This window comes from Coffea arabica, chromosome 8c (assembly GCF_036785885.1).
Source record: "Coffea arabica cultivar ET-39 chromosome 8c, Coffea Arabica ET-39 HiFi, whole genome shotgun sequence".
NCBI classification, from domain to species: Eukaryota; Viridiplantae; Streptophyta; class Magnoliopsida; order Gentianales; family Rubiaceae; genus Coffea; species Coffea arabica.
The window spans coordinates 6,228,334-6,344,672 of record NC_092325.1 but is presented as its reverse complement, the minus strand read 5'-3'; the positions used below and the strand labels follow the sequence as shown (position 1 = coordinate 6,344,672).

At 37.1% G+C, this 116,339-nt stretch overlaps 8 protein-coding genes and 1 non-coding gene across 20 annotated transcripts; 4 read left to right on the top strand and 5 right to left on the bottom strand.

The window, feature by feature from the left end:
• Positions 1–5,037: 5,037 nt before the first annotated feature.
• Positions 5,038–11,410, top strand: LOC113707383 (probable polyamine transporter At1g31830). 3 transcript variants are annotated; one of them, XM_027229686.2, is made up of 2 exons: positions 5,038–5,418; positions 9,568–11,410. In XM_027229686.2, the coding sequence occupies exons 1-2, from the start codon at positions 5,209–5,211 to the stop codon at positions 11,026–11,028; spliced, it is 1,671 nt and encodes a 556-aa protein (XP_027085487.1). In that variant the 5' UTR covers positions 5,038–5,208; the 3' UTR covers positions 11,029–11,410. The 3 variants fall into 3 exon arrangements, with proteins under 3 accessions (XP_027085487.1, XP_027085489.1, XP_027085488.1); XM_027229688.2 differs by lacking the exon at positions 5,038–5,418 and adding an exon at positions 8,858–9,314; XM_027229687.2 differs by lacking the exon at positions 5,038–5,418 and adding an exon at positions 8,859–9,110.
• Positions 11,411–12,737: 1,327 nt separating this feature from the next.
• On the bottom strand, positions 12,738–15,563 carry LOC113705726 (MATH domain and coiled-coil domain-containing protein At3g58210-like). Its single transcript, XM_027227644.1, has 5 exons — positions 15,512–15,563; positions 14,516–14,573; positions 13,925–14,044; positions 13,650–13,807; positions 12,738–12,886 (listed from the first exon to the last, which is right to left on the bottom strand). The coding sequence occupies exons 1-5, from the start codon at positions 15,561–15,563 to the stop codon at positions 12,738–12,740; spliced, it is 537 nt and encodes a 178-aa protein (XP_027083445.1).
• Positions 15,564–32,831: 17,268 nt separating this feature from the next.
• Positions 32,832–36,381, bottom strand: LOC140013252 (uncharacterized). Its single transcript, XM_072062446.1, has 6 exons — positions 36,220–36,381; positions 34,556–34,700; positions 33,974–34,143; positions 33,590–33,860; positions 33,326–33,483; positions 32,832–33,216 (listed from the first exon to the last, which is right to left on the bottom strand). Exons 1-6 carry the CDS (start codon positions 36,275–36,277, stop codon positions 33,059–33,061), a joined length of 960 nt encoding a protein of 319 aa, XP_071918547.1. The 5' UTR covers positions 36,278–36,381; the 3' UTR covers positions 32,832–33,058.
• Positions 36,382–39,316: 2,935 nt separating this feature from the next.
• Positions 39,317–42,822, bottom strand: LOC113705725 (ubiquitin C-terminal hydrolase 13-like). Its single transcript, XM_072062608.1, has 6 exons — positions 42,738–42,822; positions 40,549–40,693; positions 40,189–40,358; positions 39,880–40,078; positions 39,553–39,710; positions 39,317–39,408 (listed from the first exon to the last, which is right to left on the bottom strand). The coding sequence occupies exons 1-6, from the start codon at positions 42,820–42,822 to the stop codon at positions 39,317–39,319; spliced, it is 849 nt and encodes a 282-aa protein (XP_071918709.1).
• Positions 42,823–47,159: 4,337 nt separating this feature from the next.
• On the bottom strand, positions 47,160–50,946 carry LOC113706611 (uncharacterized). The gene is made up of 6 exons (XM_027228540.2): positions 50,761–50,946; positions 48,858–49,002; positions 48,480–48,649; positions 48,094–48,373; positions 47,767–47,924; positions 47,160–47,635 (listed from the first exon to the last, which is right to left on the bottom strand). The coding sequence occupies exons 1-6, from the start codon at positions 50,843–50,845 to the stop codon at positions 47,472–47,474; spliced, it is 1,002 nt and encodes a 333-aa protein (XP_027084341.1). The 5' UTR covers positions 50,846–50,946; the 3' UTR covers positions 47,160–47,471.
• A 3,555-nt stretch (positions 50,947–54,501) lies between these two features.
• LOC113707546 (U6 spliceosomal RNA) lies at positions 54,502–54,603 on the bottom strand. Its single transcript, XR_003452269.1, has one exon. It is a non-coding gene; the product is annotated as a U6 spliceosomal RNA (small nuclear RNA).
• A 2,198-nt stretch (positions 54,604–56,801) lies between these two features.
• LOC113705220 (thioredoxin-like protein YLS8) lies at positions 56,802–60,228 on the top strand. The gene is made up of 3 exons (XM_027227005.2): positions 56,802–56,960; positions 57,485–57,616; positions 59,710–60,228. Exons 2-3 carry the CDS (start codon positions 57,497–57,499, stop codon positions 60,016–60,018), a joined length of 429 nt encoding a protein of 142 aa, XP_027082806.1. The 5' UTR covers positions 56,802–56,960; positions 57,485–57,496; the 3' UTR covers positions 60,019–60,228.
• A 24,451-nt stretch (positions 60,229–84,679) lies between these two features.
• LOC113705723 (protein ALP1-like) lies at positions 84,680–86,176 on the top strand. The gene is made up of 3 exons (XM_027227641.1): positions 84,680–85,216; positions 85,308–85,539; positions 85,728–86,176. The coding sequence occupies exons 1-3, from the start codon at positions 84,680–84,682 to the stop codon at positions 86,174–86,176; spliced, it is 1,218 nt and encodes a 405-aa protein (XP_027083442.1).
• A 4,772-nt stretch (positions 86,177–90,948) lies between these two features.
• LOC113707261 (uncharacterized) lies at positions 90,949–94,776 on the top strand. 10 transcript variants are annotated; one of them, XM_072062450.1, is made up of 5 exons: positions 90,949–90,991; positions 91,662–91,773; positions 93,408–93,461; positions 94,270–94,323; positions 94,573–94,776. In XM_072062450.1, the coding sequence occupies exons 1-5, from the start codon at positions 90,981–90,983 to the stop codon at positions 94,585–94,587; spliced, it is 246 nt and encodes an 81-aa protein (XP_071918551.1). In that variant the 5' UTR covers positions 90,949–90,980; the 3' UTR covers positions 94,588–94,776. The 10 variants fall into 10 exon arrangements, 4 of the variants coding, with proteins under 4 accessions (XP_071918551.1, XP_027085296.1, XP_071918550.1 ...); XM_027229495.2 differs by lacking the exon at positions 90,949–90,991 and adding an exon at positions 90,998–91,324 and having other exon boundaries at positions 91,682–91,773; XM_072062449.1 differs by lacking the exon at positions 90,949–90,991 and adding an exon at positions 90,998–91,324 and having other exon boundaries at positions 91,668–91,773.
• The last annotated feature ends 21,563 nt before the right edge of the window (positions 94,777–116,339 follow it).

Genomic DNA, 116,339 nt, shown 5'->3' with positions numbered 1-116,339 from the left:
ATACACGTTGTTATAAGCAAACCAAAAAAAAAAAAAAGGACAACTGATTTGTAGAAATTGAAGCTTTGGTTATCACCCCAACAAAAAAAGGGTCATTGGACAGGCTACCTCTTCATAACCAATAATTCAACTGATTTTAAGTTGAGAAGACTTTAGAGTAACATTGAGGCCTCAAAAATCAGAAATCATAGTTTCAAATTCCTCATTTCCATCCTTTTCTTACTTAGAGAGAGCCATTGTTTTAAGCATCCAAAAGGAAACTAGTTGATATGAATGCGAGAAACCTTAAGTTTGATAGCTCTGAGCAAAGGGGAAGGGCCGGAGCAAAGATTTTTGAAGGATGAAGAAAAAATTTAGAGGTCCTTATTTAGGCCTCGTTTGGGGCTGCAGTACTTTTGATAAAAAAATATACTTTTAGGTAATAAAAGTACTTTTAAAGTGTTTGATAAACATCATGCCATAAAATTAGGAGTAGAGTTTTTGGTATTAAAAACACTTTTAGCAAAAATTCAAATTTGGTGCTTTTAAAGTAACTTTTGTGATTTTAAAAAAATATCAAATTTAATCATTTATCCTATATTATGAACCAAATAAAGGGATAAACGCTTTTAAAAATTTTTAAATTATATATTATCTAATATAATAAATATTTATTAAATTATATTTCCAAATAATATATTTAAAAACACTTAAGTTGTTAATAAGTATTTTTATTAAAAACTCAAATATTGACGGCACTGATTGCATCAATTTTTACGAATGGGCTGATATGAATGTGAGCCTACGAGGCCAATCATTGGTTAGGCCTATAGGCCCAAACATGCTAACTGGGCTATAATAATTTCTAATACTGAATCCCTTTCTCATAATAAAGCAACCTAATTCATTAGTCCGGTGTAGAATAGGTTCGTTTGAGGTGTGCATTTTAAAAGTTTGGAGTGGTTTTAAAGGGTTTCTGTAGACAAAAAAGTTGTGTGAAAAAACTTATCTATTAAAAACTTCTAAAGAAGAAGGGTCCCAAGCAGATCCATGGATTGAGGAATAGGAAAATTTACATTTTTTTGGGGTTGAATAATAACCAATCTAAATCTAATTTAGGTGGAGAAGGTGAATATCAATATATCTAAACTTAAGTATATAATACAAAAAATTTTAAAATTGTTGCAAGGAAAAATGTTTAAAATTTTAAAGAACATTTATAGAAAATATTGAATATTCTGTAAGAGTGAAATTGAATTTTCTAAAAATTAGGGGCAATTGCCCCTCCTGATCCCTAGGTCCATCTTGGTAGAAGCTCTTGCTTCTTTGAAGGGAATATCTACCCAGTGAAGTTGGCTCGACAGAACTTGTTCATGTTATTTAGAAGCTTCTTTTTCTGAACTAAGAATAGGCCTCAGAGCAGCTATTTGTCTCTAGTAATATTATTGGATGTTATTTTAGAAGCTCGTATTCGAATTACTCTGTCAAAATTAGGCATCTTTGTAAGAGCTACCATAATCACGTGCAACTAATGATTATTTTGTGTAATGCAAACAAATCTCATAGATTGCACAATATGAAATTACCGTTTGCTAGTGCAGGTTGGTTCAATTATTAAGGACATACAAAAGGTTATGTATTCAAATTTCGCTGCTAATATGAGAATTATGTTGATAAGCAGTTAATTAGTAAGAATATATCACTTTTTTATAAAAGCTTATGTGTTCGAATCTCGGTACTAATATGAATATTATGTTGATAAGCAGTTTGTAAGAATTCATGTAAGTGACTTACGATCTTGACTCTATACCCTGGATGCATAATAACGAGTAGAATCGAATTAACTCAAACTTTTATTTTAAAAAAAAATGAACAAACTTTTATTTCAAAAAAAAATGAAACTATCATTTCAAGCATGATGAACATAAAGTAAGTTGAGTGAGCGTGCAGATAGTGGAGCCTTTATCTTGGCACTCAACCGATTGAATCACCTCTACCCAGGAGCCATAGCAAAGTTTGGTTACCGGAGCACCTATCCGACAAGCCTTAGAGCAAGAACATTGTCAGAATCTTTCTTTCAGCGTAGGTGAACCTCCGTTTGGATTAGCCTATTTTTAAAAAATAAAATTTTCAAATATAATGCTATAATAATACACAAATAAAAATAATTTAAAACTATTTTATTCATACAATATATCAAATATTTTTTAAAAAAATCTATAGTAAAAATTTTTCATATACACTGCTACAGTAAAATATTTCAAAAATATTTCAAAAAACAGCTGATCCAAATGAATTTCTTTCCCTGACGGAGAGAATTTGATTTTGCAATGTTAGCTGGTGCTTTAATGTTACTTATAGCAGTTTGGGACAACTACAAACTTACATTTGATTCAATATGAGCCTAACAAACGTATACTTTTGTTTATATACATACATACATATACATATATATATACACACAATATATACATATATATATATGTGTGTGTGTGTGTCCGCACACGCGCACATACTTTCCGACCATGCACTTTATAACTTTTTCGGCCTGCGCCTTTATCAAGTAGTACGGCAAGAGATCAAAATAAATGCATATTCTCGTTTATCATCTGATTTTCTTATTCTAAACTGCACAAGGAAAACATGTAAAGCCAAAAGTGACATGGACGGAAGAACCTTCTTCCCTCATGGGTTATTAATTTAGCCTAGATAGAATCCCGGCAGTCGCCACTGTAAATTGGGGCTTTGGTTATCACAAAAAAGAAAAAAAAAGAAAAAGGGTCAATGGAGGCCTAGAGTATGTATCTTTTCATAACCAATTATTCAACTGATTTTAAGTTGAGAAAACTTTGCTCTAGTGATTAATATTAAGCCCTAAAAAATTAGAAGTGAACAATTTCAAATTCCGCCTTTCCACCATTTCCCTGCTTAGAGAGAGGCCTTGTTTTAAGCATTCAAAAGGAAACCATAGATCAATTGTTAGAATCAATTGATTTCGAGAAATAATGCTAGCTGGTATGTTTGGATAGTGCAGTGCATTATTTACCAAAATTCATTTGCTTATATCATCAACATATTTGTCAACTATTTTTATCTCATATATATCATATCAAAAACGTGCTACAGTATGTTTTTTCAAAAAATTATCTCAAATAATCTACTATCCAAAAATGTGTTACAGTATTTTTTATAAAATCAGAATTGTGAAAAATTAAATGTTAAGCATTTCCATCCTTATTGAGGGAGCTACGCCATATTAAAAATTCTATGTATGTCCATTATAATTGAAACTTTAAAGTTCAATTTAGGTGAATTTTTTATTTAAAAAAAAAGGGTTCTCCAATTTGGTGTATAAGGACGGCTGATTAACATATGTGCCCGGTGTTATCTTTGTCAACAAAAGAGTATCCAATTCAAAGGAGGATGATGATTGTACAATTCCACTAGAAAAACCTTATAACTCTGATAGAAGAGACCCCTAAAAGATATCATTGTCGGAGGATATCAACATGAGCAGAATGCCAAAGATATGAAAACCACTATGTTATAAACCTTGTGGAGGTTTCTGAAATTATCCCTTAATTATAGAGAGCTGGGAAATACTTTTATCTAACCCAACAGTCAAAGCTTTGACTTATCAGTTATCAGACTCCTATTGGATTGGATGCTTCTGGGGAGGATCTGGGAGAGTGGGACCATGCTACTTGCACGCTTCTATGGGACCTTGTGCTTCAAAGTGTAGACCATGACATGTTATATTGTTATATGCACGTAACAATTTTGACTAAAACAAAAACAAAGAAAGTAGTTTTACTCCATTGTTGGACTATATCCCATGGGGTGATTATCTATATATTTTTCCTGATTCTATTCTACTCATCATTTAACAATACTTGAAGAATCTCAAGTTTCTATTAATTATGCAAAATATATTAAAAAGCCAACATAGTTTAGAAGCCTTTTTTTTTTTTCTCGGTATAAACCACAGTATGTGTATTCGTTTTACAGTTTGTAATTAATTTTATTCGAGTTGGATCAGATCCCTTCTACGGGGAAACTATTCCAACATTGTCCTTTCTTTCCATTCTCATGGATTTCGAATTCGAAATCTCGTGATTGAGGGATGGAAGCCCTTTCCACTTGAACCAACATCCATAGTTTACAAACAAGCTCTATCAATTTCAATCAATAAGAATACCGGATAATCTTGAGAAAACTAGTAAGAAGGAGGGCAAACTGACACATTGCTAAGTTCTCTTAGATGTAAATTGCAATTGCATTGTTCACCTTCTACAAGAAAACGCAATTATATTCACTGATTAATTGGTTACTTGTCATATTGTATGCAGAGGAGCAATTTGTTCAAATTACAATTCATATTACTTCAAGGGATCTTCATAATTTCCTAAAAAAAACACTTTATGCACCTTTGGAAGTTCGACGGGCAAAAATATAAAAGAAAAAAAATTTCAATAACGGAAATAGAACTTTAACCTAACCTGCAAAAAAAAAAAAGAAGAAGCTCTTACATAGTGTTCTTCATATCAGGTGCAATGAATTCCCCTCGAAATAACGGATGGAAAGTGACAGAATTATAAAGAAGTGGACATCTAGATGATGAACGCATTCATAAATTTTTTTTAAAAAATTGGTTTACTTACAAAATGAGATTTTGAAATAATTTGATTAAAAAAAGTGCACTTTATTATCCGTGATAAAATGATTAAAATGAAAATCGCAAAGTACAAGTTTTAAATCCTGGCCAATAACCACCCTATGAAACAGCTAATATTACATTATCTAATTACAAATAAATAAATGTCGTGAAGAATATTGAATAGAAAAAAAAAGGAGGCAAGGTTTGGTAGATCAGTCCATTTTTAGCCGTCAAACACATACAAACCAGTAATAGCAAATAAAATAGACAAGTTACGTTTGCGTATCAAATTGCATTATTTGCATTTTACTATGATGTAAACAAATTCTCAAGCCATTGTTTATATATATATATATATATAAACTGTAATGCCTTGAGTTCCAACAACTAGTACAATAAGCTGGTCAACCAAAAACAACAAAATATCTCTCTCAAACTCTATATCAGATTTCATGTCTACATCCATTTCTCCTCATCTTCCTCCAGCTTTCTTTCTCAGTCTCTTTCTTTAAAGCCCTTTATTTGTGTGCAAATTTCTAGCATTCTTATCCAGTCTTCTTCTGCAAATACAAATGGTCCCAAAAACCAAGAATGATTTATCTCTAGATTCTGCAAGAAGCGATGAAGCATCAATAAAAGTGCCCAAAACCCAAGATTTATCAGATGCTTCTGCACCAGCCGGGGCAGTTGCCAATGGTGGAAGAGCGCAAACTGGCTCTCAGCAAGTTGCAGCAGTTGCTGATATTTCCACAGCACCAAAACCACAAGAAGGGGAGGATCAGGTATTATACTATTATATATTCTTCATCTTCAAAGATTTTAATATTGGCTTTGTTCTTGTTCCATTCCTTTTCCTTTCTCCCCCCCTAAAGAGTTGTGAGTTTGTTCCACAAGAATATGCTTTGGAATGGTTCTACTAGAATACTTACAAGATAAGGGCTGAAATGGTTCAAGATTTTGTTCCCCCATATTGGCTGAGAATTAGTTCCCTAGCAAATTAATTAATGACTCCTAATAGTACATTCATACGTTTTTGTTCTCTCTCTCTCTCTCTCTCTCTCTCTCTTTTTTTAAAAAAAATTTGCATATTGATAAGTATATATTTTTAATAGTTTCATGTGTATACGTGCACGTGTATTTGTCCTTTTGTTTCACGAGAGAGAAGATAGTAGTGTCTGTTTTCTGAATTGATTTTGCTTGAAAAGAAAGAGATAATTTATTTTTGGTAGAAGAAAGTAGGAAAAGAAAATAATGTGGATAGGCAAGATTCTTTTCCAAGCCATGTTTTGCTGTTCTTTTTGACATTGGATCGAGGCATATTTTCTGTAGGACATAAATGGAAATGGGATTTGGATTTTGGAATGCCTAAAAGTTGATCAAGTTTTGAGGGTTTAGACGGCCATATTGATGGCGGAATCATACCTAAATATTATTGTGCCCCTCGCGTGCTGGCTAGTTCCATAATTGGGGTTTTAAAAGTTAAATACCGTGTGAAGTGCAATGATTTGTGGAGATACATACCATTTGGAATTGAGTACTTAGAAATCATATATTATATCATGTAGCATGTGGATGAAGAACCAATTGGTGACCCTAAGGTATTTGAGGTTTTTCTTCTCATGTTTTTTGGGGGCAAAAAAGGTTTTATATTTTATTTTTTTTATTGATATGTATCATATGATAAATAGTTTATTTGTATTGAGAGCAGAATTCTTTTTGTTGTATCATAAACACGTTTTATAATTATTTTTTTTCTCTTCAATTACTTTTTTTTATTTCAATAGATGACATCATAAAAAGCGTTATTCCACTATTTTAAATTTTTTTAAAATAATCTTCAATCCAAGAGAAACAAATTCGGATTTTATGGGAAATTATATGCATTGTAATTGGATTTATGGAGTGGCACTTGAATGAGGAACGTAATTTCCTTTTCCTTTTTTATCCTGAAAGAATGGAGTGGAAGTTTGTCAATGAGGGCCTGATATTTTTTAATATGGTGGGGATTCAATGTTGGACAGATTTCCAACATCATGGAGGCTAAATCATACTGTACTTTCCTATTTTCTACTACTACTATTTAGCTTAGTGATCAATAGGACCATTACTTGAGTACATGTGCTCTAGAAACTTTAGAAAGTAAAGAGAATGAACAACAAAAAAGAGAGAATAGAAGGATCGATCAATCATGATGTCAAAGATTTGTTTTTTTTTTTCAAATTTCTTTTTAACTTTGGTTATTTTTTAGGCCTTGTTTGATAACTCAATTCAGTAGTTATATCTAATGGATTTAGATCTTAATATGTTTAGACGCGTTTGATAACTAAAAATAAAATATCTGAATTAATTAAATGACGCTGAATTTCTTAAGCAAAACTTACTCTCGAAAATAAGAAATAAGTTATTCACTCATCAGTTAATATGGTATGCACTCAAATATATCAAATTTAGTATTTAACAATTCAATAATTTAACAAATTTAGATTTCAAATTTCAATTTTATCAAACACACCCTTAGTCTTTTGCAAACTTTACAGGTGAGCTTTTAGTTGCAAAAAAAAAAATCTCTATTCAATACTTGGTTGTGGGCTCTACATCCCTAATAACACAAAAATTACTACAATTTTCAATTCTGCTCACTCAATTCTTGCCACCCAAATCTCTGCTAGGGGAGATCAGTGAAATTTTTAAAACCTTGAGGGGTGCCAGTACAAGTTTTAGAAACCTTAGGGGAGGTTTGTGAAATTATCCCAAAAATAATACACCATCCAAATACTAGTACGGGAAATGAATGTCGTCTTATGAAGTCATTTTCCTGGACAGAAATTGTGGTGTGGCGGAAAACTGTCATGATGTCATTTGCCTTTGCTGAGAAAACGAAGTATTCTATTGTCACACGCACAAAACATTTCCGCGATTTTGTGTCATGTCAGAATCTTGGTGAACCGCTGGGATGATAAGGCAACAAGACGTTTTAAATTCCCAATACTTCAGAGAAAGAACGAATAACAATAAAATAAATAAAAGTAATTTCTTGTGCTTGCTTGAAGGGTTCAATTTCTTTTTCATCTTTTACAATTGCTTATGCAATGGTGTATGAGAAATAAAAATTTAGCATTAGACAACTGAAAAACCCTTTTTAAGTGTAACTGAATCTTTACTCTTAAAAAAAAGGAAAGAAAAAGAAAAAAATGTGCAGTTGAATCTTTCTTTTTTTTTTTTTTTAATCCTCGGACTTCTTCTCACATCTTTCCTATTCCTAATTATTAGGTTTAGGATTCGAATATTGCTGATAACGGAGAGAAATATAAAAGTTCTCTCTTAGCTATTGGACTAATCCTGATTGTTAAATTTTTTATATGCAGCATATGTATAAACATCTGGCTACAAAATAAAAAGTTGATTTCAATTTTCTGATTGGATTCACTTCTAACTTCTTATGGTTTTCTCATTTCCCAAGTGTTCTTTGATTGATTCTCATCAATACCTAACACAAACAAAATTTAGCACACAAAAAGGGGAAAAAAAAACTCAACCAATTACAATCTAGTTGAACAATTCTTCATTTTTTATTTTAAGAGTTTTTTTTTTCGAGTTCTCAAGCTAAACAAAATTTTCACGTTTTAATAACATAATTAATTGGGATCAATCTTTCCTATACTGTCAGTATATACACTGACGGGGTTGGATGAATGCCACATCATATTAATTTAAATTTAAATATCAAATTTTATATATATGGCGTGCATCTAAACCTGCTAGTGTATACATTGTTAGTGTATAAAAGATTTATCCAATTAATTAACATTTAATACCATTTTTATTTAGTCAACTGATATAGTTGACAGGACCACCCTTGAACCAAATTTCAAATATTCTTTGAGAATCTTCCAAAAAAAAAAAGAGAAAAGGAAAGGTTAGAAAAGGACATATATATATATATAAGTAAATCTTATATACACTAACAGTGTATATATTATTACGGTTTGCTGCATGGCATATATGCAAAATTTAGATTTCAAATTCAAATTTGGCTTATGTGTTATGAATTTAATGATAAAAGTGTATATACTGTCAGTGTATATAAGATTAATTATATATATATTTATATGTGTGTGTATGAAGGATTAGAAAAACTAGACAAATATTTTTGGAATAATAAAATTACAAATTTACCCCTGACCAACAAACTATTCAAATCTTGGGGAATACTTCCCATCTTTTGTGAAAGAGTTTATCAATTTACAGTGACAGATAGCAACAAAATATTCCCTCTTTGATCATCCCGATTCCGATTCCGATTCCAGATGTATAGCTCTCGATTCCTTCTCCTTCCCAACGCGTCTCACCATCTCAGCTCATCTGCAGAAGAGTCCCTTTGTTTTTTCCCTCAAATCTCAGTTCTAAGATGACACAAAGAGCCAAACAAGCCGCTACCGCTTTTTCTTAAGGACTCTGTCGCCTTCGCTTCATGGTCCTCCCTTTGTTCCTTTTTTCTCTCTGTTTTTACGTTGTGTTACTCATTCCTTTCTGGGTTCCTCAGATTTCATTGGATGGTATCCGAATTTTTTTGATTTTGGGGAGGTTGGTTTAACTTGATTTGATGTTGGTTTGTTCCCATTTGAACTGAATCTGGTCTAGTTCGCATGATTTCTTTGTTTTGATCAAGGTTTCTGAGGTTTGTTCCGCTAATCTGATTGAACTATTGTGATAATTTGATGAGAATTGGCGAATTATGCTGGTTTCTGTTCTAATTATGGACTGATTAGCCATAATTTCCTTATTTTTCCTCTCTTCTTGTGATGGTTTATCTCGAGATTTTGTTTTTCATGTTAAATTGGTATAGTTTTTGTCTTTCTACTGTGTCTCTGTAGTTAAATTTGAGCTGAGGCAAGTGTATTCAGTTTTTAATGAGTTTATGATGAATGCAGAAATTGAGGAATACAACTAACAGACAAGCTGCCATTGCAATGGGGGAATATGATGGATCAGAATATGTGGTAATTGATGAGGTTCCTCCTCCTAGAGCTGGTCATAGTAGTAGGAAAGTTTCGGTTTTGCCCCTTGTTTTCCTCATCTTTTATGAAGTATCAGGGGGCCCATTTGGGGTTGAGGATAGTGTCAATGCTGCTGGTCCTCTTTTAGCTCTTCTGGGATTTTTAGTATTTCCATTCATATGGAGTATTCCCGAGGCGTTAATCACAGCTGAGATGGGAACTATGTTTCCTGAAAATAGTGGTTATGTCGTTTGGGTTTCAAGCGCTTTAGGACCGTTCTGGGGTTTCCAGCAAGGTTGGGTGAAATGGTTAAGTGGGGTTATTGATAATGCTCTGTATCCTGTTTTGTTTCTGGATTATTTGAAATCTGGTTTCCCTGCAGTCGGTCATGGTTTCCCTAGGGTCCTTGCTGTATTGGCCTTGACTATTGTCCTAACTTATATGAACTATAGGGGTTTAACAATTGTTGGATGGGTTGCTATTCTGCTTGGCATCTCTTCACTCCTGCCTTTTGCTGTTATGGGACTTATTTCAATTCCTAAGTTAAGACCCGGAAGATGGTTGGTGGCAGATATTCACCATGTAGATTGGAATTTGTATCTGAATACCCTCTTTTGGAATCTGAACTATTGGGACTCTATAAGCACACTTGCAGGAGAGGTAGAGAATCCAAAGAAAACTTTGCCAAAATCTCTTTTCTATGCAGTGATTTTAGTGGTTGTTAGTTATTTCATTCCTCTTCTGGTTGGAACTGGTGCTGTTCCACTGCAGAGGGATGAGTGGACGGATGGTTATTTTTCAGATATTGCGAAGATGCTAGGTGGTGCATGGTTGAGATGGTGGATTCAGGCTGCTGCAGCTATGTCAAATATGGGGATGTTTGTTGCTGAGATGAGCAGCGATTCTTTTCAGCTTCTTGGTATGGCTGAAAGAGGAATGCTTCCTGAGTTCTTTGCCAAGAGATCTCGCTATGGTACACCTCTAATTGGGATCCTTTTTTCAGCTTCAGGTGTGTTTTTGCTTTCATGGATGAGCTTTCAGGAAATAGTAGCTGCTGAGAACTTCTTATATTGCTTTGGAATGATATTGGAATTTATTGCTTTTGTCCGGTTAAGATACAAGTATCCAAATGCATCTCGCCCATATAAGATTCCAGTGGGAAATATTGGATCCATTCTAATATGTACACCACCAACCATACTGATATGTGCTGTCCTGGCATTTTCTTCTCTGAAAGTCATGATTGTAAGTCTCATTGCTGTTGTCATAGGGCTAGTAATGCATCCATGTCTTAAGCATTTTGAAAAGAAAAGATGGATGAAGTTCTCCATAAGTTCTGATCTTCCAGATATTCAAGCTACTGCTCGCGAGAGCACAGAGACCTTTATTGCCTAACAAATATGTGGTATCTTCATATTCAGAAGACCATTTAGCCCAAAGCAAGTTCCTGATGCAAGAAATTTCAAATTTTAAATCCTGGAGAAAGCATTGCTATCTTGGACTGAAGGCCTAAAACGTGGCCAGAAGATCTTTGTGGATGACAAGCATGTGATGAGAGCTTTTGGGTCTTGTTAGATAATTTCCTTACTTTGATGCTTTTATGCCAGGGGAGGTTCTTACCATCAGAATATGTATATTTGCTTCAGTTTTAGTTAAAATTGATGTTTCCTGAAACAGAAAATGTTTTATTATTGGAAAAGAACCTGTAGTTTTTAGTCAGGCTACTCTGGGATGCATTAGCAAGTTCATGAATAATGAATGCTTGTTGATTCTTAAATTCTTGGTCTCCTGATTTTTTATTCATGGTAATTAGATTAAACTTCAAAGCGGAAATCGTTGGACTCGGCATCATCAATCAATAGAGCAATTTGTAGAGGAGATACTTGTGTTTGATTTATGTTTGGATACTGAAGATGTGCCTGGTTTAGTCCTTTTCTGAATCGATTTTACGCCCATGAATCTTGGTAGATGTTCAAGTTGCAACTTACAACCTCAGTCAAGAGAAAAGCCTGCCTTAAATTAATCATCTGGTTGAAAAATCACTCTTGGCTTCTGTGCTTTAGCTTTTAGCTTTTGGAAAATGCTTAATTGTTCTTTTCTGTTCTGCTGAAAGGTTGAGATCAGATTGGCCAAACTCCTATTTATGAGATTACAATGTCACAAACCAGCCCTAGATCTAAGGCACACTTGTGATTTTTGAATACCAGAGGGAGGAAAATCCAATGAGATTAAATAAAATGGCGAAATAGGAAAAGAATAACTTGACAGTAAAGAAGAGAGGGATCAAAGTAAATTAAAATTACAGAAGAAATCTATATGGTTGTCAAAACTGGGGAAGCTAGTGATTCCAGAATATTTTCTTTGAAATGTAATTGTGCATTAAGACAACTGGTTTGGTATTGCTTTCCTTCTGTAGAACAGAAATTGAGTGAGAAGTAAGTCTTGTAGAATTGAATTTGTTTACCTCCCAAATTCTGCTGTGGGATAAAGCCACAGCTTTCAGAATAAATGTATTTCTTAAATAAAAAGATGCTATAAAAAAAGTTGTTTTGCACGTAATACGTTCACATACCTAGGGACTAGACTCCTCTCCATTGCATCGGCGAGAACTTGTTTCCATTACACTTGAATAAAATTAATTTCAAAATTATTTTCGAAGATCAACTCCATTCATAATGTATTTCTGTCCTTGTATTAGTTATACATAAAATTTTGCATGAAATTGGCCAAGTTCTGTCTTCTCCTCCTGAATAATCGTTGCAAAATTTATCACAAATTTGACCCATTTTTCACCATTCAAAAAGTTTTTGTATAAATTAATATCAAATTATCATAAAAAAGTATAATTTTTTCGTACATTGATTTAGAGATTAAAAGAAAAATAATGATATAATAGCATAATTTTATTACATTTTATAATTTAAAATATGAATCAATGAAGAGATCAATGGAGATAAATCTAATGGAGAGGACCCTAACATAAGCCCACGTCAAGGAACAAAAAATTTTAAAGGTACTATGGGAGAACTCCTTTTTCGTCAATATGGGAATGTAATTTTTTGTTCCTTCGATTTTGGTCAGTCCTATTGTTTAAAAACAGCTTTTCAAAGTTTTTTTGCTACTTCAGAAATTTCGGCTTGAACCACCATAGCATCTTTCTCAAGGAAGCCTCTAGAAGAATTGTGAACCTCTTTCAGGGAGAGAATGTTATCAGAACCACAACTGGGGTTGGTAGAAGAAAACCACGAAGTACCTGCAAAACAAAAATGTTGTTCAAACACAATTTTTATCACTAGAGAAAGAATTAACATTATTGTAGGTGGACAAAGGTCAAATTTTCTATGTATGAAAATGAAATCTACTCGTTAATGCTAATTTAGAACATATTATGAATGTATGCTTAGAGTTTAAGCACGTTTGAGACCTTAATAATTAGGAGTTCTGGTTCAAATCCTCCTGCCCTATTCCCCTCCTTCTCAAATTTCACTCTTCTCTTGCTTAATTTTTTTTTTTTCTTGAAAAGAGACTAAACAAGTTTTTTTTTTTTTTTTTTTTATATTAAAGTTTGATTTTTGCATATGGATAATGGTCAAACTATTTATATCTGCATTCATAATTATACAATATATAGCATGATTTGCCTAATGGCGTTATAAAATGTATCATTATTCATTTTAGCCATTTTTAACCTTCATATTTGTAGCAAACACAACCTTGCAAACATAATAATCTCATCTAAGGTTGAAAAAGTCCAGATATGACAAATTCATTTTAAATTCATTGCTTTTCTAAGTAAAACTCTCAATCGTCAGGAAAGAGGAAAGAGAGTTGTTAGAGTCTTTTCTACTGTCAAATTCAGAGTTTGAATCTTGTACCTAGCAGTTGGGAGGTGGAAAAGATATGGGGAGGGTGGGAAGGTAACCAAAAAAAAAAAAAAAGAATAGGACAGCTAAATAAGGGACATTATCCAACCCCTTGCAAAAAACAAAAAATGAAAAAAAGAAAAGGTTGTTTACCTGTATATATTGCATAACCGAGTGGTTTTGGGTTCTTTATCGAAAGCTTGTATTCTGCATAGGTTTTTATGTCATTCTTGGGCTCAGCTAATAGTAGATACAGTGAAAAGCTTTTGCCTTTCTGCTGACCAAATCCTTTGGGATAAAACTCCAGCTTCCTGAAATTGTAAAAGAAATACCAGCTTCTAATTAAAAAGCTACTCAACTGTGATTAACAGGTTTTTAAGTATTATCTGGAAGGAAATACCATTACTAAAATTAAGGTATAGACGTACCAATTGCAATTTCCCACAACAAAAGCATCAGAATGGAGAAATTCTTGTTTAAGCTTGGAAAATTTTACTATGTTGTATGTATAAATGCCAGAATCTCTCTTGAACAGTGCCCCATTCTTTCTTCATTTCATGATATCGCAGTGTTTAAAGACAATGAACAACACAGGTTGTGTCAGGATATGATAAATGCTAATTCTGATATAGACCCAGTTTACGTAAACTGCATTTCAAGAACAAATTTTTGGAAAGAAATTAAGAAGATTACCTTCAAAAACTAATCAGTAATTGTCTCGAATTTGATCGTAAACGAAGAATTTGAATTTCACATGGATCTCCCAGCCAGGACGTAGGGAAGGTATGCTATCAATTAAAGGCCAGCTATAAGGAATTCACGGGACTAGCTATGATACGATTTTTCTTAAGATGGTAAACTACACTGGGGGTTCGAGTCTATTAATTGTGATGTTACATGGGAAATATGTAAATTGGGCCTATGTATTGTTAGGGTGTGGACCAAATTGGTCATTTAAGTTTCCGTACAAACATGTTTAGCCCCATTTTTTTAGATAGAAAAGATCATTTCATTCAAACAAATTTGCACTAATGGCAGGAAATACATCAAACAAACCTGACACAGATACATATAGATCTGAAATCAATAGATATAATAAATTTAAGAAAACAATACAAATAAAGATAACATTGATGCTCCTATATATGTTTCATCCGGATGAATCACTGTAACCCAACACATCAGCGCATGTCTGCTGACAATTAGATCTGATCTGATTAAAATTAATTCAAGTCCAAAGAGAAATTTAGATATGATAATAATGGAGAAATTATAGATCTGAAAAACTAGATTATAGATGTACAAAATCTCAAATTTCACAAAGATAAAAACCTAAAAAACTCTCACAAGGAAAAACCCAAAAGATAATAAAATTCTCACTAGAATAATCTAGGAGAGAAGAAACTCTCACCGGGAGATTTTAGGAGAGAATAATAGAATTTATTCAAATAAGAAAAACTAAAAACTATAAAGAGTACTGCCTCCCATGGGGAAAGACCAGATTTGGTTTCTCTCCCATGGGAGAGATGAAGAAGATTTTAATTGGAAGAGTTCTAGAGAGAAGGGACAGAAAAGAGTTTTAGAGAGATGAAGCAGATCTTGATTAAAAAACATGTTTAGCCCTTAAAATACCAATTTTGACTAATTTTTGGATAATTGATTTTGTTCCATCCAATTTGGTGGAAAATTAGTATCAACGGCTTGCTCTCATCAATTTTTCTTTTTCCAATTCAGATAGAAAATCATATAGTCAATTTCTCTTCGAAATCACAATGAATCAAGCATCTTTCAAGAACATTCAAAGTAATTCAGGTACAATCAAGGTTCAGATCCGAATTTTCACTTTACAAATATAATCGAAATCCAATTGTTGCTTTAGAAGTTATGCTTTCAGGGCTAATTCATCCTAATCATACAATCATAACTCAACGATCAGGAAGAAGGGGAATTCATCCTTGATTATGCTCTTAACCAAGTTAAATAATTGATGTAACAGAAAGCGCAAACGAGTGCACCGGAAGCGTAATCTGCTGCAGGCATATTTTGGTTCGACTTCTCCTCCACCATTGTGATATTGCGTGGCTTTTCCGATAGCTTTCTTGGCAAATTATATCAAAACCTGTTGTTGCAGTTTAAAGAGTTGCCATCAGTCAATCATGATACATAGGCTGATCCCTTATGAATCCTATAGCTCAATTTGGGTTGAATTTGGATTTAAATATCACTATGCAATCCCATGATCTTGTTATAAAAAATACATTGTTTCCGATGAATGATAATAATAATAAACCGTTTCTAGTGAAGTAATAAACAAAAATAAATGTTTTTAGGGCTTTGGTTTTGCAAAAATAATAAAACCCTTTATGTCAGGTTAGCAGATACAAGTAATTGTAGATCTCAAGCTACTAATAATAGTTTTGCAATACCTCTTGAGGGCTTTGGTTTGGCAAAGTTTCCCAAATATGAAGCGGAAAAAGGTTGATGCAAGGAAAAGTGATTATGTACTGGAGCTCCCAGAAGATATTATTCAACATATTCTATCGTTCCAAAGCCCTGAAGAAGCAGCACAGATGAGTCTCTACTCCAAGACATGGTCTAGCGCATGGTGTACTTTTCCTGTCTTGAAACATCACTTTGATGATTGCAGATTACAACATTTGCATGAAGTATGAGAGAACCCTGCATTTGTTAAGGAAATCGGAAAAGAATTCAAAGATTATGTGAAAGAATCCCTGCAAAGATACTGTAACCAGAATGCATATATTCAGCAGCTCCATCTTTCTATTCAGTGCTTGTTTTTGAGGGATGTATCTTCTTTGATTGAGAATTTACTAGATATTATTGAAACAGCCGGTGTAGCAAAAGAGCTTCGGTTTTTAGTGCTTCACACTTATCTCACAGGGAAGACGATTTGCCTGAAGTCTTTACAATTCTTGAAGCTGAAGCACTTACAGAGTTTTGTCTTGCAGGGTGTAAGTTGAGGCAGTCAATTACCTGTAAAAAGAAGATCCAATGTTGTCGCCTGAGGAAATCATCTCTAAAAAAAGTGCATACGGATGAAGCTACCCTACAAAGCATATTATCGAGTTGTCCCTTGATTGAGAACGCAAGTCTCATTAACTGTTCTGGTTTGAATCAAATTAAGATGGTGAATGACATGCTTTATATCCTCAAAGAATTGTTTGTTTCTTCTACATTTTGCGGCACCACGGCTGTTGAAGTAGCAGTACTAAAATCTTGAATCTCTTCACATTAGATCTTTTGCTTGGAAGTCGTCGAATTTGAAGTTGTTTCCATGTCCGCATCTGAAAAAAGTTAAATGTTTTATGCACTAGCAATTGATAAGGATGGATTTTTCAATGATTTCGCGAATAAGTTCCCAAACCTGGAGACCTCGAGTGTTTTAGAATGCTCAGTTTACAGAAAAAAAATCAGCATGTATATCAAATAACTCGATCAAGTCTACGAACTTAGGATATTCGTCTGCAGTAATAGCTAGGAGATGGGCATGAGGTTGAAACTAACGCCTCAAGCATTGCTTAGTTTGCATACGAAGGTGATAAATTACCAAAATTTTAGCTCTTTCGCCACTACTAATTCATCAAGTAGATGCAAGTACAAGACAAGTATACGTTGGCAGTGAAGTAGATTCACATTTGTTGCTAGTACTGCTGATTGGTCGATCCAGCTCAACGAGATGTTAAAGAAAATACTGCTACATAAGTCCCAAGTGTCACTCTCTATCGATTTTTCCTGTACACTTGACACTGAAAATCTTCTAATACATCTCCCGGTTGAGGAGCCTGGAGTTGTGGTGGAGGATTTGACATTGCACACCTCTCCATCACGACCACTGTCATCATATTCAACTCTTATAGATAATCTGTCCCTGATTTGCCGACCAAATTCCATCATTCTTGCTTTGGATAACAATAGTTGTGATAAGGAATTCGCGAAGGTGCTCTGTCAGAGGCTGATTGGTAGAAGAAACTCAGACAACTGTGATCCAGGGGACAGTCAATTGTGGGAGAAAGATTTGAAGGAAGTAAAAGTTGAGGGTAGTAAGGAGAGGGAGGGGCAATTTGCAGCTGTTGACTCGAGAAAATTGGCTGATTCATGCTCTAGATTACATCCTGGCATGCTGCCGATGGAAATTTTGTTCAATTTGAAATGGTAAAGGATGTTAAAATGATGGAAAATTTTAGTTTTGAGATTGATGCATAGGTTGTAGGAGAATCATGAAAAATTAATCATCTAGAAAAATTTCCTCAAGAAAGAGCTAGGTGCTGTAACCATGGTTCAAAGACTCAGTCGAGTCATCTCTGGAACAGGGCTTTCCGATCCGATACCGTGGCGAGATGACTTCGAGATACTGAATCACTGAGAACTCGGCCTAGACGTCTCCGAGACGGATAGAAATGGTCAAGTCACTCGAATCATCCCGAGTCATCTCGAGTCAGCTCGAATTTTTATTATTTCTAATTTTTTAATTATTTTTTTACAAGTTTTAGAATATTAAATATTTCAAGCCGAGACCGCGACCGATATGCCAAGATCGATGTGGCATGGTCTGGGACGTGACTGCAACCGTGACCACCACTTTGAATCATGGCTGTAACTGCTGTTTCATGAATAGTATGCGTTCTTGATTTGTGAATCTAAATTTCTTTTGGATGAATACCATGCGAGTTACAGTTTTCCTTTGGTGAATGAATCTGCAGGCTTGTGATTTTCTCAAGCGCAGTGTCTATTCTGCAATCAGAGAGTTCTAAAATATTCCGCTTTTCTTCCGGATGAATACGGTACTACTATACCATGCTAAGTCACTAAAATAAATTGCTAGTTTCTCTTGGGGAAAAAGCCCAACCCACCCAATGAATAAGTTGAGTTTTTTACTCAACCTATCAAAACCATCACCCAACTAATTCAATCCAACCCTTGAAATTAGTGTGCGCATTGGATGGATTGTTAAATTTTGGATTCTCAACCCACCCAATCAACGACTTGGGTTTTCTCAACTCAATCCACCAAAAGTCATCACCCAACTAAACCAACTCAACCTTTAAAATTAGTAAGCGAGTTGGATGGTTTGTTGGATTTTGAGTTTATATTTGTCAAATTTACTTACAATGAGAGTAATTGTTAAACAAAGCAGGTATAATTCACTTGCGTATACCTGCGCTTGGTTGAATTTCTTCACTTTGACATTCAGAGCACTGGGCAGAAATCACATTGCGTTAGCATCCACAGGGACTATCGCAATGCTTTGTTTTAATTAAATAGTCGGATTCCCCTTGTCCGTACCAGTTTTGAGTCGACTGTTCGACGCCCGGGGAAGGCCTCCGAGGGAGCCGTTCTCAGTCCGTTCCCCCGGCCTGCATGCGGCGACCCGCTCTCGCCGCGGGAGCAGCTCGAGCATTCCACCGACAGCCAACGGGTTCGGGATTGGGACCCCCGTGCCCAACCCTTAGAGCCAATCCTTTTCCCAAGGTTACGGATCCATTTTGCCGACTTCTCTTGCCTACATTGTTCCATCGACCAGAGGCTGTTCACCTTGGAGACCTGATGCGGATATGAGTACGACCAGGCGTGGACGGCACTCGGTCCTCCGGATTTTCAAGGGACACATTGTCCAAGACATAAGGTCCTTTTTTTCCTTTTTCTTAACAACACAAGTTTTTATTATTTCTTGTATTACAAGTTTTATTGTGTAATACAAGATATAATCCCAAATTTCAAATGATCAAGTTTTATGTATGAAAATGCACCTCTTAGTTGTGCCCATGTGGTAGTAACTTAGCAAGAATACTTCAAAAAGTTGAGAAACAAGCATTCCTTTGTTTGGATGGCATTGCAATTTCTCAGAGATTTTCCATTTTTGCCAAAAACAATTTTTACATATGGGTTACTATATATCACCAGTTTATGCGCGTCACCAATCCATCGCTTATGTGTATTTGATTGCATGGAATTCCAACTCAATATATTGGCAAAAGTTACCTAAAATATTGCCATTCTTTATTTTTTTGGTTAATTGCAATTTATTTCCCTAAAGTATATCTTGATTCCCACTTTACCTCAATGTTTTAAAAACCGGACCGTTAATTGAACCGGTAAAATGAAAGGATCGAGGTTCAATCGGTCAGACCGGTTCAACCTCGGTTTAATGAAATTTTTAAAAAATAATTTATATAAATATATATATATATGCATAAAATAAGACATGTAATGGACTAATTTAATACTTTATATGATGAAAAATTTACTATTTTTTAATAACTTGGATTTTTAAAAATAATTTTTTTAAATTATAAGTTAAAACAAATAACTTTCATCTCAATTTCAATTATATCTAAATCCAACCCAAAAATATCACAAAATTTTGAAATTATACAAAATTCACGTCTATGAGAATTTAGACATTGTGAACTTAAATTTTAATTTACGTTTTGGGATTTAGAGATTGCAATTTAAAAAAGAAAGTTTGGAATTCGAAGGAAGTCAAGAGAATCGAAAATAGAAATGGAAACTTGATAAGAAACAAAAAATGAGATAAAAGTGAGTGGTTGTGGCATTAAATAATTTGGGTTAAAGAAAAATAATTCTTTTTTAACTTTTTTCAATTTAATGGACAAAAACAAAATTAAAAGATGGAAGAAAACATCAATAAATTAAAAATAAAGAGGTTTGATTAAAAAGAGTGTGATAAAAGAAAAGAGGAGAGAGAGAGAGAGAGAGAGAGAGAGAGAGAGAGAGAGAGAGAGAGAGAGAGAGAGAGATAGTTGAAGATTAAAAAGAAAGAGCCATGGGAGAATGAAATTTTGTAAGAAAAATGGAAAAAAGAAATATGAATATTTGTTTTATATAAATAAATTATCAAAAAAAACTAATAAGATGTGATGGTGCAACAGTTAATACATTGGTTTTCTGTTACAAAGGTCTTGAATTCGAATTTTGATAGTTGCATTTTGCAAAACTTAAAAAAAAAAAAGGAAAAGTTGAAAACCGGAAAATCGCCGGTTCAATCCGGTTCGGCGTTTTTCACGGTTCAACCGGGTTTTGACCGGTTTTCTGCCAAAGTCAACAATGGCATAGAACCGGACCGGTACTATGGCCGGTTCGCGGTTCAATCGATCGAACCGGCCGATTTGGTCCGATTTTTAAAACATTGCTTTACCTCCTAATCTTTAATTTTTGTCACTTAACCACCTTAAGAGACAAAACGATCCTCTCATATGCTAAGTTTTTATTTTTAAAGTTTGTACTTCCTTTAAGATGTGGTGATAGATATCGTTTTATCTTTTACACCTGATGATCCATGCATCAAATCCAATTCATGGCCAGACAATGTAGCCCTTCGACATTGTTCCACAAGAGCAGAAAGAAGGGACTGTAACAACTGTAATTACTCCAAAGAAAAGTTGCTGGTACTAAAGATAATCAAGTTTGCCTGTACGTTCAACCATTCAGTCACAATAGAATAAAAAAAAAAAATCAATTGTTACTTGAGTCCTAAGGGACTGCTTCTAAGAAAACAGTCCTAAAGGGACAACGTATAATTGAAAATATAATTCATATGACTCTATATGAATCCCCAAAACCCCCAGGTTTTGATAAAATACTAGGCATGGTACACTTAACAAGTGTACCATGGTGCGTGTCATGGTACACTTAACAAGTGCCATGGTGTGTGGACTTGTTAGCCAAACCCATTTAATTATTTACGTATGTATTTATGTTAACCAAGACCAGTCCGGTAGGCATGGTGGAAGCATATTTTAATGATCCATATCCTGCTCACAAAGATAACCCAATCGGAGTAAGTATTCTGTAGATCCATATCCAAAAATGCACAAAATCCCGGCCTAGTTCATTAACAGCCTTCACCGGCTCAATCTTAATAAAGTGCAAATTATCTTACTTCCTGTTTAGGAGAAATTCGTGTAGGAGGCAAAAAATTCGTGTAGGAGGAGGTCATGGTCATTCATTGGAGCTCCCAGAAGACATTATTCAACACATTCTATCGTTTCTAATCACAAACGAAGCAGCCCAGATGAGCCTGCTCTCCAAGTCATGGTATGGTGCATGGTATACTTGTCCTGTCTTGAAACTTGACCTTGATGATAAAGATTGCAGTAAAATATTAGCCCTAAGGAATGACCCTGAAAAGTATCATTTACCTATTGAGCATATCAGACTAGAATTAACGGATCATGCAAATAAATCATTGAGGAGATACCGTTTCCATAATGCATGCATTCAGCAGCTCCATCTTTCTATGTGGTGCTTTTCTTTCCCTGATCCATCTTGTTTCATAGATAAGTTAATAGGTAAAATTGAAACAGCCAGTGTAATAGTTAAAGAGCTTCGTTTTTGTTATACTTCATACGAAGAAGAAGGGAAGGAAGATGCTTTGCCTGAATTCTTTACAATTCTTGAAGCTGAAGCACTTGCAGAGTTTTCTGTTTAAGGGGTGTAAGTTGAAGCAGTCAATTCCCTGTGAAATGAAGATCCGTTGTTATCGTTTCTGGAGATTATCCCTAGAAAAGGTACATATGGATGAAGCTACCCTGCAAAGCATATTATCGAGTTGTCCCTTGATCGAAAACATGCATCTCATTGACTGTTCAGGATTGTATAAAATTAAGGTGGTGAAAAATATGCTTGATAGTCTCAAGGAGTTTGTTGTTTCTACATGTGATGACACCAGAGCTGTCGAAGTCGAAGCACCGAACCTTGAATCTTTTAGCCTCCGTTGTCCCTATCGGTTCAATTTGAAGTTGCTTTCGTGTCTGCATCTGAAAAAGCTAACCTTGACTGGCCTAACAATTCATGAAGACAGTTTTTTCCAGGATCTCGTAAATAAATTTCCAAACCTCAAGGACTTGAGTGTTATATGCTGCCACATTGATAGAAGAATCAATATATCAAGTAACACGATCAAGTTTACGAACTTAGAATTCTTGCCCGAAGCATTAGAAGGAGGGCCGATTAACGCTCCAAGCATGGTTTCATTTAAGCATGATGGTTACAAGATCCCATATTTCAACTCTTTGCCCACTACCACTACTTCATCAAGTAGATGCTAGTACAAGCTACGCTTAGATGACAGTATTAGCTCTGGTACTGCTGATCGGGCTCTCCAGCTCAGGGAGAGGTGGAGGATCTGACTTTGTCCACCTATTGTTCATTAGCACCATCTTCATCACAGTCAAACCATTCAACTCTTATAGATAATTTATTCCTGATTTGCCGACCTGAGTCCATCTTCCTTAATTTGGAATTTTTTGATGCTAAGCAATTTGTGAAGTTGTTTTGTCAGAGGCTGATTGATGGAAGAAACTCAGACGACTGCAATCGAGGGGACAATAAGGTTTGGGAGAATGATCTGAGAGACCTTAAATTTGAGGGTCTTATCAAGGGGCAATTTGTACCTCTTGACTCGAGGAAATTGGTCGGTCCATGTTCGAGATGTACTGACGGGATGGATAAACTGGTGTTCAGATTGAAATGGTAAAGCACATGCAAATGCTGAAAATTCTCAATTCTGAGATTGTCTGTTAAACTTCAGGATAGGACTGGTTAATAAACTTTGTCAAGTAGTTAGTTCAGACCGACATTCCCATAACTGAAATAGACCATATTCATGGCCGGCACTGAAACAAGAGGTGATTAACTGATTTAGTACTTTGATTGCATAAGACACACTCAGCTCTATTCACAATACCCCACGCTGCAATTTATCCAAACTCAGAAGTATCCAACCTTCTTCGACATAGGACCCAAAGGGACATGGGCAAATCTTGTTGCAATACATCATAGGCCAGATATAATGACAGAAGGGTTAGATTTGCTAGGCTGTCAAATCACATCATCCACCTGATCACTAAAAGGAATAAAGCCAGGAGGAGTAGACTGCAATAATTTAAGTACGTAAAGCTTTCCTCCTCCTTCCCTCATGCCATCTCCAGTGAAAATTGGTGATCAATTTACATATGACTGAAGGTTCATGGCTCGGATTTCGCGAACAAAGCAAAAATTTAAAATTTAAGAACCAGAAAACGTCACTAACTCTGACTCAACCAACATATACAGATCCACATGAACAGGAGTTGAATATAACATCTCTGTTACAAAGATATACAAGTAATTGACAATGAATTACAGTCTGTTAAAAATTTCTTACACCGTTCAGGAATGGATGGCCTGCCCCTCTCCCCTTGTCACACATGTTTTTATAACCACCTGATCAGCCATGCATCAAAACTGATTTATGGCCAGACAGTGTAGCCCTTTCATATATTTACACAAGCGAGGTCCCTACATCCATCCCAGCAATACTCGGTTTGTTGTTTCACTTTCTAATGAAGTGCCGTAAAATTTTTTTTTTCCCTTTGTCTTCAAAATGTATTCCGAGTAGACTCGCCAAATTAGAGGTCAAGCCAATTAAATTAGGATATTGTACCAAAAGGAAGGGGATAACAATGGTAATTACCCCTAAGAAAAGTAGGTAATACTAAACATATGTAATGAAGCTCACCTGCTTTACGTTCCATATCTTTGCCATTCTTTTGGTCCATTTCAACTTGATAGGGTGCGATTTTATCATTTATTTTATTATTAATTTCCTCTATTAACTAATCCAATGTGAATTAATTATTAGATTCTATTCACTTTTCGTAATTTGCATTTATTTCAGGGAGTAGAATAAAATGTCACAATCAAGGCCAATTTGACAGTCATCAGGAAAGAGTTCAAATAGCAGGCAATCAAGGGTATTCTTGAAATAAGGAGATGCAAGACCTTTTTGGTAATTTTGACCGAAAACAGCAACTAGAAAAAGGAAAAAGAAAGCAAACCTCAAGAAGACGGCTTCCTCTCCGGAAGGAGAGCCGCCGCACAGGAGACTACTAGATAGAAAGGAGAATTAGGAGTAGAGGATTTTGGCTGTCTCCTTTAGTTTAGTTTTTCCTTTGACTTTTCCGTAGGATTTTTCCTTTGCTTTTGATTCTTACGCATGCCAGACAATACTTAGTAGGCCTGTCAATCGGGTCTAATGAGTCGGGTTTTGATGAGTTCAAGCTCAGCTCATTTAATTTGAGACATTTTCGGGCTTCGGGCTATGAGTTTCGGGTTCGTAAATGTGAAGCTCATACTCAACTCACATAAAATTCGGGTTGTGAGCCTTAATCGGGCTTAGCCCAAGCTCACTTATTACTCCTGAATTTTCTTAATATAATTACTATAACTATTAAGTTGTAAAACTAATTTAACATTTACAAGACTATAATATTAAAACTAAACATGGACAAATAATAGTTCTTAAAAAGTATATAAACCAAAATTTTTTCAACAATATTTATATGTAATCCGTTTAAAATGCATGATAAATAGTAATAAAACATGCAATCATAAGCCAATACATCTTTAAAAGTTGAAACTTTTTTTTATAATCTTGTGATTTAAATCCAAATATGCTTGATGATTTTTGTGTTTGTAGACCAAAAAAAAAAATCAACCAATAATATGCCAATACAAAAAATTACTCAACCAATAAGAAAAATTAGAGATTTAGTTATGCATTACTAATATTGGCTCTCAAGAAAGCTCATGAAAGAGTCTTTAGATGTGTTTTTGTGTTTTGTAATTTATATATATATTTAGTATTTAGCAAAAATATATTTGGATATATAATTATACATAATATCAAAATATAAATATTATATATATAGGTAATTAAAGGGCCGGGCCTATATCGGGTATGAGCCTAATAAGCCCCAAGCTCGGCTCACATTTAATTCGGGCCTAATTTTTAGGCTCAAACTCAGACCGGCTCACTAAATGATCGGGTTCATCGGGCTTTCTGTCGGGCCGAACGAGCCGAGCTCGGGCTGGCCCAGCCCCATTGACAGTCCTAATACTTAGTAGTTATTAGCTTTACTTTGACTTTTCTTTTGGATTCGTATTGGCTTTTCTTCTCTCGGATGTCAAGACCAAACAAAGCAATGGACTACTTCCTCTAGCTTTACTTTTGACATCCAAACAAAGCAATGGACTACTTCCTCTAGCTTTACTTTTTCGACAGTAGTGCAACGACGTGAATTTATCCAATTGATGGCCATTGCTTTCTCTGCAAATCTGTATGGTTTTTTCGCATCCGGGATGAACTAAACCCGCTTTTCTAGTCAAGGAACAACGGATACTTTGGGTCGTTTAAAATTGTGAAATCGATTTAATTTTATATTTTGCTTTTATTTATTGGTATTCGCATATTCCCTGGTTACAGTGCTTATGATTGTTTAATTAATTGATTGTCTTGGATCCGGATAATTAGTTAATTTGATAATCTATTGTCAATTAGGGCATTAAATCCGTAATTATTTAATTACCTTAAATTAGTGACAACTGACATGATTAGATTTGTGTCAGGGGGATATGCGGGCTAATCTGAAATAACCCTGGTAGTGTGTTATTTGGTTAGAATAGGGCTCCTCTAATACGTAAGACAATTGGGAAATTAAATCTTATGGGCGTATCTAGGATTATTTCTCAATTAGAGCAGTGATTAACGGGCGTACCTTAATCACCGACACAGTAAGGAGAGGTTGACTGTCATCGCTTGTTTGACAGTTATAACCTATTTATTGGTAAATAATTGGAATTGGCTTGTGCATCGATGATCAATTAGGTGAACCATTGCTGAAGTTATTTCTTGGCTAGATCCTTAGTTATCATTCATTTGATTTTAGTAAATTGTTATTTAATTTTTAGTAGTTCCTTGGATTTTATTTGCATTTATTTGATTGTCACTCTCTGCGCAAAACACCCCCTTGTCGCTGTGAATTTGAAAAGAAACAATTACTCCCAATCCCTGTGGATTCGACCTTACTCACCGCTATCTACAAAAATTATTTTTAGTTTGAGCAGGTTTTTATTATTGCACAGGCTGACAACCTGTCAAATTTTGGCGCCGTTGCCGGGGACTGGCACTAGTTATTTGTTTCTTTTTGAGTTCACCTTATTTTCATTTTTAATTTATTTTTCTCTTATTTTTTTACATAGTTTATGGCTGCTAACATCCCGTATTTTGATGATAGATTGGATTTTATTCCTGAATGGGGTTATGAGACTTATGTTTTTCCTAATGATCAATGGGTTGTTGCAAATTGTGAAACTTATTTTGCCTCAGGTTATTCAACCGACACATGCCCCGCATTTCAAGATAATCTAAGTGCTCCGATTGATACTTTTGAAGATTTTTCACCTCGATTTCAAACGTGGTATGACTCTTATCCAAACAGATATGATCAAGGATGGTGGGATAATTCCAATTTTAATTATGCGACGGGGCCAATGGATTTTCAACAGCAAGAGTCTCAGCAATCATCCTCCGTGTCAGGTATGTCTCTTGAAGAAATGATGGAATTACTAATTGCTAATACAAATCGATTTCATCAGGAGACACAAGCGAGCCTTCGCGACCTGGCGGATCAAATGCGTCAATTGACATCCAGGATAGAGCGATTAGCTTCTCACCTTGAAGAATTGCCCTCACAAACCAATATCAATCTTGAAGGAGATGAGAGTGCAATTATCCGGCCAAATGACATGGAACTGCAAGAGTTTCAAGGAAACGGATCTAAAAATGCAGTTGAAAAGGAAGCTGAAGTGCAAGACATGAGACTCCAGGATCATCTCGTTCAAGTGAACGAATCCAGTGAACAATTTCCAAATGCGGTGACATCTCCTCCACTCCTTCATCAATATTCTCTTGACTCTTACTCTTCAATTCCTGTTAATGAAATTGATTTTATTATACCAGACAATTTTGAATTTCATGGCAGGAATAAATTAAGAATGGCGATGGCAAAATATCTTAAAGCAATAAATGCAAGTGAGGGAGGAGTGAGTGGAGAATGCAGATCATTGTTGACTTGTTTAGCGCCATTTACTAGTCCATGGAAGCCCGTAACTTGTGTGTCCAAGAATTACTCTATTTACGAGGGTTATCAAGACTATATAGAGGATGAAGCAATAAGACGAGCCATAAGATTTTATCCTCTATGAACAAAACATGATAATGTCTAGCCAAAAACATTAAAGAAAGGCGCTCATTAGGAGGCAACCCAATTGTTTTTTCTAATTGTTTGTTTGATTTCGTGGGATAGTTTAAATATATTTTCCTTGAATTTGACTGATTTTGGGTTTCAATTTTCGTTTTTGCTGATTTGTAGGTGTTCTTCTGTTATGACGCGCCCGCGTGATGAGGCATGGAGCGCTCACGGTCGATATCGTCAGAAGGGGTTCCTGCCCTTATGACGCGCTCGCGTCGTGACGTATAAAGAGCTCACGATCAGAATCGTTAGAAAGAGTTTCGATCTTCATGACGCGCCCGCGTCATGACCCATGAAGAGTTCATGGTCAGAAAGCTCTCTTGCTCTCATGACGTGCCCACGTCAAGCGACCTGAAGAGCTCCCTATCCCGTGCCTTTGTCACGTGCCCACATCACGTTGGCGGGAAAGACAAGCATTCAAAAGAAAAACTCAAAACCGGTTAGTCAGTTTCTAATTTTGCATTTCAAAGTTGAGTTTTGTAAAAAAAAAAATTTGATTTAAAAAAAAAACAAAAACAAAAAACAAAATTTTTTTTTTCTTATCACCGTAGCTTAAGTTTCCAAATTAAAAAAAAAAAGCAAAAAAAAATTCTTTTTCTTTCTTTCTTCTTTTTTTTCTTTCTTCTTTCTTCTCCGCCGCCTCCTCCCTCAACCCACCCCAGCCGCGGCTTTCCCCTCACCAGTTTTCTCTTCGCCGTCGATCCATCGTGGCCACGAGGAGCGTCAACGCCGCCGCTGCTCAATGCCTCCACCACGAGCTACCGCCAGCAGCACCAGAGGCAGCACCCACCTCGCGCCTCCGCCAACAACGACCAGCTCGTGCGCCGCCGCTGCTCACCAACCACGCGCAGGCCACCCCGCAGCTCTCCCTTCAGCTGCGACCCCGCGCGCTCCACTAGCTCTCCTCCACTGCCGCGCCTCTTTTTCTTAGCCACTACCGCCCCAGTTTCTTCATTCGGCCACTGGGAGAGGTATTTGCTACTAAATCCCCAAATTTTGGTATGTATTGGATTCATTTGGGGGTTTGTCAGTAGATTGGAGTGGCAATTGGGTTGTTTGCCTTAACTGTGCGGTGCACCAGTGCTAGCAATTGTGCTATTTTCCTTCGTATTATTGTGCTATTTTGCTATACCTGTGGTACTGGTGGAGTAACTGGACCTTAATTTGGTACCTCTATCTGGTTGGCTGCGTTTGTAGTGTCCAATATCTAAGCCGTTTTCATTGAAATTGTTGATTTTGAATTAAGATTTTGACTGGCCAACTGGAGCTATTTGTTGAAATTTTGGTTGATTTAATTCGGCAACTGCATTCCTTGTTGGCATTAGTAGTTTTTAATCGAGTTTTTGAGGACATTTTGGATGTTGGTTTATATTGCTGATTTGGAGGAGCAGTGTCTGTGATTTTGGTCTGATCATTTGTGCAATTTGTTGACTCATTTGCGGACTTATTTGTTTCCTGGGTTTGTTTATTGACTTCGGTGGACTGGGTTCCTACCGACGGTTCCTCTACTTGCTCTATTCATTGGAATTCTAGTCGCCTGTTGCTCTTCTTTAGAGGTTTAGAATCTTTCTTGTGACTAGATTAATACTTGGGACTATTGCTTTACTACTGATCTGCTCTGCTATAGAAATCTCATTGATTTTGAATTGCGATTTGCACCAATGATAAGGGTGCGAGTACTTGTTAACTCTATTTGGTTAGAGATCTGATTGACTACCAAGGGCTTGGGACTGCGCTGCTATTACTAAAGTCCTGAACTGATATTGCTGGATTTAGCATATTATTGGAGACTTTGTTGAGATTTTGGGTGGATAGAGTTTTGCATTTGCTGGTTGAATTGATGTCTCACCACATCTGTTCCCCTCCGCCGTTCCCGCCGACCCCTTAGCCACTCAAGAGAGAAGTTTCGTTGTCCTTTTCACTTTAATTGCTTTATTTCCTCCATTGAGGACAATGTAGGATCTAGGTGCGGGGGGAATAGCAGCTGTGCTAGTTTTTCTACTTTTTAGTTTTTTTAGATGTTTTTGCTTTCATTTTAATTTGCTATTTGTCCACCTCTCGTTCAATTTCTTTCTTCCTTTTTAGTGATTAGCTCATAAGTGATGCCAAAGTTTGATGTTGGATTGTTGCCTCTATTTCTGCTATTGCCGAGTTTTAGTAATAAAAGAGTATCAAGTTAATGTGGTTAAGTTCAGAAATATCCCTCTGGTGAATATCAGTAATTGATTGACTTTTCTAATTTTTGGTTAACTTTTCTAGGTATAGGGAATGATTATTGGCATTTTTCATGTGAAGTGGTCCGGTTATTAACTTTAGTTCTCCACGTTTGAAAATGAGGCTAGCTGATGCAAGTTTTCTTTTGGTTCTTGTGTTATATTGAGTTTTTGATTTTTAGCTATAAATAAACTTGACTGTACTCCGCTATTAGTTACTATTGAGTAACCGGGGATCTGCACCTAAAAGTGTCGATTCTCGCGTAAAAAGATAGTACTTTCTATGAGTACGTGGTCGTATAGCGATAAGAGCTGAGTAACCGGGGTCCTTCATCTAAAAATGTTGGAGTTCGCGTCAAAAGGCTCCAATGGCTAGCGACTAAGTCTTTTGTTACTATTGAGAAAAGAAAAAAAAAAAAGAAAAGTAGAAAAATGTGATAAAAAGTGAAGGTTGTGTTAGTGTATAATAACAGTCAGCTTGCCGATTTATGGATTTAATGTTGAGATTTTGGTTAATAATTGGACCATTTGCTAGTGATGTTAAGCGATCATTCCTTCTTCTTAGATTAGTTAACTTGGAATTGAAGGAGTTTGTGATTTAGAAGCTAACCGGAGTGATGTTTCTTGGATCTTGATCACTGAGGCTCGATCTATGTCTTTCTTGGTATCTTGACAATTTGGTGGATAGAGCAATAGCTACTATCAAATATTGGTGTTTGTTTGTTGTTCTCATGCTTGAGGGCAAGCATGGTTTAAGTGTGAGGGGAATTGATATGGTGCGATTTTATCATTTATTTTATTATTAATTTCCTCTATTAACTAACCCAATGTGAATTAATTATTAGATTCTACTCACTTTTCGTAATTTACATTTATTTCAGGAAGTAGAATAAAAATGTCACAATCAAGGCCAATTTGACAGTTATCGAGAAAGAGTTCAAATAGCAGGCAATCAAGGGCATTCTTGGAACAAGGAGATGCAAGACCTTTTGATAATTTTGACCGAAGACAGCAACTAGAAAAAGAAAAAAGAAAGCAAACCTCAAGGAGACGGCTTCCTCTCCGGAAGGAGAGCCGCCGCACAGGAGACTACTAGATAGAAAGGAGAATTAGGAGTAGAGGATTTTGGCTGTCTCCTTTAGTTTAGTTTTTCCTTTGACTTTTCCTTAGGATTTTTCCTTTGCTTTTGATTCTTACGCATGTCAGACAATACTTAGTAGTTATTAGTTTTACTTTGACTTTTCTTTTGGATTCGTATTGGCTTTTCTTCTCTCGGATGTCAAGACCAAACAAAGCAATGAACTACTTCCTCTAGCTTTACTTTTTCGATAGTAGTGCAACGACGTGAATTTATCCAATTGATGGCCGTTGCTATCTCTGCAAATCTGTATGGTTTTTTCGCATCCGGGATGAACTAAATCTGCTTTTCTAGTCAAGGAACAACGGATGCTTTGGGTCGTCTAAAATTGTGAGATCGATTTAATTTTATATTTTGCTTTTATTTATTGGTATTCGCATATTCCCTGGTTACAGTGTTTATGATTGTTTAATTAATTGATTGTCTTGGATCCAGATAATTAGTTAATTTGATAATCTATTATCAATTAGGGCATTAAATCCGTAATTGTTTAATTACCTTAAATTAGTGACAGCTGGCATGATTAGGTTTGTGTCAGGGGGATATGCGAGCTAATCTGAAATAACCCTGGTAGTGCGTTATTTGGTTAGAATAGGGCTCCTCTAATACGTAAGGCAATTGGGAAATTAAATCTTACGGGCGTACCTAGGATTATTTCTCAATTAGAGCAGTGATTAACGGGCGTACCTTAATCACCGACACAGTAAGGAGGGGTTGACTGTCATCGCTTGTTTGACAGTTATAACATATTTATTGGTAAATAATTGGAATTGGCTTGTGCATCGATGATCAATTAGGTGAACCATTGCTGAAGTTATTTCTTGGCTAGATCCTTAGTTATCATTCATTTGATTTTAGTAAATTGTTATTTAATTTTTAGTAGTTTCTTGGATTTTATTTGCATTTATTTGATTGTCACTCTCTGCGCAAAACACCCCCTTTGTCGCTGTGAATTTGAAAAGAAACAATTACTCCCAATCCCTGTGGATTCGACCCTGCTCACCGCTATCTACAGAAATTACTTTTAGTTTGAGCAGATTTTTATTATTGCACAGGCTGACAACCTGTCACAACTGCTTGAATTATGCATATATTTTAAGGCAGTTCTTGGCTCAGCTAATTCTAGATGTACAGAGGAAAAGCTTATGGCTTCTTGCCCTAAAGCTTCTGAGCTTGGACAAAAAAATAAAAGCCTTGAACTATAATATTAGAAATTATAGACTCCCAATTGGTCAAAAACTAGTTGGGATTAACAAATTATGAAGCAATAATATGAAGACAGATATTTTTTTTAAGAAAAAGAAAGAATCAATACGCACCTGTTGCAATTTTCCTGAAGAATAACATCAGAATAAAGAACTTCCTCATGCTTGGAGATAAGTTGTCTCTAATTAATGTATCATGTAAAGCTTCCACCACCCACCCCCACCAAAATGCACACGCAAACACACAAAAAACAAGACTCTAACCGCTCTTCTAGAATGTTATCATAGTCGAAGAATTCGAAGCTCACATTGTTGTTTCTTTTTTTTTTCTTTATCACCTAAGAATTAATTGTTTGAGCATTCATATGATGGTGTGTAGCAAGTAGATACACAATGATACCTATAACTCATTGAGTTGTGATTTCTTGATACCATGATAGAAGCTTTAGATAGAAAAATGAGGCGAAGAAGAACGGACTAACATGCCGCGGGAATCTTTTTTTGTCCCCGGAAATTTATATAATTACAAATATAACAAACCACAAAACGAATGATCCTATCATAGTGGAGTCAGGAATTCGGCAATATGCAATAGCTCAATCATTTTTCGGGCAGTTGAACTAATGTTATAGGTGACATGAAAAGGAACTCAAAAAAAAAAAAAGAAAAAAAAAGCTCCCAAATGGATAAAGCCACCAATTAGGTGGAAGTACAATCACTGAAGATAATTATGCATAGTGAAAAATCATGAAAAACTTGAGCCTGCTCCAAGAAAGAATTTTGAATCTAAACACTATTGGAGAGAGTTTCCTTCTAACTAGAGGTATTCAGTACTCCTGAACTGTCCGATTGTCAATGTTTTACCCCTTTCATAAATGTATGTAAAGCACTCTTAGGAGAACTTTTTAACAGCTGAGATATGGATGATTTCGACTTGAATAATCAAAGCATCTTCAACGAGGAATCCTTTGGAAGAGTCGTCAACATCATTTATGGAAAGAAATTCAGAAAAACCCCAACTAGGGGTTGAAGAAGAAAATACGTCAAGACCTGCAAGGAGAAGCAGAGTTGTCTAATCAAACAGAAATTATGTAGTATTTATTCGAACTGAATAAACGTAACATCTATCTTGAACACAACAAAGTATCATGAAGTTCACCTGTGAGCTCAAAATCTTCTCCGCTTTCCTGGTTTTTTAGCTGAAACTTGTAATCTGCGTAAATTCTTGTAGCAGGTTCTGATTCAACCAGTTCCAGATAGAGGGATAGGCATTTGCCTTCCTGCCCAAAGTCTCCTTTGGGACAAAGTCTTAGCTTCCTGAAATTGCAGATGAAGTCGTAGAATCAAACCATTTTAAATCCCAATTTTCATTAGTACAATAGTGAGTTCTTGTGATGACAAAAAACAATAACAGAGTTCAGACCAGTGGTGGTTTCCTCGGACCAAAACTTCAGAATAGAGAACATTTGCACACTTAGAATAGTCATTGATCTTCCAAGTGTAGGGGTTGTAGTAGAATTTCTCAGGCACCGGCAAGCACTCTCCCACACCAGTATATATATTTGCAAAAATTTCCACTCCGACCACACATTTGTCATGAAAAAGGAAGCCATTTGTGGGATTCTTGAAATAGCTGAGATCCAGCAATTGGGCAATGCCGCATTCTTTGTTAATTTCATGCAACCGTTTTGTGTCTACATAGTACATACAAGAAAATTTACAAAGAAATCATTACTAAAACCATTGTTTAGCTATGCAGAAGCTAGAAAAATTAAAACAATTGGAAATGGTTGAGAAAATCCACAACCTTGGAACATTAAGTACTCGTCTCGAATCTGATCATATACAAAAAATCTGACATTGGCATCAATCTCCCAGCCAAGTTGCAAAGCACTAGTATCCTCAATGCTCACATAAAGAGATATGTATCCTTCTCCATATCTTTCTTTGTCACCATCAGGGTAGAAATATAACCTCCTTCCAGTGAAAATAAGTAATTGTTTGAGCATAAGAAGTAAGGTACATATAATTGCTATCGCTTAATCTTTTTCACACTGTCAGCATAAAGTTGTTTTACACTATGGGGTATGGCTGCATGACACATTCTTTATTCAAATTTCAAAATTTTCATTTACAATATGGCATGCATCTAAAGCCAGTTGTTTAAAAACATTTTGCACTGACAATGTAAGAATGTTTAATCCTAATCACTCTTTAGAGATGACTAATGTTAAAAAACTTTGAAAAGAATAAGAAATATTCTTTGAACTGATTATCCTTCTGAAATTCTGTGGCTGGTTCCATTTCAAGTCCAACTAATCTTGTGATGCATTTAATAGGATAATTTGTAAAGGCATAATCTTTGAGAGAAAAGATGAATCCACTAAACCATTTGTAACCACTAGCTTCAAAAATATCTGTACTGTAAAAACTTGCTCCTTTAATCTTCAAAATTGCAAGAAGGAACGAGTATGAGTCAATCTTTAATATATAGTGAGCTGGAGGCGCCTTTCTGACCACTGCATTCATTAAATCTGCAAAGTTAGATGAAAGGTTACTTCTTCTTATTGATTTGAATCAACAACAAAGTAAAGGAAAAATGCTATAAATAATTGGAAATGGTGCACCAGATGTCAGTCCTTGTATCACTATATGTTGTTCTCCTATTTATGCAGTCCTTCTGAGTCTGATGTCTTTTAGGTGCTGGAAAACTTCCAAGATAAATGCTCGCCCTATGGTATGAGTTTTGATAATAAATCTTCTTAATGGAAATATGAGAGTTTATTCATGGTCAACTAGTAGTTGCATATGAAGCTTGGGACGTGGTAAAGGTGAAAAGTATTGGAACCTGACCTTTTATTACTTCTACAATATAGAGGGAAAGCTAAAAAAAAGGCAAAAAAAGAAAAAGGTTTCCAAACCGTATTGCAATTATGCATAACTTGTTTGAACTACAGTAGATTATTGATTGTTTACCGTCAAACAAAGAATATTCTTGCTCTGGAAGGACTAGAAAAGGAAGAACCAATGTATGGCAAAATCAATTAGCTAGAAAAGATTGTAAATCAATTTTTACAGTTCTTCTGGAAAGGACACAGTTTCACATAGCATTTAACTTGCAAAACAAGTGACCAGGCAAGGTATGGATGCTTTCATATATATTATATTTTGCAAAAGTGACTACTGACTTTTCAAAGGAGAAAAGGAAAAGGGGAAGGGGCAGATTGAAAAGTTGAGCTATGGACCTCACTATTCCTGACCAATGTTCCTGCCATTAATTGAACTGAGTTTTGGCGACTCCAGAAAGGTTTGGATCGCTGTTGGTCAAGAAAAGGTCGCAAACAGACTAGCTAGCTTCATGGCCCTGTGGTATTGTGGTGAGGTATGAACTTGGAACCTATAAGATATTAACAGGGGCATAATCCATAATCATGATAAGAAAAGCACCAAAATCAGTGGGTAGTCAATGCTACAACCCTAAAGTTATTTTGTACTGATTCAATGACCTTGGAAGCTAAATTAAACCAATACTAACTTGAAAACTTGATGGTTTTAAACTAATTTGCAACAGTAGATCATCAAATTTCGACGTTCTCCTTAGTTTCAGATATACCATATTCCTCCTCTTTTTTTTTATTTGATTTTATACACTAGAATAGGAATAGAAGTTTCAGGACTGGAGTAGTACTTGATCACACTAATGGCTATGATCCAGAAGTTTTCACTCAAAACGGTTAATCTAAAAACCCGTCAAAGACCATATACATAGTTACTGAATAATTGAAGCTAGTTCCTCCATAAAATTTGTGAAGATAAATAAATTCAATCAGTGAAAAATAAAAATTATTTTGTTAATTAGGTAGACAACAAGTTTTCTTGGGTGAATGTTCTCGCCCCCCCCCCCCCCCCCACCACATAAACAAAAAAGAATCTTTCAGTTTCAACGTAAAACTCAGTCCGCATAGAGCATAAAATAAATTATGCTTCGACAAAAAGCTTGGCAAAGCAAAATCACTGAAAAAACTATACAACAGGAAAGATTAACGGGAATACCACAACTGCCAACAGCTGCAGGCACCATTAGGCTCAGGTCCTTTGACTCCTCTGCCATTGAAGTGGTGGGGACTTGCAGAGTTTTTTCTTGTCGTGGTCGATACTAAGTGATGCAAGAGAAGTAAGCAACGAACTAGGATATAGAAAAAAGAGAAAAGAGAAGAGAAGAGAAGAGAGGGTTACTCGTCTTGGACCCCGAGAGGGGTATTTATAGACGATGGAGGTGTGGTGCGCCTGATCTGATATGACGATTTTATCCTCAGTGGGTGGGCTTTATTGTCACTTGGGAGGATATCATTGGTAGTTTCATTTAATATATCCTCCGCATCCCTTTATTCTTTCTTCACACGCACACACATATACTACTTTTATTCGTGATGGTTTTTTTTTTTTTAAATTTTAAATGCAAATTGATAAGTTTGTAAGTAAATTCACGAGACTTATTTGACAAAATATAGAAATTAAGATTGTAATTTAAATTATAAATAATTAATAAGTACATTTATAATTGTTGAGATTGTTTATAGGTCAAGTTTAGAGAAATTAAAAAAGAGTCAACTTTAGAGATAGATAAAGCCTCTAAGTGATTTTAGTATCAAACTCATGTTTAAAGAAATTAATGAATTTTAAAAAAAATTAGAAAACTATAAAAAAAAAAGTAGATGAAGTAACTAGATTTTTTGGTTTTTGCCTTGTTGGGTTAATCAATTGATTCGAACGGTAAATCTAGTCGGTTCTCAGTTGAATAGGCAAGTTAGATGTGTCAATTAGAATCAAATTATATCAATTTGTCCAAATTTACCCTTCAATAACTCGCTCAAACCTGTCCATTAATTTTGAATGGATCTAAATAGGTATCTAATTAAATCCATTGCATTTGTGAGTAGTGGATTGATTTGATTCACTTATTTATACCCATTTACAAATAATTATACATTTATAGAACTTATTCAACTTTGACAATTCTAAAAGTAGTTTTAATTCAATTTATAGATAGCCCTATCCGTCTATGTCTACTACATAAAAGTGTGGGGGAGAATTTGAAGGGACAAACTATCATAGGCTAAGAGCAGTAATAAGTTTTAAAACTCGGTAAGTTCTTAAAAAAATGTCATTATCAAATTGTCTGTCTACTTCAATGCAGTAATAGTACATTGTGGTGGGGTGTGATGATTTCTGAGGATTTTTGTGAGGGTATAGTCCGTCTCTCTAATAAGTAAAACACAGAAAATTCTAAATTTTTTCTAAAATTTGAAATCATTCTATAACAAGAGTCTTTTTTTGGTGCAGTTTTCATCACAAAGGGATATTTCTGGCTGCCAAATGCAAGCCACAAGAAAAAGCACTCAAATCAAGTGGTGCACTCGTGCAGAGTTCTAATGCAGTCGTCAACTGATACAACTCTCAAGTTATTTTTAACTCAATCATTGACTCTTAAAGGCTAAAACCAGCCCTAAACTTCCAATTTTGGTGATATTAAAAAGAACTGTGATCTCAAAATCATTACAATATGTTCACTAAGAACTCCCATTGACACCAAATCCAAATACCTTAGTTTTATACCATATATCACCACCTACCTTTCAATAATGTTTGAATTTTTAACAACCGTTCTTTTTTTTTTTTTTTTTGGCAAACCCTGTACACGAAAAAGGGATATCGACCCTTATTTTATTAATAAATAAATAAGCAGCATCTGTACAATCATTCATCATCGAATCATCTTAATAAAATTGCCATAAGTTGTGGGTTTTAACTCAAACTAATTGATCTCAAATATCCATCACACGCCAAACACTGTCATGATGAATTCTTCATGTAGCCGATATTTCGCATTTTTATAGGCCTCGATTAATCATTTGAAAAGAAATAATAAATAATATCTTCTTGGTTGGACAAAGGTGAGTTTGTTTGAACACAAATACTTTTTTTAATTAAAAAATGACCGTTCTGGGTAAATAACTACTTCAATTTCAATTAGCGAAAGAACCAAAAAAAAAAATTACCAAAAAAAGATTTTATAGAAAGCCTAAACTAGAGGATACCAGAGCCTCCCGAGGGTTGCATGCATAATTGAGTTTGGGCCGATAATCGGATTTTCGCCACCCATTCTAGTGCCGCATGACTTCAGTCAGTTTTTTGTCTTGCGGCTGAAGATTTTGATGGAGTTATTTTTTTTTTCTTGGTAGATGAAACTCTTTGTCACCGCCAATCAAGGCCTGGATTCTCTTGCCTAGTTGACTTACATTTTCATTTATAATAACCAGTATTTCTTGAATTGGGTGTACTTTTTTGGTGTATTTTTGTGGGATGTTTAAAACAAAAAAAAAAAAAAAAACCTTTAGGTGTGTTTAAAAGAATGGATTAATTATATTTATCTCCCCTGAATTTTAACCAAACTACCAAATAAACTCTGAAGTTTGGCCAGATAACAAACAGCCCCCTTCTCTGTGACTTTGGCCGAGTGTCTTGGATCAGTTGGATGGAATCGGTGAAAAGACGAATTGCCCACAATGATTAATTAAGTGTTATTTTGACAAAAAAAAAAAATTTAATTAAGTGTTATATGTTTGAATTTTGCTTGTTCCACTCCTGTTTTAATAAATCATTACTTTGTCATGCCGAAGTCGTAGATAGCTTTTTCTTTTGGTGCAATTAAGTTGATAATTAATAAAACCGAAACAAAGGAGAATATCTCGGGAAATATTGAAATGGATAAGGCAACAAAACCGGAATCTTGGAAGAGTGAAGACAGGAGTCTACGTACATAATTCCATAAGGAGAAAATGTATCTACATTCACTTCTTCTGTTTGATAATTCAATTCAACAATTAAATTTAATAGATTCAAACTTTAATATATTCTGACTTGTATGATAACAAATAATAGAAGATTTTAATTAATTAGGTGATTCTGAACAATTTAGACAAAATTTATTCAAAACAATCACTTATCACTTAATTAATGCAAAATACTTTCAAATGTTAGGATTTCAATACTTAATAATTTAATAATTTAAGGGGCTCACAATTCAAATTTCACTTCGATTTTATTAAAACAAGAGATGTGGATCCATGCCTCTATTTGATGAGCCCTTTCATTTTGAGGAGAAATCATTCACAGTTGAGATACGAGTGACTTCAGCTTCAACAATTAGAGTATCTTTCACTAGGTAGCCTTTAGAAGAATCTTTAATATCATCCAAACAGTGAGAACAAATGATTAGCTGCAAAAAAGGAAAAAAAAAAAAGTAGTCTAAATCAAAGAAAAATTCTAGACCGGATAAAATTCTTATGTTAATACAATAAAAAAAAAAACCATAAATAGGTTTACCTGTACGTTCCAAATCTTTGCCATTCATCTGGCTCTTTATGCGCAATTTGTATTCTGCATATGTTCTAAAATTAGTGTCTTCATGAGCTGACATTAGAGAGAGGGAAATGCTTTTCCCTTCTTGGATCTGGTGTCCATTCGGAAAAAGAACCACCTTCCTGGAATTTCATTGGAAAACAAATGCAAACACAAAAAAGAAGAAGAAATTATTGAAACCATCAGCATTGAAAAGGATGATGTTGAAGTAGTAAAAATGTGATAAATGAACAGATTCTTAACCATTATAGTAATAAAAAGACATAAAATTATTGTCTTTTCCAAGTGTACGTACTGAATATCTTCGCAGGCAGAGGCAAATACTCTCCTCTGCCTGAATATCTTTCGGCCAAAATCTCCACCCCAAATGCACATTTGTCATGAAGAAGGAACCCGTTTGTGGGATCATGAAAAATTTTGAGATCCAGCAATTGGGCAGTGCCCCATTCTTTCTTCATTTCATTTAATCGTATTGCTTCTCCGCTAACATCTACACGAAAAACACATTATTTAAAAATGGTACATTACCCAAAAAAAAAAGTGAATAATAATAATAACAGAATAGTGAAGAACATAATTTAGAAACTTTAAGAAAAATACCTTGGAAAACTAAGTACTCGCCTCGAATCTGATCATACACAAAAAACTCGATGTTTGCATTGATCTGCCAGCCAAGAGGAAGGGCACTACTGTTATGGATACTCGCGTAAAAGGAGATGAATCCTAATCCATTTCTCTTTATGTCACCCCGTGGGTAAAGATGCAATTTCCTAGAATAGAATAGAATAATTTTCAGCATATATGAAAATGGAAGTCCATATACATATACATAGATATGATTAGATCTTCATGAAATTGGGAAAATAAATTAAGAAATTAAGAATTATAATGTTGTATGATGATATGCTTATGAAACGGGAAGAGTAGTCTTGAAAAAAAGGATTAGTTAATCAACTCTACCAGTAGTAACCAGAAGCTTCAAAAATCTTTGAACTATAACTCTCTGCATTTGTTTTATCGAGCATTTCAAGAAGAAAAGAGAATGAGTCGATCTTTAATGTGTAGTCAGATGGAGGTGTCTTTCTGACCACCGCTTGCACGACATCTGAAAATTGTTTAAGTTAGCCTTGTCAGTTTTCGTGTATAGGAAAACCTGGCGCCAAAAATTCAAGAATTTTCACTAGAATTTCTTCATACTTCACCCTATTTTCATCTTATACTCATGCAATCTTGGTCCAGAAGGGGAGGGGGGAGAAGGGGCAAAAAAAAGGGAGGGGAGGAGGGAAAGGGTGTGGAGACGAGAAGGAGGAGGAGGGGGAAGAGGGTGGCAGGTGCGGGGGAGGAGGGGAGAAGTAAAGGGACGGGAGTAGGAGGGGGAGGCAGCGGGTGGAGCGTGTTGGAGGGGTAGAGGAGGAATTTTATCATTATTTTCAAAAACACACCATCAAAAACACATTACAAATGCTCTTAATAAAACATCAAATCAAACATTTTAATAATATGCACATCTATAGTCCAAGCTTTTATAAAATTATCCATCCAAATAGACTGATAATCATAAAAGATTTTTATCCATACATTTCCATAAAAGGTTTCAGCTTTGATTTTCTAATTGATAGCTTAAAAAAAAAGGTTAGAATGACATAAAAGTCAATGGTAACATGTTTAAACTACAATTGACTAACAATTACCTACCACGAATACCAAATCCACATCATGGCTACGATATGTCCTTCATCTTGTACTACTTGAACCATGAGGTTGCCCAAAAATGGGAGAGAAAAATTAACCAGGGGAAGAACATTTATACATAGAATAAGTTCAATATACCATTGAAGTAGTATCCAAAGAAAAAAAAAAAAGGATCTCAAATCAACTATCAACATGGCTGTTTATTTCCTTCTTCAGTTAGTCTCTTAGATCACATGAGAAATCACGAGAAATCAATTACAAGACTAGCTTTAAAGAGTGGAATTGCAATACAATTTCTCTTGGGATGAATATAGTGGCTACTTTCCATATTAGAATCCATCACTTGTGAGGTGAAAATATGGCTATCAAGTCAATTTTTTTTTATTTATCTTTTGATATTCTTTTTTTTTTTTTTTTTTGGGTACAAGGGTTGTATTAGAGAGATGGGAAGATAAGGGGAGGGATCCCATCTTTATGAGCGTGGTGGCCTAGGCAACCAATCCAAAGCCAAAGGGTTTTTTTTTTTTTTTTTGGTTTCTTCTGCTGTTTTGTTTATTGGTTTTTTTTTTTTTTTTTAAATAGGTGGTTTCATGTGAGTTTTTCCCCCTAACTTGTTGACCAAGTGGATAGCCTATCTGGCTTGTGCACTATTTGACTCTAGACAAGATAAGAAGCCCAAAAATGCAACTCCTTGTTTTTAAATCAACTGGTTCATCATTAAGATTACACTTATAATAAGTTGAGACCTTAAAAGAATAGCTCAAGCTCGATTTGTGCTACAGGCTCAAATTGGATTAAAAATTTGACGAGTTCAAATCAAGTTTGAGTAATTATTAAGATTCAATTAAATTATTGTACCTAGTTTGAACTCATAGGAATATGCAGCTTGTGGATGGCCGTATCTATCTGCGTCTACTTCATTAAAAAATGGGACGAATTTGAAGCAACAGACCACTAAAGGCTAAGAGCAGTAATAAACTTTAAAAATGGTAAGTTCTCAAACATGTCATCTAGTGGTCTGTCTATGTTCAATATCATGGATACAAAGACCAGCACATAATATAGTATCATCAAATGAACACTTAAAATCTACAACTTTGAATTCACACACTTTAAGCCAGATCATTTGATGATTAAACTCTCTGCAAAGTATATTTCGACAAAATCTCAACGGTGGTGATATAAAGAGAAGGGCCAGAATCCCACATCAGTTGATACTCAAGAAAGGGTATAGATCATAAGGCAGGGGTCCTTTCATTTCAACAAGTAATCATCTTCTTCAAGCAAGGGCATTTACCATCAACAAATGTGTTGCAACTTCAGTAACATCATAAAGTCTTTAAACGTGTGAAAGAGAATAGGAAAAAACAATGTGAAAGAGAAAATAGAAGATTGAACATATAGTTTATGAAGAACATAGTAATTGATGCAAAAACTTTACAATGAAAACCACATACCGGAGTTGTCAACCGCTGAACCTATAGTTTTGCACGACTTCTCCTGCCCCATTGTAATGCTGAGTGGCTTTTGAGAGCTTTCCATTCTTGGCTTTTGAAAGTTTTCCATGTATAATGAGCTCAACTCTTCTTCTTCTCTTTGTGCATGGATAGACCTCTTCTCTTCTTAAAATGCACTCAGGGATGGCGTGTTGAGGTCCATGCCGGCAATTTCTAAGTAAGATCCCAAATTCAACTCATATAATATATATATATATATATATATATATATGCCAAGTTGAAATGTATCTGCACCTACCGATGGAATGATACGGATCCTTAGGTTGGATGGATATATAAAATGAGTTCAATAGTCTTCAATTGAATCTTAAGAATAAATTATTGGACAACCCTAATCTTTTGTGTACCGAAATATTTTGCATTTAAATGTAGGACATTAAAGTTGACTCACTAGATTTTTTTTTTGGGGTACTTTTACATGATTAATTATTGTTTTGACATTTGATATCTTTAGTGAATTAGTTGTACATCGTAAATGTATCATTTTTTGTAATATTATCCGTTATCTATTTATGGTGGTTTTTGTGACGGAAGAAGCCGTATTTTTTTTTTCCCTTTCGCCAATTAAGTAAAGATCCCTTGTCTAATTTAACTATGCATATGCTTGTGAGTATTCATGCACTCTAAGATTTGATATTGATCGTTAGAAAAAGGTTGGAAGGCACTTATGCACAACATACATACAAACTCGTATCGTGAATATAAATTGAATCAATTAGTAAGGTCAGATCATTTGCTCAACAAAAATTATGTGTTCAAATTTAGCCTCCAATGTAATGGTGCATTGATGATAATGATCGGAATCGAAATTACATAAACTTTTAACCACCTAAAAAAAAATACAAACTCTTATCTCCAAGGCCAAGGAGGCCTAACACAAGTTTTGATTGAAGGGGCACACGGGATTAGATCTAAACGAGTACTTTGAAAATGATGGTTAGAAACATGAGTGTAGGTTCTATGTTATGTTTCCCCTACAGAAATATTGTCTTGCGACCAAGTTACATGTTCATGAGCTTGATTTGAAGTAGGGCTGCAAACAAGTCAAGTCGAGTCGAGTTTTGGTCTAATCGAGTCGAATTTCGACATAATTTCATTAAACTCGAACTCGAGCTCGAGCTCGACGAGCTTACAATTTCAAGCTCAAACTCGAACTTGAAAAAAATAAAAAATAATTATTTTATTTTTAAAAAAATAAATAAAATAATATTTTTTTCTTAATAAATAATAAAATATTAAGGATATATATATGTAATTTTACTATTAAAATTAAAAAAAAATTTTATATATATATATATATATATATATATATATATATATATATATATATATATATATATATATATACTTGCTCGAACTCGACTCGAACTCGATATTGATCGAACTTGGCTCGAGCGGCTCACGAGCAGTTCGGTTCGTTTGCAGCTCTAATTCGAAGTGGTAACAAAAATGACATGATAACAATAAAGATAAAATGATTTAGCACGAGAATGTTTTATTGGCAAAAGAAAAAAAAATGACAAAAGAATTACCTAACATCAACATATCTGATATCTGTACTGTAATAGAGGTGGTTTGAGGCTTTGAGATGGGTTGAAGATACACCGAGGTACAGTAATAAAATCGAGAATGTATTTTTTTGAATTAAATTTACCAACGGAGCAGAATATGATTTCCAATAAGCTTATTCAGTGTCTTTACCAAAGAATTCGACGTATATGCAATGTTTTAAAAATCGGACCGTTAGTCGAACCGGTGAAGTGAAAGGGTCGAGGTTCAACCGGTCGGACCGGTTCAACCTCGGTTCAATGAATTTTTTTAAAAATAATTTATATAAATATATATGTGCACAAAATAAGACATGTAATGGATAATTTAATACTTTATATGATGAAAAGTTTACTATTTTTGAATAACTTGGATTTTTAAAAATAAATTTTTTAAATTATAAGTTAAAACAAATAAATTTCATCTCAATTTCAATTATATCTACCAAAAAAATCTTAAATATAATCCAAAAATATCACAATATTTGAAATTATACAAAATTCACGTCTATGAGAATTTAGACATTGTGAATTTAAATTTTAATTTACATTTTGGAATTTAAATTTATAATTTAAAAAAGAAAGTTTGGAGTTCGAAAAAAATCAAGAGAATTGAAAATAGAAATGCAAATTTAATAAGAAACAAAAAATGAGATAAAAGTGAGTAGTTGTGGTATTAAATAAATTGGGTTAAAGAAAAATAATTCTTTTTTAACTTTTTTAAATTTAATGGACAAAAACAAAATTAAAATATGGAAGAAAACATCAATAAATTAAAAATAAAGAGATTTGATTAAAAAATGAGTGGCAAAAGAAAAGATGATAGAGAGAGAGAGAGAGTGTGTGTGTGTGTGTGTTGAAGATTAAAAAGAAAGAGTCATGAAAGAATAATATTTTGTAAAAAAAATGGAACAAAAGAAATATGAGTGTTTGTTTTATATAAATAAGTTATCAAAAAAAACTAATAAGATGTGATTGTGCAACGGTTACTACATTGGTCTTCTATTACAAAGGTCTTGAGTTCGAATCTTGATAACTACATTTTGCAAAAAAAAAAAAAAAAAAAAAAAGGAAAACTAAAAAACTGGAAATAACCGGTTCAAATCCGGTTCAGCGGTTTCACGGTCGGACCGGTTTTTGACCGGTTTCTTGACAAAGTCAAACCTGACAGTGAACCGGACCGGAGCCATGGCCGGTTCGCGGTTCAACCGGTCGAATCGGCCGGTCCGGTCTGGTTTTCAAAACACTGCGTATATGTTTTGGAAAAGAAAAGGAAACACACATTGGAAAAAGTCAAAGAAAACAAGACACAGGGACAAAAGAAATTGAGAAACAAAGTTATAGCAATTAGCATTGAATTGCGGAAATATTATTTGAAAGTACACGAAGATCCATAAAAGGTTGCGGCAATTAGCGTTGACTTGCTTTTTTTGGATTGTAGATTTTCCGCAGAAAAATTAGCGTCGGCTTGTGGAAATTTTGAAGTACACGAAGACCTATAATAAGTTACGGCAATTAGCGTTGACCTGCTTTGTTTGGATTGTAGTTTTCCGCATTTTTGGTGAATATATTTTTTAATTATTATTTTTTTCATATACATCAATTCGTTAAAATATATTTTCTACAAAAATTTTTAAAATAGTAATCCAAATGGGCTTATATAATTAATTGAGACTTGTGTTAATGTCTTAAATAAATTAAGGGTTGTTATCACTTTATCCCCATAAATTATATCACTATTATCAATTTATTTCCTAAGGTTATCTTTAAATCACTTCACTCCCGTAGGTAATTCAACGCAGCATGTTAACAAATTTTGGACAAAAATACCTGTTTATTTTATAACATTACCATATTGTTATTATCACTTTGTCCCTTTAAATTATAGTAATACAATTACTTTACTCTCTAACATTATTTTCTAGGCATTTTAGCCCATTGTTAACCTAACTAGTATGTTCAAAAAAAATTTTAATATATTTATCCTTTTTTATATATAATTAAAAATAAAAAAGTTGAAACGATTATTCTTCCTTTTTTCACTCTAAGAGTTCAAAAAACATAAAAATAAAAGGATTTTCTCAAGTTTCTTTTTTCACACTTATTAATAATAGGAAAAGAAAAAGAGATAGAAAAGAAGGTGGCAAAAAATTAGATTTTGCAAGAAAGAAAACAAGAAAGAATATAATAGTATCATATTACTTTAATATCGTCTAAATTAAGATTGAAATTGGGTGGTAAAAAGAAAAGTAAAGTAATTTTAAAATGGTAAAAATATTGAATTCTTTCTTATTTGTATTTTTTAAAAAAATAATTGAGCTTTCTCTCTCTCTCCCTCCCTCTCTCTCCTTCCCTACATTTTTTAAAAAAAATATTAATAGGGTTGCCAAGAAGAAAGAGACTAATGTTCTGACTTTTTCCTTGATACCACAAAAGAGAAGAGTCATTTTAAATTTTTTATTATTTTTATTATTCAAAGAGGATGGTACTCTCTTTTAAGGTTTTTTGACTTGCTAAGTTGGTTTAGTGGTGAGATAAATTTTTTTAAAAATAACTATAGCAATAAATTGATAATAAAGCTATAATTTATGGGCTAAAGTGATCATAATTTTAAGCACTAAACATGTTTTTTCACTTGAATTAACAAACTCGGCTAACTTTGACTGTTAGTCTTCCGGAAAAAGTGACTAAAAAGTAACGTTAATAGGGAATTTGATAGTAGCACCAAACATTGAGGGGAAAAGGTGATAATAACCCATAAATTAATTTGTCTAGGTAACATCTTTCAACAAGAGTAGTTATTATGGCTCCAAAATCAAAGGGGAAAAAAATACTTATCTCTTTACATTATTCTCGGCACCCATTCTTTGGAAAAAATTGAAATATGGAAATTACAAAGATTTGATAATCAAAACAGAAACGAGTAAAAAAAAAAAAAGAAAAAACAGAAGCAAGTAAACATTTCTGGAAAATACTACCATGGAGTAAAACAACAAAGTTGGAACAACAATGTACATATTCCATGTTGAGAAGAACATATCAGCATTGACTTGTGATTGAGTGCATAATGACAAACCATTAAGAAAGAACATATAACTATGCCGGAGACGTGGTTTGATCAGCCCTTTCATTTTGAGGAGAAATCTTTCGCAGTTGAGATACGGGTGATTTCAACTTGGACAATTAGAGTATCTTTCAATACGAAGCCCTTGAAAGGATCTTTAATGTCAATCAAGGGGTGAAACTTAGACCAACCCCAATCCTTTTTTGTATGAGTGAACAAATGATTAGCTGCAAAAACAAAAATTAAATAAATAAAAATAAAAATAAATGTCCAAATGAAACACAAGTTTATAGAAATTTAATATCTAGACTCGATAAAATTCATATATCAATTTAATAAAAACCATAAATAAGTTTACTTGTACGCTCCAAATCTTTGTCATTTTTCTGGTTCTTTATGCACAATTTGTATTCTGCATATATTCTGAAATTAGTATCTTCAATAACTGACGCTAGAAAGAGGGAAATGTTTTTCCCTTCTTGATTCTGGCCTCCATTCGGATAAAGCATTATCTTCCTGAAATTTGATGAAAAGAAAAAGGAAACACAAAAAAAAGAAGAAGAAATTATTGAAACCATCAGAATTGAAAAAAAAAAAAAGCTGATTTTGAAATTGTGAATATGTGACAAATGAACAGATTATTAAACAGTATAATAAAAAGAAATAAAATTGAGCATGCACATACCATTTTAAATTTCCCATAACAAAAACATCAGAGTATATAACATTTCCAGTCTTTGAGTATTTGACCACTTTCCAAGTGTAAGTACTGAATATGTTCACAGGCAGAGACAAGCACTCTCCTCTGCCGGAGTATCTTTTGGCCAAAATCTCCACCCCAAATGCACATTTGTCATGAAGAAGGAAACCGTTTGTGGGATCATGAAAAATTTTGAGATCCAGCAATTGGGCAGTGCCCCATTCTTTCTTCATTTCATGGAATCGTATTGCTTCTTCGTTAGCATCTACACGTAAAAACATTGTTGACAAAATGTTACACAACCAAAAAAAAAAAAAAGTTAATAATGGAAGTAAAAGAACCTTATAATTTAGGAAATTTAAGAAAAATACCTTGGAATACTAAGTACTCGTCTCGAATCTGATCATACACAAAGAACTTGATGTTTGCATTGATCTGCCAGCCAAGAGGAAGGGTAGCATTGCCTTGGATACTAACGTAAAAAGATATGTATCCCTCTCCATTTCTCTTTTCATCACCGCGTGGGTAAAGATGTAATTTCCTTGAACAGAATGGAATTAATTTTTAGCATACATGAAATGAATAGTCCATATACATATACATAGAGATGATTGCCTTCATGAAATTCGGAAAATAAATTAAGAAATTATAAATTAGTATGTCGTCTGATTGCAGTTCAAACAATTATGTGATGTATAAATGAAATGGGAATAGTAATTTTGAGAAAAGGATTAGTTAATCGACTCTACCAGTCATAACCAGAAGCTTCAAAAATCCTTGAACTATAACTCTTTGCTTTTGTATTCTCGAGCATTTCAAGAAGAAAAGCGAACGAGTCAATCTTCAATGTGTAGTCCGCTGGTGGTGTCTTTCTTACCACTGCTTGCACAACATCTAAAAAATTGTACAACTTAACCTTGTTAATTTTTGTGGAAAGGAAAAAATGGTGCAGATTCAAGAAGCTTTACTGGAATTACTTCTTACTTCACTTTATTTTCGTCTTAAATTCAAGCAATCTTGGTCCAAATTAGGGGACACGGGTGGGCTTGGAGAGAACAAGGGGAAGCTGGAGAAGTAAAATAAGGGGACAGAGAGGGAGAGGGTGGCGGGTTAAGGAGGGGGGAAGAAGATCAGATGCAGTGAAGGGGGAAGGGGAAAGAGGTGGCGGGTGAGGGGAAGGAGGGGAGGGAGGGAGAGATTGCAGCGGAGGATGGCAAAGGAGTGGGGAAGAATTTCACTGTCCTGTTTAAAATTATCACCAAAAACACATTAAAAACACTCTTAAAATACTATATTAAATATTTTAATAAGGATTAATCTTTTCTATATTGACAATGTATATACTGTCAGTGTTAAATAAATAAAAACTATGTGAAATTCGAATTTTAAATTCAATTTCTACACATACGTCATGAATCCAATGGTAATAATATATATATTACCAGTACATATAAAATTTACTCTTTTAATAATATGCATATCTACTGTTCAAGTTCTATAAAAATACCACTCGATACAGGCTAATGAACATAAAAGGTTTTTGTTCCTGCATTTAGTACTGATCGAACCATGAGGTTGCCCACAAATCGAAGACAAAAACCAGGGGAAGCACATGCATAGACAGAATAAGTTCTTATGACATTGAAGTAGTAGGCTATCAACATGACTCTGTATTTCCTTCTTCGATTAGTCTCTTAGATCATACCAGAAATCACAAGAAGCCAAAATATGAGACTTGTTTTAAAGAGTGGAATTGGAATACAATTCCTCTTGTGGCATGAATGTAGTGGATTATTTCCATATTAAGTTTGGGCATATACTCGATCATAATTTATTATCAGAAAATCATACAGCTATCCTGTTACATATAGCAGAATATTGCTTTTTTTTTTTGGCGAAAATATGGATATCAAGTCAAAGTCTTTTTTTTTTTTTTCTTTTGTTATTCTATTCTTTTGGTACAAGGGTTATACTAGAGACAGAGAGAGAGGAAGAGGGGAGGGAGTTTCAAATCCCATCTCTATGAGCCTGGTGGCCTAGGCAACCAATTCAAAGTCAAAGTCTTTTTTTTTTTGTTATTTTCTGTGTTGGTGGTTTCATGTAAATTTCCCCCTAATATGTTTATCAAATGGAGAACCTGCCTGGTTGTGCACTATCCACTCTACACAAGATAAGAAGCCCAAGAATGCAACTTCACATTTTCATTTCAACTGTAAGAGTACACTTTTAATAATCTGAGACCTTAAAGAATAGTTCAAGCTCAATTTGTGCCAAGAACTCAAATTGGGATTCAAAACTTGACGAGCTCAGATCAAGGAAGGGTAATTATTAAGATTCAGTTCAGTTATCCAATCTAGTTTGAACTCATACGAGCATGCAACTTGATGAGGCTTTTGTATTTTTACTTTTAAGCATCTTCTAAAACTGATATACATGGTCATTTTTAAGAAAGAGTAAAGATCATAAGATGTGCTAGGGTGTCTTATACATATAAGGGTTTTTAGCATCAGAAGATGTGCTGCAACTTCAGTAACTTCAAAAAGTTGAATTAAACATGTGAAAGAGCAAAGAGAATATTGAACATAGTTTATGAAACAGACCAAAAATTATGCAAAAACTTTACAAAGAAAAGCACAAAAACCAACCACGTACCAGACTCGTGAACCGCTGATCCTATACTATTGCACGACTTCTCCTCCCCCATTGTAATGCTCAGTTGCTTTTGAAAGTTTTCCATTCTTGGCGAAGATGTATAATCAGATAAACTCTTCTTCTTTTCTCTGTGAATGGATAGACCTCTCCTCTTCTTAAAATGCACTCAGGGATGGCGTGTTGAAGTCCATGCCAGCAATTTCTAAGTAAGATCCCAAATTCAACTCATATATATATATATATGACTAGTTTATTCCAAGTTGAAATGTACCTGCACCTACCAATCGAATGATACGGATCCTTTGGTTGGTGGGACTTGTCTCTTTCATAGGCGAGAATCACAGTATTTATTGGTTACTTTCACATGATTGATTTCTTTTTATTTTTTTTTTGATGTTTGATGTCTTCAACGAATCGTATACACGAACCATATATGATATATCTTTGCAATATTGTTGGCTATGTATTTATGGTGGATTTTGTGATGGAAAAGCCCCATTTTCTTGTTCACCAACTAAGGTCCCTAGTCTAATTTATGTATATGATTGTGAGTATCCACCTACTCTACGGTTTGACATTGATGGTTAAACATAGATTAGAAGGCATTTATAGATAATATAAAAACAAACTGGTATCTCTGGGGATAAGGATGCTCTATGCGAGTTTTGATTGGAGGAACCCACACGAAATTGGATTTAAATAAGTATTTGGACTATGGTGGTTAGATATATTTTATATTCCCTCTCTATGAGATATATGTGACTTTCTATAAAGTTTTAAATTAAAATATCGATGCCCAACTATATAATAATATGCCTTGGGCAATCTCTACTATCTAAAGTTTAGAGTGATGAGCGTTGAGACTCGTATACTCTTTTCTTTTTATCTTTTAAGAGCAGGGGAAGAGGGTTTTCATGTTAATGGGTTCTAGTTATACAGATTTTGTTTCTCGACTTGGTTATTCGATTGGCTACTTGGTTATTTTGCTTATTAAGGGGCACTTGGCATGATAAGAAGGAATGAGATAGGAAGTGAGACAAGATTTGGAACAGAAGATCCATGCAGATTTAAGAAGTGCAAAAATCGAGAATGAAAAGTGGAAATGGAACCCGTGATTTTTAAATTCTGAAATTTTAACCTTAGCTAGTAAATTAAACTAGGGACTCCTTGACCACAATAAGAACAAGTAAATAAGGCAGATGATACTGCTAGAGCAAATTTCACTTCACGACACAACTTTGCCCTTCTTTATATTAAGAATCATTACGGCAACTAAATCCTCGAGACCCGATGACAAACCTTTCTTTTTCCCTTTTCCTATTCTCAACTACAAAATATTTGATTTTTGATCATCATGATCGCCACAACAGTAAAGCCGCTATCACTACTACAACCTTTAACCTCCAATCCTGTTTCATCCAAAAAATTCAAAGAAAGCTTAATCATTTGTTTGGTTAAAGCCACTTTCATTTATTTGGGTATGGAAGGTTGGAGTTTGAGTGACCAATTTCCTTCTATTTTAGTAGTCGTAGTAGTTAATCTTATTGTCTTAGGACTGAGCAACAAATTCATGAATTCCATTCGAAGCAGTAATAACAATGGCATTGGTATAAAATCATTTAGTACGAGAATACTTTATTATTGTTCCAAAAAAAAAAAACTGACAAAAAAAATCATTTTGCATCAACATATCTTATTGAAACAGAGGTAGTTTGAGGCTTTGATAATACCCTTATGACACTGATATTAATGAATAATCTATGTTTTTAAACTTAAATACTACAGCCTTTTTTGGCAATTAAGGTATTAACTTTACAATTTGTTCAACGCTGGAAAATCCGTATTATACCGAGGTAGAAGTATGAGATTAGCAATTGCATAAGATTGTATTGAACTAAATGGTACCATAGTATATGATTTTATTTATGAATTTTACAAACTAAACAAGAATAGCAATGGAAAAACGCATTAACAAAAGTCAAAGAAAGCAAGACACTTAAGAAGCAAAGTTGCGGCAATTACCGTTGACTTTCTCAAACATTTGTGAAAACACGCAAAGACCCATAAGTATTCTTTTCATACAGTAAATTAAGTCTCAATTTATGTTAACGTCTTTCACATTGAATGCTTGTTATAATTCCGAAATCAAAGAAAAAAAAAAGAACTTCTTATTGATATTGAGAATATTATTTCTGTTAATGAATAGTTCTTTTATCCATTTTAAAAGTTCAATTAATTAATTGTACTTAAAGACAATGAAGTATGGAATCAAGTTTTGCATAATATTTGTCTTTAACTACCCATTAAATGATGTAATATTCTCAACAGCAATAAAAAGCAATAGAAAGGATATTTACATATTGTTAGTTCTCCAAACCATTAGAACTTATACATAAAATTTTTTTTCTTGGGGTGGGGGTGGGGGGCATAACTCATAACAAGGGAAAACCCAAATGATATATTAAGACTTAAATTTATATAGACTTAAATTTAAATTTAATACTAAGGGCCTGTTTGGAAGTCAGGTTTTTAAGCAAGTTTTTTACCTACTAGTTTTTTAACAACTTTTGCTACAGGAACCCCAAAAAACTTCTTTAAATTTTTTACCTACCCACTTCAAAATATACAAAACACACAAAAAAAAAAAATTTTCCTTCCCTTTTTTTTCTTCTTTCTCTCCCATCCCAACCCACCACCACCTCTCCGGACTAGACTCCAGTTCAATTACCGCTTCCAATTCAATCTATCCATCTATCATGCTCCAGAGTTTGCTCCACTCCAATTCCACTGCTACTTCTGCTTCCAACCCCATTAATTCCGTTCCCATTCCCATTCTCCTTCCCCCCAGCAGAAACGCTCGTCCCTCCTCCAACTCCTCCTCCTCTATGCAGTCCAAGCGCTCCTCCTCTGCCCACCACGAAGACCTCTCCTCCTCAAACGCCGCCACTCCTCCCTCGGCCCCGACAACCCTTCCACCTCCGCTGACAGAACCATCGACTTAGACAACGAGGACGATGACGTTGCTGAGCTCGAAGCCGCCGCCGCAACCGCTTCCTTGGGTGGAGCAGCAGCTGGCGACACCAAGTCCTCCGGCCTCTGTCTCCTTGGCCTCCTCCTGCAATGCGCCGAGTGCGTGGCCATGAACTGTCTCGACGCGCCAGCAACCAGCAGGACCTGAGCCACGGGGGAAGCTTCTTGCGGCGGTTCGTGGAGGCGCTGCATTACTACTCGGCGCTGTTCGATGTGCTGGAGGACGGAATGGGGACGGACAGTATGGAGAGGCACACGGTGGAGCAGCAGCTGTTAGGGTGCGAAATCAGGAACATCGTGGCCGGAGGTGCTAGAGGTGGGGCCGGTGGCGGAGTAGGGGGTGGAGCAGGCTGCATTGCTGCTGGGAGGCAGAGGTAACGGGGAAGAAGAAGAAAGAAAAGAAAAAGGAAAGAAAAAAAAAGAAAAAAAAAGAGAAAGAGAAAAAAAAAAAAAGGAAAAAAAGTTTTTCCCTTACAAAAAAACTCCTACAAAAAAGTTTTTCACCTTATAAAAAACTTTTACAAAATTTTTTCAAAAACTTCTACAGTGCACTACAGTAAAGTTTTAGATAAACTTCTAAAAAACTCAGGTTCCAAACAGGCCCACTGTAATTTTCAAGGAAAATTTCTTAAAGTCAACTGTAATTGCTGTGACATTGCTTCCCAATGTTCTATTTCGAAATGTCATGTTTTCGTTGACTGTCACTAATTTATGCCTCCTTTTCTTTTCCGATTTGTGCGTGTCATCCTTGCGCAGGGACCATGCTAATCTTCTCTGTACCGTTCCAATCTTATCGGATGTCCTTGAAGGGGCTATGCTTCCTTTTCTTTTCGGATACATTGATATGCATTTTCTGTTCTATTTCAGTTTAAGCCTTATGGTACAAGTCATTACTGCAAATGGTAATGTAAAACTTTTCAAACCCCTTATAAAGGACTTTTAATTGAGCTCTTTAAAGTTTAATGTACGCACATACTCTGTAGTTATAAAGGATTAAATAAGGATATTTTAAAGAAGTTATAAATTAACTATCTTTTTCAATTGAAAAGTGGATTACAATTTGAAACGGATAAAAAAATAAAACAAAACTATCACTATGGGCAGAAGGAGTATTTTACTTTTCATAGAGATTAATACTTGAAATCCCTTTTAATCAGTATTAGACTAACTGTGACGTTAATGCCATAATGGCCACGAAATCTATAGAATTCAAGTTTGAAAACATAGATTACTCATTTGTCTGCAGAACTATCTACAATCCAGCTCAAAGCCTCAACTACCTCTATTCACTAAAGATATCAAACATCAAAAAACAAAAATCAAAAATCAATCACGTGAAAATACCCATAAATCCAAAATAAGTCGGTGCTTAGTTTGGGAGTTCTGGATAGAAAAGAAAAGAAGAGAAAGCTTAAGTTATGAGAGAAGAGAAGAGATTGTTATGTTGTTTGGGAGTTTTGAGAATTAGTGGAAATGGAAGTCATTAAATATTTGTTCAAGGCATTTTTAAGGATAAAATAGACATTTTAGAAAAATTAACAACCTTTCTCCAAACTTTCTCTCCATTTCCTTCCAATTTGGGAGGAAACATTTTGGTCACTATTCATCCTCCCATTTCCTTTCTTTTCTTTCCTACTTAAAACTACCAAACAAAAGAAAATCAGGCTTTCACTTCTTTCCCTTTCTCTTCCATTCAAATCCTCGACTCCCAAAGACACCCTAAAAGAGGCAACTCCTTCGATTCGATTAAATGCAAATCATTTCATGTATAAAAAACATTTTTTTTTTGTCAAATTGATATTTCGTATTCCCCACTCTGTTCTTACCATTTAATTAAGACCATGGACCGCATTTTATATATTAATATATCCAACCAATGAAAGGATCCGTCTCATTCAATTGGTAGGTGCAGATACATTTTGACTTGGAATAAATTATACGTGTGTATGTGTGTTTGTGTCACTGTATTAGAAGAAATTGCATGAATATGAAGAAAGAAATAATAGTGAAGTTAGAAGTAATTCTAATGAATCCTTTTTCAATTTTTTTGAGTAATATTTCATCCCAGAAAAATTAATAAGGCTGAGTTATTCAATCTTTCAGATGTGCAAGCAGCGGTCAAGAAGACACCTCCAGCTGATCACACATTGAAGGTTCTCTTTTCTTCTTGAAATCTTGCCAAAATAAAAGCAAAGAGTTATGAGTCACAGATTTTTGAAGCTTCTGGTTACGAATGGTTGAGTACCAATACTTTTCTCAGGATTACTTTTCCCATTTTCTTAATGCATCTGGAGGCAGTTATTTGAAGTTTAAACTGCGAAACAAATTGGTGCAAAATGCTCAGAATCATAAAAATGATGAAAGTCATTAGAGAACATTTAAACATATGGTGTCATTCATTAAAATTCATAATATACCCTTAATTATAAGGGCAAATTTATCTCAATTGCAGATAAATATTTGAATCAGAAGGCAATTATCTATTCAATAATCAACTAACTACAGCTTTCTCAGCTAACTTCCAACTTCCACATATTCTTCTCTACTCCGATCATTTTTGTTTCGTGTATGATTATCTACACTATAATAGAATTTGATCCATAAAATCCATAAAAAAAACTTTTTAAAGAGATAACTGTGATAAATATATTTTTTTTGTTAATTGTACGCACATTAGAGTATGCCTTAAACACTAGTATTCATAGCTATGGTATATTTTTTTAAAAAAATAAAAACCCCTATAAACTTTAGAAAAATGCTACCGTCCCTTTGAGTATGATACGCACGATTCTAAGTCACTTATATCTTATCATATCATTTAGTAATTTAAATTCTTGAAATAATTTGAAAGTTAATAACTTTTATTCTATATCTAATGGTAAATTTAATCTTATCAATAGCGCACCTAAAAGGAACGATAGAATTTCCTAAACTTCAATTTACACGGGCTATTAAAAGTTAAAACTTCCAAAAGAAAAACAAGAAAGAAATACACTACTCGCTTACTCTTCACGTGTGACAGCCACCACTCACTTGTTGGAAATCTATACAAATTCCAAAAAATACACCACTCGCTTACTCTTCACGTGTGACAGCCACCATATCCCAATTCCAACGCCCCGCCAGCTGAAGCTCCAGGTTTAAGGCCGCCGCCGCCACCGCCGCAGCAGGTTTGTGTTTCATGGTTTTGAGTAGGCTTCTGTAACTTCTCTTGTAAAAGTTTAAGATTGATGCTACTTTTAGGGTTTATCTATAATCAGGGCTTCGAATTTGTTGGTGCAATGTAACAATCGGACTAACAATTGGGTCTTGATTTCGGAAATAAAGTAGAGACCAAAATTTAAAGATTCCCTCAAATTTGTTGTAATTTAATTTCGGAAGTCTTTTCTACCTTTTCACGACTAAGATATGTATAGACAGTCTATTAATGTTGCTGGAAATCTTTAAAAATGTTTTATTTTTTTTGGTCTAGATTACAGGATTGATTATACCTGTTATAGAGATTTGATTTATGCAGATTGCTGTTTCATTGAGGAGATTATCATCTTCTGTTGTTTCTTCTTACATGAATTCCAATGATTTCTTGTCCTCCGTACCTCAATAGTGTTTGGATGTTTTGTTAAGAATATGGTAGCTTCACAGAGAATTGTTTGCGGTTTAAGCATGTTTTCCTACATTCCCTTTCTTGTCACAGAGAAGAAAAGAGATGTCATACCTTCTGCCTCACCTTCATTCCGGCTGGGCTGTTGACCAGGCTATCCTTGCTGAAGAGGAACGACTTGTTCTCATCAGGTTCGGACATGATTGGGATGAGACCTGTATGCAGGTAAGGCATCCTCCTGAATTTCCTTCAATTAATTCTGTCTTTCTGTGCATTTTCCAGTTTACAGTGGTTTATCTGAAAGTTTTTTGAATATTAAGGGGCCTATGACTTGTCTTTAAGCAGAAAAAGAATTACTAACTTGTGAAAAGTCCTAGTTCTAGTTGATTAAACTTTGGGATGAGGGAATTGTTTCCATTTCTTTTACCGTTCTGCTTTGGATTTTAATGTTTTCTTTTGCACTGCAATTGTTGGTTGATTAAAAGTTTTAAATAGTTCAAAGAGAAGGAACATAATAGTTGTAAATGGTTGCCAAAAAGGATTCTGGTGAAAAATGAGGCCAATTAGACTAATGCCCTCTTATGGTATTTTCCAAATGTCATTAGAAGTCAAAGCTGAGGTTGGCTGAAACTGGCTATGTTAGTCTCAATAGAAGTTGCACTGGTTCCCTCAAATTATTAGACTTAGTTTACTACTAGTTAGCTTAAATGAACAGTCACTTTAGATGTTTTCTTTTTCGGGCTAACAGAGTTATGAGCTATTGATCATGGCAGCAGGGAGGATGGTCTTTGGTCTCTGTATGTGTGGTATGCTGTATTTTACGTGTCATGTTGAGAGTCATGATGAGTTGACTGCGGTGGTAGACTATAGCAGTGCTATGGTGTCAACTCTGTTTTTTTTTGCTGCCCCTGGTTTTTTCATGTTTTGGTTAGTTTTCATATATATGATGCCATAGCAGTGCATACATATTTTGAGTTTTCATATATATGATGCCACAGCAGTGCATACATATTTCGTGTTGAATCCCATCAAATTTTAGTTGCCCATTGATGAGTAGTTCAGGTTAGATTATTTCTGAAGAGTCCTAATCTAGTTTGCTAGTACTTGATGCTTAGAGTGAGATTTGCTGACACTGCACCGCCTGGTTAGTGCAATAATACATGCCGTGGTTCAAAGTCGTGGTCAAGGATGTCACTTCCCATCTCTGATATCAATTGTGTATAGGATTATGCACAAGTTTTAAAGATTATGAAGTGTTTCAAAACTATTTGCTTTTTGTCTAACAGAAAATAGTATAATAATCACTATTGTCACAGGAAAATTAATAGAATGATGATGTCAAATATACCCATCATAAGTTGATTCAGATGCAGAAAAACTATTACACCAATTATAAGTGAGCATTGATTAAACTATTAAATATACTTTTAAAATGTTATTCTCAATTGATAAATAATTGAGTCGTGATTTTCATTGTTCTTCAAGTTTCTTATTTAAATCAAATTCTTGCTGTGTCATTATTATGGTGCTAAATACAATTTTTAATTATTCCTTTTTTAGTATATTTAAGATAACTTATGAGCTCTAGTCTATTTGACTCGTAGCATGTAGTATCTTCTTCCTAACAAATCAGTCAACAGACTCAACAGTAGTATGGTATATTATGCTTAATTTTGTTAATGTAATCATTACTAGTTTCTTCTTGTATTTATTTTAATACTCTTCTCCTTTGGGTCATTCATATCTACAGTCTCTACTCCTTGCCCCCTGTCCTCTTTAAAGATCTCTGTCCCTGGCAGTTTGCAAAAGTCAGAGATCAGTCTGACTTGCTTGCTTGGTTTTTGAGCGGCGCTTACAATCAGGAATTTGGAGCTGCTTTCTCTATCTTTTTAATTATCCTTTTTCCTTTTTTTTTCTGGAACTGCTTTCAAATTGTCTAAAACAGTAGGAAGGCAAATTTAACTTTAAGTACTGGGCAAGCAATTCAGCTGACTTTTGTGTGCCTCACTATGTTCCCCTGTCCCAGACCTTCTGTCATTAATGGGATCTCCAAGACTTACAGCAAAAACATTCAAATAATCTAGTTTTTTTTTTTTTTTGAAATCACAGGTGGAGGTTGTGTCCTAATGGTGTAAGATGTGTCTTAGCTGCTTAGGCTTCCTGCATTTATTCGGTCTTAGGAAATGCTTTGGGTAGTCCATTTTTGTGGTTTGTGGACTTTTCAGTTGCTCTATTCATTATATGTGAGATCTTATTAGAGTTGGCCCCTTTTTTAGTCCTTTATTCTTCTGATTATCCATTTGCCTACATGTTTGCAGATGGATGAAGTGTTAGCATCAGTTGCTGAGACAATAAAGAACTTTGCTGTGTTATACTTGGTTGATATAACTGAGGTGCCTGATTTTAATACAATGTATGAGTTGTATGATCCATCCACAATTATGTTCTTCTTTAGGAACAAGCACATCATGATTGATCTTGGTACTGGAAACAACAACAAGATCAACTGGGCAATGAAGGACAAACAGGAATTCATTGACATTGTCGAAACTGTGTATCGTGGTGCAAGAAAAGGTCGTGGTCTAGTCATTGCACCCAAAGATTACTCTACCAAGTATCGATATTGATTACTTGTTTGTCATGCATTTGGACAAATACTGATAGCACACCTAATATTACGCATGTATAACTAATATCTTGTTGCCGACTTCATATATTTCTGATTGCACACAGTTACACCTGATTGTAGACTGTAAAACTAATATCAGGTGGCTGAAGATTTCTTTCTGAGACTGTATTTTAGTCCTTGGATTCAATAATCAGGTGTGTTCTTAGCATGTATCTTTTAGCAATGTTGTACGGACCAACCAACTTTCTGCAACATATCATCTAGCAAGAGCCACCTTACAAATCTGTCCTGGGAATGAATTAGGCAAGCAACGATTTGCCCACTAGAATAACCCATGAGATCAAAGATATGGTTCAAGAAAGCTAGTTGAGTGTAAGAGAAAGGATGTTGAAAGAATCAATTGTTCAATAGTTTCTGTAGCAAGCGCATTTAGTTGCTTTAATGAGTATGGTTTAGTACAGCACAGGAGTTGGATTTCAGGGGTCATAAATTTCAATTAAATGTTGAAGAGGGTTAGAGGAACCAACTCTGTCTACTTCAGTTGGCTACCATGCAGTACTTAACATGCCTCAAAGATTTCTTGACTTAGTGAAATCTAACGGGTAGTGGCCGGTAAGATAAAACTGGCTACTACCCAGTAAGATAAATTCCCTTTGAACTAGTGTAGGAATTGGTTAGCGTTTGGATTGATATATTTTAGAATTTTTAAAGAAAAATATATTGTAATGATTTGATGTATGTGAGATAAAAAAGTAATAGAAAAATGTGTTCACTGAAAATATAGAATTTTTTAGATAGAAAACTGCAATCCAAACACTAGTAAATTGGGGTTTAGAGGCGCTCCCATGCAAATTTATGAGGTTTTTTTTTTTTTTTTGGAGGGGGGGGGGGGGTTTGGTTTTAAGAATTTTTATTGACCAAATTGCCTAGCATCGTGTACAGTGGCACCTCATCACTTGGGCTCCATCTACATGTAAATACACGAGGCCAACAAAGTGAAACTTTGACGTAATTTTATCAATTTGGCGGAAATTATGGAATTTACCAGTTTACCTTAGTAAATTTTTTTGGTGTTACTCTCTATTTATTGGCGGATATGCAAAATACATTTGGAACATTGGATATTTGGCTTGCGTGATTTTTGTTTAAATTTAAACTGTAAAACATTGGATAAATCCTTCTTTTGTATGCTATAATTTTTTATTTTCCCCTTTTTTGATTCATTGAATTCCACGTGAATATCAAGTTCAATTAACCAAATGATCTACCAATTATATCTCCCAAAATTTGCAACCGGGTTGCTAGGTGGCTGAATTCAAATTGAAAGTTGACTTGAGGGATGTAATAGGTTCTATTTTTAAATATCAAGAACAAATTCATTTTGTTTTAAAAATGAAGAACGAAAAGAATATTTTTGTAAAATGTGAGGGATGAAACTCGTCGTTTTCCCTATATAGTCACATACAAAATATTTACCCATATTTTTTTGGAAAATGTTATTTACACTCCCTTTTTATTATTTGCACTCCCACTATCATTTTTATTATATAGTTTTTATTTATTAGACTATATGATATAACAAATGATGGGAGTGCAAATAACAATATATGGAATCCAAATAACATTTTCCTACATTTGAAAGACCATATTCAAAAATCTTCTCAATGTGATGAAACTAGGCCTGTCAACGGGTCGGGTCTAGACCCGGATCCGGATCGGATCCGTGAAATTAATGCGGGTATGGGTAGGGATTTAATTCCGTTTCCCGGATCCGGATCCGGATCCGTTTTGTCAAACAAAAAAACGGGTCGGATACGGAATATAGTATTCCGACCCGTATTAGACCCGGATCCGGATATAAATGAATTAATAATTTAAAAAATATATATTTATCAATATAATTTGATTAGGGTGATGTATTTTAATAAAGTTAATTTGATTTCTTTTCTTATTTGATTTTTTCTTTGCATTAGTTAGAAATTAGTTTACAAATATATTTTTTTCTCATTTTTATTAGAAATTATAAAATTTGGTAAATTTGTTCGGGTAGACCCGGATCCGGATCCGGGACCGCCGGATCCGGACCCGGAACGTAGAATAAAGGACCCGTCGGGTAAACGGGTCGGGTCCGGATCCGGCATAGTAATTCGGGTCCGGGTCCGGAATAATGAATTCCGGCCCGGACCCGGCCCGTTGACAGCCCTAGATGAAACTGAAGTCTTGAACTCAAATTAAGGTTTGTGTTATAGTGTTAGAGACCAAATTGATACTTTTAGAGTATTTCAAAGGATCAAATTGAAACTTTTCCAATAAAGAAGATACAAATATCCCCATGAACAACAGTCAATGTGATAAAACCGGCAATATACAAGAGAGACAATCTCACATTTACCAAAAAGAAGCAAGAAATCTGAAAGTATCCACACAATTGGTTGCAAGAAATATGAAAGTATCCACATAATTGGTAAATTGCCATTAAAGTACAACTGATTTACCAATGCTACATTGGAAATTCAGATTTTATACAACAGAGAAAAAAGCCAATCAGAAACTACAGCCACAAAAGGTACTTTGGTCACACTTGTAAAACAAGCATCACTTTAGAGCACAAAGCAGGCATAACTGATTCTTCAATCATAAAAGAAACATAATTAAGCTGCACCACAGCATCAGTGGTTACAAAAAACAATCAGAAACTTCAGAATTTAGTCAAATCATTAAACAGAACACCAGAGACATTGAAGAAACTATAACCATATGAAGCAATTTGTTTGTATAATTAAACATGACCAAATTGATCACAATGACAAAAATGTGGTCACTACTCCATTGTGAACAAAAATCCATCCAAACTTTCATCAAAGAAACAAGCAGTATGGCATAATTCACATATTACAATTAAGGGGCACCACTGCACCTTTAGTTATCAAAACAATTGACAAGTTCAGAATTCCATCAGGTCATTAACCAGCACTACTTCAAACAAGTCACTCAAAAAATTATGACCACAAGAAGCAATTTGACTATCTACTCAGAATTAACCATATCCATCACAATCATAAAAGTACCATAGAATTTATTGCAACCATCAGGTGACCATAGTCTATTAGGCATGGAGAAGATGAGGCGAATTATTAGTTTGGCAATGAACAAAAAACGCTTCCAAACTCTGACAAAGAAGCAAGCAACCTTAAATAGTCCACATAATTGTTTAAAATCTGAATTAAGTACAATTCAGGTGTACCACCACACAAAGTGGTAACAGAAATAATTCACAAAGTCAAAATCCAGTCCAATCACGAAACAACACAACTTCAAATAAAAAGTCACTTAAAAACTATGGCCATAAGCAGCAATTTCTATGTCAACTTAAACATAGCCAAATTGATCACAATAAGGTGCAGTAGATTCTACTACAATCATCAAATAGCGCCGAACCAGGAACTAAAAAACCAAGGAAGCAAAAGAACTGTACAATATTAAGCATATACAAAGAATATCATAATGGAAATGAAGAATACTTTATCGAGAAGCTGGAACCAAATCCTTCTCTCACAAATTTTCCAAGTTCGTAAGTTAGAATCACAATCTTGCCAACCTCAAAATCATAAAAAAATAGTTCCAGGATGTCAAATAGCAAATCGGGATTTGAAGCAAATAAACTAGACAAACACAATGGTCAACAGCTTTAATCATGTATACTGGCTAGCATTATTTATCAAAACGCAGAAACATAAGTCTTCATAAAAGAAGCAACACCAGACTACAAGATTGGCTAAAAGAAGCAAAAAAATTTTAAAACCGCTCAAGTCATTACGTAGCACACGATAAAATAAGATCGCTTCTAGTTCTGACCAAACGAAAAAAGCAATCCGCAATAGTCCACATAAGTGGCAAAAATTCCACTCAACTACAATTCAAGTATACCACCGCGCTAGTAGTTAAAAATTTTTTTTACGAAGTCGGCATCCAGTCAAATCATTACACTACACAAATCAAACAGAGTCAATCAAGAAACAATGACCATAAGAATCATATCTATGTTTGTTTAAATATAAACATAGTTGATCATTGATAGGGTGCATTTTAGTGAGATATTTTGTTAATATTGCATAATTGTTTTGACTAAATATCGCACTATTTGCTAGATTTTACTCAGATTTGTGTTTGGGATTAATTGCAAGAAGTGGTGAAGAAAAAGTGCTGAAAATCGTCATTCTAGCAGACTTCCTGATAGTTAGGCGTGCCCACGCCTAACTCCAGCCTTGAAGGACAGATTCTCGGGATGATTTGCACATGTGGAAGCTTCCAAAAACTGAGTGAAGTGGTTGGCTACAAATTTGGAGATCGGTGGGGCCACTCCAAAGTTGAAGAAAGTAATTTGTAATAGGATCTCTTTTATTTAGGAAGTTTGGTATCCAAATACCAATTTTTGAGGAGGAAAACTAGGACTAGTATGCGTTTATTTCTCTGGTGGGCCTGGCCAAAAAAGAAAAAGGATTTCCTTCACCCTTTTTGGTGGCTACCAACATAGAAGGAATTGTACTTCTTTTTAGTTTTGACTTTTCTTACTTTTTTGGGAAGAACTTGAAGAGAGCCACAATTATTGGTTGGTTGAATTTGCTTTTTCCTTTGGTTTTGACTGAATTGAAGAAAAGCATCATACTCTCTCGCATGTTTTTGTGGGAAACAATAGAAAACAACAATTTTTCTTGTTCTTCTTTCTCTGATTGGCTGAATTTGGGGAGACAAGAGTTGACGGTTTTTCCTTAATTGCTTTACATGGTGTGTTCTCCATTAATGGAGAACTAACTTCTTAATTCTAGTCAAGAGGACAACTGAAGATTTGGTTCAGCAATTAGTGTAAGATCTAAATTATTTTAACTTTTTTCTCTATTTATTGATATTTATATGTTTTCTGCTTTTAATTGTTATAATTTTTGTGTATGATTGAATAGTGCACAATATTTAATTATTCACGTAGGCTATTTTGCTAATTGGGGGTAGTCGAATCCGTAATTGTTCGATTACCTCCGTCCTGGTAACAACTGGCGTAATTGGATTTATATCAGGAAAACATACGATCTAATTTAAACAAACCCTCGTAGCGTGTTTGTTAGTTAGGATTGGATTTTTCTAAATCGTAATGCAATCTAGAAATTACATCCTACGATCATATCTAGAATTGTTTTCGGGTTAAAGGAATAGTTAACGGTCGTACCTTAACTATCGAAAAAGATCGGTTGTTTATCGCGTGCATGACAACTATAACCAATCTATTAATAAATGTTAAAATTATATTTGAATTGATGATCAGTTACATGAACCATCTCTGAAGTGTACCCTTGGCTAAAGTTTTCCCAATTATTTATGTCAATTCATTATTTTTTGCATTTGATTTATTTAGTTAGCAATTCGTTAGCATTTAATCCTAATATCTCCCATTTGTCTTGACTCGAAAGGAAACAAACATCTCTCCAGTCCCTGAGGAGATGACCCTGCTTGCCACTGTCTATTAGTTAGTAAATTTTGTCAGTTAATTAATTCTGGTATATCGGATTAAGCAAACTCTTCGAGAACGGGGTGAATCAAGTAACCTATTGCACACCTAGAGTCTCTGCTCCAGTACCTAGAATTGATTATTGACTGCTTTTGATGGTAGTTAGGTTTTTATTATTATTGCACAGATCGGCACCTCTCATTTTTTGCGCCGTTTCCAGGGACTGGCACTTGAATTATTTTTTTTTTTGAGTTTAGTTTATTTGTGGTATTCTTGTTAGTTTATGCCCCGTTCTTCTCGCACATGAGAATTGATATATGACCCTAAGATTGAGAAAGCAGTGCATAGGCGAAAACAAGAGACCAAGAGATGAAAAGAAGGGTAGTCATCTACTGCAAACGAGTCAGTAGAAGACGAAGTTAGCATGACCAACAACCGAACACTAAGGGAGTTGGCTGCCTCGGAGTTGACCCACCAGCCTTTGTGCATTGCATTCCCAACTCTGGCTAAGAATACCTCATTCGATCCGAAATTAGGGTTAATTCACCTCTTACCCTCGTTCCATGGTTTATTTGGTGAAGAACCCCACAAACACGTCCAAGAGTTCGAAGTGGTTTGTTCTACCATGAAATCTCTTGGGGTCACTGAAAAGCAAATTAAACTTAGAGTCTTCCCTTTCTCTCTCAAGGATACAGCGAAAGATTAGCTATACTACCTATCCGTAGGTAGTATCACCACATGGGCACAGTTGAAAAAGAAGTTCTTAGAAAAATTCTTCCCTACATCCCAGACTGCAAGTTTGAGGAAGGAAATATGCAGCATCAAACAGTATCTCGGGGAGTCCCTGTATGATTATTGGAAAAGATTCAATAAATTGTGTACTAGATGCCCACAGCATCAAATTAGTGAACAATTATTGATCTAATACTTCTATGAAGGGTTCCAGTCATCTGACAGAAGTATCATTGACGCTGCGAGTGGAGGAGTACTGGCAAATAAGACACCGAGGGAAGCATGGGAGCTTATTGAAGCAATGGCAGAAAATTCGCAGCAATTTGGCTTCCGTGAGAGTAACTCCACCCGTAGGGTCAAAGAGGTAGAGACGTCATCCATTCAGCAGCAACTGTTAGAGTTGACGTCTTTTGTTCGGTAATTAGCCGTGGGGAATACGTAGCGAGTGAAGGTCTGTGGAATCTGTACAAGCATGGACCACTTTACAGACACATATCCCATTTTGCAAAAAGATGGAGCTGAACAAGTAAATATGGCTGGAGGCGTGCTCGCGCCCCGCAGGTAGTATGACCCGTACTCCAACACGTACAATTCGGGTTGGAGAGACCATCCTAAGTTCAGCTACGGGAACAGGCCGTAGAATTCATTTGGAAATCGCCCTCCAGGATTTCAACAACTATGGCAACCAAAGCCTCAACTTTCGTTTGCAGATTCAGGAGACTCTTTGACAGACATTGTCAAGAGCTTGGCCATAAGTACTACTCAGTTTCAAAAGAAAACTAGATCGGGCATGAAAGATATGGAGACTCGAATAAGCCACATGACAACTGCCATTAATCGCCTGGAAACTCACGTTTTTTAAAAATTGACATTGCAACCATAAGCAAATCCCAAAAATGTAAGTGTCATGACATTGAGAAGTAACAAGGAAGTGGAGCGATCTAAGTTGGCGAATCCGAAAAGCAAAAGTGAGGAGGAGATAGAGAAGGAGATTGAAGAAGAAGGGCGCATTCGCGAAGACCCTAAGATAACATTTACTTTTTCAGCTCATATTAAATCTAACTTACCTCATTTTCCTTACAGGTTGGAAAAGACAAAGAAGGCAGAGAAGGAAAAAGTGATTCTAGACGTATTCCAGAAAGTGGAGATCAACATCCCCTTGTTGGATGCACTGAAGCAAGTATTGAAATATGCCAAATTTCTGAAAGATCTGTACACCCATAAGAGGAAGCTAACGGGTGACGAAAGAGTGGCAGTGGGAGAAAATGCGTAGGCTATACTCCAAAAGAAACTCTCTTCGAAGTGTGGAGACCCAAGTATGTTCACAATGTCATGTAAAATAGGAGATACCCCAATTAGGAAAGTAATGTTGGATTTAGGGGCGTCGATTAATGTAATGCGTACAATTATTTATGCGTCTCTAAATATTGGGCCACTAAAAGGCACAAGTATTATAATCCAACTAGCAGACCGCACCAATGCTTATCCAGAGGAATTAGTTGAAGATGTTTTGGTGCAGGTTAATGAGTTAGTTTTTCTATCAGATTTTTATGTCCTAAACATGGGGGATGAAAAGTCATTAAATTCGTCATCCATTTTGTTAGGTTGACCATTTTTAAGCACTATTAGGATAAAAATAGATCTGAATGAAGGTACTTTGTCAATAGAGTTTGATGGAGAAATTATAAATTTCAATATTTTTTATGCAATGAAATACCCGGAGGAATCTAACTCTATTTTTACTTTGAGTGTTATTGAACCCCTTGTACAGGAAATGTTTGAGTTAGATGGGGAGGATGCACTGAGAGTAACTTTGGCGAAATACCTTGAGTTGGGAGCAACTCTCAGTGTGGAAATAAGTGATGAGTTGTATAGTATGATTGAAGCACTGCACTTACTTCCACCAATTTCTTTAAGGTATAAGCTCACTTCTATCTTTGTACCTGAAACTCAGAGAAAATTGTTGCCTTCTGTTGTGCAGGCATCCGAGCTGGAGCTCAAACTTCTCCCGAACATTTGAAGTATACATTTTTCGGGGACAAGGAGACATTACCGGTGATAATTTTTGCACACCTGTCACCGAATTAAGAAGACAACCTGATTTGTTTTCTTCGAGATCATAAGTTAGCGATTGGGTGGAACATCACAGACATCAAAGGAATCAACCCATCTTTATGCATGTACCGAATATGGCTCGAAAATGATGTAAAGCCGATGAGACATGCACAACGAAAATTGAACCCGCTGATGATGGAAGTAGATAAGAAGGAGATACTCAAACTCCTAGAGGTGGGAATTATCTTCGCCATCTTAGACAGCCCGTGGGTGAGCTCAGTTCAAATGGTCCCGAAAAAGGCGGGAGTTACTATAGAAGAAAACCAGGAAGGCGAGATGGTTCCAATCAAGAAACCCACATGGTGGCGCCAATGCATTGATTACCGGAGACCGAATGCCGTGACAAAAAGGGACCACTTCCCTCTCCCTTTTATTGATTAGATGATAGAGAGGTTGACTGGTCGTGTTTATTACTGTTTTCTTGATGATTTTTCAGGGTACTTCCAAATCACGATAATACCGGAGGACCAAGAGAAAACCACATTCACTTCCCCATTTGGTACTTTTGCCTACCACAGAATGCCTTTCGGTCTCTGTAATGCTCTAGTAACTTTTCAAAGGTGCATGGTAAGTATCTTCTTCGAGTATATAAAAAAAGTTATCGAAATATTTATGGATGATTTCAGTGTGTATGGGGATAGCTTTGATGAATGCCTTGATAATCTAGTTTTAATCTTAAAAAGGTGCATAGAGACAAACTTGGTTCTTAATTGGAAAAAATGCTACTTTGTGATGGAGCATGGTATTGTCTTAGAACATGTAGTGTTGGTTAGGTGAATAGAGGTAGATAAAACAAAAGTCGACCTTATTTCTGTTTTACCTTATCCCGTAAGTGTACGAGAAGCACGTTCCTTTTTGGGTCATGCAGGGTTCGATAGGAGATTCATCAAGGACTTTTCGAAAATTGGAACACCCTTGTTCAAATTATTGCAAAAGGACATAGCATTTGACTTCACCGAGGAATGCAAGGCAGCATTTGACAAATTAAAGGAGTTGTTGACATCACCACCCGTCATTCAACCCCCAAACTGGAGCCTTCCATTTGAATTAATGTGCGACGTAAGTGATTACGCAGTGGGAACGGTGTTGGGGCAAAGGATTGGCAGGGTGGCGCATGCTATTACTATGCATCAAAAGAGTTGAATGGAACCCAACTTAACTATTCTACGACAGAGAAAGAATTATTAACTGTTATTTTTGCATTAGAAAAATTAAGATCTTATTTGTTGGGTGTAAAGGTAATAGTTTTCTCTGATCATGCAGCCTTAAGGTATTTGATGACGAAAAAGGATGCAAAACCAAGACTCGTCAGATGGATTCTGCTCCTACAAGAGTTTGACTTGGAGATTAAGGATAAAAACGGGGCAGAGAACTTGGTTGCTCATCACTTAAGCCGTTTGCTTACAAATAAGGAGGAACAGCCATTGAGAGAGGCGTTTCCAAAAGAGCAAGGCGTTTCCAGAAGAGCAATTACTTGCCATTGATTCGTCTGCACCTTGGTATGCTGATATCGTGAATTACTTAATAACTAACCAATTACCTGCAGGTTGGTCAAAGGAAAGGAGAGACAAAGTGAAAAGTGATGTCAAATACTATATTTGGAACGACCCCTACCTGTAGAGGCAATGTTCGGATTAAGTGCTAAAAAAATGTTTAAATGCAGGTGAATTTCACTCTATTGTAACTTTTTTGCCATTCGTTTGCATGTGAAGGACACTTTGGACCAAAACGAACAGTTTGCAAGGTGTTGGAGAGAGGCATTTATTGGTCCATCCTTTTCAAAGATGCATATTTATTTTGTAAATCTTGTGATAAGTGTCAAAGGGTGGGAAATTTTTTTCGTAGGAACCAAATGTTTCAAATCCCCGTATTGTTTGTTGAAATTTTTGATGTTTGGAGGATAGATTTCATGGGTCCTTTTTCCTCGTCTTTTGGTTTCGTATACATCTTACTTACCGTTGATTATATCTCTAAGTGGGTGGAAGTAAAAGTCACCCGAACTAACGATTCTAGAGTGGTTGCAGTGTTTTTAAAGTCTAACATTTTTGTCCGTTTTGGGATGACAAGAGCTGTAGTAAGTGATAGGGGGACACATTTTTGCAATAAAACTATTGCTGCCTTGTTCCGCAAATATGGCGTACTCCACAAAGTATCCGCGTCATATTACCCGAGTACGCCATATTACCCGCAAACAAATGGTCAAGCCAAAGTGTCAAAGAGGGAGATCAAGTCTGTCTTGGAGAAGATGGTACGCCCTGATAGAAAGGATTAAAACTTGAAATTGGAAGATGCACTATGGGCTTACCGCACCGTGTATAAGACGCCGACTGGGATGTCCTCGTATAGACTAGTCTTCTGTAAGACTTGCCTTCTCCCAGTAGAGTTCGAGCATAGGGCATTCTGGGCAGTGAAGCAGTGTAATCTAAATCTTGAGGAAGCGGGAGTCCATAGGAAATTGCAGCTACAAGAGTTGGAAGAGATTAGAAATGAGGCATATGAGAATACCATGATTTACAAGGAGAAGAGCAAAATTTTTCATAATCAACAAGTGTCAAGAAAGTCATTTGTAGTGGGGCAAAAAGTCCTCTTGTATCACTCGAGACTTAAACTTTTTTTCGATAAGTTGCATTCTCGTTGGATTGGTCCATTTGTCATTTCTAATATTTTTTATTATGGTGCAGTGGAGATCCAAAATTTAAAGACGGAGAAGAAGTTCGTGATGAATGACCAGCGTCTCAAACCATACTATGAAAGATTCTCTGTTGAGGAAGTCGAGTTCATACAACTCGAGGATCCAATTTATCCATTTTGAGAGTTCCGACCAAGTTTAACCAAAGACATTAAAGAAAGACGCTGCTTAGGAGGCAACCCAATGCTATTTGTTCTAATTTTCTTATCTTTCTGGAGTTTTTGTTCAGTGTTAGTGTCATTTAGTGGTTTGTTGTTGTGTGGCAGGAAGCTGGCAGTTAGATGTGCCAACGCTAGGTGGTCACGTTTAAGGAATGAAGTTTTGAATTGACGGACAGAAAACTCTCGAGTAGTTAGGTATGCCCACGCCAGGTGGTCACGCTTAAGGAAAGAGATTCACGTCCGCGGTCAGAAGACTCTATAGCAGTTAGGCGTGCCCACGCCAAGTAGTCACGCCCAAGGAACTCAATTTCTGGAGATTGGTAAGAAGACTTTCTATGAGTTAGGCATGCTCACGTCAGGTGGTCACGTTTAAGGATCCAAATTTTGGGCGAATGGTCAGAAGACTCTTAGGCAGTTAAGCATGCCTACGCCTAACAAGGGGGTTCCCTGCTCTTAAAAAAAAGAGATAAAAAAACAAAATTACTCTCACTTAAAAAAAGGGGTAGAGGACCCGTTGCCCTACTTTCTTCTTTTTTGCCTTTCTTGTCTTCATTCATTCTTTCTCTTCTTCTTCTTTCTATTTCTTCCTTTTCTTGCTTTTCTTCTTCTTCTACTCAGTGTCGCCTTCATTATCGACCGCAAGACCGTGCGCCGCCATACGCCTCTCGCCCTCACCGCCTACTTCCTCCACCATCGCGCCCCATCGCAGTGCGCGTTTCGCACGCCTTCCCTCTTTACCTCGCGCGCAGATAGCGCACAGTGGCGCGTCCTTCTATTTCCCATCGCGCGCCAGATAGTGCGCAGTTGTGCCCCTGAGCGCTCCGTTCTAGCCCAGGCACGCCTAAGCACACCTCTGCGGGCTCCGTTCCATCGTGCTAGACTGCACGCGACCAGCGACCAGCGCCCACCAACGCGAGCCCTGCCAGCGCGAGCCCAGTCAGCACTCTTCCTCTCTATGCGCGACCAGCAAGAGCACATGCCTCCGCCTAAGCGCGTGTCCGCCACGGGTGCACCTCCACGCATGGCCTTCAGGCGCCGCCGCTGCCGCTCTGCCATCGTACCTACTGCCGGTTCCCACCTCAGGTCCCTTCTTTCTTTAATTTTCTGTTAACATTAGCTGATGACAGACAATTTGTGCTTAATTTGGGTGTTGTGATTTTGTCTTTGGCTACTGTTGACTATTTGCTCAATTTTGTGCTAAACCCGTGATATTTGGAAAAGTTTTTGCTGTGACTACCTGTTTAATTAGTTTTTGGTGTGTTTATTGTCTATTTGTTTAATTATTGGTGTTTGGAATTGTGATTGGGGACCCATGCTTAGTTGGGCCTATTGACTTATTTTGAACACTCGTACCTTACCCTTGCCCTGTTCACTGATATCAAATGGCCAAACTAAAAGATAAAAGCAGGAATAGACCTTTCACCTCCACCCCACAATCTACTGTCCCTTTGAGTGGGCCTTCCTAAGCGATTGCTCGGGAAACCCTGGACCCGACTTGGGCCCATTAGGGAGGTTCACACCTCCTCTACGACCTACTTCAGTGGCCATTTGACCTTTATCAGGGCTGCCGATAGAGAACGGTATGCCGCTACTTGCACAAGAAAAATTATTCCTTGCAAGTTCATCCATGACCCTACACTTGATCTTCTAAATATTAGAGATGAGATCACTAAAAAGTTAACTACCATAGTTTTGGACTCGTTATATTGCTATTATTTTACCTGCCTTCACTGAATTAACGTGGGAGTTCTATACCAGTTTTGAGTTTAATGTCTCTGATGAATTCTCCGTTACTACTCCTGGGGTGGTGCGTTTTAGATTAATGGGTAGGGATTTTACACAATCCCTCACTGAGTTTAATTTAGCCCTTAATTTTATTGACATTCCCTACTCCCAAACTGATGAATATATGGCAAGCACCTGCGAGTACATTGAGCCTTTCTTTTCCCATAACACTGGCTATTGGAGAGAATTGTCGGTTGACCAACAATCTTATGATCCTAACCAGTTTAAATCCTCTTTTTTTTTAAGAGCCCCATTTTTCGCTATTTACACCGTTTTATGACTTACAGCTTCTCCGGTAGAAAACAGTTAAGGTATTTTGACCAAACCTGAGTTTTTTTTTATTTGGTGTATGGTTGCCGAGGTTAAGGTCAACTTTGGTTATTGGTTTGCTTCTCACCTTCGAACCGTCTTAAGCAAGAAAAATAAGCCGTTAATTTTGGGCTCTTTTATCACTCAATTGATTATAAATCTTGGGATTGTGGACTTAACTAATCATAATCTGCAAAAAATTGACAGGTGCCAAGCATGTATAATAATAATAAAAACCTAACTACCACAAAAAACAGTCAATAATCAATTCTAGATACTGGAGCAGAGACTCTAGGTGTACAATGGATTATTTGATTCACCCTGTTCCCGAAGAATTTGGTTAATCCGATATACCATAATTAATTAACTGACAAAATTTACTAACTAGTAGACAGTGCAAGTAGGGTCGTCTCCTCAGGGATTGGGGAGAAGTTTGTTTCTTTTCGAGTCAAGACAAGTGGGGAATTTTAGAATTAAATGCTAATGAATTGCTAACTAAATAAATCAAATGCAAAAAATAATTAATTGACAGAAATAATTGGAGAAACTCTAACCAATGGTACACTTCAGAGATGGTTCATACAACTAATCATTGATTCAAAGATAATTCCAACATTTATTAATAGATTGGTTATAGTTGTCATACATGCGATAAACAACCAACTTTTACTTAATTTCTCAATAATTAAGATACGACTGTTAACTATTTCTCTAATTCGGAAACAATTCTAGGTACGATCATAGGATGTAATTTTTAAATTGCATTAAGATTTAAAAAAAAAATCCAATCCTAACTAACAAATATGCTATTTAGATCGTATATTTTCTTGACATAAACCCAATTACGCCAGTTGCTAGCCTATGTGAATAATTAAATATTGCGCACTATTCAATCATATACAAAAGTTATAATAATTAAAAGCAGAAAATATATAAATACCAATAAATGGAGGAAACAGTTAAAATAATTTAGATCTCACAGTAATTGCCGAACCAAATTTTCAGTTGAGGAGAACATACCATGGAGAACACGCCATGTAAAACAATTGAGGAAAAATCGTCAACTCTTGTCTCCTCAAATTCGACCAATCAGAGAAAGAAGAACAAGAAAAATTGTTTTTCACAAAAGCATACGAGAGAGTCTGATGCTCTTTTTCAATTCCGTTAAAACAAAAAAAAAAAAAGCAAATTCAACCAGTCAACAATTGTGGCTCTCTTCAACTTCTTCTCAAAAAGTAAGAAAAGTCAAAACTAAAAAAAAGTACAATCCCCTCTACGTTGGTAGCCACCAAAAAGGATGAAAGAAATCCTTTTTCTTTTTCGGCCAGGCCCATCAGAGAACGAAACGCATCCTAGTCTTAGTTTTCTTCCTCAAAAATTGGTATCCTATTAAAAATTTCCTAAATAAAAAAGATCCTATTAAAAGACATCCGGTTATTAGGCAACGATACTAGTGGAGTATAGCCGAATAAACAACAAATTAAAATTAAAAATCACACAAACCCATTTCATTTCTTAAACATGGAAAACTAAGATTAATAGTTGAACCAATTTACACAAATAATGCTAAACAAATATTTACAATACTTAGAGAAATTAATCAAAAAGTGTAGAAGTCATAAAATCTCAAATATTCACCAAAAAGAAACTCTTAGATTTAACCATGTTATACTTAACATCTTAGAGCGTAAAATCTTAGCAATAGAAAAATGTGAAATATCTAACCATCGTTTATCAGGAACAATCACAAATATGCACAAAAATAGGCAAAAATTGGATAAAATTCAACAACTATACTACCCCCCCAACACCTAAATCTTACATTGCTCTCAATGTAAGCAAATACAGACCAAGAATAGAGGTAATAGAGCAACGACATTTCCCTAAACATGGAGGAGAGTAGAAAAGGACTACGGCTCAGGAGGGAAGGGTGGACGGAAACCCACGTATGTGAAATACTGAGCCAAGTTTTGCGCTATTCTGGCCACCTGGCGTTCGATCCACTCCAATCTAGAGTCCATGTGATGCAGTTGAAAGCGGAGGGTGGAAGATTGGCTGTCAGTAAAGGACGTCGACGGAGGTGCAGAAGAGGAAGGTCCAGGAGCGTCAGTAGAAGGACCGCCAGTCTCAGAAGTGGCAGGTTTGGAAGCTCTGCACTTAGGAGGAATCTAGATCGGCCCCGGAGAAATGAATTGAAAGACACCAATCACCTGTTGCACTAAACCCATCTTTTCCAAACAAATTAAATCAAGAGGTTCTATAGTACAAGTTTGATGCAGATTATGATTAGTTAAGTCCAGAACCCCAAGATTTATAGTCAATTGAGTGATAAAGGAGCCCAAAATTAATGGTTTATTTTTCTTATTTAAGACAGTTCGGAGGTGAGAAACAAACCAACAACCCAAGCTGACTTTAACTTCATCAACCATACACCAAATAAAAAAGAACCCGAGTTTGATCAAACTACCCGAACTATCTTTCCTACCGGAGAAGCTGTAAGCCATAAAACGGTGTAAATAGCGAAAAATGAGGCTCTTAAGAAAAAAGATTTTAGACTGGCTAGGATCATAAGATTATCGGTCAACCGACAATTTTCTCCAATAGCCAGTGTTATGGGAAAGAAAGGTTCAGTGAACTCGCAGACACTTGCCATATATTCATCAGTTTGGGAATAGGGAATGTCAACAAAAATCAAGGGCCAAATTAAATTCAGTGATGGACTGTGTAAACTCCCTACCTATCAATCTAAACGCACCACCCTAGGACTATTAACGGAGAATTCATCAGGGACATTAAACTCAAAAGCGGCATAGAACTCCTACTTAACTCAGTGAAGGTAGGTAAAATAATAGCAGCATAACGGGCCCAACCTATGACAGCTAATTTCCTAGTGATCTCATCTCTAATATTTAGAAGATCAAGTATAGGGCCATGGATGAACTTGCAAGGAATAATTTTCCTTGTGCAAAAGACTTTCCAATAGTTAGGCGTGATCACCTGAGGTAGTCACGCTTAAGGATCCAAATTTTGGGCGGATAGTCAGAAGATTCTTAGGTAGTTAGGCGTGTCCATGCCTAACAAGGGGGTTCCTTGCTCTAAAAAAAATGGGGGATAAAAAGACGAAATTACCCTCACTTAAAAAAAGGGGTAGAGGACCCGTTGACCTACTTTCTTCTTTCTTGTCTTTTTTTTCTTCAATCTTTCTTTCTCTTCTACTTCTTTCTTTCTCTTCTTCTTTCTTTTTCTTCCTTTTCTTCTTCTACCCACCGCCGCCTTCACTATCCACCGCTAGACCGCGCGCCGTCGTATGCCTCTCGCCCTCGCCACCACCTTCCACCACTGTTGCGCCCCTGCGCGCCGACGTATGCCTCTCGCCCTCGCCGCCACCTTTCACCACTGTTGCGCCCCTGCGCGCCGAGCCTTCCCCCTTCCCCTCGCGCGCAGACAGCTAGCAGCAACTGTAGGCAGTAGCCAGGCGCGCGCCTTCTATTTCCAATCCACACCAGCCCTGGCGCGCGAACCCAAGCACGTCTCTGCACGCCCCGTTCCATCGCGCCAGACCGTGCTCAACCAGCGAGCAGCGCCCACCAGCCCAAGGCCTACCAGCGCGAGCCCTGCCAGCGCTCTTCCTCTCTGTGTGTGACCAACGATAGCACGCGCCTCCGCTTAAGCGCGTGTTCGCCACGCGCATGCCTTCACGTACAGTCTTCAGGAGCTACCGCTACCGCTCTGCCATCGTACCCACTGCCGGCTCCCACCTCGGGTCCCTTCTTTCTTTAATTTTCCGTTAACATTAGCTGAGGACAAAATTTCAATTTCTAACTGAGGCCAGATATCTTGATTTTTAGCTGATGACAGACAATTTGTGCTTAATTTGGGTGCTGTGATTTTGTCTTCGGTTACAATTGACTATTTACTTAATTTTGTGCTAAACCCGTGGTATTTGGGGAAGTTTTTGCTGTGACTACCTGTTTAATTAGTTTTTGGTGTGTTCATTATTTATTTCTTTAATTATTAGTGTTTGGACCTTTGATTGGGAACCCTTTGCTTAGTTGGGCCTTTGCCCTGTTCACTAATATCAAATGACCAAACCAAAAGTTAAAAACAGGAATAGACATTCCACCTCCACCACACAGCCTACTGTCCCTTTGAGTGGGCCTTCCCAAGCGACTGCTCCGGGAGGCCCCCGAACCCGTCTTCGTCAGAATAAGGAGGTTCACATCTCTTCTCCGGCCCACTTCGACGACCATTTGACCTTTACTAGGGCTACCAATAGGGAACGGTATGCCGCTGCTTGCACAAGGAAAATTATTCCTTACAAGTTCATCAATAACCTTATACTTGATCTTCTAAATATTATGTCTGAGGTCACTAGGAAGTTAGCCACCATAGTTTGGACCCGTTATACTGCTATTATTTTACCTGCCTTCACTGAGTTAACGTGGGACTTCTATGCCACTTTTGAATTTAATATCCCTGATGAATTCTCTGTTACTACTCCTGGGGTTGTGCGTTTTATGGATAGAAAGTTTACACAGTCCATCACTGAATTTAATTTGACTCTTGATTTTATTGACATTTCCTACTCTCAAACTGATGAAATATATGACAAGCACCTGCGAGTTCATTGAGCCTTTTTTTTTCCATAACACTGGTTATTGGAGAGAATTGTCGGTTGACCTACAATCTTATGATCCTAGCCAGTCTAAAGCCTCTTTTCTTAAGAACCCCATTTTTCGCTATTTACACTGTTTTATGGCTTACATCTTCTCCGATAGAAAAGACAGTTCGAATATTTTGATCAAACTCGAGTTCTTTTTTTATTTGGTATATGATTGCTGAGTTTAAGCTCAACTTGGATTGTTGGATTGCTTCTCACCTCCGAACTGTCTTAAGCAAGAAAAATATGCCGTTAATTCTGGACTCTTTTATTACTCAATTGGCTATAAATCTCGGGGTTCTGGACTTAAATAATCATAATTTGTACCAAAATTGTACTATGGAACCTCTTGATTTAATTTATTTGAAAAGATGGGTTTAGTGTAACAGGTGAATAGTATCTTCCAATTCGTTCCTCTTGGGCCGATCCAGATTCCTCCTAGGCGCAAAGCTTCCAAACCTGCCACTTCTGAGGCTGGCGGATTTTCTACTGACGCCCCTGGGCCTTCCTCTTCTACGCCTCCGCCGACATCCTCTACTGACAACCAGTCTTTCACCCTCCGCTTTCACCTGCATCACATGGACTCTAGATTGAAGCGAATCGAGTGCCAGGTGGCCAGAATGACACAGAACTTGGCTCAGTATTTCACACACGTGGGCTTCCGTCCACCCTTTCCTCCCAAACTTTAGTCATTTTCTACTCTCCTCCGTGTTCAGGGAAGTGTCGTTGCCCCATTATCTCTATTCTTGGTCTCTATTTGCTTACATTGGGGGCAATGTAATTTTATCCAATTTTTGCCTATTTTTGTGCATATTTGTGATTGCTCCTAATAAACGATGGTTAGATGTTTCAAATTTTTCTATTGCTAAAATTTTACACTCTAAGATATTAAGTATGACATGGTTAAATATAAGAGTATCTTTTTAGTGAATATTTGAAAATTATGAATATTTGAGATTTTGTGATTTTTGCATTTTTTGATTAACTTCTCTAAGTATTGTAAATATTTGTCTAACATTTTTTTGTGCAAATTGGTTCAACTATTAATATTAGTTCTCCATGTTTAAGAAATGAAGCGGGTTTGTGTGATTTTTAATTTTAATTTATTGCTTATTTATGAATAGTATTCGACTATATTCCGCTAGTATCGTTGCCTAGTAACCGGATGTCTTAACAGCAAGTGTGAATTTTCGCATCAAAAAGGTACGGTAACAATGAGTATGTGATCCTTTAGCGATAAAGTTGAGTAATCGGGTTCTTTCATTTGGTAGATATCGGAGTTCGCGTCAAAATACTTAAATGGCTAAGGACTAAGCATTTCCCTTGGAAAAAAAAAATTTTAAGTGTGGGGATATTCTAAAAAATGAAAAATATATATGTGCTAATAGTGAAATATGTAAAAGTGTTTGAATGAATCGTTAGCCCGCTGATTCATGAATTTTAATGTTGAGATTTTGCTTAATAATTGAACCATTTGCTTATGAATGCTAGTTGAATATTTTATATTCTTAAGTTAGTAATAAATTGGAGGAGTCCTTAATCTTGAAAGCTAATTGGAGAAATATTTCTTGGAACTTTATCACTAATGATTGACATGTGTTTTACTTGTATCTTAGCAATAGAATATTTGACCAATAGCCATTATTTGATTGTCTGATTTATTGTTCTTATGCTTGAGGACAAACATGATCTAGGTATGGGGGAGGTTGATAGGGTGCATTCTAGTGAGATATTTTGTTAATATTGCATAATTGTTTTGACTAAATATCGCACTATTTGGTAGATTTTACTCAGGTTTGTGTTTTGGATTAATTGCAGGAAGTGGTGAAGAAAAAGTGTTGAAAATCGTCATTCCAGCAGACTTCCTAATAGTTAGGCGTACCCACGCCTAACTCCAGTCTTCAGAAACGAATTCTCGGGATGATTTGCCCACATGGAAGCTTCCAAAAACTGAGTGAAGTGGCTGACTACGGCTGTGTTTGGTTCGATTGTTTTTGGCAAAAACTGTGGCTGTAGTCAAAATACAATTTCAGTCAACCAACTTTTTTTTAAATGCTACAGTCCCGGTCCTGGTACACGGCGCCGTTTAGGAGCCAAAATGACAAAACAAGTTTTGAGGTGTATTGTCCTTCCGTTCCTCCTCGTTATTTTCTGAGTTAAACTGTATCGAGCAACTACGAGGCTCCTCTTCACTTTCCTCTTCTAAGCAGCATCAACAGTAGAGCAGACACTTGAATGTTCAAATCACCGGTTCTACCCCAGCTGATCTGCTTGTAATGCTGCTGTCATCGTCGCCGCAAGTGAACAGTTAGCTGGTCCCTCCACAATTTGCAACTTATCTGCAGCATAACATCGGGAGAAGGAAGCTGAACCTCCGCTGCACCTCGGACAGGGGAGGTAGTGGAATTGCCCAGAAAATCATTCGAAGCTGCTTGCTGAAGAGCTTTCTTCCCTTATTTCCAAGTCGCGGCCAAGGAGTCTCACCGCCGTTGCTCAGCTGTTGCTTCGTCGAGGTGAGTTTGTACTGTTGAGCTAATTGGGGCCTTAATTCGTACGAATTAGGGCTACAGTAATTAATGAATGTGGTTGCTGTTTAATCCTATTCTCTGAAAAATCAGCGGGCGATAGTAAATGGTAGAGACAGAGGATCAATTAAGAAAATGTGGATTTGCCTTGTTTGGACTGACATTCATGCTTCTTCACTTAACTTCTTTATATTGTGCGGCATTCCATTTTTCATTATTGGCTTGTTTTGGTTCGCCATCTCATCTTAGCAACTCACAATTGGAGCTTCACCGTTATCTTGCCTTCGTGATAATTCCCGCATGTGTCCAAGGTATGCTAAATTAATTGTTAGCAAGAGGGAAATGGTACACAGTGGCACCATATTAGCTGATAAACGTGCTTGGCTGCTTTAAATTGTTCGGCATGCATAGGAGAGTTTTTTTTAATAAGCTCATGGTATACGTGTACCCTGTTAATGGGAAGAATATTGATACTATGAAGTGGATTAGATGTTTGATCGATTGCTGTTGTTGTCGGCTGAAATTGATCAGTTTTTCTGCCACATGAATCTGTAGGTGGGGTGTTGTATCTACATTTACATTTCGGATAAGGAATTTGATTAATTGGTTGTACTTATTAAGCACCAGTGCTATTTTCCTTGGACTATTGCAATTCGATTACTCAAAAATTTTCGTCCCTAGCGTCATGTGACTGGCATGCATTTATTTGGTCGTTGCTGTTGGGTTTGATCTTATTGGATGTTCTTGTGATCGGACTTGAGGCAATGCCATTCTGGTACCTGCAATTTTATTAGTTGGCACGTGGTATATTTTAATTTGTCCTACCGTGATTGTTTATAATTTATGCATTGAAGCTGCTGTTGCGTTTTTCAATGAATGACAACCTGTAGAGAGGGGTATATTTTTCTGCTTTAAGTGTGATGCTGTTTTGGTCCTATGTATATGATTCGTTGCATATTATAATCTGATATGAACTTCGCTAAATGGGTTGAACTGTTATTTTGGCTTCACACATAAAATTGGATGATAGTTCATATACAGTTTATGCGTTTGGCCTGCTAATAGCATTTTAGTGGTACCTTGTACATATTTTTAGGATTGTGATGCCCCCTGTGACTCGGAGTGCTTCGAAGGGTAAGGCCCAACTATTGTGACAAGTAATTATTAAAAATTCTGATCAGAAACAGCTGTAGTGCTCGGCTTTTTAACATCCTTATTTACAGCTTTGCAAACGACTAGGGGTGCTAACCGTTGTTCTTTATATTCGGCTACGGGAGAAAACGATTTGCGTCTTTGTATAACAAACTACTTCAAGGTGAGTTATAACTGACTAGGTGAAAAATTTCTGTAGATGCTGTCCCAATATTCGCTTAGATTGTATCTAATTTCCCGTTTAAGGCGACCTAAAGCCTATTTTCTGGTTTTGACTTTCCTAAAGAAAACAAAGATGCCCAAACCAAAAGGTCCTAAGGAACCACGTATCAATTTCACGCCGAAGATGGAAATTGCCATTGCTGAACAGCTTCTGAACATGCATAGGAATGGGGAAATATCATCGCAGACCATCGGGAGCCACGTTGTCCCTCAGATTACTAGGATGCTCACTGAGACTTTCGGGGTTTCATTCCCCCGCGATACTATTCGGTCAAAGTACTATGCGCTTCAGAACTTAACTAGGCTTTACATTTCGTTCAAGAAGCGTGGCACTGGTATGGGCTGGGACTCAACCAACTTCACCTTCATGATGGATGATGAGCGATGGAGTCATCTACTTCAGGTATAATACTTATTCAACTTGATTTTAGCTTATACGCTGTTATCGTTATATATTTTCTTTTATAAGCTTGGTTTATAATTTTGGTAGGTTTTTTGACCATTATTAGTTGTATGTATTGTTCAACTGTGGAATTTGCCTTATTTATTTGTAAAAGTTGTTTGTTCCTAACAGCTGTTGTGTAGCATCCTTGTTAATTGGGTTTTTGCTTAGTTTTAAATCCTGTTTTCTTCTTTTTTAGGTCAACCAGGGATACAATAGATTTAGGGGCCGGTGTTGTCTGGTCTTCCATTTGCTTGAAGAAGTCTTCATGAATCAGGGGGCTACTGGGGATTTTAGCGCCGGCTTTGGAGTATCGCCCCTCAATTCGGGCGATGAATTGGAAATGGAACATGCTGCGAGCAGAGGTAGGGGCAAGGGAGCTGTGGATGTCGATTCATCAGATGGAGGAGATGCCGTTCCTGTGACTCGGAAAGGGAAAGAGAAGGTTAAGAAGGGCAAAGGAAAGCGCAAATCGGGGGACATGTCAACTGAGTCATTCTTTGCGCCGTCCTCCCCCCAATTCCAGAAATACGTCCGGGTTTTAGACAGCATCGAGACACGTTTGAGCGGTAAAGGGAGCTCTGGGATCTCCGGTTCGGTCTCTTCTCCTGCTAAGACCAAAAAGGCTCCAGTTGATGAAGACGAGGAGCTGGTGGCTGCCTTGGCCACCTTGAGCAGTCTGAATTTGGACCGAAGTGTGCGCTTCCAGATGGCTGATCTGCTAAGGAATCGGCATGAGCGTCTCATTTGGTTCTTATGCGCGGACGACGAGGACCGCCTTGCCTTTGTCAGACATCGAGGCTTCCTCCCCCCCCCTTAGCATCTCGTTCAATCCAGCCGAAAACTATTGCGGCAGCCTTCGTCTTAGTTTTCGCCATGCCTTAAATGGATTTGATCTATTCGTTTGGATTTATGTACTTGGAGTTGACAGTGGCCTGTGTTATTCATTTCTTTACTGTACCGTGGACCCAATTTTGTGTTTTTTTTTTTCTTGTGCGATGAAGTTGAGGTTACAACAATTTCGGATAAGTGCATGTGGTTGCGTTTATAAATGTTGGTTGAATTGTTTAAATGATATTATTTGTTGGGAATGGTGCAAGGATATTCATTTTGTGTGACAGGAGTTGCCGCTACATTTTTTTGTGAGCCGATGGTCATCTTTGTTTGTATATTTTTTAACATTTGGAGCTGGTTCAGGTTATTTCTGAATACCATCTGCATGTACAGGGACCATCGTGTGTTAAATAATTTGAGTGTGCTTCTCAATATTGGTTGCAGTAGTGCTTCTCAGTATTGGTTGTAAGGAAATAGTGCAATGCCGTATATATTGGTTGCAGCCATGTTCCTAAATTAATTTTATTGGCATCATTTAATATCTATTCTTTGTGGGTTTTTCTGTTATCACATTAATCCTGGCTGATGTCACAATTTTCTTCCATTGTGGCGCCGTAAAAGTGCAATGGCTAATATTTTGTGTACTCATAGGCCGCATATAAATTTTTTCACTTTTTCGTGTTTTCTAGTATTAATTACTCACAGTTATTTTCTCAGATAGCTAGGTTAATGTCTGCTAATTTAAACTCCTTATTCAGTTATTTTCAAAATAATTTTTTTAACTTGTTTGCTACACACTGTACGATATTTACTTATTCAACTTGTGAGTCTTTATATGAAATTTATGAACTTGTTTAATTATTTCACCTGTGTACAAGGATAGTTGACATTTTTGGTTGCGTTATATTATTGGCATTCCCCAAATGTGCCTGTGAGTGTTTATAATTATTAAGTGAACTTAATATATAAAATCAACTTGTTATTTGGTTGATTTACTTATTGCACTTTTGACACTTTGTAATAAATGGTTGAACTTGTTTAATTATTTCACTTGTTTAATCTATGGGTTTGAATATTTCAGGTTATTTTAGGCATAGAGTTTTGCCTATTTTTTTCTTCATATTCAGGATGTTGCTATTAATTTATTTGTGACTGTTTATAATAATGGGTTGCACTTATTTAGTAGAATTTGTTGGGGATTTCCCCAATTGACTCAATTGGTTTACGTCGATATCAACCTTTCAATGAGGTTGTGAGTTGCCATTCAGGGAATTATGTGCGGATTTCCTCTTTAAGTATTCATTTCTTTACACCGTTTTTGCATTATATTGAGGATATCAACCTAATGTTTTCGTGTTATTACACATACATAATTCTTGGATGTTTGTTTCATTATAATTATTTCTTGGAATTTGTATCAATTGAGGTTATTATTTCTTGGTTGATAATATTTCACTTCTACTACTAGAATAGGGTTTAATGAGCTTCAATCACTTGGCCAATTTCAGAGTTCAGAGTTGTTGCTGTGCGAAGATGGACAACGATGGGCACATTCAAGGAGGTCAACTGGATGACGAGCTAGATGATGAGGAGCTCGACAACATCCTTATGTACGTCGTATTATTGGGTTTCATGTTCTTTTTCCAGGATACACATCAGCAGGTCCCAAGAAGACGAAGAGTACGAGATAGCGCGCTGTCAGGGAGAGATTACACGATTGAGATTATTAACGGACATGAAGACCGAATTATTCAGAATATGCGCTTGGATGTTCCTCAATTCCTTTTGTTGTGCGATTTATTGCTTAATCGGGGTTACTGGCATGCATATCCTTCTCAAAGAGTGGGGGTACATGAATCCGTTGCTTTAACCCTAATGTGCCTGAGCCATGATGAGCGGCACCGGGTGTTAGCCGAGCGGTTCCAGCACTCAACTGAGACGATTGATCGACACGTTCGTCGTGTCTTACGAGCTTTGGTTCGGCTAGGTCGTGATCTCGTTAGGCCAAGAAACGTCGATGACACGCATCCTCGGATCTTGAACAATGGTTTGCTCATGCCGTGGTTCCGAGTATGTATCTCATGTTTAGTTGGACATGCACTTTCATGTAGGTTTCTGCGAGCATGTGAAACTCATAGCCAAACTTATTTCACTTATATAGGATTGTGTGGGAGCTTTAGATGGGACCCACGTATCCGCTTGGTGCAGAGCAGAGGTAAGAGAGAGGTTCAGAAATCGGCATGGCGACTTATCCCAGAATATACTTGCTGCCTGCGATCATGATATGCGGTTTGTCTATGTTCGGGTCGGCTGGGAGGGTAGTGCTCATGATGCCAGAATTCTCCAAGAGACCTTGCTTGATCCGGGCTCAGGATTTCCAATGCCACCGCAAGGTAATTTAATTGAAATGCCTTTTTAGATGCTGTCTGGTAACGAATTAGAATATGTCTGGTGACGAACTACTTTTATAATACAAGGCAGTAGGAAATAGTCTCTTTTGTATTTGGTTCTTATTTATAGCATTTGTTTCCGTAATAAATGAGTAGGGGCAATAACATGAACCCTGTCATTAAATCAACAGGAAAATATTATGCAGTAGATGCTGCCTATAGAAATATGCCGGGGTTTATGGCTCCGTTTAGGGGTGCACGGGGCACACCTCATGAGCGAGCAGCTAAAGCGCTGTTCAATAGGCGACATGCATCAGTTAGGAATATTATTGAGCGTACATTTGGAGTTCTTAAGAAGCGATTTCCAATACTCAAAGGTCCAATGCAGAACTACCTGATAGCAACGCAAAATAATATTGTGCTTGCATGTTGTGCTCTTCACAATTTTATGCGCGATTATGTGCCGAATGATGAGTACTTCAATGAAGAAGCGATAAATGGTGCCTTTGCTGATGCACACATAGCAGGGGAACAAGTGCAGATGGGTCAACCTATCGATATGTCGCAGCAGGGCATAGATAACTGGAATGAAGATCGGCGGGCAATGGCGGCGCACATGTATGTGAATGCTAATAACTAGACTCTAGTGCTTGGCCTAGGACCAAAAGTGTGTTAAATCAGCTTCCGATTTGTACTTAAATGTTTAATTCACATTCCTGGTGATTGAGGGATTACAAAATCATTTGGCTCCAGTTAATTGTGTTGTACCCATGTATCCAGGGATTTGCACCTTTGTATGAAATCTGCGGACTCATACTTTGCTCTACAACCTCAGTAAGTATTCAGTTTGCCGGTTTAGTTGACGTGAGTTTGTGAATGGTGCCGTACGCTTAACTCATGACCGAGTTAAGTTCTAGGCACATTTTTTACTTCGTTTAAATTTGGTAGAAAGTTTGCCAACTACTTTAGGAAATTGCGGGAGGGGACATAATTTAATGGCCATTATTTTGCAAAGATAGCGAACGTATTGGCTAATTACACATTTGGACCCTTAGATCCCCTGTTTTGGGGGTGTTACACATAAACTAGTTTTTGAAATACAATAAAAATTTGCACAAAAGGACTATAAAAGGTAATCCAAAAATTAGTTTTATTTTTTTAAAAAAATTTTCAATAATGTATCTCAAAATATTTTCTAAAAAACTTTTCTATTCTTAATTGTACATCAAAATATTTTCCAAGAGCCAATCCAAAATATGCTCTAAAAACTCTGTTACAGTACAGTTTTATTTTAAAAAAATCCCCCAAAAACAGCTAATCCAAACGAAGCTGTTTTTAAAAAACAGCTCAATCCAAACGCATGTGTTTTTCAAAAAATATGAGTTTTTCAAAAACAACAATCCAAACGACAATGCGTGTTTTTTAAAAACTGCTACAGTATTGTTTTTCAAAAACACCCCCAAAAACAGGGAATCCAAACGCACCCTACAAATTTGGAGATCGGTGGGGCCACTCCAAAGCGGAAGAAAGTAATTTGTAATAGGATCTCTTTTATTTAGAAAGTTTGGTATTCGGATACCAATTTTTGAGGAGAAACACTAAGACTAGGATGCGTTTCTTTCTTTGGTGGGCCTGGCAGAAAAAGAGAAATGATTTCCTTCACCCTTTTTGGTGACTACTAACGTGGAGGGGATTGTACTTTTTTTTAATTTTGACTTTTCTTACTTTTTGAGAACTTGAAGAGAGCCACAATTATTGACTGGTTGAATTTGCTGTTTTCTTTGGTTTTGACCGAATTGAAGAAAAGCATCAGACTCTCTTGCATGCTTTTGTGGGAAACAATAGAAAACAACAATTTTTCTTGTTCTTCTTTCTCTGATTGGCCGAATTTGAGAAGACAAGAGTTGACGGTTTTTCCTCAATTGCTTTACATGGCGTGTTCTCCGTTAATGGGGAACTAATTTCTTAATTCTAGTCAAGGGAATAACTGAAAATTTGGTTCGATAATTACTGTGAGATCTACATTATTTTAACTGTTTCCTCCATTTAGTGATATTTATATGTTTTCTGCTTTTAATTGTTATAACTTTTGTATATGATTGAATAGTGCACAATATTTAATTATTCACGTAGGTTATTTTGCTAATTGGGGGTAGTCGAATTCGTAATTGTTCGATTATCTCCGTCCCGTAGTAACTGGCATAATTGGGTTTATGTCAGAAAAACATACAATCTAACTTTTAAACAAACCCTTGTAGCATATTTGTTAGTTAGGATTGGATTTTTCTAAATTGTAATGCAATCTAGAAATTACATCCTACGATCGTACCTAGAATTGTTTCCGGGTTAGAGAAATAATTAATGGTCGTACCTTAACTATCGAGAAATTAAGAAAAGATTGGTTATTTATCGTGTGAATGACAACTATAACCAATCTATTAATAAATGTTGGAATGATATTTGAATCAATGATCAGTTGCACGAACCATCTCTGAAGTGTACACTTGGTTAGAGTTTCTCCAATTATTTCTATCAATTAATTATTTTTTGCATTTGATTTATTTAGTTAGCAATTATTCACTAGCATTTAATCCTAAAACCCTCCATTTGTTTTGACTCGAAAGGAAACAAACTTCTCCCCAGTCCCTGAGAAGACGACTCTACTTGTCACTGTCTACTAGTTATTAAATTTTGTCAGTTAATTAATTCTGGTATATCGGATTAAGCAGACTCTTCGGAAATAGGGTGAATCAAGTAATCCATTGCATACCTAGAGTCCCTGCTCCAGTACCTAAAATTGATTATTGATTGCCTTTGGTGGTAGTTAAGTTATTATTATTATTGCACAGGCTTGACACCTGTCAATCATACTAATAGATGTGCAGTAGAATCTAGCACAATAATAAAAAAGAACATAATTAAACCTAAGAAACCAAGAAAGCCAAAAAATTGTATAATATTAAATACATTGAGAATTTAAAATGGAAAAGATGTATACCTTATCTATATGTCAGTACCAAATCCATCTCTCACAAATTTTGGATGGATGTAGTTAGTATCACAATCTTTCCAATTTTAGAAACCATGAAAGAAAATATAGTGTCCCAAGACATCAAATTGCAAATTGGGATTTGAAACAAACAAAACCAAACAAAACCCTAAGATTGGATGCAAGAAAACACAAGTCGACACCTTCAATCCTATAAACAGCCTGACACCAGTAGCAAAATCACTCAGGGAACTAGAAATATCCGCATATTGATCTATCATCAACAAGTGTGGTACTACTTAAAAAATGGTGACTAAAAAATCACTAATTTAAATATTAACACCTCACAAGAATTAAGAAACCCAGGGATACCAAAAGAAACTTCAATTGACTGTTTATATCCTATATTCTAAGGTTGTATGATGCTACATATTGATCTATATCCCAGGACTAAACTCTTCTATCACATACTTTCACATCCTGTACATTCAGAGATTTTTCATTTTCCAAAGTCATGATAACATTGAAACAGGTTCAGTGATCCCAGAAAACACCAACTAGGAAAAAAAAAATTAAAAATCTTGAGCAAACTTCAAGGAACACCAACTAAATCTGCTCCATAATTGAGCTCACAAAGTTAAAACTCAATTACCACAGCACATTCCTTACTAACGAACGAGTATGGAGTTGACACATAATCACAAAGCATGACAATTGCAAGAACAGTTACATGAATAAACTTACAGTCTTATTAAGTAGAGATAATAGAGAATCTTGAGAATGAAGAACTTGTCACAGAGCAGCACACATAGCAAAGGTTGTAGATATTCCAACGAAAAAACAAAAACGTGTAATTTTACGAAAAAGAAGACATCATTCAACAAAGCTGACTGAAGGAGAACCCTCAAGATAAAAACAAGATCACAGCAATAAAACCAGTGAATGCTGACCAGAAAAAGAAAAGCAAACATAGTTCATAGGAGAAAAACTTGAGACAAACTAAGAGAAACTAAAATGCTCCAAGCTTAATTCTTCTTTCTCTAAGCTATAAAATGTTACTCCATACCAGATAATGATTTGCATAAAAAGTTATTAATCTGCAGCTAGTCACAATTTACAATCTTAAAATCCTATACCAAAAGGAAAGGTCAATTTGAACCATCATCTCTGGCACACTTCTAGGCATATATTACCTGAATTTACATTTACATTTATATATACACCACTTCTTTAAACTAATGTTATAGACTAAACCACTCATTAAAAGATCAGAACAAGAATAAGCTTGCAGTTATAGCAAAAGATAAAGTTTAGTAGTTCAGGAGTAAATATGAACAACTGCATCCTATATATGGGTTTGGTCTCCAATCTATCATTGCAAATTAACAGTAAATCTAATAGTTTCCATGCAGAAAATTCCACATCATGTTTGTGTAGTAACTTGGTGATGATGTGGTACCAAAACAAAAAGGATATTCCAAGTAATCTGAGCTAAGGGTAGAGCCTCTTAGTGGCTTGTTATCAAAGAGAAAACAGATAGGCGATCCATGTTCTCCTGCAGAAAAGATATCAACTGCAGCCTAAACTAAAAGGCCACTTAGTTCTCTTGAATAAAGCATCTAATTATACAGGCAGCAGCCTAGCTGTAACAGATACGGAGAAAAATTTAATCAACGAGACTTGTGATTGGAGAGTATTTTGATGGTACAAATGAGGTGGCTTGTTATCAAAGAGAAGCACATATGATGTCCATATTATTCTACAGCACAAATATTGGATTCAAGAAGCAACTACAGGCTAAACTGAAAAGGCCACTTGTTTCTCTAACATTCACACTAGCTGGTACATTATGTTGAGAAAGACTTAATCAGCAAGATTTTTGATTGCAACATATCCTGATGGCACAAACCAAATACAATTAGTTCATAGATAACCAATTTGTGTACAAGGATATGTTTGAAACTAACTATACATGATCATGTTTAATTGTGAACAAAAAAAATGAAACAATGTCAAAGAAAACACAAGGAATCAATTTTCTTCCTATATGTTTCCTATTATATACATCAAACAACATATGATTCTGCATCACAAAGATTCAGGCAACTTCAATCTGACAACAACAAGAAGTGGTGAAAACAGGGAATAACAAATCCCAATAGCTTCTTGGCTTCAGGCAATTTTGCAAGATGTAGCTTATTTTAACTAATCTAATAAAAGAAAATGATCTTTAAATCCAAAAGAGATAGTAAAAAAAATGCAAAGAAGAATTTAATCATGAATCAATGCTCCTCTAAGCTTATAATCCTAAATCATGATTCTGCAACATGATAATTCAAAATTCATTTACTAAAATCTCAAAACCAAATAATAACATTGCCACTACAAAATAACATACTTTATTTGACAACCTTTTTATTGACGAGCCAAACTCACCACAGCAAATCTAACTTTTATGACGAACAGGTCAGCTGTCATCACAATAAGGATTGGTTTACCCGGAATATATCAGCTACCCTCCACCCCTCATCACCAAAGCTTTAGCAAACTTAAGCTTGCAAATACAGTTGTTTCTCTAATCTTTTTAAGATCTAAAATTCCTCCATCCAATTTGCTTCCTTGAACCTTACTACTTACAGATCTATCTATTCTCATGAAGGATTTCAAAACTCAAATAATCTCTCAGAAGCCCTTCCAACTGCAATTATTCTTTCCGATCTGTCAATCTGGCACCATCTACGCCAATGAATGGAGTCTCCTACTCCGGTGCCTTCCCTCCAACCATTTCTCTCTTGCGAGGTCCTCCCCAAATCCTTGTCTGTTTAATCCCTAACTCGTATCAAGATTTCCCTACTAAAGTCTCCTTACTAGTGAAGCCATTCTAGCTTCCTCGTTCAATTGAGTTTTCAATTGGAGCTCCATTTCGCACCTCTCTCTCATCCCCTCCCATTTCATCCATTTATTTCAGTGAATTCTAATGTTAATTTTTGTATTGAATTTAGAGATTGCCTAAATTTTTTTCTATTTAATAAAGAATTTTCTTGATTTCATTTGAAAAAAAATTCTGTTTTATTTTTCATGTAGCTTTTTTTTTAATCATGTTGTCTTTGTTTTTTGTTCTTTTGTTCTGATTTAGTTTCAGAAATGTTCTTATAGATCAGCTATGGTGGCAATTTCTCACTACTGGATGGAGTACTTTTGTGAACAAAATAAATCTTGTTTCCCTGTTATGGAGTTCATTTTTTGAGGTATATATGCATTTCCTTCATCAGAATTTGAAATTGAAGTGTAATGACAAAATAGTTGACAATTGAATTCATAAAATACTTAGAATGAATGAATTATATCTAAGATAAATGAAAAAATAAGGAAATGAATGGATTTTGACCTGATTTTAGAAGCATGCCAAAAGAAGATGATTGTAATTGTGGGATAAAGCACTGCTAAATTCTCTTTAGTAAGAATTCTGTTTTGAATGGAAAGCAAGCACTTAGTAAATTTCGTCAAACCAGAAAAATATTCTACCAATCATTGTGAAAAGGTCAACATTTAAAGCAATGGCGTACAGGTTATACATATTGCTTTGTCAATTATTGTCAATTACAGGTTATACATTTGCACCACTTCTTTTTTTGTTATACATAGTGCCTCTAAGGGATGGTCTAATTGTTTACTTTATGGCTTTATGTTATAGCATTTGCAGCTTTCATGCTCCTACTTTAATGATTACTGGAAAGTGCTAAGAGTCATGAATATGTGGTGGAAACTAACCTTTCTATATGTTTTACTTGTTAAGAAAAAGAAATAAAAAAGAAATCTCCTATCACATTTATTTCAACAATTGATAGGATACCAGCAAGCATAGTTATTGACTGATATTGGTTTTGGATGAATTATTACCATAGGTCTTCATTACACTTTTCAAGTATAGTATAGGCTATCATAAGTGATGCCATTGGAGGCTTGGTTAGATCACAAAATTAACCTCCAAAACATGCCTTTGTTGCTTTATTTGTGGGTACGGTTTAATTTTTCTCCAAAAGAGGATTTATTTTGCTCTGTTTCCAGTAATTTTGGAAGTTTTTCTACTGGTTTGATCAATAGCCTTTATTGTTTTCTAAGCTCATGCATTTTAGTATTGAATGTTGGGTCTTAGGAATGGAGTCTACTTCTACTGTACAAATTCATGCTGAATTAAGAGGTTCAGATGGTTTTTAGGTTGATGAACTATTACAGATAGTATGTATCATCAGTATTTAATGTATTTGAGGACTTTGTCATACAACAAACGCCAAATTCATGTTGCACCCCACCTTAATGGAGAAAAGTAACCATTTACCATGCCTGTTAAAAAAACTTGCATCTTGAAAACAAACAACAAAAAGTTGATGATATGTCGAATCCAATATTAGGCTGCCCTAATTTTATTCATGTCTAAGAATTATGATGCCATGTTTCTTAGTTAACTATTAGCTATCAGGTCCTAATTAATCCTAATTAATACTAACTACATTAGATCATATATGGGTTATTTACAGTTATTTTTAAATTATTAGATCATGTGTCCAAGAATATCTTCCATGTTATTTGTATCAATTTTTTTGGTTAGAAACACCTGGTTCTAACTGTATGTTCCTGTAATGTACTCCAAATGGTGGTTGATATGCAAAGTCATCTACGGGATTCAGTTAAAGTGTTTAATCAGCCAGCAAACATGGTTGTAGTTTAGTAAATCTAATGTCAGGACAATGAAATTCTGCAACTTGAACGTTGGCCTTGCTGATTTATTACCTAGATTTCTTGGTCTTTGACTCAATCCCAGAAGCTGTCTTTATGGATAGTTTTTCTTCACGTTGTGACTCAGAGGATGTAAAAATTCCAGGTTATTCCTATAGCAAAAGCTTGTCTTGCTTTCCTGTCTACAGCCAGAGACCAGGTTATTCCTAACAAGATTCATTTGTAGACAAATGGAGTTTAAATTTAATTATCAGAGTTTGAACATACTTGCTTATGATGTAAGAAACATATGCTTACTATATTTTGGACTTCTTTCCTCCTGGAAGATTATTGTGCTATAATTTTTGGTCATTTATTCCATCTAAGCTGTCCAAGTGATTTTTCCCCCCATTGCGGGTTTAAGTCTTGTAAGGATTTCAATCCTCAGAGGAACTCAATTAGGAGTATAGTGTAGTTGTGTGGTTGGTAATAGTATGTGTGTGCATTCTAATTGTTTCATTTCCTTGTAGTAAAAGAAGTTGATTATTCAAATGTAAGAGAGAAAACCTAGACATTTGCTAAACCTTGATGATTCAAAGCATTTATATATTACTTTAGTGTTCTAGATCGTGTAAGTTATTTTTGAGGACCTAAGATTCAATTGGAGTTTATATGCTAGTTAAAAATTAATTTATTTTGCTGTTAGGCATTGATATGATAATATCAATTGGCATTGATGATAATATCAGCTTGCATTCATTATGCAATCGGGTATCTTTGCTTTTGGGATTTCTTGAATAGTTGGCAGTTGTTTCTCCAAATCCAAATTGTATGCAACTGGTTTTCTAGGAATAAAGGGTGCATCTGTACTATTTTCTTGTGTCCGTGAAACTTTTAGAAACTTTGCTGCTGGGTATATATGCATCTAGAGAAATTAATACCCTTGGCTGCTGAAAGTTTCATATTCTGTGTTCATGTACTTCTTTTTGAACCTAAATTTTCCTTCGTGTTTATGTGTTTGTTGGCAGAAAACTCTCAGAAGTTTGTCAGCAAAGTATTGTGATCATTCGATACAAGTACATGTGAGCTTATAAATATTTTTAGACTATCAAAGTTTGTGTTTTGCATGCAACTTGATATATGAGTTTAAGTTTCTAAGCTACCAAATTTGCAGCTTAAGTTTCTTTCTTTGTTAATTTTGAAGCTGTTAATAGTTTCTCCAGGAGTACATATGCCAGTTTTAATATTTTAAAATCTTTGGCCATTAGTTCCGTGTTTTCGTCACCTCATTCATTCTTTCTAATTCAATGATACTTTTCATGTCATTACAGGTTATATATTGGTGAAGACTTTGGTAGTATTGCAAATCTCAAACAGAAAAGCAAATGCTCTTCAATTAATGATATAGTAATGGAACCATCTAAGGGATGTTAAACAAGGTGTCACTCCATAAACTATCTATGATTCTGCATCTATTCTGTTCTATACTTGGTACCTAAAGTCAGTAAACTTTTCAACAATAACTTCTTCTTCTACATGACAGACCAAAACTGTCCTAAGACATTGCACAAGTACATACTTGAAAAACTACTGATAGAAGAGTTGTATCTAAAAGCATCCCAATTTAATCACCAATAAAATCCAACCAGAGCTTTTCACATGAAAAACAAACAGCTCTGCATTTTTAGAACCACTGTTAATTCTAGAATTGTGAAAACAAAATGACTATTGCCCAAGAGACATAAACAAGATGACAAAAATAACAAGTATCCCCATGAAAAAAACTCAAAGCAAGAAGCACTCTCAAATTGAGACCTAAACAAACGCAAGCAATTTGAAAGAATCGACAGAACTGCAACAGTGTATACATTTTCAAAATCACAGTCAGTTAGTCATCGGATGTTAGATTGCTAATCACTTGAGACAAATAAACCAGCCAGCCAATTAATGGGCCCCAGAAAGCACAATTGTCAACACCTTTAACTATGTACACTGATAGCCATTAGTTACCGAAAATAAAAAGCACAAGTCTTCACAAAAACTACAAACAGGTACAAAAAAGGCGTATAATTAGACATTTAATAAAAACAGAGTTTAACTTAATAAAGTAGATGGATGTAATAGAAGTTAGACAAGGAATCCATCTTCCTCGAAGCTTATACATTAACCAATAATTCACGAGTATGCAGCAAAGCTACTCGGCATTCATCTATTAACTAAAATCAGGATACTAAATCCAACAATGGCTCATGTTTATAGATGACTGAAATACTGCTCCGGACATTATTACGTGGCACAATTAAACTAACATGAGAGTATAAGTCAACTTATGCAGAAAACTAAATTCCAATTTGTCAAATTACAAACGGAACAGATTTGCACTTTTTACCAACCACAACTACCATCTAGGACTCTGAAACAATATGAATGAATAGCCAAGAACCATCAGACTTAAACAAGAACTATGAAAAGAAAACAGACATAAAGCAATAGAAAAAGACATGATGCAAGAAAAACGTTGATGCAAAGCAGAGACGATTCCAATCTATGACCACAACAAGCAAGCAATCCAAAACATTCTTGACAGTCATTGATCAATAATCAACATGGTTAAGAGATCACAATCAAGTAAAAAGACAGTACCCCTGCAAAGTTACAAGTCTTCCCAGATGATTAAATAGCAGAAGTTTAAAAGATAAAGTCACTCTCCAACGATGACCACAAAAGAAAAGCAGCCTGAAATTCTTCACTTGATCTATTGCACCAATGTAAAAAGCACAACCATCACAAATTCACAATCTACTAAAGTCATTAAATAGCATATAGTCACTCTCAAACTATGACCACAAACAGCAAGCAACTTAAAGTATTCATTTTACTAATAAATCATGCAAAAGTGAGGTATCACTACAACAGTAGCTACTAAAAAGTGTCAAAATCTAAAACTAACTCTTTCAATGTAACCAAAACTGACAAACCATAAAAATTAAAAAATTAAAAACAAAACAAAAGATTTTGCACATAACTTCCCCTTCTATATGATCTGGTTTCAAAATTATCAAACAAATCAAGCAATCAGAGGCACATTAAAAATCTCGGATTTGAAGCTACTGCAAACCATAAAAATCCTAAAACCCTGATCCACCAAGTAAAGTAACATATCCTAGGAAACCTAATCAAGATTTAAGCCAAAAAACCTAATCTGCCGAGCAAAGTTACAGATCCTGGAACACCATAATCAAGATTTAACCCTGAATCACTTTCTGTGCTGTAGTAATTTTAAACCCAAATTTTCATAAATTCAAATTTACTGTAAAAAATATTCTATGTCAATAAACTAAATTCCCATCTCCCAAAATTCTGAAGTCCATAAATCTGTAACAAAACAAATCAAAAAAGTTACCCGTTTCAACTCTAGAAAAAAGCAAGAAAAAAGACCATTTAGTCAGAAAAGATTAGCAATACTGAGAAAATAAATTGATAAAATTCAAACACCATTTAGAAAAGAAAAATATAAGAATTAAAGATATCAGTAGATATCATTCACCTGAATGTTCAACTAACATTTTAACAAGTCAAAGTCCATGAATTTATGCCTTCCTTTTGCTACACTTTTAAGAGGCTGAAACGCACAGCTGATCCCCCATCTGAATACAGTAAAAACCCCCAAAATCTGTATCAAACATTCAAGAACACGGCCTTGTATCAAATATTTCTGATGAAATATTTATTAAAAAGAATGAAGTGCATTTCAAAAAGAAAAACAAAAAATTAGTGAAACAAATAGCTTTAGTTTACCTGAATCTTCAATTGGCATATGTACAAATCCAAAAGCCCTGAATTTGCGTCTTTCTTTGTCCGCCATTTTCCACACAGAAACACACACCCAATCCCTATCTCTTCTGGAAACAAATGCTACATGCAGGGGCCCCGTCCTGGGCCTAGACACGTGGCAGCCCAGGAAGGGCAGAGCTGGGCCTGGCCTGCAGGCCCCTGACAACTGTCCTGAGGCTCACCGCCTCTAGGGCTCTGAGAGACTCCGGAAAACAATCCCGCAGAGGGCGGGGAGAATCCCTCTCAGCACGGGATTGAGGTGATCCCGGGCAGGTCCCGAAACGTACGGAGGTCGGACTCACAAGCAGGTATAAATGGTACTACACACCAACTGTACAAGGTACGCTCGCTATCAGCACACTACTCCCCACGGCTTTGCTTCCTGTAAACTCCCCCCACCGGAGAACTAACTTGACCGTCGGAGTGCCCTCGAGGACAACCTCGGGGCTCCCCTGTTAGATCACCCTCTTGTTTGTTTTGCAGGCTTGGGACACGCCTCTCTCATCAGCACACCGAGCTCATCAGGTCAGCTCAGTCCGGGGAAGCTCAGCGCTTCTTCAGTTGGCGCCGTGTGTGGGAACCGAAGGGTAATCGAAGTTGCGTTGATGGCGAGAACGCGTTCCAAGCGGACCGTGGGGAGCACCGGCCCTGGAGCCGGTGAGGGATCCCGGCGAATGGAGGCCGGAGCGGACCCGGGCGCCGGGGGCTCAGCCCTTTCAGGGGAACGGAGACAGCAGATCCTCCAGTTCGTGTCGGAGAACCTCCCCATGCTTGAAGACATAATCCCGCAGGCGAAGGAGAAGGGCGAAGCCGGTGGCGCACAGACCTTCAAGGTGAATGGGAAGGAAAAGGAACCACTTCCCGACCCCTCGGAGGATGAGTCACGAGACCAGCCTCCCAGAAGGAAACGGCCACGGACTCCCCCTCGCCCCCGAGCCTCGGTGGTCGGGGACAGCGAAAGGTACTCCCATGACAGGTCTGCGGGGAGTAGGCCGAGAGACCCCTCCCCGCGGAAACCTGTGCGGAACGAGCCTGATCGATCTTCCGACCGATCTGTTAAGAGCGGCCGCGAAACCTTCCCCAGTGGAAGCCTGTTCGAGACGAACTCGAGCAGATCTTGCGGCCACAGTTGTATGAGGACAATTACACAATCTCGCCCTTTACCCGAGAGATAGAGGACTACCCACTACCCCGGAGGTTCAAGATCCCGAACATTGAGTTGTATGACGCCACAACCGATCCAGAGGACCACCTTTCGGTCTTCCTGAAGCACATGCGTCTGCAAACAGCCGCGGATGAAATCCGCTGCAAGACCTTCCCCATGTTTCTGAAGGGGAAGGCTCGGCTCTGGTTCCAGGGTCTGGCACTGGGGTCCATCCGAAGTTTCCCCGAGCGGGCCAGACAGTTCGTCGCTCAGTTCGTCTCTTCCAAAACTTATTTGAAGAACGCGACTCACCTGATGGCAATCAGGCAGAGGCCCGACGAGTCACTAAGGAATTTCATGACCCGATTCAACACAGAGAGCTTGCAGATCAGGGACAAAAACGAAAAGGTAGTCATGGCCGCCTTCATGAATGGGTTCAGGGTAGATGAGCTCTTCTACAAGTTGGCCAAGAAGCTTCCTAGAAATCTGGAAGAACTCTTGACCAGGGCGCACGCGGCCGCCAACGCAGAGGAGGCGACTCGCCTGAAGAGAGAATCAGATCGGGATCTCAGAGATCGGAGAGGATGGGGAAACCCCCCCGAGAACAAGGATGGCTCGGCCAAAAAGAACGTCTTCGACCGGCTCTCGAGGGAGAAAGCCCCTGCTCCGCCACCGCTTCCGGAAAAAGGCTACACCCCATTGACTCGGCCCAGGGCCCAGATCCTAGCTGTTATGCAGGCGGAGGGCCTGGGAGATCGGCCGCCAAAGATGGGGACACCTCGGAACAAAAGGAATCAGGACCGGTACTGCGCCTTTCACCGTGACGTCGGACACGACACGAGGGGTGCTGGACCCTGCGGAGGGAGATCAAAGATCTGATCCAGCGCGGTTTCATGGGACGATTCGTACTGCAAGGTCGTCCAGGCCAGGAGACAGGACGCACCTACCGTTGAGACAGGAGCGAGGGCCAGCGTCGCGACCGCCCTGAGCGGTGCGACCTCCCTCTGGGAAGCTCCCCCGACCGGTACATCCAGAATCTAGCGGGGGTCATAAATACCATCGCGGGGGCCCCACGGGGGGATAGCCAGGTAGCTCGGAAAAACAGGCGACCTTCCCCCGAGGGAGATGATTCCCTGAAGCGCCTACGCATGGATGAGGAGATCACTTTCGGACCAAAGGACGCGGTTCCCCTAGCGTCTGGGAACCACGAGGCCATCGTGATAGATGTTGTAACCAACAATTATCGAGTGAAGAAGGTGTACGTCGACCAAGGGAGTGCGGTTGACATTATATTCTATCGGGTGTTCAGGGAGCTCGGCTTGGAGGACGAACAGCTGACCCCGGTCCGGACACCCTTGGTGCGCTTCACCGGACCGTCCATTCACTCGGAGGGGATGATCACCCTGATGGTCACGGTAGGGAAGACCCCAAAGTGCCGGACCATCCCTGTCAAATTCGTGGTGGTCAAACAACAGTCCCCGTACAACGTGTTCTTAGGTCGGCTCGCCTTGAATGCCCTTCGGGCTATTCCCTCTTCGCTCCACCTCAGCGTCAAATTCCCCATCCCGGGAGGGATAGCCGAAGTGCATAGAGATCCAGAAGTGGCTAGAGTTTGCTACTTGGCCATGCTCCGGGGACCTGAGAAGGTGGTCGCCCAGACGACCAGCTTGGAGCCCTACATCTCGGGGGAGGAGGCCCGACAGCTGGACACTCAGGACGAGATCGAGGAGTTTCCCTTGAGGGAGGACAGGCCTGACCAGCTTCTCCGCATCGGGGCGCTGCTACCTTCTGAGGAGAAGGAGAGTTTGAAGGCCCTGCTGAGGGAGTATGCCCAGGTCTTCGCCTGAACTGTTGGAGACATGCCCGGAATTTCGACTGACCTGGCTGTCCACCACCTCAACATAGACCCCCGCTTCAAGCCTGTGAAGCAGAAGAAGAGAAGCTTCGCCCCGGAGCGGAACGAGGTGATCAAGAAGGAGGTGGTCGGCAAGCTGCTGGACTCCAAGATCATCTTGGAGGTATATTACCCGACCTGATTAGCCAACCCCGTCCTGATAAAGAAAGAGAACCAGTCCTGGAGGATGTGCGTGGACTTCACAGACCTCAATAAGGCTTGCCCTAAGAACTGCTTCCCCTTGCCAAGGATCGACAGGTTAGTGGACTCTACTGTGGGTTTTGACGTTTTGTGTTTCTTGGATGCCTTCAAGGGGTACCACCAGATAGAAATGGCCGAGGAGGATCGGGAAAAGACTTCTTTCATCACCAAGGAAGGGACTTATTGCTACCGGACAATGCCGTTTGGGCTAAAAAATGCCGGGGCTACCTACCAGCGTTTGGTCAACAAGTTGTTCCAGAAGCAGATCGGCAGGAGCATAGAGGTCTACGTGGACGACATGATCATCAAGAGTCGAACTGACCGGCAGCTCGCTCCCGACCTGAGGGAAATCCTGAACATTTTACAGGAAAGCCGGATGTGGCTGAACCCGAAAAAATGTACCTTCGGTGTTAGGTCGGAAAAGTTCCTGAGCTTCCTAGTCTCTCGAGAGGGGATCCGAGCACCCGGATAAGTTCCAGGCCATCATGGATATGGCCCCTCCGAGAAGCGTCAAGGAGGTCCAACGGCTCACGAGAAGGATGGCCGCCCTGAATAGATTCCTCTCGCGCTTCGTGGTAAGGGGGCTACCTTTCTTTCGAATCCTGAAACCACCTAAGAACTTTCAATGGACTGAGGAGTGCCAGAAAACCTTCACCGACCTAAAGGCATACCTGACTGAGCTACCTGCTCTGACCGTCCCGGAGTAGGGAGAAACTCTGTTCCTATACTTGTCCGCTTGCAACGAGACCGTTAGCGCGGTGTTGGTGCGGGAGTACAGGGAGTTCAGAGGCCAATATACTATGTTAGCCGTGCTCTACAAGGGTCGGAAACGCGATACACGCCGGCCGAAAAATTGGTCCTTGTCTTGGTGAACGCCGCTCGGAAGCTCCAACCCTACTTCCAGGCCCATAGCATTGTTGTCATGACGGATCAACCCTTACGGCAGATACTCACAAAACCTGAGGTCTCGGGTAGAATGACCAAATAGGCGCACTGCTATCAAAGCTCATGCCTTGGCAGACTTCCTTGCCGAGGGGGCAAGTTTGTCCATGGCTGAGCCGAGCTCTCCGCCCACGAGGGTACGATCGGAAGAGCCGTGGGTATTATTCGTAGACGGGGTCTCGAGCAAGGAAGGGAGCGGTGCCGGCCTGCTGCTCACCTCGCCCACCGGGGAAGAACCGACCTACGCGCTCAAATTCGACTTCCCAGCATCTAACAATGAGGCTGAGTACGAGACCCTATTGACAGGATTGCGGATAGCTCACCAGATGGGTATAACTGCGATCAGAGTCCGGAGCAACTCTCAACTCGTAGTCCACCAGGTTCGCGGGGAGTACGAAGCCAAGGAGGACGTTATGAAGAAATACCTGGCTAAAGTTCGAGAGGCAATAGCCCTGTTCGATACTTTCGAAATCGAACGGGTGCCGAGATCCCAGAACAAGCGCGCGGACGCCCTGTCGAAACTGGCGTCCTCCTCGTTTACCCACCTGAGCAAGGAAGTTTTGGTAGAGGTGGTCAAGCAAAAGAGTTTTAACTAGGTCCAGGTCTTGGCTATAGAAAGCTCGGCCACCTGGATGACTCCCCTCGTGAACTTCCTCAACTCGGGTGTCCTTCCCGGGGACAAAACGGAAGCTCGCCGACTCCAACTCAGAGCTGCTAGATACGCCTACGTTGGGGGGACCCTCTACAGGAGGTCGTACCTCTCTCCCTGGCTAAAGTGCGTAACTCCTGAGGAGGGCGACTATATCCTCCAAGAAGTTCATGAAGGCTTATGCGCGGCACATGTTGGCTCTAGGGTCTTGGCTAAAAAGTGCCTTCTCCTGAACTACTATTGGCCCTCAGTGTTCCAGGATGCCGCGGCACTGGTTCAGAAATGCCGAGCTTGCCAGGTGCACGCCCCGCTGCGCCACCAGCCAGCTCGGGAAATGGTTCCCATCCATAGCCCTTGGCCCTTTGCTCAGTGGGGGATAGACCTCCTGGGGCCTTTCCCTCGAGCCCCGGGGAGATACGAGCACCTTGTGGTGGCCATCGACTATTTCACAAAGTGGATGGAAGCGGAGCCTCTGGCCATTATCTCTAGAAAGGCAGTTCAAAAATTCTTCTGGAAGAACATAGTCTGCCGTTTCGGGATTCCGCATGTCTTGATATCCAACAATGAGCGCCAGTTCGCCGAAAACTCCTTCAAGAGCTGGTGCACCGAGCTCGGGATCAACCAACACTTCACATCGGTCGGCCATCCCCAGGCCAATTGTCAGGTGAAAAATGCTAACCGAATCATTCTGCAGGGACTAAAAACTAGGTTGGAACTAACCCAATCTAACTGGTTAGAGGAACTCCCTAGTGTCCTCTGGACTTACCGCACTATGCCCAAAACGGCCACCCACGAGACCCCATTCTCCCTGACTTATGGGGTAGAGGCGGTGGTGCCCGCAGAGATCGGTCTCCCCTCGCATCGGACGCAGAATTTCGTCGTGTCAGCTAACGAAGAAGAGCTGAGGTGTAACTTGGACATGTTAGAGGCCAAGCGTGAGGAAGCGGCGATACGGATAGCTAAGTACAAAAGCCAGTTCGCCCGCTATCATAACGCCAAAGTGAGAAACATACAGTACCAGCCGGGAGATCTCGTCTTAAGAAAGAACTCGGTCAGCAGAGCTCATAGGTCCAACAAGCTCGACCCGAATTGGGAGGGGCCGTACAAGGTCCTGGAAGCGAGCCGAGCTGGTTACTGCAAGCTCGCGAAATTGGATGGAGCAGAGGCACCCCGCACTTGGCACTGCTCGAATCTGCGATTGTTCGTAGGGTAGATTAGGCCAGGATGTCTTACTGTCTGTTCTTCGGAATACACATACAAGTTCATCATTAAATAAATGTTCGACTTTCAAGTTTTAAGTGCATCGTTATAAATGCCGTATAATTTTTTAGTTTAAATCCTACACTAGCACACTCAGACAATGCTAAGTGTCCTAGTAGGGGGCTAGGGATAGATGGTAATGGATGCTCGACCTCCAGAGTTTGAGAGTGGATGCTCGACCCCAAGAGGTTGGCACGCCCTGAGACTTTTTAGTCTGAGAGTGGATGATCGACCCCGGGAGGTCGGCATGGCTGCCTTGGAGGTACCCTGACAATTTGGCTGTTAGGGGGAGAGCTTGATGCTCGGTCCAGGAGGCCGGCAGGGCTCAAAAGTTTACAGTCTGTTGTTCGGCCCCAGAGGTCGGCACGTCGCTCTGGTAAGTTGGTTTGAGTAGGGGGGTTGCCAGTTTGGAGTTCGAAGGGTGCTCGACCCAAGAGGCCGGCACATCGCCATGGTGGATCAGTTTTACTCGGCCCAGGAGGTCGGCAAGACTATCTTGAAAATCTTGACGCCCGACTCCAAAAGCCGGCGCGACTGCCTTTAAAGTTTGAGGTTCGACCCAGGAGGTCGGCACGACGGGAAGCAGTTTTATGAAATACCTTTAGCCTGATGGTCTTTGACAACTTAGTAGTTTGCTTACAAATGTAACAGATGCTCGGCCCAAGAGGCCGGCGCGCTGCCTTGGTGGATTTGTTTGGTGCTCGACCCGGGAGGTCGGCACATGGATTTGATTGCTAGAGTTCGACGCAAGCAAAAATTGAGAGTCAGAATCAGGCAGTTTTCATTGAATGCTATTTCATATATACATTCAAAATCTACCTATTACAAAGCCTACCGAAAAAAAAGAAAAAGAGAGAAAAACCCAGCTTAGCCCACTGGCTCCTTCCTGGGAGCCCTGCCGGGGGTGTCACCCTCTTCCAAGGGAACCTCCGCCAGCTCAGTTCCGACGTCGGTCCGGGCCACCAGGCCCTTCAGGGCATGCCCCTTGCAGTATCCGTCGAAGAGCCAGTCCAGCTTCTCCTCAACTGTGGGATTGTAGTCCTTGAAGCCAACCAAGTTGAAGCCGGGCAGGTTGAGACCCTTCACCTGATCCAGGGCTCGCGTGAAGCCAACCTGAAGGATGGGCTGGTTGAGGAGGGCGACATCCTCGGTAAACTGTTGGGAGGAGATGAACTCCTGAACAGCCTTCTTCCGCTCCCGGCTGACGGTGCTGGAGAGCTCGATGGCATGGTCCTTCCTCAGCTTTGCCACGCCGGCCTTCTCCTGGTCTAGCTCCGACCTGGTGGAGGCGAGCTGGACCTGGGCCGTTTCCAGCTCCTTCTCAGCCTTGCCCAGCTTGGCCCTGAGTGTGTCCGCTTTCTTAAGGGCTTGGGTTAGCCGCTGCTCCGTCTCCCGGTTCTTCTTTTGCAATTTCTTCAAGTCGGGAGACAGTTCGGAGAAGCGGGTTACCAGGGCAGTATTAGCGGCATTGGCCTGAGAAGAAGGAAAAAGAGGTCAGCACACTACGTGACTTAGTGGAAAAGTGGACGCACAACTGGCCTAAGGGGTAGGGAACTTACTTGGGTCTGGGCGGTGTAAAACGCGTCCTGGGGATCGGAGGGGTTGGCCAGCTCCATCCACCTCCTGTCTCGTGGGAGGACCGAGCCCGGAACCAGCTCGCGGGCCACCTCTGGGAATTGGGCTCGGTCATTGATAGAGAGCCCCCAAGATGGGCAGAAGCGACGGGGGTCGTGCATAGTGGGGGCCTGACCCGGCTTCAGGGGGGCCACGTGGCAGAAATGCCACAAGCTGGGAGGAGGCGACTCCTGCGCTTGCTCCTCCGCGGAGCCGACCCTCAGGTGGACAGGTCCCCCCGATGTCAACTGGAGGGGGGGAGGCTGCGCTGGCGCGAACTTCTTCGCGGGTTGGGGGGCTCGTCCCCTCGGCCCCTCTTTTGCCCGGTCGCCTTCTTCTTGCTGGCGACCTGCTGGGAAGGGGAGGAGTGTGATAGTACTGTACCAGGGGTGACCCTGGTAGAGCAGTGCGCGGCGCTGGCCTCCCATGTGGCAGGGGTATATATTAGGTTTGCCAGGAATCCCTACCTAATCTAGGGGGCTAGTGCAGGGCCCCCGTCCTGAGTCTAGACACGTGGCAGCCCAAAAAGGGCAGAGCTGGGTCTGGCCTGCAGGCCCCTGACAATCGTCCTGAGGCTCACCGCCTCTGAGGCTCTGAGAGACTCTGGAAAGCAATCCCGCAGAGGGCGGGGAGAATCCCGCTCAGCGCGAGATTGAGGTGATTCCGGGCAGGTCCCGAAACGTACGGAGGTCGGACTCACAAGCAGGTATAAATGGTACTGCACACCAACTGTACAAGATACGCTCGCTATCAACACACTACTCCCCACGGTTTTGCTTCCTGTAAACTCCCCCCACCGGAGAACTAACTTGACCGTCGGAGTGCCCCCGGAGACAACCTCGGGGCTCTCCTGTTAGATCACCCTCTTGTTTGTTTTGTAGGCTTGGGGCACGTCTCTCTCATCAGCACACCGAGCTCATCAGGTCAGCTCGATCCGGGGAAACTCAGCGCTTCTTCACTACACAAATAATTTGAGAAACACAAGAACTTGTTCAAAGGAAACTCCAAAAATCTTGGGAAAATATAAAATTGGGCCCAATTTGAACGTTATAATTTGGGAAAAATATAAAAAAAAGCACCAAAATTTTGAAATGGCAGAGAGATAGGGAGAGAGATGGTAACATCAGCTTTGATGAGAGAAATGAAGGAGAAAAGGCAGAAGAGAATAGGAGGGTTTATATAAGTAGATGGGGTTTTGAGAATTAACGGTCGGACATTTCAAAATAATAGGAGGAATTTCAAAGTCGGTGACTGAGCGTTGTTTTCTTTGTAATTCAAAGTGCCCCTCATAAAATATTTGTTTCTCGTTTTCACCCCAAGATTGTTTTACAATTGGATTAATCTGCAGCAACTGAATCTAATTTTGTCACTAAGATGCACAAAATGCAAGAAAAGGAGAAACAGGTACAGCCTTGAGGGAAAAAGGTACACTTAAGGGCTTATTGGTTCATAAATTATTATTTTTTATCTATTCTCATTTAGGCTATTACTTGTACATATTGTAATTAATTGAAAATTAAAAGAATGAATTGAAATATTTTCCATATTGAATAAACCAAGACAAGAGTATGAATTTTTAAACTTCCATTTTCTATAAATTAGGGAATGTCAAATTTTACATGGTTTATAGTTAATACTTCCACCTAGTTTAGCATTGTGACAGATCCATGTTGACCATTTAGCTGATTTAGGCCCTATGCCAAAAAGAAAACCTTTTTTGGTTTTTATTATTTATTTTTTACTTTACAAAAGAAAGTCTTTTTGAATTATTGGTAAAAAGAGAATTCCTAACGAAAAGCTTTAATGAGGTCCAATATTTGGATTTAACATTTAAACTGAAAGGGATTTTAGTGTTCTAACTAGATGGGACAGACATCTATAGTTCAAGTATTAAAAACCAATCATTTGGTCTATTTATTGATGAAATAATTTTCTATTGAAAAAGAAACTAATTTTTTTTAGAAGGGAATGATATGTTATCTTTAAAATTGAATCAATAAAATAGTACCTTACTAAAAACTGAAATAAAAGTAGAATAAAGAACAATACATGTTGTTTTTTTTAAACATTTTCTATTACTTAACATGTTTGTAAAATGTATTTTGATGGGTACCTTTATTTGGTATTCTTTATTATTTAATTCTATATCTTGCTCCATAAAAGGGTAGTTTTGACATTAAGATTACTGTTGGTATGGTAGTAACAAATGTTTTTGCTTTTGTGTAGGGCAACAACAATAGTTCTAAGGGTTTGTCAATAAATTCATGCAATTAAAAAAAACCCTTATTGAAAAGAAAACAAAAAAGGAGTTATAGAAGTCTTTTATGGATCAAAACAGAGTACAAAATATTACTTGCATAGTGAGGGCTTTTTGGCACCAAAAAAAAAACAATGCGTCATCTACATGAATTTTTTAGGGGTATTTTTATTAAACTTAAATTGTAGATGGGTGTTTTTATAAGACCTTTGATGTGGTATTTTTAAAGTTTGTACTATGTTTTTTGCGTATGCTTGAAAATAGTAGAAAAATTACTTTGTGCACCTCCAACTACCACCTCACTCCTCTCTTGCTACCTCTGTGATCACTCCACTATCATTCAACCATAGTCAACTTAGCTAATATCACAATTTAGTTTGTCAAATTTAGGAATTAGTCCTCAATACCACTATATAAAGTCTTTGATTCTCCAATGTTTGTCATATGAAACTTTTATCATGACCTAAAGGTCTTGGCGTGGTTACCAATCAAAAATTCCACCATGGATGGGACTAATGGTCTATGGCCAACTAGAGCTGTTAATCGAGCCGAGTCGAGCCAAGTATTTGGCTGCCGAGCTCGGTTCGAGTTTAATTCGAGCCGAGCTCGACTCGAGCTCGTTAGGAAAACGAGTTTTAAAATGTGTTCGAACTCGGCTCGTTAAATATATATGTGGAGCTTGAGCTCGACTCATTTATCACAAACGAGTCGAGCTTCACGAGCTCGAGCTCGAACTCGTGCAAATTAAACTTAATAAAAACCTATAATTTTTAATTTTTATAATTTTGATTTCTAAAATGACAAATATACCCTTCATTAACGAGCTCTAACGAGCTACTCGAGTATCAAACGAGCCGAGCTACTCGGCTCGTTAACTAAACGAGCATGTTTCGAGCTCGAGCTCGACTCGTTAACCAAAATTAACGAGCTGAGTTCGAGCCTTAACGAGCCGAGCTCTAACGAACTTTCGAGCTACTGGATTGACTTAACAGCTCTATGGCCAACCCTTCAAAAAATAACCGATGTGGGAAACTTCCAATTTTCAATTATTTCACTATATATACCCTTTGATTAGCACAATGTGAAAAGTAGAAGGACTATTGCAAAACTAGACATGAGAAACCACATTCAACGAGTTAGAAAGATGATAAAACATAAATTAAAATTTATTTACTTTTCGTTTAAACATATTTTGCTTTTATTTTCAATTTTACATGCTAAACATGCAAGTATACTAGCTCATTGTTTTACCATGACAGATGCAATGAAAGTAGAAACTGTGAGGAAAGCTGCTTTCGTTACTACAACATTAAGGACTAGTGGAGTGGTATTTTGGACAAAAGAATTAATAATATTATTATACAAGCAATTAGGAAATGTGTATCAGTCCAAAAATAGTTTTCCAAAAGAAACTTTGCATTTTATATGCTTAACCTGTCTATTCTGTCTAGTTTTCTGATCATGTGTACCAGTTCAACGACAATAAAGAAGAAAAATAAACATATGTTCAACAGAAATCAAAGTTAACATATTGCAATTTGTATTATAATAATTACATAAGAAAAAACTTAAGAATATTCCATAGGAGTCAGTACTGATAGATTATGTGCTAACTAATCATGTTTTACGTGGAAAATTAAGATATATAGAGGTAACCTTAGTGGTGGCTGTGGAGGTAGAAAAATGGTAGAGTTGGTGTATTTTGGTGGTAGAGAGAATAATATAAGACAACATTTTTCTTTAAAAAAGAATGCCAATTTAGAATTTTTATGTGAAATTTGTGTCTTTTCAAAGATTTTGTTACCAAAATAATAAATACAAGAGTGGTTAGCATAAGTGTTGAATTTAGAGGGGCGCTAGGTGAAATCTTCAGAAATCTTAGAACAGGTTTCAAAAAATTTCCCCCTTTTTATTCACTCACTCTATTCTTTTAATATTTTTTTAATATTTCCACTTGAACTTCTCATTTTTCCAATAGTCTCCCTCTACTTCAATTGTGTTGTTCGTGTTTATCCTCATAACTGGAAATTCAGTGCAAAAGGTGACAATTGAAAGACAAAAACAATATATTCTAGCTAATCATATTCAACTAGCTAATTATTCAATGTATATATATATATATAGTCAACAGAAATTTCTGCAAAGTTGGATGTCGTGTTCATTAGATAAAACTTATTAGGTGGAATTGTAAGAAAATTAAAAGTACTATAATTCCCTAACCTTAAGAATACCAAGTATGCTAACTAATTGCTTTTTCTTTTTTTTTTTCAGTTTATAAACCATTCACTAGGAAAATTTTTAGTATAGTAGTTTGATTCCTTTATAGAAACCAAACAACTCCTAATTTTTGTGCAGAATAAAGTTAGTTGAGTCCTAATTTATTAATAATTGAATCGAACCTTGAAAAATTATAGTATTCAACTTGCTTTTTCAAGCAATTGCAATTCATATCCCTAAAATGTGATCAAACAGTGATGATTAGCCACATTTTAGAGCACCTAAGAAAAAATCATCTTTGATTTCTTTGGTTGATTTTTATCTTACCAAAAGATCACACCGCATCAAACAATAGCAAATACCCAAAGGAAAAATGAAAAAAAAAAATCTTTAACACATTTAACACTTTAATGTCTTGAAGACAGCCACAGGCATGCATATTACATGCATACAAACTTTTACCCCTTTTTTGTTGGTTTTTCTTTTATATTGACAACATTATGCTTCACTAGTCATGTATATTATTTTGACATTTCTAGTCTTACTTTAAAATATAAAATTGAGGATAAATTACATTAACCTCCGCTCTACTTTTATCAAAGTTAAAGACCTTTCTTGAATTTAGAATTATAAGAATCTTCCATCTTATTTGTGAGAAAACATAAGAAATTGTCCCTACTCTTAATAACGAGAGAGAAATAACTATTTTTGTCATAAATTCACTTTACTGTATCCAAAATGCCCTTAGAATGATATAAATAATTATTTCCAAATGAAAATAAAAAGAATAGGATGTGTTAGAATTTCTTTTCATCAATATTTATAATTGAAAAGGATTGATGACATTGTATGTGCAGCTGTAAAAGTTGGTCCTCCATCAATTTTATCTTTTAATTTTCAATTAAGTTATTGTATTTTTGAAGTAGGTATACATTAGTTTTTCTTTTTTTTCCCCTTTTTGTGCATTAACCTGGCATTAAGTTATATCTTGATTCCATATCTCATATCCATGTATATATGACTTGAAATTTCACTAGATTAAAGGATTTGACAAGTGTATAGTTTGGAGACATCTAATTTTCATTTTAATCCATGTTATTATAGAAATAGGTACATGTACATACCTTTTTATTTTGATTGGTAAAAATAAAAAGGTTGAAACAATAAATAATATAGGTCTTCAATTTCCATGAATAAATCTCTCTTTTCTACTTTTTCTTCCTTTTAGGAGAGAATTATAACTTTTTCTCCTTTTTGCTTAATATAAGGAACGTGAACAAGAAAAATAAAGAGTAAACTATTAAAGTCAAAATTATCATAACTGTTAGGTGGATGAAAGTAATGATAAGGGAGGTCATATTATTTGGAAATAAAGAGGGCATGATTCTAACTTTTGCTAGAACTTGAAGAGAGGTTAGTGTAATCTACCCTAAAACTAATATTCAATGCATAGTTTGTACTCGAATTTAAAAAATTTTCAGTTGCAAACTTCCTAAGCCTAAGTCGAAGCCGTTATTAGTAAAGATGTCATGATAATGATATCAATGTATAAAATTACAAAATCAACTATTTTAACTAAGTAATTGTGAATCATTTATGAAATTCCATTCCTTTGTGGTTAGTTCTTTTGGAAAGCAAGAATGAAGCAATGGAGAGAACTCATACAGTTAAAATAGCAACTATAAATATCCTTTGTACTCAAATTTGTACATAATAAATGATAAATGTAGGAAAATTTTATGGTTCCTTTTTTTTTTTTTTGGTAGTAGGGAAAGGAAGGGATTTACAAAACAGGGAGGGAAAAGGAGGAAGAAAAAGATTGTACATTTTAGCCATGTCTAAAAGATTGTACATTTTAGCCATGTCTAAAGTACATAGCTTGTATTGTAGTTACCACAAATGCTCATAATTGATATTGAAATTTTTACAAATGTTTAAATGCACTTCTATTAAATTCTTTTGTTATATAAAAATATAAACTAAAAATCCATACCATTTTGTTTCATGATGCTTACAAACACTCAAGTTGTAAAGAAAATAATGGTCCTATTTGGATGGTAAGTTTCTTGGGTGCTTATATAAAACTTTTAGTATAACTTACTGTAGAAATTGTAAAAAAACTTTTGTAGATTTGAGGTTTGGAGAAAATGTTCTTTTTTATTTATTTTTCTTTTCCCTTTCTTCTTCTTCTTCTTCTTCTTATCTTCCTCCCTCCTTCCCCACTGCAAGCTGCCAACTGCACCCCTGTTGATAGTTGTCACCACCTCACCCTTCTTGTTTTTTTAATCTCTTTCCTCTTCCTTTCCTTCTTCTTCTCCTCCTCATTCCCTTCTCCTCTTCCCTCCTCTTCCTTCTCTTCCTCCCTCTCTTTCTCTCCTGTTTCTCCTCCTCCTCCTCTCTCCCTCCCTCGTTGGTTGCACTACTAGTTGTATGGAGTATGGAAAAAAGGAAAGAAAAAAATGGGAGACATCGGTGCCAATACCGGTGCTGGCTGACAATAGAGATGGAGGTGGGGGGAGGAAAAGAAGAAAAAAAATTGTGTGTAATTTTTTGGGTATTTTAAAATGTGTATTTTAAAAATTTTGAGGGGTTTTTTGATATTTTTATAGCTAAATTTGTTAAAAAAAACTAGTAGATGAAAAACTAAGAGAAAAACTCAGCTGCGAAATAGGGCCCATATCATTGGTTGTTTGCAATATTTAGACTTATGCCTCTTGTATAAGGCTGCAATCGAATCCAATCGAGTTTGAGTAATACACTACTTGTGCCCAACTTGAGTAAAAATACTTCATTTTGAGCTCGAACTTGAACTCGTTGAGTTTTTCAAAGTTGAGATCGAACTCGACCTTGAGCTGATTTTACTTTACTTGAGGTCGAGCTCAATCTCAACCAAATTAAGCTCAATGAAGCTCAAATGAGTCTAATCGAATTCAATTGAGTTTTCAAGCTAAATTTTTAGTAAATTTCATAATTTTATAATAAATAATTAAAATGGTATTATAAATATACTACTCAAAAGGCTCAATGAGTACTCGAGTTTTAATTTTTTCTACTCAAACTCTACTCAAACTCAGTCAATACTGAGTTCGAATCGAACCTTTGACCAAGCTACTCACAAATCTGAGTCGAGTATTTTTATTAATTTACACTCCTACCTTTTTATTTTTGGAGAAAATTTTGGGTTGATGACAAGGAGTTTGGTCCTTTATAATGAAAAACTCTATCAAAAGTTTTTAAAATTCTCCAAAAATTTTGAAGAAAATATCAAAATATATAAAATATGGAGGTAGGATGATTAATTAACTTCCCAATTTTGGAAAAATTGCATATTTGATTTGAAAAAATTCATGATTTTCATGATTTGGAATGCCTTCACTATGTTTATGGTGTTACTAAATTAGGAAAGTGTATCGTGTTAAGTAAAGTAGATTGTGTGTGAAAGTGCATAGTTGATAATTTTCTTCACTTTCATTTGAATATGAAAGTTATGGGATAAGCAAGCTTATGTTTGTGCAATTTACTCTTTAATTATTCTCCTAATTTCGTTGCTTGCTTATTAAGAGGGGATATTATTTTATGTTAGTTCACAAAAAAATAAGTGAATAAATGTGATTTTCTAATTCTTAGAACTCTTGTACCGAGTAATTGGGAGTTTTTATTTAGAAGTGTCAACTTTTGTATTATAAAGTACATGAGTTGAGTAATTATTAAGTATTCAGCAATTTTCACCTAAAATTGTTGATTGTCACGTCAAAAGGCAATATCCCAAAGGAATTATGGAATGTATATAGTTGGGAACACCTCCACAAGTATTCGCTTTTATAGTAGGAATTTGGAGATGATTTTAGGCATATTGCATCACACATAGTTATGCGAGTTACTCACTTGTGTAGTTGAGTGAAGGTGAAGAGATGAGTCAAATGTGTTACTTTTACCGTACAAATAACTTTTGCTTAACTTGGTATATGAGTGCTTGTGAACAATTGGAAAAGTTTGGAAGGATATTCCTTGTGTTTTAAAGAGTGAATTTGAATGAGAAAATGTGTATATTTATATATCTTGAATCTTTGTTTGTGGTATTTATTGGATTGTTTGAGGACAAACAATGGTACAAGTAGGAGGAGTTGATAAGTGTGTTAAATGCACCATATTTTGTGGGTATTTTAAGGTAATTTTCAACCATTTTGTGAAAGTTGATGTTGAAAAATCTTGATCAATGATCATGCTTTTGTCCCTCTTTTAGTGGGTTGGATGGTTAAATTTGTAGGAAAAGAGGCAAAAGGTATGAAGGAAGAATGATTACTAAGATTAATGATAGAAAAGAAGTGTTAATGGACAAGGAATTTCGAGATAGCGAAAGAAACTACATGAGTTGAAGTGGTTTCATCTCTCGATTCCAGTCAGATTGCTCTTTCCTTGACCTTTCAAAATCAGAGCAAGAAACAGGCGACAAATCCTCATGAGTCTTCTGAGGATTTATCTTCCAATTCTGTAGCCAAATATTTTGTGCATCCTTTTTCTTGCACTTTCTTGTGTGAATGGAAGATTGATGGGACATTTTGGTGGCTTGAAAATAAAAAACAAGTAACATCAAAAAGAAATTTTTCATCATCTCAATACATCTAGATTCGATGGAACATCATTTCTTGACTTTTGTAGAAAACTCATATGAATTCATATGGAAGATCATAATTATCTTTTATCTTATAGAAGCCAATGGATGGTTATAAATAGGAGTAGTACTTAGACATTAAAAAAGGAAGTGTCATATTCTAGTAGCAGTAGCAGTAGCAGTAGCAGTAGTAGCAGCAGTAGCCGTAGCAGCAGCAGTAGCGGCATCCGTGTAAGTGGCCCACGATGAGATAGCCCTAACTCTATTCATTTATCTTCCCCGGCAAGCGCAGCGGCACAGAGACAGCTTGAACTGTCAGATGAGAACCTTCTCGAACCTCGAGGTTTGAATGCTTTAGAAGTGATAGAATTGGCCCGCATACACACAATGACTCTATTCTAATCGATACCCCATGACAGAGGGAATGAAGGAGGTGAACTGCCTTCGAAGTACAATTCTTGCATCACATGCACAAATTAAGTTGGAATCTGGAATATCTTGGTATTTCCATTGAATATTGCCCTTAAATCTTGGTTTCGACCAAGATGAGATGTCTGGGAGGTAATGCGTTATGCGTTTTCTGGTGAGAAACAGTGAATTCAGTCGAAGGGAAGACGATGGTAAACAGTCCCCAGCTCTACCCAGATGACGTCACTCAACCCAATAGTATGACGTCACTCAACCCATTGCAAAAATATCTGTTGTATTGGGTATACCGGGTCGAGTGCCACGTAGGATATTATGTATACGTGGCCTTCTGTGGTTGGTCCGAGCGTCTTATAATATTACAAAGACGCTCGGGGCGGACACGTGGACGGCGGATGGAGGGGCCACGTCACCCCCCAAGAGTAACTTGGACGGTTGAGATCAGCTCAACCCAATGGCATTGTGGTAGATAGTACGCTCAACCCAATGGCAATTTTGCCATTTCGCCCAAGGGGCCCCCACGTGTCCCTCCACGGTTCGACAGGACCGTGGGCCGCCGTACTCCCTTTCCACGTGGCCGAAGGCCACTGGCCCCCCGGGGCCCCCCGGGCCCCGCATTGGTGCACAGTGCCAGCAGGTGGAGCAGCACAGTGCCCGGATGCATTGTTGCAAATCGAATTCGAAATTCGATTTCGAATTTTCCCCCCACGTCGTATTCGAATTTCGAATGCCCCCGCTGTGGTCGGGATGGGGAAATAAAATGCCTCAATTCATTTCATCCTTAAACAATATGCGTACAAACTAGACATGCCCTGACCCTAATATTAATGGTGACATATTGAGATATTGCATTTTGTGCCATACATTGAGAAATTATTTATTGGGTCTGGTGCGAGGCCCAACTACATTTTAGACGGCCCACTGGATCAAGAAATTGAGAACATGTTCGATTAAATTGACCTGGGCCTGGGGAGAGGCCCACTAGAAATTAACTGGCCCAGTTAACATTTGAACGACCCATCTGATCAAGAAATGCTGAGTGTGCAGGCCAACGGGACTTGCCTGGAACGTGGTGAAGTGAAGGGGATCCTTCTGGAACTCCCAGGAATAACTGCCGTGCCGCATCAAGGCTGAGAACGTGGTGTCCCTGGTCGCATCCATTGCTGTAGAGGATGCAGCAGCCACACGCGAACTTAACTCTGGCAGTTCGCCTCTTCTTCCTCTTGGACAGGTGGTGCCTGATCTTGATATCCGGAGGAGTATACGTGCTATTCGACGAAGGAGAATGCCGCATTATGCTAAATGGGGCTGAATCGTCACACTTGACAAATGTGCATCATTTAAATAGCAATTGAGACGAGAATTGCTGAATACGCTTCCGGAACTTATATATTTTCTTCATTGATGATCACTATGGTTGGGCCTAGTGATGTTATTTATTGGGCCTGGTGCGAGACCCAATTACACTTTAAACAGCCCACTGGATCAAGAAATTGAGAAAATGTTCGATTAAATTGACCTGGACCTGGGGATAGGCCCACTAGAAATTACGCGGCCTAATGGATCGAATAGCCGTTGGATTCAACAGCTCAGTTAGACCGCAATTGGGCCATCATTCATTGGGCCTGGTGGGAGACCCAAATACATTTCAAATGACCCATCTGATCAAGAAATGTCGATTATGTTGGGCCACTTACACGGATGGCCCACGATGAGATAGCCCTAACTCTATTCATTTATCTTCCCCGGCAAGCGCAGCGGCACAGAGACAGCTTGAACTGTCAGATGAGAACCTTCTCGAACCTCGAGGTTCGAATGCTTTAGAAGTGATAGAATTGGCTCGCATACACACAATGACTCTATTCTAATCGATACCCCATGACAGAGGGAATGAAGGAGGTGAACTGCCTTCGAAGTACAATTCTTGCATCACATGCACAAATTAAGTTGGAATCTGGAAGATCTTGGTATTTCCATTGAATATTGCCCTTAAATCTTGGTTTCGACCAAGATGAGATGTCTGGGAGGTAATGCGTTATGCGTTTTCT

Bases quoted from the DNA above. Each gene is read 5' to 3' on its own strand.
- LOC113707383 (XM_027229686.2), top strand. From the start codon at position 5,209: ATGGTCCCAAAAACCAAGAATGATTTATCTCTAGATTCTGCAAGAAGC. The intron at 5,419-9,567 runs GTATTATACTAT...TGATGAATGCAG, and splicing joins CACAAGAAGGGGAGGATCAG to AAATTGAGGAATACAACTAA.
- LOC113705726 (XM_027227644.1), bottom strand. From the start codon at position 15,563: ATGGTGGAGGAGAAGTCGAACCAAAATATGCCTGCAGCAGATTACGCT. The intron at 14,574-15,511 runs GTGCACTCGTTT...TATTGATTTCAG, and splicing joins TGCAGCAGATTACGCTTCCG to ATCTATATGTATCTGTGTCA. The intron at 14,045-14,515 runs GTTTGAATGAAA...CATGAAATGAAG, and splicing joins CCTGCCATTAGTGCAAATTT to AAAGAATGGGGCACTGTTCA.
- LOC140013252 (XM_072062446.1), bottom strand. From the start codon at position 36,277: ATGGCAGAGGAGTCAAAGGACCTGAGCCTAATGGTGCCTGCAGCTGTT. The intron at 33,861-33,973 runs GTTGTGGATTTT...TGTACTATGTAG, and splicing joins CGAGTACTTAATGTTCCAAG to ACACAAAACGGTTGCATGAA. The intron at 33,484-33,589 runs GTCTGAACTCTG...CTGCAATTTCAG, and splicing joins GTCCGAGGAAACCACCACTG to GAAGCTAAGACTTTGTCCCA.
- LOC113705725 (XM_072062608.1), bottom strand. From the start codon at position 42,822: ATGGAAAGCTCTCAAAAGCCACTCAGCATTACAATGGGGCAGGAGAAG. The intron at 40,694-42,737 runs GTATGTGGTTTT...AACAATTTTCAG, and splicing joins TTCAGCGGTTGACAACTCCG to ATGTCGTGCAAGCGGTGGTC. The intron at 40,079-40,188 runs GTATTTTTCTTA...TTTTTCGTGTAG, and splicing joins CGAGTACTTAGTTTTCCAAG to ATGTTAGCGGAGAAGCAATA.
- LOC113706611 (XM_027228540.2), bottom strand. From the start codon at position 50,845: ATGGAAAACTTTCAAAAGCAACTGAGCATTACAATGGGGGAGGAGAAG. The intron at 48,374-48,479 runs GTATTTTTCTTA...TTTTACGTGTAG, and splicing joins CGAGTACTTAGTATTCCAAG to ATGCTAACGAAGAAGCAATA. The intron at 47,925-48,093 runs GTATGTGCATGC...ATCAAATTTCAG, and splicing joins GTTATGGGAAATTTAAAATG to GAAGATAATGCTTTATCCGA.
- LOC113705220 (XM_027227005.2), top strand. From the start codon at position 57,497: ATGTCATACCTTCTGCCTCACCTTCATTCCGGCTGGGCTGTTGACCAG. The intron at 57,617-59,709 runs GTAAGGCATCCT...ACATGTTTGCAG, and splicing joins GGGATGAGACCTGTATGCAG to ATGGATGAAGTGTTAGCATC.
- LOC113705723 (XM_027227641.1), top strand. From the start codon at position 84,680: ATGGACAACGATGGGCACATTCAAGGAGGTCAACTGGATGACGAGCTA. The intron at 85,217-85,307 runs GTATGTATCTCA...TCACTTATATAG, and splicing joins TGCTCATGCCGTGGTTCCGA to GATTGTGTGGGAGCTTTAGA. The intron at 85,540-85,727 runs GTAATTTAATTG...TTAAATCAACAG, and splicing joins ATTTCCAATGCCACCGCAAG to GAAAATATTATGCAGTAGAT.
- LOC113707261 (XM_072062448.1), top strand. From the start codon at position 91,179: ATGAAGGATTTCAAAACTCAAATAATCTCTCAGAAGCCCTTCCAACTG. The intron at 91,325-91,661 runs GTCCTCCCCAAA...GTTCTGATTTAG, and splicing joins AACCATTTCTCTCTTGCGAG to TTTCAGAAATGTTCTTATAG. The intron at 91,774-93,407 runs GTATATATGCAT...TAAAAATTCCAG, and splicing joins TATGGAGTTCATTTTTTGAG to GTTATTCCTATAGCAAAAGC.